Source organism: Pelophylax lessonae (genome assembly GCF_965119305.1).
Source record: "Pelophylax lessonae genome assembly, chromosome: 3".
Lineage (NCBI taxonomy): Eukaryota > Metazoa > Chordata > Amphibia > Anura > Ranidae > Pelophylax > Pelophylax lessonae.
In genome coordinates, this window is record NC_138770.1 from 79,612,687 (window position 1) to 79,756,865 (window position 144,179).

Here is a 144,179-nt window from a genome sequence, read left to right on the forward strand (position 1 = left end):
ATTCCTTGGACTTCATGGCTTGGTTTGTGCTCTGACATGTACTGTTAACTGTGGTACCTTATATAGACAGGTGTGTGCCTTTCCAAATCATGTCCAATCAACTGAATATACCACAAGTGGACTCCAGTCAAGATGTAGAAACATTTCAAGGATGATCAGTGGAAACAGGATGCACCTGAACTCAATTTTGAGTGTCATGGCAAAGGCTGTGAATACTTATGTACATGTGATTTTTTCATTTTTTACTTTTAGTAAATTTGCAAATATTTCACGTTGTCATTATGGGGTAGAATTTTGAGGAAAATAATGAATTTGATCCATTTTGTAATAAGGCTGTAACATAAGAAAATATGGAAAAAGTGAAGTGCTGTGAATACTTTCCGGATGCACTGTAGAGGCCTGGATTTTCATTTTGTGCTCCCATAGGTTACATTTCGGAGCCTCTCTTTATTCCAAAGGATTGTTAAAAGTAAAGTCTATTGTAACGGAACAGGGCACCCCTGAGCGGGTACCTCCGTTGACAGATGCTCCTAGTGCTTCCCGAGGGCTCCAAGCACTCCACCAGACACTGTAAGCACTTCAGACTCCACGAACCGCCGCAGCTTGGTTAGGGTCTTGGCATCTCCTACCCACCCTGGACCTACGACAAGGCTCCAGGTTCCTGTGGGGGAACCTCTCTTTCCCCAGAGAGTGCAGCACGAACAAGCTCTTACACAAGCTCTTACAAGAGCTCAGTGATTCTGAGGGAGTATGGAGGACATAGCAATCCCTTGCAGCAGATTCCCCCAATAAGAGACAGAACTCTAGATTGAGGTGAAGGAACTCTAGAACAACTTTATTGAACAAGACTTATATACAGAATTTGGAACATCCCGCCCCCAACAACCGCTTTCCTATTGGTCAATTGTAAAGTACCTGTGGTCTCCTTCAGGTCCTCCTTAACCATGCAAATGAGGACTTGAAAATGAGTCAGCAGGGATTGGTCAGATAGCTTGACCAGAAGGACTGCCATGTGCAATGAGACAGAAGCCCCCAGGGGGCAATCAATGTACACAATAGCCAGACACAGAACAATGGGAGGTCATTAGCACTTACAATGAGACAGGGCAATCCACATTCCCAATACACAAACCAAAGGAAAACCTTGCTGACATTGAAAGATATGTAATATACACAGCATTTAGGAATTACAGATTTCATGGCAAATGGGAATAAATCTTAATATTTCTATATGGAGATATTGCTGGCAAATATGAAGCAATCCAAACCATTACTTATCTGTCTCTAAATTCCAGTGATGGTGAATACCGTCACATCTCCCAAAACTGATATTTCAAAATTCATCATGAATTTTCAACTGCTGCAGCAGTCACAAACCTGGATGTCCTCCTTTCCCAGCAGGCTGTCCATAATGTATAATATGAAGTTACAGAAAGATCTCCTATGTCTCACTGCTACCAAGCTTCTAATTTTCACTCCTACTTTTTGCTGGTGCCAATTCAAGGAGCCCATACTTGCTCCATGTTAGCGATAGATACCAAACAACAGGCCACACACTGATGATGTCACTTGATCCAACAAGGTTTATTTAATCGACATTACACACTGCACCCTTCCACTTTTGCAGCACCCATCCAGGCTTTAGTTGCAGAAAATAATACTGACTAAGCCTGGAGGTATGAAACGCATTAGATGGGCGGCCCTAAGGTGGAAGGGTGCAGTATGTGCTGTCTGTGAAATAAACCTTGTTGCATCAAGGGATTGAGAGGCACCCACAAGTGTGGGGATAACTCTCTACTTTGGGAGGAATGGAGCAACAATCTACTTTGTGATAACGCCATTGTTGCAGGGGCAAAAAAATAAACTTCTCCCGTGAAATCATATCATTGAGACAAAAACTGCTGTAAGAAAATGTTACCATTGGTTGGGGGAGGGGGAGGGGGCACAGACATAAATCATCACAGGGCCCCTTACTACACAGTGGGGTTGATTTAAGACAAAGAGACTGGTTACTTTGCAAAATAATTTTCCCTTAGTGGATGAGGTGAAGATCTTCTGACTTCCATCATCCAATCATGTGCAAGCAATAATACTGTTTTTTTTATTTTCCTTGCATATTATTGGGTATTCTTTGCAAAGTGCATTTTCACCACAATCACTAAGCTAAGGGAAATTCTCTTTGTAAAATAAAAATTCTCATTGCAAAGTAAACAGCCTATTTATCTTTAGTAAATCAACCCCAATGTCCCTTTTTGTACTGCACTAAATAACATTAGTTGACTTTTTCAATCACTACAAGCTCTGGGAATTCAACAGTTTTGATAACTATATTTATATGCATGTTGGCTAATATTAATTCCAACTAAAATTCAGTTTCCATTTTGGATAAACGATGCCAGAGTTAGTCCTTCTTGTAGGGTTAAAGTGCTCCTGGAATGTCATGCTGTTGCCTTAAATCAGGGGCCTCTAAAAAAAGCCCAGGGGGTCCGGACTGTGGCAAGTGGGAGTAGAAAATGCCCCAGCAACAGTAGGAGTAAAAAAAATATATATGACTCCTGTGGTCAGAAGGAGGAGGAATAGGGCCCCATTGTTGGTGTCAGTGGAAGGAATAATGCTCCATTGCAGTGTGCCTTGTATCACAGGAACAGTGCTGAATGGCTGGAAAAAGGCAAGCAAAGGGCCACTTCTGGCCCCCGGGCCACAGTTTGGAGACCCCTGCTCTAAATGGTCAGCCTGAGATTTGTTATTAATTTTATTTGCAGACGGAAAACTTTCCTCTGCCTTAGAAGTGGCTCTGCCCTACATCTAATCCACCACTGAGGGGGACTTTCGCTACAAGTGGTTTAAATTCTTGATGGCTTGGTGACCCTAACTTGACAGATTTGTGTCCCAGAATCCAACAGGAAAAAAGCCTTTATCGCCCTAATATACACCTGGGACAATTTCTCTACCACCTAGAATGTTGCCCCCAGACTCTGGCCATGGTGATTTGGGTCTCACCGTTCCCCTCTAATAGTATATGTGCATTTTGTTTTATATGCCCTGTACAAATTATCTACAGCTAAAGACATATTGGGCATTATTAAAGATCTTTTCGATATGTACATTGAAGGAATGCAGTATACTGTATTTGACAACAACATACTATAACTATTGCTCCCATCCAGATGCCATCTGTGTAGATTCAGATGATGACATGTCCGATGATGTTCAGGACGTCTATGAAGAACACTCCAATCGAGGTATGCCCTTCTAATTGAAAAAAAAAGAATGTTTGTTAGGTTCTAGCATGATCGGTATGAAGTGGGCAATACCATGCTAAGGACATGGCAATATGAGAAGGGAAGGGATACCATTATTCCCCTTCACCCCTTGCAACTCTGTGAAGTTTTCAACCCTTATTGCAATCTAATTGTACAGTTTACTATGCTTCAGTTATGAATGGACACAGTTATTGATCGGTACCCATCATTTACTGTGTTCTTTCCGAAAAGGAAGGGCTGGTAAATGACATATTTACCAGCCCCTTTACCCGCTCTCCAACCTGAAACATCCCCCACAGCAGCTGAACAAAGTGGGGGGGGGGGGGGGGGAGCTGGCAGAGCTCTGAGGGGGAGGAGAGGGGAGGAAGCAAGGGAGCACACAGGGGGGGCAGACAGCAGAGTTGAGTAACCTGGACAGGAGGGATGGCAAATACATGAACAGATCTCCTCTGTTTTCCTCCTGCAGCCCTTTAATTGAGGTGGGAGGGAGGGGAGGAGAACCAGGCTTTCAGCGGCTGCAGGAGGAAAATGGAGGGAATCGGTTTGTGTATATGCTGCCTCTCCTGCCCAGGTATAAATCAGGGAGACTGCGAGGGCCCCTGGAGAATGGGAACGGGTCGCAATTAAGACCCCTGACGCTACACCAGTAAGAGAGAGGCATACATTGGTGGAATAGGGATGGAGCAACAAACTATATTGTGATAATTACACCATTGTGGGAGAAGCAAAGACTAAAACTGCTCCAACAAATTCTCATCATTGTGGAAGGGGCAGAGATAAAATCTGCTGCAAGGAAATGTAACCATTATGGGAGGGGTAAAGACAGGAATCATCACAGGGTCTATTACGAAACAATCAGGGAGATTTACTAAAACTGGAACACTCGGAATCTGGTGCAGCTGTGCATGGTAGCAAATCAACTTCTGACTGATTGGTTTCTATGGAGAGCTTCACCAGATTTTGCATGCTCCCATTTTAGTAAATCCCCCTACTGCATCTTATTGTACTGTGCTAAAAAACATTAGCTGCCATTTTTATACTAACGTATCAATAATCACAAGCTCTAGGAATTCAACAGTTTTACTTTATTGACTTATTTGCTTTTCTTATTTGCATGTCCATATCTACTTTAAATAAATTTTATTTGAAATTCAATCTCCATTTTAGATAAACAATTCCTTACATTGAAGAGTTAAAACTTCTTGTAGGGTTAAAGTCCCCCTAGAATAAGAATAATCAGCCTGAGACTCATTAGTTATTTTATTCAATCTGTCACTAATATGGACTTCCCTACATGATAAAAGGTGTAGATCACATGTGTCAAACACAAGGCCCGCGGATCGAACCTGCCCCGCTGGGCCATTTCATGTGGTCCTCACATCTCTCCTGCAGCTTCCGCAGCACCCCCCTAGTCCCTGCCCTCACCTTGTCTCAGACGTTTGCAGCAGAAGGGAGGACCAAACTTCTCTGCCAGATCCTGCGCTTCTCTCTGCAGCTGTGGATAGGCTCATCTCTGCCCCCCCCCCCTTCTGTTTCAGCAGTCAGCAGCAGAGAGGAGGAAAGAACTCTGTTCTTTCTCTGTGCAGCCGCAGCACCCCCTCATCTTGACGTCCCCTGGTCTCAGCAATCAGCTGACTTTAACCTTCCTCAGGTCCTCCTCCAGACCCTGCAATTTCTGTCTCCCAGCTACACCCCAGGCTTCTTCCCAGCAGCAGCACAAGGTAAGGGGGTTGCACTGTTATGTAGGGAGCAGGGCCGGGAGGAGGAATGTGGAGGGCAGCAGGGGGTAGGATTTTTTCTAGGAGGGGAAATTTGTGATTCAGAGGGACTTGTGTTGGGGAGGAGGGGCTTTGTGCTAGAACAGGTGATATGGTAGTGGGGGAGGAGATTTGTGATAGTAGGAGATTTTTTAGGGGGGGGGGATTTGTTCTAGTAAGGATGATTTTGGGGGTTTGTGCTAAAAGGGGGGATAGGAGGAGGATATCTGTGCTGGGAGGGGGAATTTGAAGGGGGGGGGGGGGGGTTGGGGAGAGAATGTATACTCGGAGGGTAATTTTGAGGGGTGGAAAATGTATGCTAGGAGGGGTGATTTTTTTTGGGGGGGTGGGCTGGGCATTTGTGCTAGGGGGTTAGGGGGCAGAGATTTGTGCTGGGAGTGGGATATTCAGCAGGGAGACGGATTTGTACTGGGAGGAGGGGGAATTTAAGCTTAGGGGGGGTAATCATTTTTTTTTGGGGGGGGGGGGATTTTTGCTGACACATAATGCTTATACATGTGGGGGGGGGCACAGTTTGGCATGTTCGCCCTGGGCTCTAGGTGACCTTGTCCCTGCATTGTAGGGGAGGTTGAGGGACTCTTGACTTCTGATGGAGGGATCTTGCCATCTAATGTAAGGGGGTGGGGTGCTCTGAACATCTGCTTATAATTAATGTAAGAGTAATACAGCTCTATGCCAGTTGAAAAGGAGGGTTGGACACCACTGGTTTTATCTACAAGAAATTTCAGTGGATACCGCTCACACACAACACCATGGCAGACACAACCAGCCCATTGAGGGTAACAATAATGATGATGCGCCCCACAATGAAATTTTATTTGACACCCCTGATGTAGATCTTCAAGGGCTGAAACCTCAACTGACAGATTTGTACCCCAAAACCCCTACAGGAAAAATGCATTTGTTGCTCTGGTACAAACCTGTTGCAATTTGTCTATTATTCAAACTTTTACCACACCGAACCTTGGCCATGGTGATTTGGGCCTTACTGGTGGTTCTTTTTCGTTTTTGCTTGGTATATGTGCATTTTATCATATCTACAGCTAAAGACAGAGATGAGAATCAATAAAAATATTTTTAGTGTATACAGTGGCAGAATTAACCAGAAACATACTGTATATGAAAAGAACATACTATACTTGCTCTCTGCCTCTTCTAGAAGGTGTCATCTGTGTAGAGTCTGGTGAAGACGAAGACGAAGACGAAGACGACGGCATGTCCAACAATGTTCAGGAGGTCTGTGAAGAACGCTACAACCGAGGTATGTCCTTCTTATTGATTTTAAAATATCAGTAAACCTAAAACAGTAACAATTCTATAGCTTGAAAAAATGAACTTTGGTAGGATATAGCAGAAGATACAGGCATAAAGTAATGCTGAGGATATGGGAATGTGAGGGAGGGGAGAGATATCATAACTCCATTTCATGCCTGACAATTCTGTTAAAGTTGGGTATAAACTGAATGGATTGTTTGCATGGCCTCTCCCAGTGCACTATTGTTGGTATATGTACAGGAGATCGGACACTCTGATAGTAATATATGTTTCACCGTACTGTGTTTTCTTCATAAAACTCATACATTGTGTAGGAATCTGTGTTATTAGTATGTCCCTGTCCAATGTGCACTCTCCTTTCCTTTTACATATAATGGAGTACCTTTAAAAGGAGAACAAAAGGAGTCATGTTACCTTCGAAGCTTCTTTTTCTATCCAAAGGTGGCTGGTGGAAAGAATAAAATGCAGTCAACATGCCTCCTACTTGGTCTAACTACCACATCCTGCAACCTCCCACTTTGGTGACAACATCCTGCAACTTCCACACTTAGATTGATGGCCACAACCCTTAAATTCTTACTTTGAATGATATCCACCTCCTTCAAATGCCCACTTGCACTAATAACCACATCCTGGGCTCCGACATGGGGGGCACAGACTGAAAGAGTAATGGCTAAATCTTGGCAATCTTTCCCCAACCGACTTCCTGGGGCACTAGGTTAGCCCCTTTTATGTGATAGGACCTGCAGGGGGTGGTAACTTTCTGAGAAAGAGCAGGAAGCCTGGCCAGCAGAGTTTACTCTTCTTTGACAGAGGCACCATCCCTGCAGGTCAACCAAGGACAAGTGTTGAAGAAAGATATATATATAAATAGATATATTATATATATAAATATATACAGTATATATATATATATATATATAGAACATATATTTGGTCTTCTACACAAACTGAGTTGACGCGATGAACAAGACAAGAGTCATAGATATATTATATATATAAATATGTATATATATCTATATATACAGTATATATATATATATATATATATATATATATATTTGCTCTTCTACACAAACACAGTTGACGTGATGAACAAAGACATGAGTCAGTACAACAGAGAAAAAAAAATGAACCCCCTTGGAAGCAACTGCTTACACATATCCTAAAGTGACTCAACTTGGACCGATGACCATATGCCGAAACACACCTTTTTTGGATTGATGACTATATCCCAAAACCTTCCATTTCCCATGGATTGATGACCATGTCCTGCGCCCACCCAACCTCCTGCTCATTGATTGCCCTACAGAAATCACACAACTTTCACTGTTATATTTTGAATTATTTTTGTTTTTCAGTACATGAACCTGAGTTTTAATCATTGACATAAAGCTTGCATTTTATGATTGACAGAGAACCTGTTCAATGAAGTGAGACAGGGGATCAGAGATATAGAAGGTAAGTCGAAGCAGTAGAAGATGTATGAATTGTTATAAAACACTTATAGTAGTATTCTGTACACATTTGATTTCTGTCTGTTTTATACTGTATATTCACAATCCAAATTAACAGAAATGAACAGTATAATATTGAAGGAGAATCATGTATCGTGTTTCTTCTGTTTTTGAACTGTTCTAAACCCAAGAACAAAAAATGTAATATATTGCAGTTTGCCAGTTCTCAATCGTGGTGGTTGCAATCGTTTTCTTTTATCAGGTTCTTTATACCTAATTCTTTTACCTGGTGATCCCGCCAGTAACACACTTGCTTTCTTGAGTGACAACACTCACTTAGTGTACTTACAGTGTTCAACATAAATGGGTACACCCAGTGCTGCCCTAGGCCTGACTAAACTTGTGCACCCCCTAATTTAAATATGAAGCACCCCTTCCTGTAAAGGCCACACCTCTTCCTGTTTATGACCCGCCCTGTCATCTTTAAACCACAGACCACAACCACAGTCTATCAGTGCCCATCAGTGTAGCCTCATCAGTTCCCAGAAGGTCAGCCTCAGCAATGCCCATCATCATACCATCATATCATACCAGGAGCTAGCGGTGTGACCGCTTTATGGGGGTGCCAGACTGATTTGCCTCCTGGACCCTGCCCTCCAGCCCAATTCACCCTATAAGACTGGCACTATACTAAAAGTGTAGCGTAAACCGGCAGGGACCCTTTTTAGTGGGGGAGCCGGGAGGAGGCTGTTTTTTTCTCGTTAATGGTGCAACTTTTTTGCTGCCCCCTTGCAAAGTGCTGCCCTAGGCCTGGGCCTTGTTGGACTAGACCAAGATACAGTCTATACATGCCATTCCTCTGCAAGGTACACTGTATTGTGTCACGGGGAAACAATCACCCCAGTTTGACCTTCTACTTCTTTAGCTAACTGCAGTGAACGTGCATTGCGATTTTCTTCAACCCTTCTCATCAGAAGATGTTCCTGTCGAGATGTTAACTTCCGCGGACAGCCTGGATGTCTCTGTGAGATGGTTGCATTTCCATCTTTGTTAAATTTTTGTATCACGTTTGCTACAGTATTCTGACTGATAAGTAAAGCTTTGCTGATCTTCTTGTAGCCTTCACCTTTCTTGTATAAAGAAATGGTTTTCTTTCTCAGGCCTTGTGACATTTCTCTTCTATGTGGTGCCATTACTGATAGCATGAAATGGAAAGGGGTTTTGTTTGTTAATTAAAGCTCTTTTATAATCAGCTGTCTGCTGGACACCTGTTTAATGAATAATTAGACTCATCTGTAGCCAGTGCCATCTTAAGAGCATTACAGGGCCCCGGGCAAATGCAGTGCACTGGGGCCCTGCCTACACAATCACGCACGAAAATAAAAATGCAAATTATCGATAAGGCGATATTTATTGGTACAGCAGTGCCAGGCTAACGACAGTTTCCAAGTTCAGCGGCTGGGTCTGGTGAACACACACATGGACGGGAGTCAGACTCGACTGTCCTGTGTCAGCCTGTTCCTGTGGAGGCAGACGGGCATTCCTGCAGTTGTGGGCTCCCAATCCATGGCCCAAGTGGCCTGACTGCAGCGCAGGGCCGACAGGCGCTTGCCACCTGCTAAGTTCGGCGGCGGGATGCACACGGGAATCGGGACTAATGCTTGGCTGGGGCTGGGTCGCTGGGCAGGTAGGGCCCCCTTGGCAAGTGGTGCCCCCGGGCAACTGCCCAGACCTTTTGTTAAGATGGCCCTGCCTGTAGCTAAATTCTTGTTAATTAGGATTTTGTTGTCAAAGGTTAAGCTTTGCTCCTAAGACTTTCATTGGGGTGTATTCATATTTGGTCTTGAATTAATTTGTTAGGAAAAATACTTTTTTGCATGTGCAAATAACAAATCTTGGTTTCAATAAATGGCCCGCATTTGTAGGAGTATTTTGTAGTATAGTGTCCCATAGAAAATAGTAAAAGAATGTAAAATCCACGCTCGGTGTAAATTGGGAAAAATAGCAGCCACTTAGCAAACCGTGATTCCAGTTAGTAAATTATAACGGGAAAAAAATCAGAGCTCCAAATAGTGCAACATTATATAACATTCAGTTGTATATAAAAAGTTAAAAAGTGTCCATGTGAAAAATAGAACTCAATCCTAATTTAATAATGCAACACAAAAAAATAAAAAACAGTCCTTAAGTGCAAAACAATCCGGTAAAGGAATGATCCATGCAAGGTAAGTAAAGACAGGCCCAAAGCAAAAAAAATAAATAAGCGCAGGGCCTTATGATAGGGTGGACAGGGACACTGATAATTTAAGGGGTTAACTAGCTGGGATCATGGGGAGGTCAGTTCCTGGGATTGGGTGTAGGAGGGGCTATAGACAGGGTAACACTGGGGGCTGTATATTGCATTTCAGCAGACCTCGTGGAACGTGGAGCGAAGAAGAACCCCCCGCCCTGGTGTGTGTTCAACGGTTGTTTATAAAAAAAAAAAAAAGAAAATGATTGCTGGTTTGGCGGTTGGGGTCTTTGGAGGCATTAAACAGTTTTTGGTAAAGTTCATAGGGTGACCCATCTAAGGTATGGCGCATTCTAGTGTATCCCGGTTAATGGTGGATTAACGGGGAAGTGGTAACAAGGAGGTGAAGTGGTGAAGTGTGTTTGTCCCCGAGTCGGTGTTGCGCGGCTGAGTATTGATGCTGATACACAGTTTTAATTTGGTTTTTGGTGCCTCCCAAGACCAGCAACCTTTATGTGGTACTGGATTATGTATGGTTTATGTTTTAAGAAAATGTTATTTTGGTTATTTGTTAATAAAATGGCCTACCAGGCCAAAATTTTCTCCAGACTGGTGTCACTGGTGTTATTCAGAGTCAGATATAGATGGGCAGTTGGGGGTAATATTAATATTGAGTGTATGCCTCTGAAATACCCCAATCAAGGGATCTGTCCCCAGCAACACCCTCACACTCAGGCTTCTTACAAGATGTCCAGGACCATAAATTATAATGGTCAAACAGGCAGCGGCTAGTTTATCCAGGAGGGTAACTATCATATGGATCACAGATCATATAGGGGAGACTCACAATGATAAAAAAAAGGAAAACTCCCATAGTGAAGCCCATCATGATATAAAATAATTTATTTTTTAAAATATGGCTACATGTACCTTCATACAAACCATAAAAGGCATTTGTTTTGTATAACAGAAGAGCAGCAGGCTGGCGGCTTCAAACACTACCGCTGGTAAGCGATTGGGCGTGCGTGATGCCCGCTCGCTTACCAGTGCTAGTGTTTGAAGCCGACAGCCTGCTGCTCTCCTGGTATTCTAAACAAATGCCTTTTATGTTTTGCATGAAGGTAATTGTAGCCATATTTTAAAATAAATCCTTTTATATCATGATGGACTTCACTATGGGAATTTTTCTTTTTTTTTATCATTGGGAGTCTCCCCTAGACGATCTGTGATCCATGTGATGGTTACCCATTATAATTTATGGTCCTGGACATCTTGTAAGAAGCCTGAGTGTGAGGGTGTTGCTGGTGATGGAGCCCTTTACTTTCACCTTGCACAGATCATTCCTTGCTTTCCACTTAAGGACTGTTTTTGATTTTTTTTGTGTTGCATTATTAGGATTGAGTTCTATTTTGCACATGGACCCTTTTTTACTTTTTTCTTTCAATCTTTTTTATTATTAAAGAAAGTCAGAATACAAAAGTTATTTAGTACAGGGAAGTCACATAGGCCAGAGCCCCGAACAAAATAAAGCATAAATACAAAGTCAGCCTCAACTTAAATACAATAAACGGATAACGAACACAGAGGCATTCAAAAGACAAATGAGCACATAAGTGTCCAACCTTTTCAGGTGACTAAAAGGGCACCAGGACCTGATGCGCATCTAAAGCAGAAAACAGGGACTACTCCCAATCTTAGGAGTTTACGGTTCAAAAGTAGAGAAGAAATTGAAAGAGAAAGGAGAGACAGAGGGGGGACCCAGTTAGAACACCGGAACCTAGGTCCCAGCGGAGGGAGAAGACAGAAAGTCCAAATAAAGAGAAACCCAGACGAGGAGCCTGCATCATCATTTCAAACTGGAGAAACCAGACCAGGGTCTAGAGAGAGATCCTACAGTTCAACATTGAAGTAATGAGCCTATGGCTCCCATACCTTCTTAAAGAGTTTATAAACCTCCCAAAAAAAATAAATAAAAAAAAAATAAAACCTGAAAGACAAAGGCATAATGAGTTAGTATGCGTCGCATACTAGCTCATTATGAAATACTTACCTTAGAACAAAGTCCCCTGCAGCGCCAGCCACTCACTGCTGACTCACTGCTCCATCTATACCCGGTCTTCCTTCCAGGTTTGCATCCTCTGGCTATCTGATTGGCTGGAGCCACGATAACATCACTCTTGCACATGCGATTGGGAGCCATCGTTGATGGCACAGGGCTCTGAAGGCATGGGCGGCGGTTCCTTCGAAGCGCATACACAAGTAATGTCACTGGCTGCATGCAAAGTAAATATCTCCTAAACGGTACATGTTTAGGAGATATTTATAGTACCTATAGGTAAGCCTTATCATAGGCTTACCTATAGGTACAAGTTACAGAGGAAGCTTTACTTCCTCTTGAAATCGAGGTATGGAATCATTAAGCTTACTTGCCAGATACTCATTGAGCATGATCCAGGAAACCTTACGCCTGAACAAAGCAATATGGATTGAAGAGCTCTTATAGAAATGATCTATAGTAAGTTTGGCAGCTAACAGCAGGAAGTAAATCAATTGCTGTATGGAGCGAGAGACATCAGCAACTTTTTCATTTAGTAAAGCAATACAGGGTAATTGCGGAACAGGCGTTTCCGTGACCTTCCGCATTATCACGAAGACTCTGTTTTAGAAGTCGCGAATTCTAGGGCATTCCCAACAAAGTTTTTCAACTGAATGTATATATATTGTTGGACTATTTGGAGCATTGCTTTTTTCCCATAGAAAATGTTGATTCTGAAAAGAAAGTAAAGGCTTTCTGACAAATCTGTTGGGGTGTACTCATTTATGCTGAGCACTGTATCTGTGGAGGAGCAGCTTTGTTACCCTAGAACTGGAAGTGTGTTAAAGCTGAACTCTGGGATAAGCTGGGATAATAAATATTGTCTAAATAAAATAGCCATATGTATTCTTCCTATGCGCCTTCTTCATGCACTTTGTGTATTTCTTTTCCGATCTGTACAGTAATTCATTGTGAAACTTGGCAAGAGTGATTCCCCCAGGGTTTTTTTTTTAGCAGCAGTGTATTAAATCAAACTAATATTTTTGTAAAAATTATATTTTATTAACAATTCATAAAAAATGAGTGCCACATACAAATTATATTCTGGTTATAAAAAGAAGTCATCCAATAGTAAGAAACATTTGTGTATGGTAGCAAATTGAACTACCGACCACTAGAATACTCCTACACGTTTCGACCCATTTAAAGTCGTGGTCTTCTCCAGGGTTTTTTTTTCTATGAAATATATACATATCATTAGTAATACAATACACTCTATTTTGGTTTATGCATCTAAAAACAAGGTAAGTGTGTATTTACACACTTACCTTGTTTTTGTTGGATTACTTCTTGTTGTTGTACCCAGAATATAACTTTTATGTGGCACTCATTTTTTATGAATTGTTAATAAAATATAATTTTTACAAAAATATTAGTTAGATTTAATACACTGGTGCTTAAAAAAAACCTGGGGGAATCCCTCTTGCCATTTTCTTCTGGTTACAACAACAAGAAGTCATCCAATAGTAAGAAACATTTGTGTATGGTAGCAAATTGAACTACCGACCACTAGAATACTCCTACACGTTTCGACCCATTTAAAGCCGTGGTCTTTTCCAGGGGTTTTTTTTCTATGAAATATATACATATCATTAGTAATACAATACACTCTATTTTTGTTTATGAATATAAAAACAAGGTAAGTGTGTATTTACACACTTACCTTGTTTTTGTTGGATGACTTCTTGTTGTTGTAACCAGAATATAACTTTTATGTGGCACTAATTTTTTATGAATTGTTAATAAAATATAATTTTTACAAAAATATTTGTTAGATTTAATACACTGCTGCTAAAAAAAAAAAACAGGGGGGGTTCCCTCTTGCCATTTTCTACTATGTGGGTTGTGCACCATCCTTAGCTCCCTATGTGGTTTGTACCATTATGAAACTTTGCCTTTGTGTAGGAGCTTCCTTATAAAGACCCATCAATGCTGATCTCTGTCCTTGTGCAGGATGACTGGTCCTGCCTCCGCCCCCGGCTGTAGTTTTCTGCAGGCAGCCTGTAGTGGGTGGGGCCTGCTGGGTCCCTCCCACAGCTCTGCTCTCTGCACAGGCTATGTACAGCACAGTGATGATGTCATTGCTAATTTTACAAGGTAACAAATGTGTTTTCAAAGGCATTTGGTTGGTTTCTATCCTTTGTGACTATTGAGGACTAAACTCAAATGAAAGTTTTTGTGTCTGGATTTCAGTTAGAAGACACACAAAAAAAAAAAACAACAGTTATCAGTCCTGCTTGGATCTCTCTGTGGACAACAGAAATCCACTACCCCCCAATAATGCCACTATGCCATGGTGATGGGGAAATGGGAGATGTTCTGTTCTCCACATAGAGAACTGTGAGGCAGTGCTGATAATAATATCTGAGATTTTAGTGCAACATTGTCAGTTCACTTCCCGGAAATAGGAAGCTTACTGGATTTCTGGCAGATCAACAGGTGTTTTTTTGCACTTATCAGAGAAACAAAAAAAAAAAACAAATAAAAAAAAATCAGAACACATACTTTAACCGGTTGCCGAATGCGCACAGTATATTTACTGCGGCAGTCAGCCCCGGCCAGGCAGAGTGACGTAGGTCTACGTCGCTCACCTGCCACTGCTATTAGAGCCAATAGCGGGCGAGCGCGCGCCCGCTGAGGCGCGCGCCCGCCTCGGCTCATTCAGGGAGGAGTGCGGCCGTGTGACCAGCGGACCCGATGTCCGCCGGTCACTCGCCGATCGTCGGTACAGCGGGAGAAAGGCAGAGCGGCTTATGTAAACAAGCCGCCTGTCATTCTCCCCTGTGTAAAAATGGAGATCAGACGGTTCTACTATGTAGAACCGTTGATCTTTGTTTTTACACCAATAGCATTGTCCCACTACAGTTAGAATCACGCCCCTAGGACACACTTAACCCCTCCCTGTCCAATACAGTTAACCCCTTCCCTGCCAGTGTCATTTTTGCAGTAACAGTGCATATATATATCACTGATTACTGCAGTAATGTCACTGGTACCCCCAAAAGTGTCAAAAATGTCAGTCAAGGGTCCGATCTGTCCACCGCAATGTCACAGTACCGCAAAAAAAATCGCAGATCGTCGCCATTACTCGTTAAAAAAAAAAACACCAAAAATGACAAAAATCTTTCCCTTTGTTAGTAAACGCGATAACTTTTGCGCAAACCAATCAAAATACGCTTTTTGTGATTTTTCTTACCAAACATATGTAGCATAAAACAAATTGGCTGAAAATGTTAAAAAATTTTGATTTTTAAATTTTTTTGGGGGGAATTTCATATAAAAAAAAAGTGAAAAATATTGTTATTTTTGCAAAAATTACGCTCTTTTTTTGTTTATAGCACATGATCAAAAAATCGCACAGGTGATCAAATACCACCAAAAGAAACTCTGTTTGTGGGAAAAAAGGACATGAAATTCGTTTAGGTACAGCGTCGCACGACCGCGCAATTGTCCGTTAAAGTCGCGCAGTAAAAAATCGCAAAAAAAAACCCTGGTCAGGAAGGGGGTAAAATCTTCCGGGGCTTAAGTGGTTAACAAATATGACATAAAAAAATATTCACAAAAGTAATAAACTTGTTGGCTGGTTGTTGGGTGGGTGACTCTGTATAGACGGATACATAGTACACTCTCGTACATCCCTCTACATCCTCACTACAACCCCACTCCATACAATGCTGACACCTCTCACAGCTTCAGGGGATGCAGACTGATAATCGACCTCCAAGGTGACCCCTGGCTTGTATTTCTCATGGTGCCTTTGGTGGTTCATGTACCCCTGGATGCGAACTGCTGATGTTCTATTAAAAAGTATTTTGTTATAACAAACCAGTGCATTTTATTGCGGAATGGAAAGTACCAAATTAGTCTATGGTTCTCATAAACCACTTCAGCTCTCATACCTTTATACCTCTTATGGACCAGAGCAATTTTTAATTTTCCGCAATTGGCCTCTGTTTATTTGGCAATAAGTTTGTCATAACTTAGGATAACAAAGCAATACATACATTTTTTTGTGGGACAAACTTAGCTCTCTTTTGGCAACATTGTCTTGCAAAATGTTTTTTTCTATGCAATCTATAGACAAAAACATCTAAAAAAATGAAAATTCTATTAAAAAAGGAAGTTTTACTGTAAATAAAAAAAATATGCAATTTATTCCATAATTTGTTCCATTTAAAATTACTTAAAAATTATGTTTTTGGTACTGTGTATGTTACTTCAAAGAAATGAAAATATGAAACTTTTTAAATCAAATTTATACATTTCGTTTTGAAACATATAAACAAGCAAAATGAAGGACAAACTAAAAATATTAATGGTAAAAAAAGAAACATATTAGCAGAAAAAAAGGGGAGGAAGGGGTGGAGTTATTTAGAGATGATTATGGTTAACTAAGGGTTAATAAGTGTTGAATAGGAATACATTGTATCAATTTTTTCACTTGTAACGTTTCTTTAACTGATAAATGAAATAGTAGCTTCAATGTAACGAAAAAAAAAAATGTTACATTGTATTACTCAATGACACTTGCAGACCATCTGCAAGTGTCATCCTACACAGAAGTGGCTGTATTTTGACAGCTGCTCCTGCCATGCAATACATAGCAAATACATGCTGGCAATAGCAGGCAAAGTGGTGGAGGAAGGGATAGGAGCAGGATCAGGGGAGGACTGGGCCAGGGGGCAGGGGGGCAATTGCCCCCTGGGCCGCTCTGATGCCCTGTAAAAAGGCTGCACTGCTTCTGCCACAAACATGCCTAAAGGATTCCTGCTGAAGACTAGAGAAGTAAAAAGTCCCCACTGCTGATCTACTGAGTGTGGGTTGAAAACAAGGACAGAGTGCAGCCCCCCCCCAGCATGGATGGTGTAAACTGTGTCTGAGCAGAGGTGGGTTCTATGCCCCACTTGAGACTCTTCTGCCCCATCTAGCCCTCAGATAAGTTGTCCCAGCTCCCCCCACTTGCCCCCTGCTGCCCAGGTCAGGAACCCAGATTCAGCCGGTAAGTAGAGAGTATTTGGAGCAGGGCTTCAGCTTGAAATGGGGGTTAGGAGGAGGATTGGGAGAGTGAGAGGGGGGCCAAGTCACTGCACCATGGGCCTTTGGTTTGTACTTGCCCCCTGGGCTGAACGTTGCCAGTCTGCCCTTGAGCAGGATGTAGGGAATATGTTCTGGAAACAATGCTGATTTTTTTTTTTTTAATGTATATCCTACATTAAAAATCCTGAAGTGTGTAAAAAAAAAAAAATATTGCATCTTCAATAACTAACATTAAAGAATAATTGAGCTTTGGATGCATTAGCAGTTATCTTATACTCTTAGATGGCCAGTTCTAGATGTTTTGACTCAGAAGGAGAAAACTGTCTTTCAGCCTTCCCACTCTCCCAGTCTTAACATGCACATTTCCAAATTGTTGTACTGACAATTCTCCCAAAACTTGTGTAAAATCATTCCTATGTGATGGTAATGAGTGCTCAATTCAGGGAGAAGAATGTCATCCATGTGTACAATGACACAAGTATACAGGAGGTCACAGAACACCTTGTTGACAAAATTCTGGAAGATGTTGTTGTCAAAGCCAAAGGGCATCACTTGTTGCTCGTAATGCCCGTCCCTGGTGTTGAAGACCATCTCCCACTCTAGCTTTACTGGATCCTAATAGGATTGTAGGCTTCTCAGAGTTTCAACCTATAGAAGATTTGAGCACCCTGGAGTCTGTCAAAGAGTTCAGAAATCAGAGGTAGCGGATACCAATTTCTAGGCAATCTGCGCAGTGAGACCCACAAGACAACACCTGACCTGAGTTTCAGTCAAGGCGAATGGGGGGAATGTTTTTGCAGCTAAGGGAGACTTGAATGATGGAACTGGTTGACTTAGGAAGAACCAGGCAGAAGATTTTAGCAAAGTTATAGAGGAAGTTTTGAAACTGATAGGGCCTACAGCCAAGGTAGAGTCACCATCTGCTTGGTGAATTTCCTGATCACCCTAGAATTTACATATGCAGACTTCAGCGCTCAGTGGGTATCAAGGGGCATGATAAAACAAGGGAAAGCAATGGAATAGGGAGCCAGGTGTAGATCTCCTCCCTCTGGGTGAACTAGAAGCAGGAGTTTTCTGGATGGATGGAGCGATAGGTGACCAAAGGCATAACTCAGGTGTCAGGAAAGGAATCAGCATTCAGCAACAATAGAATGCTGGATGCAGAGCAGGTGTGTCACCACGCCCATCTCCCCAGCCCTGGCCCTATATAAGACACTCTCTGGCTGTGCTTCAGTGCTGGTTTATCATCAGCTCCTGTACCCGTGACCTGTTCGATTGCCTGTTGTTCCTGTTTATCCCGGCTAGCTCCTTTGACTTACCTGCATCTCTCCTTCGTTTGACCTCGGCTTGCCTGACCACCCCTTACTCTAAAAGACACCTCTGCTGGATCTCCTGTGTACCGACCTTGGCTTGGATCCCACGGACTCTCTCTCTTGTGCGGCCCTCTGTACCTTCATCTCCTCGGACTGATTATCTGTGTATGACCCTCGGCCTGGCATTAACCTTTGTCTCTTTTCTCTGAGCATCTATAGATCTCCTGGAAGCGGTCCTGAATCACCATCCATCCATCCATCCGGGATCCATCCGCATCCAGTGCTCCTTGGGACGTGTCATCTCCTGTTTCACCACCAGGGGTGATCCGCACCGAGCTGCAAGGGAAGCCCTCTCAGCACTTCGGCCTCCACCAAGGTAACTGACAGCATAAACCAGCCATGTCAGAGGCCGACAGAGGTGCTTCCCCGCTCGAGGCTCTGTGCCAACAGGTTTCAGCCCTGACCCAGGCCGTACAAAGACTACAAGATGGTTACTTCCAGCTGGAAGGTCGGGTACTTAACCTAGCCGGCTCCTCCTCCCCGACGGACCCTACTCAGCCTGCCACTAGCTCGCTACCGGCTCCGTCCCAACCGGATCAAACTAGCTCCGCCCATTCAGTTTCAGCTCCACCACCAGAGCCACGGGTGCCCACGCCAGAACGCTTCCGTGGGGAGCGAAGGAAGTTCAGGGCCTTCAAGAATGCCTGTTTGTTATATCTGGCTCTCCAGCCCAGGACCTTCTCCTCTGAATCCGTTAAAGTAGGGTTTATAATTTCCCTATTGGCTGACGAACCTCAGACTTGGGCACACAACCTCCTGGAACAGAAGAGCCCGATCCTAAATTCCGTAAGCTCCTTCTTTGAGGCTATGGCCCAATTATATGAAGATCCCCAGCGCACGGTCACCGCAGAGTCTGCCTTACATGCCCTACAACAGAACAAACGCCCGGCCGAGGACTACACTGTAGATTTCCGTAGGTGGGCAGCCGACACGGACTGGAATGAGGCAGCATTGAAGTATCAGTACCGACATGGCCTCTCTGAAGCTCTAAAGGACGAGCTTGCTCGAGTAGAGACACCAGCATCCTTGGAAGATTTAATCTCCCTTGCCATCCAGATGGACAGGCGTCTCCGGGAAAGACGCTCAGAACGCCTCCAGGGGGCTCGAGCTACTTGGGTCATGCCTAAGGTTCCATTTGCTGCCTCTCCTCTTCCTGGACCAGCTGTCAATGCCTCTGCAGATTGTGAACCCATGCAGATTGGGCTAATTCGTTCCTCCCTAACCCCCGAAGAGCGACAACGTCGCCGCCAGGCGAACCTCTGCCTATACTGTGGAGCTCCTGGCCATTTTCTCTGCAACTGTCCTGTGAGGCCTAGTAAGTGCTATTCACGGTCTGTTCTGAACTGTCAGGTCTCTGAGCCGTCCCCTGCTCACCTTACCCTTCCTGTCTCCCTACAGGTAGCCGAAGAGAGGATCCAGCTGACGGCAATTATTGACTCCGGAGCTTGTAGTTGTTTCCTGGACTGCACTCTAGCTAAGAAACTAGGAGTCCCCCTGCAAGTTAAGGAGCAACGGCTTCAAGTCTTTCTGGCCGACGGGTCCTTGCCTAGCTCCGGACCCGTGACCAAAGAGACCTATCCGGTTCTTACTATCACAACCCCGGGCCATCAAGAGTTCATCCGCTTCGATGTCTTGTCCTCTCCCTTATTCCCGGTAATCCTAGGCCTACCTTGGCTCCCGACTCACAATCCCCAAATTGATTGGGTAAAGAAGAAGATCTCCTTCTCATCCAAATACTGCCAGGATCACTGCTTCCCTCCTGGACCCAATGCCCCTGCCGCTTGTCTAGCCGTCCAGCCGGGCCCAGACCCCCTTGAAGACCTTCCTGAAGCTTATCGGGACTTTAGGGATGTATTTGACAAGAAAAAGGCTGATGTTTTACCCCCTCACAGGCCCTACGACTGCCCTATTGAACTTCTCCCAGGGGCAGAGATCCCTTTCGGAAGAATATTTCCCCTGTCTGAGAAGGAATTGGAAACTCTTCGAACCTATGTCAATGAAAACTTGGAAAAGGGGTTCATCAGGCCCTCATCCTCTCCAGCGGGTGCTGGAATCTTCTTTGTTGAGAAGAAAGATGGCACATTAAGACCCTGCGTTGATTACCGGGAGCTCAACAAGGTGACCATCAAGAACCGCTATCCTCTCCCTTTGATTCCAGAGTTGTTTCAGCGCTTCCGGACTGCCCGGGTCTTTACTAAATTAGACCTCCGAGGGGCATACAACATTATCCGCATCCGAGAGGGGGACGAGTGGAAAACAGCATTCAGGACCCGGTTTGGCCACTTTGAATATATGGTCATGCCCTTCGGGCTGTGTAACGCCCCGGCCACTTTTCAACATTTGGTGAATGACATTTTTCGAGAGTTTCTGGACAACTTCCTAATTGTGTACCTAGATGACATCCTGGTCTTTTCTTCCACTCTGGAACTCCACCGGATCCACGTTAAGAAAGTACTAGCCACCCTGAGGAAACATGGGCTCTATGTGAAACTGGAGAAGTGTGAATTTGAGAGAGAGTCCATCCAGTTCCTAGGGCTCATTATCTCAACAGGGGGTGTATCTATGGATCCGCAGAAGGTGAAAGCAATTCTGGAGTGGCCAGCCCCCACAGACAAAAAAGGAGTTCAGCGATTTGTGGGTTTTGCTAACTTTTACAGAAGGTTTGTGAAGGGGTTTTCAACAATTATTACACCCATCACCCAACTTACGCGCCAGCAGATCCGCTTCCGCTGGTCACCGGAGGCTCAGTCAGCCTTCGATGAGTTAAAGAACCTGTTCGTGACCGCACCTATTCTCCAACATCCGGACCCAGCTTTACCCTACATCCTCGAAGTGGATGCCTCGGAAGTAGCCACAGGGGCTATCCTGTCCCAGCGACAAGGCCCAAAGGCCTTACTACATCCGGTAGCGTTCTTCTCTCGAAAAATGTCACCCCCAGAGAGGAATTACGATGTGGGGGACCGGGAACTCCTGGCCATTAAATGTGCCTTAGAAGAATGGAGGTACCTGCTGGAAGGTGCAATGCACCCTATTATGATATTCACGGATCACAAAAATCTAGAATATCTTAGGGCCGCTAGACGCCTAAGACCTCGGCAAGCCCGGTGGGCTTTATTTTTCTCACGCTTCAATTTCCATATCACCTACAGGCCAGGGTCGAAGAATGGAAAAGCGGATGCCCTGTCCCGGATGTTTCCAGACTCTCCCAGCACAACGGAGCCCAATACCATCTTGTCAGCTCAAAACTTTTTCCTGATCCACGCTGACCTACAAACCTCAATTCAACAAGCCTCTACCCAATGTACAGGACTTGAAGCCGAGTCTCTAAAGAAACGGAATGGACTCCTCTGGTACCAGGAAAAAATTTTTGTTCCCGCACAAGTGAGATTGATGGTCCTCAAAACCTTTCATGACCACAAACTTGCCGGACATTTTGGGGTGAGAAAAACCTACGAACTTATTCAACGCCGCTTTTGGTGGCCTCAACTGCACCAGGACTGCAGAATGTATGTGAATTCCTGCATTACGTGCCAACGGAGCAAAGGGGCAAAAGTCAAGTCATGGGGCCTGTTGAGGCCATTACCGATTCCTGAGCAGTCCTGGAAAGGTTTATCTATGGACTTTATAGTTGAGCTACCACCCTCAGAAGGGTTTACCACCATCCTAGTAGTGGTAGATCGACTTTCAAAAATGGCTCATTTCCTGCCCATGGTGGGCACTCCTTCTGCCTTGGAAACAGCCAACGCATTCATCAAAGAGGTGGTCAGGTTACATGGACTTCCGAATAATATAGTATCAGACCGAGGCGTTCAATTTACCTCTAGATTTTGGAAGGAGCTCTGCAAGGCCTTGGCGGTTGGAGTGTCCCTGTCCTCTGCCTACCATCCACAAAGCAACGGGCAGACGGAAAGAACAAATCAAACTCTAGAACAGTACCTCCGATGCTTTTGCACCAGCTCTCAGGACAACTGGGTCTCCCTGCTCCCATGCGCAGAATTCGCTTACAATAATTCTGTACACTCCGCAACCAACCAAACCCCGTTTTGGGCTAATTATGGCTTCCATCCTTCTTTCTTGCCCAACTTGGACCAGGAAATCACGGTTCCCGCAGTCCTGGATCGTCTGGCTGCCATTAAAGCTAATTTTCAGTTACTACAGGACAATATTCAGAAAGCCCAACAGGATTATAAGAAATTCTTTGAACTCAAACGGAAGGTGAACCCTGCACACAAGGTGGGAGATAAGGTCTGGCTCTCGTCAACTAATTTAAAACTTTCTTGCCCATCCAAGAAGTTGGGGCCAAGATTCATTGGTGCTTTCGAGGTCAAGAGAGTGGTGAACCCTGTGGCCTTTGAATTAGTCTTGCCCGGTTCTTTCAAAATTCACCCGGTGTTTCATGCCTCGCTACTGAAGCCCGCAATACCGAGCCCATACCCGGGGAGAGAAGAGGTACCACCTCCTCCAGTTGCAGTGGAAGGGGAGCCTGAATTTGAGATTGAGACTATCTTAGATTGCCGACGGAGAGGCAATCGCACTCAATACTTAATTAAATGGAAAGGATACCCCCCGGAGGACAATTCCTGGGAACCATTGGATAATATCCATGCTCCTAAGCTTCTGAGAGAATTTCATAGTAAATTTCCGGAAAAACATGGTCAGAGGGCATCCAGAGGCTGCCCCTCGGGGGGGGGGGGGGGGGGGCACTGTCAGGAAAGGAATCAGCATTCAGCAACAATAGAATGCTGGATGCAGAGCAGGTGTGTCACCACGCCCATCTCCCCAGCCCTGGCCCTATATAAGACACTCTCTGGCTGTGCTTCAGTGCTGGTTTATCATCAGCTCCTATACCCGTGACCTGTTCGATTGCCTGTTGTTCCTGTTTATCCCGGCTAGCTCCTTTGACTTACCTGCATCTCTCCTTCGTTTGACCTCGGCTTGCCTGACCACCCCTTACTCTAAAAGACACCTCTGCTGGATCTCCTGTGTACCGACCTTGGCTTGGATCCCACGGACTCTCTCTCTTGTGCGGCCCTCTGTACCTTCATCTCCTCGGACTGATTATCTGTGTATGACCCTCGGCCTGGCATTAACCTTTGTCTCTTTTCTCTGAGCATCTATAGATCTCCTGGAAGCGGTCCTGAATCACCATCCATCCATCCATCCGGGATCCATCCGCATCCAGTGCTCCTTGGGACGTGTCATCTCCTGTTTCACCACCAGGGGTGATCCGCACCGAGCTGCAAGGGAAGCCCTCTCAGCACTTCGGCCTCCACCAAGGTAACTGACATCAGGATTCAAGCAACAATGCTCTCATACAGCGTCAGGCAAGCTCTCTATAGTTGCAAGGATTCTTTCAACATTTGAATGCATGACAAAGAGGGTGGTTCGACAGCCTTCTGGAAAATGGAAGCTTAACATTCTGCTGAAGGGCTAAGTGGCATAGATCCTAATAGAGCTTGCTCCTGGAAGTGGATGTTAATTTGGATACAGGGAGCAATCAAGTCATTTAGGGCAGCAGGAATGGACCTCCTGGCTAATTCAGGGCTTCATTATTTTCAGCAAGTTCCAGGCAAGCGTGTGAAACCTGACTGCGTATTGGCCTACAGTCATGCCTTCCTGATGAAGTCAGAGAACAAAGTTCTACCCAGATTGTCACAAGTTTTCCAGAAGGCATCTAGGAAGGTAGGACTGCCATTCTTGGCTACCCACAGCTTAGAGATACAGACGAAGGTGTCCCATAAAAAAAGTGAATCATATACATACTCTTGGTGTGGTCAGTAGGAAAATGATGGTCTGAAAGTTTAAAATGAATAGAACATTGATGAAGCCTGAATATGCTTACAGATCATAGAAAAGTGAAGTGGAGGAGGACATAGGAAGGCTGTGTCAGGACCTGGATCTGAACCCAACATCTCTGCTGCACCTGGCAGTAGCTCTTCTTGCTGAGCCACCATCTCAGGTGGCTAGGAAGTTTTTGGGAGGAGCAAAAAGTTTGTTCAAGGGATCAAACGGGGAGCTGTCCAGCATCTCAGCTGGACAGCTCCCTGTGTGATCCATTGAACAAACGTTTTGCTCCTCCCAAAAACTTCCTATTTAGGCCACTTTGTGTTTGTAAGATTATTGTGCTCTTCTTAAGCCAGTATCTTTCTCCTTACACTCCTGCTGCTCTCCGCATCTTCATTACCATTTGTTACTGACCTTTGGCTTGTTCCTTGACTATGCTTCCACATAATTCTAACCTGCAACCATTTGTAACCAACCTTTGGCTTATTCCTCGACTATGCTTCTGCTTGATCCCAACCTGCAACCACTTGTTACCAACCTTTAGCTTGTTACTGACTATGCTTCTGCTTGATCCCTACCTGCTACATTCACAGTTTTGGTCTGGCACATGGGCAGACATGCCTACGCCCGTGAAAAACAAAGAAAATCAAAATTATATGCCCATGGGACTTTAATGAGGAACATCTGCAAAAACACCTTTTGTTTTTTTATTCAATATCCACAGGTATAAACCTGTTCTATACAAAAGCACACAAACTGTTAAAAATACAGAAACTGATTTGCTGTTGTAATTCTATTTATATAACCAATTAGCATTTAAGAGATTTCTCTTTTTTTACATAATATCACAAAATCATATCCGCTTAGAAGTTCTTTACACTCTTCCGCTATGAAAATGTACTGTGCTCAGTGTGGAATATATAATATGTGTCTTGATATTCTATGTTTCTGCGTCTTAGCTTGCTCTGTCTGTCTTCCTCCTCCAGGGTTCTGCATCGCCTGTGGCAATGAACATATCACCGGTGGGCATCCCCTCTTTATTGGGGGCTTCTGCCATAGATGTACGGTAAGGTAACAACACAAGGTAAATGTCTGTTTCCTAGTCATACAGTACTGGACTCAGGGTCTTTAACTATTAAGACTGGTTTATACGCAGTTACCTTTGGGTGATTGAATACTAGAAAAAAAAAAAAACTGCAGGGATATTCACCTATATAATCCTTCCCATTTCCAGTAACCCTCAGTTATTTTTTTCTTGTTAGTGTCCTTAGGTAATGGACCTCATCTCTCTATTGAGAAAAATACCTTATTATAGGAAGGTTTTCTCCCTATTTCCCCTTTGGATCGCTGGTTGATGATATTTCAAGATGATTCTTCAAACAACAGGCTACATCATAGCCACTGCATATTTCTATGCAGCTTCTGGCTTGGTGGACTTATTTGCAGAGCCTTGGGGGACTCCGCCTAGTGGCAGATGCAGAGTTGGCCTGGCTTAAGCACAGTGAATGAAGAGGAGGTGAATCAGATTTCCTGTTTGTACTTCCTGCAAGGGTCTTCTTGTTTCTTGCTCCACCCTTACAATGTGGACCAGACAAGGTATCATTAAAACCTACAATCTGAAGGGTGGGGATTTTTCCAATCCCTATTAATGCGCACACTGTACCAGATCTTTTGGTCCTTTTTGGCCTTTTTAGCATCAGGCATATACAGTGCCTTGCGAAAGTATTCGGCCCCCTTGAACTTTGCAACCCTTTGCCACATTTCAGGCTTCAAACATAAAGATATAAAACTGTAATTTTTTTGTGAAGAATCATCAACAAGTGGGACACAATCATGAAGTGGAACGAAATTTATTGGATATTTCAAACTTTGTTAACAAATAAAAAATTGAAAAATTGGGTGTGCAAAATTATTCAGCCCCCTTAAGTTAATACTTAAGTTCACACCTTTTGCTGCGATTACAGCTGTAAGTCGCTTGGGGTATGTCTCTATCAGTTTTGCACATCGAGAGACTGAAATTTTTGCCCATTCCTCCTTGCAAAACAGCTCAAGCTCAGTGAGGTTGGATGGAGAACGTTTGTGAACAGCAGTTTTCAGTTCTTTCCACAGATTTTCGATTGGATTCAGGTCTGGACTTTGACTTGGCCATTCTAACACCTGGATATGTTTATTTGTGAACCATTCCATTGTAGATTTTGCTTTATGTTTTGGATCATTGTCTTGTTGGAAGACAAATCTCTGTCCCAGTCTCAGGTCTTTTGCAGACTCCATCAGGTTTTCTTCCAGAATGGTCCTGTACTTGGCTCCATCCATCTTCCCATCAATTTTAACCATCTTCCCTGTCCCTGCTGAAGAAAAGCAGGCCCAAACCATGATGCTGCCACCACCATGTTTGACAGTGGGGATGGTGTGTTCAGGGTGATGAGCTGTGTTGCTTTTACGCCAAACATAACCTTTTGCATTGTTGCCAAAATGTTTGATTTTGTTTTCATCTGACCAGAGCACCTTCTTCCACATGTTTGGTGTGTCTCCCAGGTGGCTTGTGGCAAACTTTAAACAACACTTTTTATGGATATCTTTAGGAAATGGCTTTCTTCTTGCCACTCTTCCATAAAGGCCAGATTTGTGCAGTATACGACTGATTGTTGTCCTATGGACAGAGTCTCCCACCTCAGCTGTAGATCTCTGCAGTTCATCCAGATTGATCATGGGCCTCTTGGCTGCATCTCTGATCAGTCTTCTCCTTGTATGAGCTGAAAGTTTGGAGGGACGGCCAGGTCTTCGTAGATTTGCAGTGGTCTGATACTCCTTCCATTTCAATATTTTTGCTTGCACAGTGCTCCTTGGGATGTTTAAAGCTTGGGAAATCTTTTCGCATCCAAATCAGGCTTTAAACTTCTCCACAACAGTATCTCGGACCTGCCTGGTGTGTTTCTTGTTCTTCATGATGCTCTCTGCGCTTTAAACGGACCTCTGAGACTATCACAGTGCAGGTGCATTTATTCGGAGGCTTGATTACACACAGGTGGATTCTATTTATCATCATTAGTCATTTAGGTCAACATTGGATCATTCAGAGATCCTCACTGAACTTCTGGAGAGAGTTTGCTGCACTGAAAGTAAAAGGGCTGAATAATTTTTCACGCCCAATTTTTCAGTTTTTTATTTGTTAAAAAAGTTTTAAATATACAATAAATTTCGTTCCACTTCATGATTGTGTCCCACTTGTTGTTGATTCTTCACAAAAAATTACAGTTTTATATCTTTATGTTTGAAGCCTGAAATGTGGCAAAAGGTCGCAAAGTTCAAGGGGGACGAATACTTTCGTAAGGCACTGTATTTCTCAGATTTACAGGGCTGCCATGTGGTCTTCTGTTAACACATTTGTTAAGTCCTACTAGGTGGATGTTCAGGCCTCTTATGATGACTGTTTAAAAAGTATGTAAACCCAACATTTCATATTTCTGATATGTGGCTGCTGTACCATTGACTTGAATGAAAAAGTATCCTGTTCTCTTTATATTGCTTCCTTTGTGCGAAATCCCTGGTGTTCCTGCCAGTCCCTCTGCTTTCCTAATAAAAACTGACCATACTAGGCACGAGAGCACAGCATGGTCAGTTCTCTAGCTAAACCTGCTTTCCTCCAATAATCACACTTATCCTGACATCCCCCCCTTCCTGACAGCCTTTTACTGGGAAGCTCAGTGTGCTGCAGCTTTTCCTCCCACAGCTCTTATGCAGCTGATAACAGAGGGAATTTGATCACTTATAAAAAAGGGGAAAAATGTATTTAAAATGTTTTTTTATCTGTACACAAATGCTGTACATGGAATGGGTTGTTTGTTTACAACCACTTTAAGTCATCAAGTGGTAAAAGCTGCTTGCTGAGTCTATCCAGCCTTCTTGACCCATTTTGTGGGCCCGGCGGCGATGTTTGCTGTGTTGCTCACCCCTCCATTTCACTGCTCACAACTAAGAAAATATGATTTTTGTCTTACCAGTAATTTCTGTTTCGTGGACTACAGTGCAGGACACAGGACACTTCCCCCTGTTCTTATGATCTTCCTTTTGCTTTCTACAAAACGGTGGCTAGCTGGAAGTAGGAGGGGTTAAATAGGGGGATGCAGCTTCTATAACTTTTTTGCTAGTGTCCATTCACTTGAAGGTAGCTGCATATAACCCAATAGTGATGATTAAAGACCCGGTGTCCAATAGTGTACTCCAGGAAACAGATTTTAATGTAAAGTCAAGTGGATATTGAAAATAAGATAAAAGTTCCTCCTTTTCTCTCTCTCTGCCTTCTGTCTTCTCTTTTCTCCTCTCCCTGATTTCTCTCTGTCCCTCCTTTTACTTTCCTTCTCCTTTTCACTTTCCTACTCTCCCATCTCTCTGTATTCCTTCTGTCTTCTGTTTGCCATTTCCCCCCGCATCCCTACTTTTTTCCCCTAAACTTGCTCCAATCTCTCTATCTCTCCACCAAAGGATTGGTTCTTGAGTTGGGGTTATCAGATGGACGATGCAGGTTGGCAGTGTTACTGCAGCATCTGCTGCTCTGGGAAAGAGATCCTTGTGTGCAGTAATCACTACTGTTGGAGGTAAGGGTATTCAGAATCATGTAGGACATTTCATAATAATAATAATAATAGGAAAGGGACTTTTCACAAAGGTTTTCCCTTTTAGTTTCTTGTCACAAGTGGTATTGGAATGCCAGACCTGTCCATTGTATCTATCCACTATCTTGATGGATCCTTTGTGCCCATTGAGAAGGGCTTATACTGTAAAATGCTTGTTACCTGGAACTCTATCCTCAGAGAATTGCTGTATCTAGAGCTGCCTTCATGACGTTCAATGAGATATAGCACTTCATGGGGTAAATTTACTAAAGGCAAACAGACTATGCACTGGTCTGCACTGCAATCCACATTAAAATCCAACCAGATATATTACAGCGCCATTGGAGTGTCCTTACTTTTATTGCATCTAATGTTTTATTTCTTCCAATGCTTCTGAAACTGGTCCCATCTTTAGGGAAACCTCCTGATGCCAATCCCGAACCTACTTTCACTACTATGTTGCCACAGTAATCTTGCACATGCACGGAAAACTATCCTCTTTGCTTCCTGTGTGCTTGCCTGGTTACAGTGTGAACAACCCCGGTGCCATGGCTAGTCACATGGGGTTTCAGGAAGAGATAATGCTCCTCGCTCTCATGAGATAGCTGCAATGCCAGGCAGTAAGGATTACATCACGACGGCACATCGCTATACACTTTCATGGCATATTGAGTGACTGTCAGCGTGCCGAAAATATGAATTGAAATACGCATATGCGAATTACATAATCAGGCAAAGTACAGTGCAAAAATCTCATAAACAAAGCATCTCACAAAGAATTTAAAGCAACCTACATGTAAGTCTTATTTTAAGGTTTTAAATGCCAATGAGTAAAGAGATCGAATTTACTACCACTTTCACTTAGCAAAGAATACCCAATCAAATGCAAGGAAAAAAACCCCAAAAAACAGCATTTATGCTTGCACATGATTGGATGATGGAAGTCAGCAGAGCTTCCCTTCATGTACTAAGCTTTGGAGCAACTGAACTTGCAAAATGCACAGTCTGTTTGCTTTCATTAATTCAACAATGTGATGGAACGCTTGGCACCCCGCTTGGGTACTTCCGCCAAACGGTACCTCCTGCCCTCTAATCCCCTCCAGCAAACCGAGAGCTAATACCAGCCCTTTTACCCCAACCATTGTACACAGACAAGGTAAGGTAAAATCCAAAGGAATATTTACCCAAAACATTACACAATGGTTAGATAACGAGCTAAAGTTGACATAAGGCTAATCCCATCATAAGAACCTCCAAAAGTAAGCAAATTAGCCAACAGACCATAACAATAGGTGACTCAATTAACAATGGGAATGTATACCTAGATCGGAGAGACCTACTTAACAGAAAGACACTTAACACTTTAATAAACAGACTATAGCAGGCGACCCCAGCATCAGGTTTCTTTGAACTGATCATATTACCATCTGCTCTGAGTATCATAGTTTAAAGCAGTCATTGCTGGTTTGGGCATAGAGACCCCAAATATGTATATGGGTCCTCCAGTTCCCATAGTCTGTGTGTTGTGGGGAAACATGGACTTAAATCTGAAGCAAGACCACTGCAAGGGCTCTTCAGGCACACACCTCCCAAAGAGTAGTGTTCCCTTAAAAGCCAGGGCCCATAGTCAGTAGGTAAGAGGCCACCCTGCTGTCCCCTCCAAAAGCCCTTGTCCTGGTTGGGTCTGTCACAAACCCCCCATATGTCTACAGTTACCTCGTTACACTAAAAAAATGTGGACATTTTTCCAGACTGAAGATCACAATATTGACGAAGACTGATAACACACTGAGTAATGTATATATTATCTGATGTCCATTATAATTAACGTAGCGTTACGGCTATCATAATTAATGCTGGTCAGCATACAGGGTTGCGTTTTGCAGACAGTGTCTTCTCACCCTTTCCACAGGCGTTTCTGTTTAGAGTGTGTGGATTTGTTGGAAGGAGAGGGGTCTGCTCAGGCAGCCAGGGAAACAGACCCCTGGAAGTGCTACATGTGTCGGGAGTCGTTGGTAAGTGGGTTACTGCAAAGACGCCACGACTGGCCCTCTCGCCTTCAGACTCTGCTGACCAACAAGAATGATCCGAAATATGTAAGTGATGTACTTAAGTGTTTCCCAACATTGTCCAAAGCTAACTATGTCTCCACCAGCCTAATAAACAAGATTAATTTTCCATACTATGTCCAAACACTAAACCAGTCATGCTTACACTCTATGGTTCCACCATTGTCAAACACTAATATTATTATTATAATATATAGCTCTGACATATATAGCAGTGCTGTGCAAAGAAAACTCCATAAGACACGTCGGTCTCTCCACACCAGAGGAGCTTACACTCTAATATCCCCACCACAGCCACTCACTCCTATTATACATTTATATAGCTCTGACACATTCTGCATTGCTGAGACCGTCACAACTCTGTCCACCACAGTCACAGGGTATTATTATATATTTCTTATAGTGCTGGTATATTCCACAGTGCTATACAGAGAACACTGAGTCATTCATATTAGTATCTGCACCCCAGGAGCTTACACTCCAATTTCCCCACCACAGCCACACATTGTTATTAACCGCTTGCCACTCGGGCTATAGCCGAAAGACGGCTACAGTGCGGGCTTCCAATGGTGGGAGGGCATCCTTGGATGTCCTTCCGTGATTGCACTGCCCGTGCGCCCCTTGCGATTTGTGGGGGGTGTGCTCTGTGATCGCTGAGTCCTTCAGGCTCAGCTGATCACAGATCGGGGTAAAGGGCCAATCACAGTGGCCCTTTAACCACGTGATCAGCTGTCAGCCAATGACAGCTGTTCACATGATGTAAACAGAAGCCGGTTATCGGCTTTTCTTCCCTCATGCTGATAGCGTGAGGAGAGTAAGCCGGTAACCGTCTTGTGTTAGGGACATGTGCACTGATAATTGGGGCACTGATTATCAATGTCCTGATTATCAGTGAAGTCCCAACAGTGCCCACCAGTGCTGCCAATCAGTGCCCACCAGCGCTGCCAGTGCCTACTCATCAGTGTCACCTATCAGTGCCCCGTATCAGTGCCCATCAGTGCCACCGATCAGTGCCCATCAGTGCTGCCTATCAGTGCCACCTTTCAGTGCCCTTCAGTGCCGCCTATCAATGCAGCCTCATCAGTGCCATCTATCAGTGCCCATCAGTGCAGCCTATCAGCGCCCATCAGTGCAACGCATCAGCGCCCATCAGTGAAGGAGAAAAATTATCTGTTTGCAAAATTTTAGAACAAACTATGACATTTTTTTTTCAGTCTTTTTTAATTTGTTAATTTGCCTCTAGCTGCAGGCATCACTCTGGTGCAAGCACTGTTCCGAAATATCGGTAATATGTGGCCGATTATTATATATCGGGGAAAGTGCATATTGGCCCTCGATATATCAGCTTTGCCAATAATCGGTAGATCCCTAGTTATTATACATTTATATAGCTAGTGGGTGTTGAAACTAAGACCAGGGTCCCTCTGTACTTTTGTGCCCTAGTGTATAATACTAGCCATTGTACCATCATCCTACCTGGATAAAACAAAAAACATTTCTTAATCTTGTCTCTATGTTTCCAAGGATCCTATAGTTCTCTATCCACCAATTCCAGCGGAGGATAGGAAGGGAATTCGGGTCCTGTCTCTCTTTGACGGGATTGCAACAGGTGAGCTGATATTCAGATTTCCTACAGAATAAGTCCAAAACCTATTTGCCATTGATTTGAAGTTGTTGCCTGATATATACAGTGGGTACGGAAAGTATTCAGACCCCCTTAAATTTTTCACTCTTTGTTATATTGCAGCCATTTGCTAAAATCATTTAAAGCGGAGTTCCACCCATTTTTAATAGGTTGGAATACATAGATCTTTGTAATCCCCTTTAAAACGGCTTTTACCAATGGAAACTTTTTTTTTTTTTTTTGCTAGTAAATACCTTAATTTTGGCTTTATTCCTCCTCTCCTCACTTCCTGGTCCGATCGGCGATGACGTCATTCGGCGATCCGCAGTGTCTGCTGGGATGTATTCTACTTGCAGTAGCTGTATCTGTACTGAGCCGTGCCTGCCCCGCCTCCGCCCCGCCTCCTCTCATTGAATTGCATTGTATGAATGTATTAAGGCTGTTCTCTGCCCAGCCTCCGCCCCGCCTCCTCTCAATACAACTCAATGAGAGGAGGCGGGGCGGAGGCTGGGCAGAGAACAGCCTTAATACATTCATACAATGCAATTCAATGAGAGGAGGCGGGGCGGAGGCGGGGCAGGCACGGCTCAGTACAGATACAGCTACTGCAAGTAGAATACATCCCAGCAGACACTGCGGATCGCCGAATGACGTCATCGCCGATCGGACCAGGAAGTGAGGAGAGGAGGAATAAAGCCAAAATTAAGGTATTTACTAGCAAAAAAAAAAAAAAAAGTTTCCATTGGTAAAAGCCATTTTAAAGGGGATTACAAAGATCTAAAGTTCCAAAAATGGGTGGAACTCCACTTTAAGTTCATTCTTCTTCCTCATGAATGTACACATAGCACCCCATACTGACAGAAAAACACAGAATTGTTGACATTGTTGCAGATTTATTAAAAAAGAAAAACTGAAATATCACATGGTCCTAAGTATTCAGACCCTTTGCTCAGTATTTAGTAGAAGCCCCCTTTTGATCTAATACAGCCAGGAGTCTTTTTTGGGAAAGATGCAACAAGTCTTTCACACCTGGATTTGGGGATCCTCTGCCATTCCTCCTTGCAGATCCTCTCCAGTTCTGTCAGGTTGGATGGTAAACGTTGGTGGACAGCCATTTTTAGGTCTCTCCAGAGATGCTCAATTGGGTTTAAGTCAGGGCTCTGGCTGGGCCATTCAAGAACAGTCACGGAGTTGTTGTGAAGCCACTCCTTCGTTATTTTAGCTGTGTGCTTAGGGTCATTGTCTTGTTGGAAGGTAAACCTTCGGCCCAGTCTGAGGTCCAGAGCACTCTGGAGAAGGTTTTTGTCCAGGATATCCCTGTACTTGGACGCATTCATCTTTCCCTCGATTGCAACCAGTCGTCCTGTCCCTGCAGCTGAAAAACACCCCCACAGCATGATGCTGCCACCACCATGCTTCACTGTTGGGACTGTATTGGACAGGTGATGAGCAGTGCCTGGTTTTCTCCACACATACCGCTTAGAATTAAGGCCAAAAAGTTCTATTTTGGTCTCATCAGACCAGAGAATCTTATTTCTCACCATCTTGGAGTCCTTCAGGTGTTTTTTAGCAAACTCCATGCGGGCTTTCATGTGTCTTACACTGAGGAGAGGCTTCCGTGGGGCCACTCTGCCATAAAGCCCCGACTGGTGGAGGGCTGCAGTGATGGTTGACTTTCTACAACTTTCTCCCATCTCCTGACTGCATCTCTGGAGCTCAGCCACAGTGATCTTTGGGTTCTTCTTTACCTCTCTCACCAAGGCTCTTCTCCCCCGATAGCTCAGTTTGGCCGGAGGGCCAGCTCTAGGAAGGGTTCTGGTCGTCCCAAACGTCTTCCGTTTGAGGATTATGGAGGCCACTGTGCTCTTAGGAACCTTAAGTGCAGCAGAAATCTTTTTGTAACCTTGGCCAGATCTGTGCCTTGCCACAATTCTGTCTCTGAGCTCTTTTAGGCAGTTCCTTTGACCTCATGATTCTCATTTGCTCTGACATGCATTGTGATCTGGAAGGTCTTATATAGACAGGTGTGTGGCTTTCCTAATCAAGTCCAATCAGTATAATCAAACACAGGTGGACTCAAATGAAGGTGTAGAACCATCTCAAGGATGATCAGAAGAAATGGAAAGCACCTGAGTTAAATATATGAGTGTCACAGCAAAGGGTCTGAATACTTAGGACCATGTGATATTTCAGTTTTTCTTTTTTAATAAATCTGCAACAATGTCAACAATTCTGTGTTTTTCTGTCAGTATGGGGTGCTATGTGTACATTCATGAGGAAGAAGAATGAACTTAAATGATTTTAGCAAATGGCTGCAATATAAAAAAGAGTGAAAAATTTAAGGGGGTCTGAATACTTTCCGTACCCACTGTATATATATATACGGTATCTGTGATAGTGTCATATTTCATGATATTATTAAGCTAGTGAGGTTTGCATATTGGCTGCTCTTTCAGAGTGAAACATTACTCGGATTTTCTCTGTCACCGCAGGCTTGTTGGTATTGAAGAGCTTGGGCATTGAGGTAGAGCGCTACATTGCTTCGGAGGTGGATGAGGCTGCTATAACGGTGGGTACAGTGCGACACCCTGGGGAGATCACCTATGTGGGGGACATACAAGAGATCACCGGCAAACAGGTCAGTGTGAGCACACACCCGTCACAATTGGAAAAGGGCAATCAGTCTACATGGAAGGAAGTATTATCTGTCCTTTCATGCAATAGAATCATTCTCTTTAACCTCCCTGGTGGTATGATTATGTCAGGAATTACATACCATACATATATACACATATATACATATATATATATGTATATATATATATATATATATATATATATAATATAAAATGTGTTATGTGTTTGTGTTTTGTGCAACGTTTTTTGAATTTCCCTCCCTAGTTCCGCTCCCATGCAGCATTGCTGCTGCAGGGAACGGAACTAGGAAGTGATCAGACCGACGGAGGACGGACGAGCGGCGGGACTCTCGGCTAGCGGTCACAGCAATGAGAGATCATCGCTGGATCGCCAGGATAAGGTAAGAGAACACCGCTGCGCTCTCTGCACATTCACCCCGAGCGTGACTCGGGGATACCGATCCTGCACTAAAAAATCCACCCCGAGTCACGCTCGGGATTACCGCCAGGCGGGTTAAAGTGAATAGTGAATATTTTTGTATTTATATGTATTATATGTATGACTAGAAAATGCATTTTTTAAATGTTGATCAGGCTAACTTTAAAGCGTAACTCCACTTTTGTTGAGAAAAAAGCATTCCCCCCTGGGTGATCTCTGTACATTGCAAGGATTATAACAACCTTTGTTGCAGATTCCTACCTATTGTTATTCTGAAGAAATCACTGTTTGTTCCTCAGTGCCTCTGTGCTGAGTGGGTCTAATGGGAGTGGCCTCATAATTATCAATCAGCTGTGCAGCTGCAGAGCACTAACAAAGAAAGCTGCCTACATCTCTTTAGTCGTGTTCCTATTGGGAGTATCTCACTAAAAATGACATGATGTTTCTGGGGTGTGGTCAGTATACATTCTGTGTACAGAACAACTCCAGGCAGCCATATTGCATTGCATTTTCAGAAAATACAACAGCTGCAGATTGAAAAGTAAAGGTCATTTTTAAAAACATTCAATTACAATATGACTTGTGTCGCAATTTTTATACGCTATATTGTTTTTTTATTTTTCCCCTCGAAAGTGGAGTTACCCTTTAATTGTTTTGCTAAAAAAGAGCTACAGTATCTCACAAAAGTGAGTACACCCCTCACATTTATGTAAATATTTTATTATATCTTTTCACATCTTTTGACAACACCGAAGAAATGACACTTTGCTACAATGTAAAGTAGTGAGTGTACAGCTTGTATAACAGTGTAAATTTGCTGTCCCCTCAAAATAACTCAACAAACATCCATAAATGTCCAAACCGCTGGCAACAAAAGTAAGTACACCCCTAAGTTAAAATTTAAAAACTGGGGCCAAAGTGTCAATATTTTGTGTTGCCACCATTATTTTCCAACACTGCCTTAACCCTCTTGGGCATGGAGTTCACCAGAGCCTCACAGTTTGCCACTAGAGTCCTCTTCCACTCCTCCATGACGACATCACGGAGCTGGTGGATGTTAGAGACCTTGCGCTCCTCCACCTTCCGTTTGTGGATGCCCCACAGATGCTCAATAGGGTTTAGGTCTGGAGACATGCTTGGCTAGTCCATCACCTTTACCCTCAGCTTCTTTAGCAGGGCAGTGGTAATCTTGGAGGTGTATTTGGGCTCATTATCATGTTGGAATACTGCCCTGCAACCCAGTCTCCGAAGGGAGGGGATCATGCTCTGCTTCAGTATGTCACAGTACATGTTGGTATTCATGGTTCCCTCAATCAACTGTAGCTCCCCAGTGCCGGCAGCACTCATGCAGCCCTAGACCATGACACTCCCACCACCATGCTTGACTGTAGGCAAGACACACTTGTTTTTGTACTCCTCACCTGGTTGCCACCACACATGCTTGACACCATCTGAACCACATAAGTTTATCTTGGTCTTGTCAGACCTCAGGACACGGTTCCAGTAATATATGTCCTTAGTCTGCTTGTCTTCAGCAAACTGTTTGCGGGCTTTCTTGTGCATCATCTTTAGAAGCGGTGTCCTTCTGGGACAACAGCCATGCAAACCAATTTGATGCAGTGTGCGGCGTATGGTCTGAGCACTGACAGGCTGACCCCCCCACCCCTTCTCTGCAGCAATGCTGGCAGCACTCATACGTCTATTTCCCAAAGACAACCTCTGGATATGATGCTGAGCACATGCACTTACCTTCTTTGGTCACCCATGACGAGGCCTGTTCTGAGTGGAACCTGTCCTGTTAAACCGCTGTATGGTCTTGGCCACCATACTGCAGCTCAATTTCAGGATCTTGGTAATCTTTTTATAGCCTAGGCCATCTTTATGTAGAGCAACAATTCTTTTTTTCAGATTTTCAGAGAGTTCTTTGCCATGAGGTACCATGTTGAACTTCCATGGACCAGTATGAGAGAGTAAGTGCGATAACACCAAATTTAACACACCTGCTCCCCATTCACACCTGAGACCTTGTAACACTAACGAGTCACATGCCATGGGGGAGGTAAAATGGCTAATTGGGCCCAATTTGGACATTTTCACTTGGGGGTGTATTCACTTTGGTTGCCAGCGGTTTAGACATTACTGGCTGTGTGTTGAGATATTTTGAGGGGACAGCAAATTTACACTGTTATACAAGCTATACACTCACTACTTTACATTGTAGCAAAGTGTCATTTCTTCAGTGTTGTCACATGAAAAGATAGAATAAAATATTTACAAACATGTGAGGGGTGTACTCACTTTTGTCAGATACTGTATATAGCTATAGAAGGATATTATACTCGCGCCTAGGTAACTTTGTAGGATTTATGGGAAGCAGCAAGTAATCAAAAACACTATCTAAAGTGAATAGTGATCTCAAGCATGTAAAAAATGGTAAAAAATACTGCGCTACCCTAATATGAGTGAAACTGCATATATGTATCAACTTAGCAGTGAAAGTGCACGTGCAAACGTGTAAACAATACTGCTGTGCTATATAGCCTTAATTGCTGATATAAAGTAATAAAACCATCTATAATAAATCACTGTGATATAAACAATAAATAAATTGCCACTAAAGTGCACGTGCGAACGTGTAAACAATAATGATATACCTATAAAGTGCTTAAGGCTAGATCAATTGTAATAACAAAACATGATACAGCAAAAAATATCCAGTGAAGAAAGTAGTCCGTGAAGTGAACACAAAGAAGAAAGTGCAAGGACGTGCTCAACAAGTCTCTTAGTGTGAAGTTGGGATCGTGCGTGCCAGTGATCCTTGAGTTCTATCACTCTGTGCCAAAAGGTAAGGTAGCACACTTACCAGAAGGTGTGGATTCCTATGGCGTATGCCAATAAGAATCTAAAACGCTTTTTCTGCTGCTCCTTTATGTGGATGGGCGGGTGGACGATCTCCTTAGGGATGTGGATATGCATTCAGCATAGAAGAAAAAGAGAGAAGCTCCTCATAGTGTAAAAAGGTTTTCAAACCTTTATTAAACTCAAAAAAGCACATCAATCTTCATAAAAAACATCCGTAAAAATGTCCATAAAACCCCCAATCGATACTGCAGCTTAAAACTTTAAAACACTCCAAATGTAAAAAACACTCCAAAATAAAAAACGTAGGTGACACAACAAACAGAACTCCACCCCCCCAACCAGAATATGGAAGGGGGGTCAGAGAAGGAGAGGATGCAGAGGGGGCCGTCTCAAAAAGAAAAAGGGAACACTAGGCCAGGGGATCTTCAACCTGACCAGTGAAACCTTCACTGAGGCAGAACTCATGGTCCTAGATCAGGGACTAAAATTTGCCCCTGATAACAAATTCAACGAGTTTCAAACTTTCATAGACCTGCAAAAGTTTATAAGGAAAGTTAATATTAAAAAACACTTCCACTTGAAAGAAAATGATTTGGCTCCAGATTTAAACCCCCCCTCAACCCCTCCCAGTGTTTTTAAACATAGCCATTTTAAAAATAAATCAACTTTTAACCCTAAACCCCCTAATAACCATTTTACGGAGACTTTTAAAAATATGGTAGCCCAAGACTTAAAGGATGTGACTAAGAATAAAGGCAGAACCAAGAAAGATATATGGGAAGGCATTAAACAAATAGAAAAAAGGAAAAATATAGTCATCCGCCCCGCTGACGGGGCGCCCGTTTCGCTCCCAGTGTGGCCAATTTATTTATGGCCCACTGGGAGGAGGAGGTGGTGTTCCATGACCGTCCCCCCGAATTGGTGTGCTATAAAAGGTACATCGATGACGTGTTCCTTGTGTGGAATGGAGAAATGGGTCAACTGGAGTCATTCATGAGCAAATTAAATGACAATAATAAAAACATAGTCCTCACATGGAACATTAGTACCACTAGTGTAGTTTTCCTGGATCTGGTCATCTCCAAGGGAACTAGTGGGTTTACGACTAGTAACCATTTCAAGCCAACAGACAGAAATGCGTACATCCCTCTAGACAGCTGCCATCATGCCTCATGGCTTTGTAATATTCCGAAGGGTCAGTTTGTTAGGCTTAGACGCAATTGTTCCTCAGAAGTAGATTATACTGAACAGGCTAATGTCTTATCCGAAAGATTTCTACAGAAAGGTTACAACAAAGAGAGATTATCTAGGGACCTTACAAGTGTTAAAGAGATTGACCGTAACACTTTATTAAGTAGTGGCCCTAAACGAGAAGCACCAAAGGATGAGGTAAGGATTGTTCTAGACTATAACATTCAATACAAAAAGATTGAAAGTATTTTCAACAAGCATTGGCCCATTCTGATGCAAGATCGGGTGTTATGCGATTATCTCCCAGAAAGACCGCGTTTTGTTTATAAACGGGCTCCCACTTTGAGGAATATATTAGCTCAAGGAGTAGTGGACCCTCCAGTGGAGGCACACAATAAATTGTTTGCCTTTTTGAAAGGTTTTTATGCATGTGGTAAATGCATTGTGTGCCGTTCTGCTAAAAAGAATATAAAACGCAGGAAGGATTTTGTGGCCCAAGCGACAGGAAGGGAATATAAGATCAATGACCTTATCACCTGTGCGACCACTGGGGTCGTATATGCGATTGAATGTGGCTGTGGTTTACAATAGGTGGGTAGGACCTCTAGAGCCCTCCAAGTAAGACTGGCGGAACATGTTAGGTGCATCAGAAAAGGAAAATCACCCCATTTTTTGTACCAGCATTTTAAAAACTTTCACAATAAAGACCCCAAAGACATGAAATTCTGGGGCATTGAAAAAGTTAAAAAACATTGGAGGGGCGGCAACTATATCCGTCAACTTAGTAAGAGAGAATCCTTTTGGATTTATGAGACGAAGGTTGCCGTACCGAGGGGCTTAAACACGGATTTTGATCTAAACTGTTTTATTTCTGACCGATAAATTATTGCTCTTCTCTTTTATATGTATGTGCAGTGTTTTAGTGCTTTTATTAGTATTTTAGGGTTTTAATATGCATGTTTTTTTTATATATTTATGTAACTTCCGTGCCAACGGGTATATGGCGTCACACGCTATTATGTGTATATATATTTATATACTTTTTAATATAGTATATTTAATTTAATATAGTATATTTGATTTCATACTATCCATTCTTATCCTGTTTATGAATTGGCTCTGTGGAGGTTATTTAGTAGCCCGGAGGGTGAGAGGGGGTTTTGCTTCCTCCCATCCTATATGTAGCCATATCCGGGATCGTCTGCAATCTTGAGCCGGTATTTATTTCTAGTTCCGGAGTTAGGGTAACTATAGGAACGTTTCAGAAATGACCGGCCAATCATATTAGGGGGTGTGTCTATTTATATGGTGACGTTGGACCAATCCTCTTCATTGCTGACGAAGCCTCCACCCACGGAGGCGATACGCGTGCGGAGGGAGGAGGAACCTAGCGTCTGACGTCACCCGCTGGCACGGAGGAGACCGAGTGACACCGAGTCTGTCTCGCTGTCCCGGTCTGTTTGCTGTTTTATGCCCGATGTCCATCCATTCAAGTAAGAGGCCACTCTGTTATATGTTTTTAGCCTGATTAAAGACTTTATTACACTATCCTGGCATCTCTTTCCTTCCTTACCCTTTCATTGGGGAGACATACAGGAGTGTTTAGCTTTTAAGTGGAGCAGGCTTATGTTGAACGGGAGATTGCCTTTTCCATCGTTTGACCAGTGAGAGGATTAACAAGAGGTCGGAGCCAGTGATCTGTTCAAGTGTGCAATGCCCATATTATATTCATTAAGGTGAGAGGCCACTCTGGAAGGTGGAGGGAGTGTGTGGTGTTCTTCTGGCTGTCTGCACCTGGCTCCTTTGGAATACATTGGGAACTCTTGCACTTAAGGAATATCACACCTTTTATCTGATCCTGCATTCGTTTCTTTTCCTATGGACTGTGCATGTGTCATTGGTTTTACTGTTGTCTATTTTATTTAGTGTTTCAGAGAGCGCTGCACTGCCTATTGTTTTATATTTCTGTCACCCAGGTTTGTTTCTGTGCCTGTTTTAGTGTTCAGCTGCTAGCAGTTAGGGAGGAGCGCTGATATTTTCATCATTGTTGATAGGGGGGGTGGTATAGTTATTTTAACCAAAGATATGTATAAACAGGAACTAAACAGATTGGTGCAGGACATATCCACATATGAGAAATTAAAAAACAACCCCACCAATAAATATAGAAGTAAATGCAAATTATTATTGAAAAAGGCACATAAAAGAGGTATATTGAACAAAAAGGAATACAGATACCTTATCCCGGATCATTCCAGGCTCCCCGTTATATATCAAGTCCCCAAAGTACATAAAAGCACTACAGCACCACCAGGCAGACCTATTATTAATGGAATCAATTCCATTTTTTCCAGAATAGGGGAGTACTTGGATTTCCACTTACAACCCCTGGCACAGACCTATCCGGCCTACCTGAGGGACAGTAAACAATTAATCAATATCCTAGATGGAATACAAGGTACCCCCAATCTAATCATGGCTACAATAGACGTTGAGTCGTTGTATACCAATATAGATCAAACAGATGCCTTACGAGCTGTCATGTGGGCCTTAAAAGAAAAGACAGACCTAAAACGTGACCAACAAATTCTATTAGGTGAAATGCTGGACCTCGCCATGGGTAGCAATTACTTCTGGCATGAGGGCCAATATTATAGGCAACACAGAGGCGTAGCCATGGGGGCCAAGTACGCCCCGAGTGTCGCCAATATATTTCTCAGCAAATGGGAGGAAGAAGAAATCTTTCAAAAAAATATTAAAGATCTTTTAATCTACAAAAGATATATTGATGACATTTTTATTATATGGTCAGGAACGGAGGAGGCCTTAAAAGTCTTTATGCATGACATGACATGAAAGGAATCCACACCTTCTGGTAAGTGTGCTACCTTACCTTTTGGCACAGAGTGATAGAACTCAAGGATCACTGGCACGCACGATCCCAACTTCACACTAAGAGACTTGTTGAGCACGTCCTTGCACTTTTTTCTTTGTGTTCACTTCACGGACTACTTTCTTCACTGGATATTTTTTGCTGTATCATGTTTTGTTATTACAATTGATCTAGCCTTAAGCACTTTATAGGTATATCATTATTGTTTACACATTCGCACGTGCACTTTAGTGGCAATTTATTTATTGTTTATATCACAGTGTTTTATTATAGATGGTTTTATTACTTTATATCAGCAATTAAGGCTATATAGCACAGCAGTATTGTTTACACGTTTGCACGTGCACTTTCACTGCTAAGTTGATACATATATGCAGTTTCACTCATATTAGGGTAGCGCAGTATTTTTTACCATTTTTTACATACTGTATATAGCTGAAGGACAAATTACACACACACAGCTAAAACGAGTCAGAGAAGTGACTCCTTCCTTTCCCTACCCTGCTCATATAATTCTATATGGATTTCATATTAGAAAAGAGTCATAAATGTAGAAACTAGTGCTCTCTTTCAAAAACCTAGAATACCTTGCAAAACTGGTATCATGGTGCTAGTACAGAAATCCTCCTGAGGAAGACACAGGACCCTGTGTCGACGCGCGTAGAGGAGGGGCAAGGACGGTGAAGGCAGTCAGGCTCAAACGAGGCTTAGGAGGCTTGGCATCCCCGCTGTCCCCAGGAGCGCTCCCGCAGTACAGGTACAGCGGTTCGAGCAGCCGAGCCAGCCTGCCGCAGTATATCTCCCCCGGGCGGTCGCCAAGTGGTTATTAATAGAACATTATAATAACACTATTCCTTTTATAAACTTGTAAATGTAAAAATATACTGTACATTATAAAATTGACTCAGTATCCTTATAGTTTCCTGCTAAAGAACATCGTCAGACCAATATGTAAGGATATTGTGTATTTGTACCCCAAATCATTTTATGTGCCTAAAATATGTTTCTGTATTTTGCTGCCACATGCTGGTTGAAAGATAAAATCAGTGGGCAATAGTTGTGGCTACTCTGTACACTGATGAGCTGGAGAAGGAGGTGTGTAAGTAAGTTTACAAAAGGGGGATAGCTGAAACTGGGTGTCATCAATGTGGTACTCTTAAAATGTTACCAAACCCACATCAGTAAAATCAGTCTGTATATGCAGTAAAGCATGCTTGTTAAACTCACTGTGGAACCTAAGGGGTTAATCCTCTGCATTGTGTATAAACGCTGTTTGATCCTGTCTCTCTGATCCTCCTCTTCTTTAACTGACTCCAACCCATCTCATAATAGAACAGAGCATTAGGAGTCAGGCTGCACATGCTCAGTTTGGTGTTTATTACTAGAGTGTTTTTCTTTTTTTCTTGGGAGGGTGCATTTGATCAGCACAGGGCCAATCAGCACTGTCCAGACAGAGGGTCAGGGGAGAATTAAAACTCCTCCTACTAGCTTTACTAAGAACTGATAGAAGTCACAAGACTGCTATATACTGCTAATGAGAAAAGATATTTAGCAGTTTATATTTGGATTTCCATGTTGTGTGTACTGTGGGGGACCAGATATAGTGAATGCAGGGTCCTGGGTTTAGTAAAACCTTGAGTAATTCAGAGAGCAGACAGGAGTTAGAGTAGTCTGCAGACATGGGCGTCTGCAGAACTTTTTTCAGGGGGGGGGGGGGGCATCGTTTTAAGGTCACCCACGCTCCGCCCCTTTTCAACAATGTACTGAAGGGGAAGGGCTTAGTCATTATACTTATTTTAAGTATTTATTTTTAAAGAGCAAACAGCAGCATTTATTTTTAAAGCATTTGTTAACCTAAAAAATGTTTTAAAAAATTGATCCTGTTCCCTTAAAGCATGTTATACAGCACAGTGCTTTGCTGTGTAATTTGGCCCCTTCTATCACCTAAAATACCTTTCTGATCCTGCCTGGCAATATCCTCCCCTCTGTAACCTGACCACGGTATATCATGGCTGCTGAGCCCTGACACTGTGGTCAGTTTATGTGCCTCCTGTCCTCCTCTGTCCTCTCTCCCCCCTCCCTCCCTGCCTGTCTGCTCCTGTGTCAGTGCTACTGCTGCTGTAGTTTCATTTAAAGTTTCATATCCTGTCTACAGTCTGTTTAATAATCCTGTGTGCCCCTGTGTCTGTGTTTTATAAAAAATAAGACATACTTTACAAGTTTTCAGAGCGCCACTCGCCGCTTACGTGACCCGCCGCCTCTCTCCTCCTCTCCCCATCCCCTCCCCCTCCCCTCCCGACTGACATCAGTGAGGAATCCTGGGCCCTGCCCGCTGCAGGCAGAAGAGAGAAGCTGATGGGTCACATGAGTGGTGCTCGGCCCTCTGAAAACTGGTAAAGAACTACTTATTTTTTTAAAACACATACACAGACACACAGGATTATTAAACAGACCAGACAGGATGGTATAAAGTGGCTTAAAAATCACTTGAAAGGGGAAGTTGAGATTCCAGGGGGGGGGGGGGGGGCTTTTGCCCCCCCTTGCCCCTACCTGCGGACCCCCATGACTCAAGATCATAAAACATCTGCAAAAAGTATTTTTAAGACTTTTTATTAACATAAAGCATCCATAGTTTAGTGTTAAAGTGATTGTAAAGCCTCAAAAAACCCTCTGTGCTGCAACTCCCCCCAGACCTTCCCTTTTTCTTACCTGAGCCCAATCTGATCCAGCTGTGTGTAGGAGCTCAGCCGCTCCAGACCCTGTCTCTCTCCTCATTGGACAGAATGCTAGCAGCAGGAGCAATTGGCGAGCCCGCACTGGTGCCCCCAGGGAAATCGGCTTTTCTTTGTGCAGCCAATGAAGAGGAGGGGCCTGGAGCGCTTGCAGGGCAGCCCAGAGGAGGATCGGGGCTGATCTGTGCAAAATGATTGCACAGAGCAGGTAAGTATAGGCATGTTTGTTATTTTAATTGTTTTTAAAACGTGGGTTTACAACCCCTTTAATGTTCCTTTAGTATATCATTTTTTGATACTGTGACTTTTCTTTGCAGATTGAAGCCTGGGGACCCTTCGACTTAGTACTTGGAGGAAGTCCGTGTAATGATCTTGCTTTGGTTAACCCATATCGTAAAGGCCTTTATGGTATACCAGTAAATGCTGTTTTAAAATTCCTTTATTATTCGTTTTATAGCACCCGTTGATTATTAACTATGTATTTAAAATGCTTGCAAAACCCTTACCCAGTGAAATGACTAGCCTCAGGTGATCCACAGAGATGAAACAAAGCTTTCTATATAAGTTGTACCTGTTTATCTGCAGCCCCCTCTTCTGTGAAAGGCAGAATTTACACAGCTTGTTTGAGATTTCAGAAAGCAGGAGGCAGGGATCTGAAGTTATACTCTGCAGAACTCAGTGAGGAGAGCTATGGGAACTGATTGGAGGGAAGCGACACACCCCCTTCACACAAGCACACAGGAACAGAGCCGAGGCTGTCAATCACAGAACACAAAGCTTTCACCGCACCACGTGACCCCCCTTAGGTAGTGCTCACTCACCAAATGTATGATAATATGTGCCTTTGGAATGAATCCTTGCTCAGGATGGATCTCCGCCAGGAATGCGTGCTCAGACCTCCACTGGAACTGTTGTGTCCAGACTCCGGCTTATATGCATAAATAAACCTTAACCAGTGGCCGCATACACTTCCAACAAGGACATGAGGGAGCATATAAATTATGGCCATTGTAAGGAGGAAGATCGTCGGTCTCACTGGGGTCCCCTAATAATGATGCGCATGTATTCATAAACATTTACTGTTAAGTGATTGATGTAACATATCGGTGATCTCCGGTGAACCATGTCTGCTTCCCCTGGCCAGCTGTCATTGCATTGTAAGAAGTTGGTGGTAAGGGTTAAGCGGCTGGAGAGGAGGGAGATAAGTAGTGGTGTCCAGGTCGTGTGCCCACGCCCTCTGTTGAAGTCAGTTTGATGACGAAACACGTCAGAGCGTGAGCACGCGGTCACCCCGGCAACCAGACGCAGAGCGGCTGAAACGAACGGCTCCGAGATCCTACGGACGCTGACGAGTGAGGGACGGTGAGATTCTCGGCGGCCCAGCTGCCGTCTGATTTTGCCTGCAATACATCGTTTTGTGCTTTTTGATTTGAATTGTGTGAGTGTATAGGGAAGGGGTTTGGGGGTTTTGTGCCAATAAAGTTTTTTGGACTACTGCCCTATGAGCCCTCTCTATTTTATATGCTCCCTCATGTCCTTGTTGGAAGTCTATGCAGCCACTGGTTAAGGTTTATTTATGCATATAAGCCGGAGTCTGGAGACAACATTTCCAGTGGAGGTTTGAGCACGCATTCCTGGCAGAGATCCATCCTGAGCAAGGATTCATTCCAAAGGCACATATTATCATACATTTGGTGAGTGAGCACTACCTAAGGGGGGTCATGTGGTGTGGTGAAAGCTTTGTGTTCTCAACTTCACTTTGGGGTGCTTGGCCCTCCCACCCTTTGGACTTTTGTGGACTTACCTGTGTATATTCCTGTGTGGGTTTATACCATCGTTTCAGCGCTGCTTATGTGTTGGACTTTCCTGTTTTGATTTTATACTATTTCCTGAGCGCAGGGTGATTGAGATACATTTGGGCTATGCTTACTGATCTCAGTCTTGTTTGATATATATACAGTATATATATATATATATATATATATATATATATATATATATATATATATTATCATGCCTCCATCAGCCATACAATTATAAACAATGTCTGCATTAGCAGTGCTAATTGTGGGAGAAAGTAACTCTCCTTTGCCTTAAACAGTCCTTTTACTTTTAAAATTCCCAGGGGGTGTCAGTGGAGATAAACCCTCAAAAGGTGAAGTCCAACCGCATGATCACTGGCCCATCACCACACAGCATGAGACCTCTCCCTTACAGATTGAACACTCACCAGAGATCACATCAAAAGGGGCTTTGGTAATCATCCAGAAGGACAAGCAGCCTCATCTCCGCCAGCATGCTTCTCCACCTCAGATATTACCAAGATCTAATCAGCCAACCCTTAACCACTTTACCACCGGAGGATTTTGCTGTCTTACGTCCAGGCCACTTTTTGCGATTCGGCACTGTGCAACTTTAACTGACAATTGCGTGGTCGTGCGACGCTGTACCCAAACAAAATTTACGTCCTTTTTTTCCCACAAACAGAGGTTTATTTTGGTGGTATTTGATCACCTGTGCGATTTTTACTTTTTACGCTATAAACAAAAAAAGAGCGTAAATTTTGAAAAAATAACAAAATTTTTCACATTTTTTATATATGAAATTCCCCCCCCCCCCCCCAAAAATGTAAAAATCAAAATTTTTTAAAATTTTTGGCCAATTTGTTTTCTGCTACCTATATTTGGTAAAAAAAAATCACAATAAGCGTATTTTGATTGGTTTGCGCAAAAGTTATTGCGTTTACTATCTAAGGGAAAGATTTCTGTCATTTTTGTTGTTTTTTTTTTTAACGAGTAAAGGCGGCGATCTGCGATTTTTTTTGCGGGACTGCGACATTGCGGCAGACAGATCGGACCCTTGACTGACATTTTTGACACTTTTGGGGGTACCAGTGACATTACTACAGTAATCAGTGCTATACATATGCACTGTTACTGTAAAAATGACACTGGCAGGGAAGGTGTTAATTTTATTGGGAGGGAGGGGTTGGAGAGGGAGGGGTTAATGTATGCCTGGTGCTTACTAACGTGTGTGGGGGGAGGTGACTGAGTGACACAGGGACAGATCGCAGGTTCAGCTATGCTGAACCCTGCAATCTGACCCTGCCTGTCACTTAGGAGATCCGCCCGCTTTGTTTACACAAGCGGGCGGATCTCCAGACTCGATTCCCCGACGATCGGGGAAGAGCGGCGGTGATCACCGCCGCTCCTCCCCTGGCCCGACTCCTGCTGTGACTGAATACAGCGGGAGCGAGCTTCCGGCGGCGCGCACGCGCCGCCCACAAGGGGAGGAGTCCAGCGACGTAGGTCTACGTTGCTGGACGGGAACGAGCCACTTTGCCGCAGTACAGTCAACGTGACTGGTCGGCAAGTGGTTAATGGATCACCCACACAGGATCATGCAGGCTCCTTCACCAGCACTCCTCTCCTCTCCAGATAAGTTTCCATATAAGAAATCAATGACTCATAGTGTAATCCAGTCTATTTATTGTTAAATGTTCCCAAAACACACTAAACGAACCCCCTGGAAAATGCGCTTACACAAAAGTCAGATGATAAAGCATGAATTGCCACAGATAGTGCCACAGATAGTGCGTATCGATCTCACCGCTGCCACTGATTACAACGAGTACGACTGATTGTGCGTGTCTCCTGGTATATCCGCGAGCAGCAAGCAGAGAGTACTGGTTGTAAGCAGCAGCAGCGGTGAGATCGATACGCACTATCTGTGGCACTATCTGTGGCAATTCATGCTTTATCATCTGACTTTTGTGTAAGCGCATTTTACAGGGGGTTTGTTTAGTGTGTTTTGGGAATTTTTAACAATAAATAGACTGGATTACGCAATGAGTCATTCATTTCTTCTTCTTCTTCTTATTATTATATAGGATTTATATAGCGCCAACAGTTTGCGCAGCGCTTTACAATGTGAGGGAAGACAACACAGTTACAATACAATTCAAAACAGGAGGAATCAGAGGGCCCTGCTCGTTAGAGCTTACAATCTAGAAGGGAAGGTCAAGTGAAACAAAAGGCAATAACCGTGGGGGATGAGCTGATGGAGAAAATGGAGGTATATTTGTTAGGTGTGGGTAGGATAGGCTTCTCTGAAGAGGAGGGTTTTCAGAGATCACCTAAAAGCTAATAGAGTAGGAGATAATCGGACAGATAAGGGTTAGGAGTTCCACAGGATTGGAGAGGCTCTGGAAAAGTCCTGGAGTATGGGAGGAGGTGATGAGGGAGCTAGAGAGCGGGACGTTTTGAGAGGAACGAAGAGAGCGATTGGGTTGGTATTTTGAGACTAGGCTAGTGATGTAGCTGGGGGCTAAATTGTGGATAGCTTTGTAAGATGTTGTTAGTATTTTGAATTTGATTAGTTGGGTGAGCGGAAGCCAGTGGAGGGCTTGACAGAGAGGAGCGGCGGACACTGAGCGATTGGTAAGGTGGATGAGTCTGGCGGCAGCATTCATGATGGATTGAAGGGGGGATAGCCTGTGTAGAGGTAAGCCAAGGAAATTGCAGTAGTCAAGGCGTGAGATGACCATGGGGTGAACTAGGAGCTTTGTTTAGTCACTGGTTAGAAAGGGGCGTATTTTGGAGATGTTGCGGAGGTTAAGGCGGCAAGATTTGGACAGTGATTGGATGTGGGCCTTGAAGGAGAGTTCAGAATCTAGGACAACACCTAGGACCTTGGCATGCGGGGATGGGCTGATAGTAATTCCATCAATATTGACAGAGAGATCAGAGGAAGGGGCACGTGGAATGTATGCAAACTTATCTAGAGAGGAGAGGAGAGAGGAGAGGAGTGCTGATGAAGGAGCCTGCATGATCCTGTGGATGATCCATTAAGGGTTAGCTGATTAGATCTTGGTGATATCTGAGGTGGAGAAGCGTGCTGGCGGAGATGAGGCTGCTTGTCCTTCTGGATGATTACCTAAGCCCGTTTTTATGTCAACTCTGGTGAGTGGTCAATCCCTAATGCCCCGTACACACGCGTTGAAAATTGGCAGGGAATTTTTCGGCTTGTTAGTATGATGCTTCCGACAACCAACTCTGACTTTTTGGCCGAAAAAAATCTGGTGTGCAGGCTATAAAATTTTTGTTGGCCGTCAACACAACGACCGATTTTCGTGCAGTCAGTACAGATTTAGACAGGGAAAAATCTGATGAGCAAGACTGGGCATACTCAGAGAAGAAAGAACACAAAGAAAACAAACCAACACATCCACTTCTGAAGTAGAATTTTGTTGGCTGAGAAAATTCGTGTGCAGTCTAGGCACATTCCAACCAACACAACAACACTCTGGACAAAAGTCGGACGATCGGTCGGCCGATAATCGTTGCGTGTTTACGAGGCTTAAGAGAGAGGTCTCACGCGGTGTGGTGATGGGCCAGTGGTCGTGCAGTTGGACTTCACGCTTGAGATTTTATCCCCACTGACACCCCCTGGGAATTTTAAAAGGACTGTTTAAGGCACAGGAGAGTTACTTTCTCCTACAATAAGTGCTGCTAATGCGGACATTGTTTATAATTTTATGGATGATGGAGACATGATAATATAATTTTAGATTTGATATAGCAGCTGCTATCATTGCCTGGAACAATTTATATGCATGGGATGAATGTTTAATTACATGTGATTGATTCTTTGCACTGTTTTTTCATAAGCGCTGGGAGGAAAGGACAAGCAGTTTTAACCGGCTGGTGACTTTCATTTTTTGCGTAAAGAGTATATGTCTGCATAAAATCCAATTTCAAACCCTGCATTCAAATCCTTCTGGACTGTTCCACCTAATCCATTTCAAGGCATAAATATCTCTGTACACTGAACTGGTGGTGGTACCAGCACAGTTGTCCCCCATCTTTATTTTCCAGTTCTGTTCCCTCTCTCTTTACATTCCATACAGAATAATGTGACTTTGTTTCCCAAACATTTGTGAACATTGTTTTATTATTATTTTTTTTCCAAAAAACATTATTTTATAAATAATTTTTGGCTGGTATGGGGAGCGGTTTGGTTATATTTCACCCCCTTTGCTGATTTATTATATATTTTTACTACTATGCTATGTGTAGTGTGTCAGAGGTCTAGCAAGAGATGTTAGTGATCCTTATCAGTGTGTAGCATTGGCTACATACAGTATACAGCTCTGTGTTCTTGCAGTGAGGCAGGGATTTTCACCTGCCTTTCCAATTCAGCCAATCAGAGAAAGCTTTGTATTCATTCAGAAAATACAAAGCTTCCTGGCAATGGCTGAGCAGTTTTCAGCTCAACTTGATTTTGTTTCCTGGAGCAGGGTGGGAATAAAATATAACCTGGGAAATGTAGAAGGCCCAGCAAATGCTATATAAAAATGTAAGCTTAGACAAAAAAAAAATGTACAATTTATACACAGAGAAGCAGGTGGACTGCCATTGCCAACCTTTTCTTTTGAAACGACTGGCTACCTGGCTGTCTTAAGGAACCAAAGGCTTCGGTGCTTTGAGTTATACTTACTGCATGCTCATCCTAAATGGGTGACTCCACAATCCTAAAGCCAGAGATACCCAGAAAAACTTGCACTTTCATACGAAGGTTAGCAGTGGTCACCTCTTTAAGTCTATTGGTCATAGACTACCCTGATCCATCACATTTTGTACATTTTATCAATGAACAGGGGGAAGCGGACAGCTGTTTTTTGATTTTCCTCGTCTTCTGCACAAAGTAAGGCCAAAGCCAGGAGACGACCGAGCCTTCTTCTGGCTCTTTGAGAATGTTGTGTCCATGGACAGGCAGTTCAGCAGAGCCATCACCCATCACTTGGAGGTAAGGTGGGACCATTGGTCTTATGCTTTCTGGTGCCGTTACCTTCTTTCTTTGGTCCATTAAGGAGACCATTGAAAGAGTTTTGTTATATCTGTTTGATAAGTCTAAAGAAAATACCTGTTGATCCTGCCAGAAACCCGGTGCTGTCCTGTGCACTCTGCACCATTATCTCGAGTAACGATATCAGGGGAGATATTTATATTGCCAACCCCCCCTCCCCCCAATGTTATGGGGATGAGAAGACCGGGAGTTGTTCTGTAGTTTGAATATACTTCCTGTTCTAAGATGTCATCTCAGTTCCTCCATGGGTACAGTACAGTAGGTGAACGTAGCCATCCTAGGACAGAAAGCGTGGTGGGACAGAACAGATTTTCTTCGCCTTCTGTCTCTATTGGATATTGGGAAAATGTAAAGCTCAGATAAGAATTCAAAATGATATACAGTATGTTGGGGAGAGAAAGGTATATGTGGAAAAAAAAAATCTGATTACTAAACACAACAGTATAAGGAAATGTGGATTTTTATTATATGTTATCTTAAGATATATGAACTAATGAGTAAACGTTAAGAGCCTATTCGCACCTTGCCGTTCTGGTGCGTTGTGTTAGTGCATGGTTTTTCGTGCATTAAGATTCAAATAAATGGGCTTTTTTGTATGTGCTGGTAAGATACAGTATTTATGTAGGATTAGGATTGTATTTTTGTTATATTTTGCTTAAAGTGGAGTTCCACCCTAAAATGAAACTTCCGCCCATCTTCTTGCTCCGGGTCACCTGAAAAACAAATGGATAATCGCAATTTTTTTTTTCTTTACTTACCTTGTTTTAGAAGATAGTATACTTACCTTACTTCCTCTTCCTCCCAGGGTGGCCACGTTGAGTCATCACTTCCTGACTTGCAATGATTCCTGGGAGCTTAAAGTCATCGCTCCCAGGAATCAATGCGCCTGCACCGGCCCTGACGTCAGTTCCAGCGCAGGCGCTGTCATACCTTGCTAAACAGATTCTGGGCATGCCCAGAAGCTGTGCAGGGATGACGCTGCGGCCCCGGAAGAGACGGCGGGGCCGGTGCAGTGCATCGTGGGACCGAAGAGGACCGAAGAGGATGCAGAAGAGGATCGCGCTGGCTTCAAGCTGCCCACACCTGAGATGGCAGCACTGGACAATACATTTTCAAGGTAAGTATTTCTTCTTGCAGGTAAGTGCAACCCGGGACAGTTCAGAGGCTATCCATTGTCGAATGCACTAGCCCTGACTGTCCCGGGGGTATTTTTATATATTTATTTTGGTTTTAGGTGGAACTCCGCTTTAATTATATGTTTAGAAATAACTAAAGATACAAAAAAATCTGGCAATGTAGTGCACCACAACACATGGTAGTGCATAGATAGTTGCCAATGGAACTGGTGTCCCCAATGGAAGATTTCCTCTCTATTCCTGTTACAGTGATATCTCAAAATCTTGGATCTTCTCTCATATTCAGCTCTGCTAAAAATGTTCACCAGGACAGATGGATGGGGGTATGGACAGCAATAAAAAATGACCACGGTGTGAAAATTCACTCTTACAGGCAATGAAAATTAAGATTTTTCAATGATAGTACCAAAGACCTCTACTGTACTTAGCCCCTTGTCTCTCTATTAATCAAAATGCTAATAATCACTATTTCATATTAATCAATTAGCTCAAATGTTATTAAAACTGAAGTTTGATCTACTTATAGTTTTTCTTCCTTGCCCCCCATTATCCCTCTAATTCAATTTTTATCTTTTAATCTTTCTGTTTTCATTACATACCTTATTTTAGATCCAGTGATGTCATCATAAGGTCTCTGTGCCTCTCTATACAATGCAGGCAGGTCATAGCTGGTGGGAGGGGCCAGCAGAATGCCGTACATAGCTTCTTGAAAACATCACAGCACCCTGCCTTGGTATTCCTACCAAAAGCCCTCAGCCCTCTTGGATCCAATATCCACCTTAGGATCCCATGCACCTTTTGGCAGTCAGGAGAACAAATAATGCAATATCGTTTTCCTTGTTCTGCTTCTGCATAAGAGATATTGTTAGCAGGAAGAAGTGGAGGGCGCAGATGCATTGCTAGCAAAGGTGTCCAGTACACGGTTATATAACTCAATTTTGCCTTTGCATTAGCTTGAAGTTCCTTTCTGATCTCTTCTTTTCCTTGCAGACCAAGCCAGTTCTGATTGATGCCAGCAAAGTCTCAGCTGCCCGCAGACCACGCTACTATTGGGGAAACCTGCCGGGTATGGACAGGTGGGTGATATTCCAACAGCAGCTGAATGAATACAATTCAGCATAAACTTTCCAAAGAAGTTGCAGCAATTGAGGCAGTAGATAATCCACAAAGCTCTTTAAAGAAAGAACAGCCCGTAGCAAAATAACATAAAGCGCAGGGCTGCATGACTGGGCAGTCAGGGGGAGCTGGTTTAGGCAGGGCAATGTCCGGTTTTTTCATGCCAGACCCATCCCCCAGCAGATAGGGGGTCTCATTACAGGGGGTGGGACTACTGGGAGGTCAGGTAAGGACCACCTTTACCTGGCCGCCATTTCAAGCGTGGCCAAGGAAGCAAGAACATCCCCGCCCTCCCTCCCTTTATCGGGTAGTTATTGACATCAACATGGACCTGTGCATGGCGGGTGGGGTCTTTTGAGGTGGGTAAAATAACATGCTATTTTATCAGTTTAGGGACCCATCTAAGGTATGGAGTCACCTCTGGAATGCCAGTTAATGGCGGTTTTAACTGGAAGGTAAAAATGGTGGTATCTGCTGAATATCGAGGTCGTCCCCGAGCCGGAGGGTGCGGCTGGGGACCAAGAAAATAGTTAAGCAGATGATTGATAATTGGTGCCTCCAAAGATCGGCAACCTCAGTTTTTCTTGTCACTGTATTATTTGTTTCCGGATTTAAGGAATGTTTGGTATAATTTGTTTTGGTTTTTAATAAACGGCCATTACGGCCAATATTTTACTGCAAGAATTGTGTTTGCCAATTTTTATAGATAATGGGGGTAGCAATAAGGGGGGTTGGATCAGGGCTGGAGGTTTGGGTCCAAGAGCACATCTGAAGTGCCTTAGTCATGGCTGTGCATGAGTTTACATTTTTTATTACTGGTCCAACCATGTTGTATCATGGTCACGTGATAGTTTACTTTTTTGGGGTTGTATTGGATATGTGCAAAGGGACATACTTATAAGTATAACATTTATTAAAAGTAGTGACATATGGGTCTGAATCTAAGCAGCTCATTTCACACCTTTACAATGCGTTCCTTCTACACACCTCTACGGTACTAGCTGATGCCATCAAAACGAAGTGGGAGGGGGATGTGAGACCTGTGGAGGATGAGGAGTGGGAGGATGCCCTTGACAATTGCAAATTGGTATTCCCGAAGTTGTCGGATCGCTTACACCCAGCTGTTTGTGCTCCACAGGGCCTACTTGACGCCTATCATGATGGCTAAATATCATTGTGACGCCTCAGGTATATGCCCCGTGTGTGGGAGAGAGCCAGGTACATTCTACCACCTTCTTTGGAGCTGTCCTTTACTGCAAGGCTTCTGGAAGCAGGTGGTGGGGTTTCTACATGACACCATGGGCTCTCCTCTAACGCTGGCCCCTAAGCCCTGCTTACTCTGAATTTTTCCAGATGTAAGTACGGACAAATTTACCACCCAGTTTCTGCATGAGACTTTATTTCTCGCTAGGAAGTGCGTCGCACGACAATGGATGCGTGCCACCCCCCGCCGTCTTTCCATGACTGGCTCAGGGAAGTCAATAATACCTTACCCTATAAGAAGCTGATATATGCTCACCGTGGCTGTCCATCCAAGTATAACAAAATCTGGGATAGATGGGTCTAAGCCCCGGAGACGTGTATCTAGACCTGCAATTTAATTCACCACATTGTCTTTCTTCTATGGTATTTCTGACGATGCTACCCTGTAGCAGTGGTATCCACGGCTCAGTGCAAGCATGTTGGGCGTCTTGCCCCTACCCTATAGGGACTGGGACTGTCTCCCTTAGCCTTCCCCGCCTGTAATTGCACTGTACCCTGCCACTCTTGTTGCTGTATATGCAGGGCTTTTTTTCTCAGAGAATAGGTGCAGGAACTCCTCCTTTCTGAGTCACCCCTTGTCTCTGCCCCCTACCTCTGAAAACGATCCCTTGGTTCCATACCCTACCCGCTTCCCTCTACCGCTCCTTTTAGAGAATACAGAACCAAGTATCATTTTTTGCTACTAAATAACTTGATAGACCCCCATCCCAGCAACAATAGACCCCCCAACACAACAACAGAACCCCCCAACAACAATAGCCCCTCAGCACCAACAACAGTTCTCTCAACAGCCAGCATCAATAAGCCCTTCATCAACCAGAGGCAATAGACCTTTCCCTCAATAATGGATTCCTCCCAGCAAAAACTGTCCGCCCAGCAACATGCACCCACTCCAGCAACAATAGATCCCCACCAGTGAACAAAAGATCCCCCATCAGGTAGCATCTCCCGCTGAAAAAAAGCCCTGTGTATATGTATGGCTGCATACCGAAGCTATGCTGTCATTGTATTTTGTTTTATTCTACAAGCACTCACGTTCCTTGTAAAAAATGTTTATTTTTTCAATAAAGACTTTGAGTAGTGACATATCCAGATAAAGCAAAATATGACAAGAATACTTAACTAAAAATGCTGTTTTGCCACAGGGTCCCGCCCATGATGGCCTGGACGTTGACCAGGTTCAGACACGTGCCTGATGGCAGTTTTGAGTGCGACTAAATGTTCCAAGTGATAACTGTAGTATTTAAACTTGTGTGTAAGGAATAGACAACCCCAAGCCAACTCCCCTTTAATAAGCAACAAAATGACCCCTCAAGGACGTGTTCAGTTTACAATCCCACATTCCTTTGGTATGAGTAAGCAGACTTTGGCCTTGAAACAAAAAAGAAGGATGGCGCTCTTGTGTGCACATATGGTTAATCAAGTATGAATGATGACCCAAAAATAGTCTCAAAGTAAGCCTTAAAGGTTTAATGAACATAGAACAGATTAAAATAAATAAATACTCTTCCAAACCAGTCCCTGAAGCCTCCGAGTCTCCTTGGGGTGCTGTGGGGATCCCTGGTGGTAATTAGGGGAATCCAATGGCATCGGGTAACCCAAGATGAAGAAAAGGTACTCCCTGATGATATGTCTCAGCATCCAATGATAGAGGCTCACACGGTCCTGTGTGCGGCCGCTACACTGAACCGGAGCCGATGCGATCTCTGTAGCCGAGTCCTCCGTGAGGACCGGAAATGGCGCATGGATGACGTCACCGGAAGTGACGCCGAGGAGGTAAACGGGAAGCCGGGCTGGATAGTGGAGATATCACGAAAGCTTCTAAAAAGCTTCTGGTTGCCGCAACTTTGCAAGACTTTGGCCTAGTATGACCTGTATGGCCTTTATGGCCCCTTAACCAAGATGCAGAGGCTTAGAATTCAATAATGAGCCACAATATGAGCCAACAACAATAAGAAAATATAAAATATACAATTTCCCCATCAAACCAAACTGAGCATCATCGGTCGCTGCAACCTGAACTTAGATCTTGGATCAGGTCACTAGTGCTGGCACACAGTTACATACTGTAGTTAGTAATGTTGAAAAGGCACAAGCCCATCTAGTTATATAGATAGAAAAAGACAAATGGGAATCCTCCATATTGACAATCCTATACCCAGGATTGATCCAGAGGAAGGTAAAAAACCCAAATATAGCATGATCCCTTTTGCTTCAGTGGGAGAAAAAAATCAAAGAAGCAATTGGATATTCTCTGGATCAGCTACCCCTGGTGTTATTACCTCTAAATGTTAATATCCAGTTAAATTATGTGCATTTAGGAGTGCATCCAGCTCTTTTGTAAAACAATCTACTGAGCTGGCCAGTACTAGATCTTGTGGGAGGCTATTTTCACAGCTCTTACTGTGAAAAAGCCTTTCTGAAAATGGAAAAGCCTTATTTACAGACATGAAATGTGACTTTGCAGTGATCTTTTTCATATTTATATTCCTGGGGGAGGAGGCATCGTGAAAGAGGAGAGGATGTTATTTATCAGAGGATGATCAGACAAGAAAAATCTGACTCTCCTTTATTTTATATTATTATATTTCCCTCATCTACATTAATCCTAAATTGTGTCATGCTGTACATACACACATATTTCTTGCTGTTAATGTTTTTATATGTGATCCCAGAAATGAAAGGAGTGGCCTTGATTTGAGGCTAAAGCTGGTGGATCGAAAATTCGGCTGGTTCAAAAGGAACTTGCTGAATTTCGATCCATGTGTGGCCATTCCTGATCAACAGAAGTCGATCGTTAGATCAACGTCTGTCAAATGGGAATGCTGGAAAAGCTTTTATCGGTCAGACAGTCAGCTACCGCTGCTAAATTAGTATAGTCTGACAGCAGAGAGTCTCGCTGTCCAAATACAATTTTCTTGCATGGAGGGATTGCTCCATACACCTCGCTTGTGTGGATGGAGGAATCTCTTCATTTTTCTTTCCTTCAGGCCGTTGGCTGAACAAAAAACTATAACCCATCCCTGGCCAGCTTTACACACACATATACAATATAAGTGGACTCTTGTAGGGATTTGTTTCCTGTATAAGACTTGGGCGCCTTGTTGAGGAAACCCATATAGGTGAAGAAACATGCATGTAGAATCCAGATAGGGAAAGTGCAATATGTAAACAGGCAAATGAACATGCATCGCTCACAATTTGAAAATGGGACGGTAGATGTTTAATAGTCATGTATCACCCTCCTAGATAGGTGCTAGGAACAAGCATAGTTTTGCTCTGCCTGCTTATCAGGAGAGCCTGATCTGTTAGTTATACCTGTTGCATGTGTCCATGTGTGATTCATCTGGGCTGAGGGAGTGTCCCTACTGTATCCAATAGGGGAGCCTATTGGACAGTGGAGGAAACCCAGCAAGTGACACACATGCTTTTATGGCTGTTCCAGTGGGTTGGCACAACAATGGTGCATTCTGGGATTGGTCATAAAAGCCAGTGACACATGTGACAGGGCGTCTTTGGGTGGGAAGCCAGGTCCCAGGAGGAGGGTGATGATTTGTCTCTCCTCCTGTCAGCAATGAAGGTGGTCACAGGCAGTCGGCCTAGTGGAACAAGTGTGTGATGCTGAGCCAGGAGGTCCAGGATACTGACAAGTGGAGCTGCAGGCAGAGCAACCCAGGGAAAAACAGTGTTCGTGAGTACCGGGAAGCTTGCCAGGTGTCTGCCCAGGAAGGGGACCACTTCAGTGGAGAGTCAGTGGACAAGGGGCTAGCATGCATAGGAAGTGAGAAAGGGGGTGCCAAGTCAGGACCCTGAAGAAAAATTCAGTCAGGAACCTATTTTCTACTTCACTTCAGTGGCAAGGTGAAGCAGCGGCCTTGCCGCACACATTACTGTTAGTGTCCTCAGAAATTGTGCATAGTTCAAGTTGGAGTATCCCACTTATCCCTTCTCCCATCCAAGTTCTAAAATAAAACACAAAAATTCAAAACCTCTGGACTGTTCATTGTCTGAGCCAAGTCTTAAAGTGATACATTTTATGGACTGTTGCTATGCTTACTTGTGAGGGTGCAGACTGGGGCAAGGTTAGTTCAGACCCAAATAATGTTGTAGAAGTAGGAAGAGATAGCTCAGAACCCAGCGGTTAGCAGGTAAAAGCAGCCTCAGCTCGATTCATCCAAGCCATACCCCCAACATGTTTCACCCTAGGGCTTAATCATTACGGACATGTTCAGCAAATTCAGGTAGTTCTTATTACCGCTACTGCTGCTACAACAGCAACAAACTATTAAACTATTACCTCCAGTTTTGAGATTAGGAAACTGGTGGTAATTAAGATCAACTCTTATGTACAGAAGGTACACTACTACTGAGAGTGGGTTGTGCCTGTGCTGAGTAGATGTCATGTATGTGACATCTTCCTGCACATGGGGTGCATCCCTGGCCTCATTTAGGTGTCTGCTGGGAGAATCCCCGAAAGCAAAATGTAAGCAGAAGGGCCTTGATACAGCTGATGTCTTCACCCAAATATGGGCAATGCCCACATTACCCAAAATGGGCAATGCCCATATCTTGGAAATTGCTTGTCGCTGAGGGGGTGGACAGCAGTGGACTGAAAAGTGGCTATAAATTCGCCCACTCCTGTGTGCCGCCAATCAAAAGTAAAGTCGACCTGATGGGAAACTTCAGTTCCCCCAGCAGGCTCCGCCTACCCCTACTATAAAACTCCTCGGCCTTGTGCCTGTCAGTGTGATGGGCAGGAGAGGGCGGGAGTGAGCAGGGTGAACGCATGACAAATTCATGTACCTGTCTGACTGATTTATGGATTGGGCACAAGCATTGACACTTTTAGTGCTGTGCCCTGATATAATTCTAATGGGTGTCTACGAAACCATTTATGAATTCCCTACAATATCTCCCATGCACAGGGTAAAGTAAAAGTTGACTGTGAAAGATAAAAAAAATTCCTCCTTTGATCTGGAAGTGCCATAGAACTGCCATAGCTTGTTTTTCACTCTTATTCCCTGTCTCTGCAGGCAACTGGTCTCTATGGAAAGAGACAAACTGACTTTACAGGACTGTCTGGAACCTGGACGAGAGGCAAATGTAAGGAATAATTGGGGTGTGGGATATAGTGGAAAGGTCAACACAACAGAACATTGCTTCTAATGGGGCTTGAAGTCATGGAGTGACAGCAGATGTTAGATTGCAACCCATGTGATAAACCATTGCCATGCTGACCTTCTTGGTGCATTTTCAGTGGTGATCATTTTGTATTTTGTATTGTTTCATCTGTATACTGTATAAACTAGGGCTTTTTTTTTACCCCTCAGAGAATGGGTCCAAGAACACCCCTCTCCCATCCCACTCCCCTTGCCTCCGTCCCTACCCACCTCCAAGCACTGTTCCTTTTTTCCGACCCCTACCCACCTCCCAGTACCTCCTCTTTAAGAGAAAACAGAGCCAAGTATAATTTTGTGGTGCTAAGTTATCTCTATGAAATTTGGTAATTATAATAAGAAAAGCAGGACAATGGATCCCATGCAGCCAGCAACAGTAGCCCCCCCAAAGAAAGAATAGATCCCCCCGCAATAATAGACACTCCAAACATTAACAGATCCCGTAAACAGAAAAAGTAAACAACTGCGCTAAACCAAATAGATTGTAAGCAGCAACTTCAAGTGTGACTATCACCTTAGAAACAATGTATAAATATAAGTTGCGCTATATAGTGAAAACATATATGATATGTAAAAAAGTCCAGAGATAAAGTCCATATAAAGGCAAACAGCACGTCTGACGAAATTTCCTGTACAGGTACCGCTTACCAAAGGCTAATGATAAATAGGCCCAAAGATTCCAAGTGATCCACAGGAACCAGATCTCAGACGGACTTCGTATGTTGAATGGATCTCCTCAGTGTTGAGTGATCATGTGAAATGAAATAAAAAACGCCATAGCGTAAAACCACAAACAAATAGATGTAACACCCCAAGTGATGGGAATATCAGAAAGGTGCTGTAGTAGTGATAGTAAAGAACATAGACACCTCCAATCCTGTGAATATACTCCTTACCAGAGTAATAGAAAAATATTGCAGAAACAAATAGTGTAGAGGACCTCCCCCAATAGGACTGCAGCTTACCAAAAGGAAAGTAAATAGAGCACTTAGATCCCAATCGTGTCACCGAAGAGGGCTGACAAACATATGCCCTTACCAGCTCCAAAATGATAAAGGCAGAAAAAGGTCCTGATTTGCCTAAGCACTTCCGCTGCGAGCAAAACTCCAAATGCTGGTGTCTAGATATTCCAAACCAGGCGCCTCCAATGGGAACACTGATACAGGCTCAGCATACAGATGGTGATGGCCGTGAATTGAAAGAGAGGTAGACCATAGTGTAAAACCCACAAACAATTTATTAAAATAAAGGGCAAACACTTACAAACATGTAGATCAAAAAAGCCAAACGGAGAGATGTAGGGAGCCGCCGGCCGGACGGCTCTGCTCGCCCGTTCCTTCGTAGGACTGTAGCGTATGGGTGACGTCAGCACGCCGTGACCTGACGCGTTTCATCAAAGATGATGTTCTCATCCCAGCAACAATAGACTGCTTGCAACAATACACTGTTTCGCAACAAAAGATCCACCCTGGCAGTAATAGACCCCACCAGCAACAATAGACCCCTATCTCAACAATAGATCCCCTAGCAACAATAGATTCCCAGTAGTCAGCTTTAATAAACCCTCCAGCAGCCAGCAACAATAGACACCTCCCTCAACAGTAGATCCCGCTCAGCAACAGTTGACCCACTAGCAACATGATACTCCCAGCAACAATAGACCCCCCCAACAAAAATAGATACCCCTTGCCACTATATACATTCAGTTCCCCTGCATCCCCGATGAAAAAAAGCCCTGGTATATACTGTATATGACTTCCTCTGCTTTGGAAGGTACAATGTTCCCTAGAAGAGGGTGGACAATGTGCAGTATCAGGTGTTGCCTGTTCAAGCTGTATAAGGAAGGGGGGGGGGTCACTGTTTTTAATTCCTTCTAGCGTTGAATGGTATTTTACATCTGACTTATGAGTAAATATATATTTTTACACAAATTGAACCTCTTAACCGACAGAGCTGTACCTTTTGACTCCAGCAGTGCGGCAGAGGTTATGAGGTGGAGCAGGTCTGAAATAGCCAGACTTCCATCCTCTCCTGAATGTTGGGGTGGTCCTGGATGCCACCTTGTCCTGATCAGTCTCATGAGATACCATGGTGCTGGCTGCTAACACCATAGCAGCATACTGCCCTAGAGTATTATTGGTTTTTATGGTGGCGGTGGCCGTGCTGCCCACGGCATTGGTAACTCACAACGCTGATCCAGGGCAAATTGCTCATAGCACCCTGAGAGAACCAAAACGGCTACCCAGGATGCCACAGCACCCTGGCTGAGAAACATGGATCACATTGCCAAATTACTTTTGCTACAGTAAAAAATCAAGATATACACTTTGTTTTTGAAAAAAGTTCTAACTGGAAAATATCTCCTTGCTCATAGCAACCGACTAGCCATGGGCGTCCGCATGGGTGGGCAAGTGCCACCTCGGAATTTCAACCTTTAAAGTGGTTGTTAAGCCACTTTATACTACCCTGTCTGATCTGTTTAATAATCCTGTGTGCCCGTGCCCCTGTGTCTGTGTTTTTAAAAAAAGACTGTTCTTTACCAGTTTTCAGAGCGCCGATCGCCGCTCACGTGACCCGCCAGCTCCCTCCTCTCCATGTCTGACAGCTGCCTGCAGCGGGCAGGGCTGAGGATTCTCCACTGACGTCAGTTGGGAGGGTAGGAGGAGAGGCGAGAGAAGGAGAGAGGCGGCGGGTCTCGTCAGCGGCAATCAGCGGTCTGAAAACTGGTAAAGAGCGGCTTATTTTCCCCTTTAAAAATAAATACTCGCGAGTTACGGCTTGACATCAGCAGCCATGCTGACCACTGTCCTCAGGCCCCAGTGCTATCATTCCAGGAGAGGGGGAGCCCGGGGCAAGGAAATTGAGGAGATTTGTGGCCCCGTGCACAGAGGCATGGCACGTGATGTCACAGCACGTACTGACGTCATGTGCATGCATGCACCGCCTGCACAGACCCAAAACAGAGAGGGCCAGACCCAGTGGTGTGGGCAGTGAAGGGGGTGAAAACCTTGGGGGACATTACCGTAGCAGGGGCCCTCCTTCCGTTTGACCGTTTACGGGAAAAACATGACCTGCCCAGTAGTTATCTTTTTCATTATCTCCAACTGCGTCACATCTTCCAAAGCCAATTTACCACCTCCCAGGTGGAACCGTTTCCCTCAGATTTGGAATGTGTGTTGACCTGTGACACCACGCTTAAGACCCTTTCGACTGTGTATAAGGACATGTTTAGATTGACGCCTCCTAGCATTGTTAGATGTAGAGAGAAATGGACAGTTGAGGTGCCTGACCTTCAGGGCGATGACTGGGAGGAGGTATGGACTGAACCCTTCAAATATCTGGTGTCCGCTAGGGATAGACTTATACAGTTTAAATGTCTTCATAGGATATATTACACTCCAGCTTGCTTGGCCAGAATATACCGGACCTCGTCGGCTGAGTGCTGGCGCTGCTCCGCTTCCCCGGCGGACGCGACTCACATTTTTTGGGAATGTAACCAGATCCAGATGTTCTGGAGTGCCGTGACTGCCTGTCTTACGGAAGTGTTGCTGACTCCGATTCCGCTAGCCCCAAGGGTCTCTTGGGTCTGGTGGAGGAGGTAGTTCCCTCGGTGGCACATAGGACGTTACTTGTTATTCTCCTATTTTATGCAAAAAAGGCGATCCTACTGCATTGGAAAAAGGTGGCCCCTCCTTCGCTTTTATTTTGGAAGGGCTTAGTTAATGCTGTTTTGCCGTTTTATAAGGCGACCTACGTGTCTAGGGGTTGCCCCAAGAAGTTTGAGAAGGTTTGGAGGGCGTGGGTTGAATCCTCAGATACGGTGGGTTAGATGTATGCTCTTTATCGGTCAAGTTAGACACTGGCCCTGCGTCATGTGGAGGGCTTGGGTGGACTCTTTTGTTTTTCTTGTCTACTCTGTTTTTCTGTAACCGTTTGTTACTGTTTGATGTTCTTTTTTAAACTGAATAAAAATAATTTTTCAAAAAAAAAAAAAAAGTTGTTTTCATTTCAAATTCAGCATTCATTAAATAAATCCCTGGTGATCCTTCCATGAATATCCTTGTTTAGGCACTTCCTGTTATGTCGTGACAACTGTATTCCAGTTGGGCTCCTGTGTTGTCTCTCTGTCACATGCACCCCTTGTAGAGACTACAAGCAGCTGTGCTGGCAGACATTGCTCAAATACTTCAATAAATACCACAAAATAAAACCTCTAAAATCGGTGAATGTGATCCTCTGCGCTGATCGGATGTAAAAATACAATAAAACAGAGTTGCTGCTACTTCAAGTGTAAAATATAAATAAATAAAAGTTCAATATAGAAATAAGTCCAAAGGAGTTTCTAAAGAACTCTTAGTAGCGCAGTAAAAGGATAATAAACCTTATATGAAAAAAGTGCAAAGAAGTGCTTCAAACATCCATTGATGAATGATATGTAAACATATCCAAACAGTCTCTAATTGTCCATAAAATGTGAGGGATCCTTAAAGGGTGCTGATATAGGACCACCTTAAGGTAACACCACCACCAGTGCTGGGATATGGCTAGAAAACTCACTCACCAGAACACAATGCCTGACCACTCTCATGGACTAGGCAAAGACAGCATAGGTTTAAATGAGGGTAAAACCAACTCTCTCCTGGCAATCCTGGTTCTTGTACGGATAACTCCTCTCATTGGCAATATATGGATAAAGAGATAAAAAGCACTCCCATAGCGTGATATCGTTTATAACAATTTATTGAAATAACCATAAACCATCACACTCACATAAGCGTAGATCAAAATAGGCAGAAAACAAATGGTTCCAGAGTCTGGTATGCTGTATCGCTATCCGAAAACTCCTTCACCCTCAGTGTACAATTGTTCAGTCTGAACAATTGTACACTGAGGGTGAAGGAGTTTTCGGATAGCGATACAGCATACCAGACTCTGGAACCATTTGTTTTCTGCCTATTTTGATCTACGCTTATGTGAGTGTGATGGTTTATGGTTATTTCAATAAATTGTTATAAACGATATCACGCTATGGGAGTGCTTTTTATCTCTTTATCCATATATTGCCAATGAGAGGAGTTATCCGTACAAGAACCAGGATTGCCAGGAGAGAGTTGGTTTTACCCTCATTTAAACCTATGCTGTCTTTGCCTAGTCCATGAGAGTGGTCAGGCATTGTGTTCTGGTGAGTGAGTTTTCTAGCCATATCCCAGCACTGGTGGTGGTGTTACCTTAAGGTGGTCCTATATCAGCACCCTTTAAGGATCCCTCACATTTTATGGACAATTAGAGACTGTTTGGATATGTTTACATATCATTCATCAATGGATGTTTGAAGCACTTCTTTGCACTTTTTTCATATAAGGTTTATTATCCTTTTACTGCGCTACTAAGAGTTCTTTAGAAACTCCTTTGGACTTATTTCTATATTGAACTTTTATTTATTTATATTGCTCAAATACTGTTCACCACTGTTACCATCAGGAAACCAGTCTGGTGCAATGTTGTGTAGCTAACGTTGCAGCAAGTACATGTTGACAGGAAGTAAATAAAAATTGTTTGTGATGCACTAATATGTAATCTAGTTAAAGTAGGACAATTGGCAAAACTTTTTTTACAATTTTGGACAGAGCAAGGGAGGGTTATAACCCGTTTGTTTATTTTTTTGCCATCTGTGACCCATTGGGGAGATTTCCCTTCACTGTCCCCTAGCCAAACAGCAAGTGAGAGGAAATCCCGGAAAATCAAGGGAAATCTCTTGGGGTCTCCAAGGTCCCCATTGAAAGATTTCCACTCTAATACATTTCTGGGGATTTTCTTTTACTTTTACTTTCAATGATAATGGTAAACAGGACAAATAGAGAGAGTGGACCCAAAGTTCCATGGCTTTATTGAGGGCAGATCTTGTCAAACTAATATGATTGAACTTTTAGACCATATTACCAATGTTTTAGACCAGGGTGGTGCTGTGGACATAGCATTAGTGTTGAGCGAACACGGACTGTATTATTCGTGTTCGTACGGAATAATTGGATTTTTTGTACCCGAACACGGACACGGACACTTTACTGTATGTTCGGGTAAAAATCCGTGTTCGGTCGTTTTGTTTCCGGGTTTTGCATGCTTTGGCGCTCTTTTCATGGCGGGCTTTTAACAGCCAATCAACAATCGTTTAACTGGTGTGCCTTAAGCCATTCCAGCCATGCCTGCAAATGTCTCAGTAGCTGTGATTGGCCGTCTGAAGCATGTGACCAAGTCTTTATAAGTTCGAGGCAGCCGCAGCGTCTTCATTCTGCTGCTTAGATCAGGGACAGAGCACACATCAACGTGCTGGCTGCTGATTAGGGAAAGACAGGCAGGAAAAAAACATTTGTGTCCGGATAGAATTGAGGGACAGGTCGGAGTGTTTAGGCAGGGCGAGTTGTAGGCATTTTAGGGATAGAGTCTGCTGAATTATAGGGTCAGTGTCTTCTGCAAACTACAATCGATATTGCTGTGTGGGGGGTGGGGTGACTCTGCACTCAATCCTGATCTACGATCTCTTCTCAATCCTGTTAGGGAGAGGCTGCTGCTGCTGAATTTTAGGGAAACTGTGTTCTACAAACTACAATCGATATTGCTGTGTGGTGTGGGATAGGAGATAGGCAGGTGTCAGTGATCCACATCCATTTTTCTGTGTGTGAGCTGCAGTGAACACAATCTTTTTGGGGTGCAGTGAACACAATCTTTTTGGGGTGCAGTGAACAAAATCCTTTTTGGGGTGCAGTGAACACAATCTTTGTGGGGTGCAGTGAACAAAATCCTTTGTGGGGTGCAGTGAACACAATCTTTGTGGGGTGCAGTGAACACAATCTTTTTGGGGTGCAGTGAACAAAATCCTTTGTGGGGTGCAGTGAACACAATCTTTGTGGGGTGCAGTGAACACAATCTTTTTGGGGTGCAGTGAACAAAATCCTTTTTGGGGTGCAGTGAACACAATCTTTGTGGGGTGCAGTGAACAAAATCCTTTGTGGGGTGCAGTGAACACAATCTTTGTGGGGTGCAGTGAACACAATCTTGTTGGGGTGCAGTGAACAAAATCCTTTTTGGGGTGCAGTGAACACAATCTTTTTGGGGTGCAGTGAACAAAATCCTTTGTGGGGTGCAGTGAACACAATCTTTGTGGGGTGCAGTGAACACAATCTTTTTGGGGTGCAGTGAACAAAATCCTTTTTGGGGTGCAGTGAACAACATCCTCTTTGGGGTGCAGTGAACAAAATCTTTTTTGGGGTGCAGTGAACAACATCCTTTTTGGGGTGCAGTGAACAAAATCCTTTTAGGGTGCAGTGAACACAATCTTTGTGGGGTACAGTGAACAGAATCTTTGTGGGGTGCAGTGAACACAATCTTTGGGGGGTACAGTGAACACAATCTTTTTGGGGTGCAGTGAACAAAATCCTTTGTGGGGTGCAGTGAACACAATCTTTTTGGGGTGCAGTGAACAAAATCCTTTGTGGGGTGCAGTGAACACAATCTTTGTGGGGTGCAGTGAACACAATCTTTTTGGTGTGCAGTGAACAAAATCCTTTTTGGGGTGCAGTGAACACAATCTTTGTGGGGTGCAGTGAACACAATCTTTTTGGGGTGGAGTGAACAAAATCCTTTTTGGGGTGCAGTTAACAACATCCTTTTTGGGGTGCAGTGAACAAAATCCTTTTTGGGGTGCAGTGAACACAATCTTTTTGGGGTGCAGTGAACAAACTCCTTTGTGGGGTGCAGTGAACACAATCTTTGTGGGGTGCAGTGAACACAATCTTTTTGGGGTGCAGTGAACAAAATCCTTTTTGGGGTGCAGTGAACAACATCCTCTTTGGGGTGCAGTGAACAAAATCTTTTTTGGGGTGCAGTGAACAACATCCTTTTTGGGGTGCAGTGAACAAAATCCTTTTAGGGTGCAGTGAACACAATCTTTGTGGGGTACAGTGAACAGAATCTTTGTGGGGTGCAGTGAACACAATCTTTGGGGGGTACAGTGAACACAATCTTTTTGGGGTGCAGTGAACAAAATCCTTTGTGGGGTGCAGTGAACACAATCTTTTTGGGGTGCAGTGAACAAAATCCTTTGTGGGGTGCAGTGAACACAATCTTTGTGGGGTGCAGTGAACACAATCTTTTTGGTGTGCAGTGAACAAAATCCTTTTTGGGGTGCAGTGAACACAATCTTTGTGGGGTGCAGTGAACACAATCTTTTTGGGGTGGAGTGAACAAAATCCTTTTTGGGGTGCAGTTAACAACATCCTTTTTGGGGTGCAGTGAACAAAATCCTTTTTGGGGTGCAGTGAACACAATCTTTTTGGGGTGCAGTGAACAAACTCCTTTGTGGGGTGCAGTGAACACAATCTTTGTGGGGTGCAGTGAACACAATCTTTTTGGGGTGCAGTGAACAAAATCCTTTTTGGGGTGCAGTGAACAACATTTTTTTTGGGGTGCAGTGAACAAAATCCTTTTTGGGGTGCAGTGAACACAATCTTTTTGGGGTGCAGTGAACAAAATCCTTTGTGGGGTGCAGTGAACACAATCTTTGTGGGGTACAGTGAACAGAATCTTTGTGGGGTGCAGTGAACACAATCTTTGGGGGGTACAGTGAACACAATCTTTTTGGGGTGCAGTGAACAAAATCCTTTGTGGGGTGCAGTGAACACAATCTTTGTGGGGTGCAGTGAACACAATCTTTTTGGGGTGCAGTGAACAAAATCCTTTGTGGGGTGCAGTGAACACAATCTTTGTGGGGTGCAGTGAACACAATCTTTTTGGGGTGCAGTGAACAAAATCCTTTTTGGGGTGCAGTGAACACAATCTTTGTGGGGTGCAGTGAACAAAATCCTTTGTGGGGTGCAGTGAACACAATCTTTGTGGGGTGCAGTGAACACAATCTTGTTGGGGTGCAGTGAACAAAATCCTTTTTGGGGTGCAGTGAACACAATCTTTTTGGGGTGCAGTGAACAAAATCCTTTGTGGGGTGCAGTGAACACAATCTTTGTGGGGTGCAGTGAACACAATCTTTTTGGGGTGCAGTGAACAAAATCCTTTTTGGGGTGCAGTGAACAACATCCTCTTTGGGGTGCAGTGAACAAAATCTTTTTTGGGGTGCAGTGAACAACATCCTTTTTGGGGTGCAGTGAACAAAATCCTTTTAGGGTGCAGTGAACACAATCTTTGTGGGGTACAGTGAACAGAATCTTTGTGGGGTGCAGTGAACACAATCTTTGGGGGGTACAGTGAACACAATCTTTTTGGGGTGCAGTGAACAAAATCCTTTGTGGGGTGCAGTGAACACAATCTTTTTGGGGTGCAGTGAACAAAATCCTTTGTGGGGTGCAGTGAACACAATCTTTGTGGGGTGCAGTGAACACAATCTTTTTGGTGTGCAGTGAACAAAATCCTTTTTGGGGTGCAGTGAACACAATCTTTGTGGGGTGCAGTGAACACAATCTTTTTGGGGTGGAGTGAACAAAATCCTTTTTGGGGTGCAGTTAACAACATCCTTTTTGGGGTGCAGTGAACAAAATCCTTTTTGGGGTGCAGTGAACACAATCTTTTTGGGGTGCAGTGAACAAACTCCTTTGTGGGGTGCAGTGAACACAATCTTTGTGGGGTGCAGTGAACACAATCTTTTTGGGGTGCAGTGAACAAAATCCTTTTTGGGGTGCAGTGAACAACATCCTCTTTGGGGTGCAGTGAACAAAATCTTTTTTGGGGTGCAGTGAACAACATCCTTTTTGGGGTGCAGTGAACAAAATCCTTTTAGGGTGCAGTGAACACAATCTTTGTGGGGTACAGTGAACAGAATCTTTGTGGGGTGCAGTGAACACAATCTTTGGGGGGTACAGTGAACACAATCTTTTTGGGGTGCAGTGAACAAAATCCTTTGTGGGGTGCAGTGAACACAATCTTTTTGGGGTGCAGTGAACAAAATCCTTTGTGGGGTGCAGTGAACACAATCTTTGTGGGGTGCAGTGAACACAATCTTTTTGGTGTGCAGTGAACAAAATCCTTTTTGGGGTGCAGTGAACACAATCTTTGTGGGGTGCAGTGAACACAATCTTTTTGGGGTGGAGTGAACAAAATCCTTTTTGGGGTGCAGTTAACAACATCCTTTTTGGGGTGCAGTGAACAAAATCCTTTTTGGGGTGCAGTGAACACAATCTTTTTGGGGTGCAGTGAACAAACTCCTTTGTGGGGTGCAGTGAACACAATCTTTGTGGGGTGCAGTGAACACAATCTTTTTGGGGTGCAGTGAACAAAATCCTTTTTGGGGTGCAGTGAACAACATTTTTTTTGGGGTGCAGTGAACAAAATCCTTTTTGGGGTGCAGTGAACACAATCTTTTTGGGGTGCAGTGAACAAAATCCTTTGTGGGGTGCAGTGAACACAATCTTTGTGGGGTACAGTGAACAGAATCTTTGTGGGGTGCAGTGAACACAATCTTTGGGGGGTACAGTGAACACAATCTTTTTGGGGTGCAGTGAACAAAATCCTTTGTGGGGTGCAGTGAACACAATCTTTGGGGGGTACAGTGAACACAATCTTTTTGGGGTGCAGTGAACAAAATCCTTTGTGGGGTGCAGTGAACACAATCTTTGTGGGGTGCAGTGAACACAATCTTTTTGGGGTGCAGTGAACAAAATCCTTTTTGGGGTGCAGTGAACAACATCCTTTTTGGGGTGCAGTGAACACAATCTTTTTGGGGTGCAGTGAACAAAATCCTTTGTGGGGTGCAGTGAACACAATCTTTGTGGGGTACAGTGAACAGAATCTTTGTGGGGTGCAGTGAACACAATCTTTGGGGGGTACAGTGAACACAATCTTTTTGGGGTGCAGTGAACAAAATCCTTTGTGGGGTGCAGTGAACACAATCTTTGGGGGGTACAGTGAACACAATCTTTTTGGGGTGCAGTGAACAAAATCCTTTGTGGGGTGCAGTGAACACAATCTTTGTGGGGTGCAGTGAACACAATCTTTTTGGGGTGCAGTGAACAAAATCCTTTTTGGGGTGCAGTGAACAACATCCTTTTTGGGGTGCAGTGAACACAATCTTTTTGGGGTGCAGTGAACAAAATCCTTTGTGGGGTGCAGTGAACACAATCTTTGTGGGGTACAGGGAACAGAATCTTTGTGGGGTGCAGTGAACACAATCTTTGGGGGGTACAGTGAACACAATATTTTTGGGGTGCAGTGAACAAAATCCTTTTAGGGTGCAGTGAACACAATCTTTGTGGGGTGCATTGAACAAAATCCTTTTTGAGGTGCAGTGAACACAATCTTTGTGGGGTGCAGTGAACACAATCTTTGTGGGGTACAGTGAACACAATCTCATACTTCTGAACATTTGAGGGTGCTGCCTGTTCCATACTCCTCCTCCTACTGCTCAACCATCCTTTTAGGGGTACAAACAATAGTAATTGGGGCCTAGTGTGGTGGTGTACGTGTGAGATACATACACTTTCTTTTTGATCATATTTTCTATTCCGCTATTCAATTAAAACCTTTGGGGGATCAATTAAATTGCGTGATAGTCTGTGTCGGTACGTGTGAGATCCACCTTTCCAAGTTTTTGGGGTTCATCTCATACTTCTGAAGATTTGAGGGTGCTGCCTGTTCCATACTGCTCCTCCTACTGCTCAACCATCCTTTTAGGGGTACAAACAATAGTAATTGGGGCCTAGTGTGGTGGTGTACGTGTGAGATACATACACTTTCTTTTTGATCATATTTTCTATTCCGCTATTCAATTAAAACCTTTGGGGATCAATTAAATTGCGTGATAGTCTGTGTCGGTACGTGTGAGATCCACCTTTCCAAGTTTTTGGGGTTCATCTCATACTTCTGAAGATTTGAGGGTGCTGCCTGTTCCATACTCCTCCTCCTACTGCTCAACCATCCTTTTTGGGGTACAAACAATAGTAATTGGGGCCTAGTGTGGTGGTGTACGTGTGAGATACATACACTTTCTTTTTGATCATATTTTCTATTCCGCTATTCAATTAAAACCTTTGGGGATCAATTAAATTGCGTGATAGTCTGTGTCGGTACGTGTGAGATCCACCTTTCCAAGTTTTTGGGGTTCATCTCATACTTCTGAAGATTTGAGGGTGCTGCCTGTTCCATACTCCTCCTCCTACTCCTCAACCATCCTTTTAGGGGTACAAACAATAGTAATTGGGGCCTAGTGTGGTGGTGTACGTGTGAGATACATACACTTTCTTTTTGATCATATTTTCTATTCCGCTATTCAATTAAAACCTTTGGGGATCAATTAAATTGCGTGATAGTCTGTGTCGGTACGTGTGAGATCCACCTTTCCAAGTTTTTGGGGTTCATCTCATACTTCTGAAGATTTGAGGGTGCTGCCTGTTCCATACTCCTCCTCCTACTGCTCAACCATCCTTTTAGGGGTACAAACAATAGTAATTGGGGCCTAGTGTGGTGGTGTACGTGTGAGATACATACACTTTCTTTTTGATCATATTTTCTATTCCGCTATTCAATTAAAACCTTTGGGGATCAATTAAATTGCGTGATAGTCTGTGTCGGTACGTGTGAGATCCACCTTTCCAAGTTTTTGGGGTTCATCTCATACTTCTAAAGATTTGAGGGTGCTGCCTGTTCCATACTCCTCCTCCTACTCCTCAACCATCCTTTTAGGGGTACAAACAATAGTAATTGGGGCCTAGTGTGGTGGTGTACGTGCGAGATACATACACTTTCTTTTTGATCATATTTCCTATTCCGCTATTCAATAAAAAACCTTTGAGGATCAATTGAATTGCGGGATAGTCTGTGTCGGTACGTGTGAGATCCACCTTTCCAAGTTTTTGAGGTTCATCTCATACTTCTGAAGATTTGAGGGTGCTGTCTGTTCCATACTCCTCCTACTCCTCATCCATCCTTTTAGGGGTAGAAACAATAGTAATTGGGGCCTAGTGTGGTTTTGTACGTGCGAGATAGATACACTTTTTTGGATCATATTTCCTATTCCGCTATTCAATAAAAACCTTTCTAGGGCAAGATCTTAAATTACAGAAATATGAGGAGACCGTCAAATAAGGGCCGTGGCCTGGGTCGTGGTGCTGCTGGTAGAGCTCCTGTTGCAAGGAGAGGACGTGGTTGATCTGTGCCAGCTACACGCACAAGTGAAACACCTTCCTCAAGTGTGAGTAGGCGACAGAACCTGCATCAGTATTTGGTAGGGCATCATACGCCCCTAGAAGTGATGAGGCCAGAACAAGTGGAGGCGATAGTAGATTGGTTTGCTGCTGACAGTGCCTCCAGTTCCTTCACATTGTCTCCCACCCAGTCTACTGCAGAAAGGTCACAGTTGGCACCTGCAGCCGATGTCCAACCGTCTTTCACCTCACCCCCTTGCAAATCAGGCAAGCAGTCTGAGCCCCAAGCCATACAGCAGTCTCTTCTTCTTTTTGATGACTCTGTCAGCAGGGTTTCCCAGGGCCATCCACCTAGCCCTGCCCCAGAAGTGGAAGAGATTAAGTGCAGCGATGCCCAACCACTTATTTCTCAAGATGAGTACATGCAAGGATCATCGCAGCACGTCTCCGATGATGACGAAACGCAGGTGCCAACTGCTGCGGCGTTCAGCATTGTGGAGACCGAAAAGGAGGGCAAGGGTGAAGACTGGGTGGAAGATGATGTGGAGGACGACGAGGTCCTCGACCCCACATGGAATGAACGTCATGCAGGTGACCTGAGTAGTTTGGAGGAAGAGGCGGTGGTCGCACAGAGCCACCAGCACAGCAGAATAGGGAGCAGGGTGCAGAAGCGGAGCGGCCGTGCCCTAGACACTATGCCCGCTACTGCCCAACGCAGCAAGGGAACGAGCGCACCAAAGTCAGCTCAAAGGAGTTCTCTAGCGTGGAAGTTCTTTAGAAAATGTGCTGATGACAGGACACGAGTGGTTTGCACCCTGTGCAATCAGAGCTTGAAGCGAGGCATAAACCTTCTCAACCTGAGCACAACCTGCATGATCAGGCATCTAAGTGCAAAGCACGAGCTGCAGTGGAGTACACACCTTCAAAACCAAGAAACGTCTCTGGCTCATCCTGCTTCCTCTTCTGCTGCAGTCTCGGCCGCTCCAGCCACATCTGTAGTGATACCGGCACCTGCCACCCCGCAAACAGACGATCTGTCAGCAACACCACCACCTGGGTCACCAACAACCATCTCCACAATGTCCCGTGGAAGCGTTCAGCTTTCCATCTCCCAAACACTTGAGAGGAAGAGGAAGTACCCCCCTACCCACCCGCGATCCCTGGCCCTGAATGCCAGCATTTCAAAATTATTGGCCTTTGAAATGCTGTCATTCCGTCTGGTGGAGACGCACAGTTTTAAAAACCTTATGTCGGTGGCTGTCCCACAGTACGTCGTGCCCAGCCGCCACTACTTTTCCAGGCAAGCCATCCCTTCCCTGCACAACCAAGTGGGGGAAAAAATCAGGTGTGCACTGCGCAACGCCATCTGTGCCAAGGTCCACCTAACTACCGATACGTGGACCAGTAAGCACGGTCAGGGGCGTTATATCTCCCTAACGGCACACTGGGTAAATGCAGTGGCGGATGGGCCTGAGGCGGATAGCAATTTGGCGCATGTCCTTCCACCACCGAGGATTGCAGGGCGCTTCAGTTTGCCTCCTGTTCCTAACTCCGCTTCCTCATCCTCTACCGCCTCCTCATCCGGACAGCGTAACACCTTCACCACCAACTTCAGCACGGCCAGGGGTAAACAACAGCTGGCAGTTTTACAACTTGCCTGTTTGGGGGACAAACCACACACCGCGCAGGAGTTGTGGAGGAGCATGGAACAGCAGACAAATGAGTGGTTGCTGCCAGCGAGCCTCAAGCCCGGCCTGGGCGAAATCTCATAGCAGCTCTGGGCCTAGCCGGTTTGACGCACATCCCTTGCCTGGCGCATGTGCTGAATTTGGTGGTGCAGAGGTTCCTTAAAAACTACCCCGATATGTCAGAGCTGCTGCAGAAAGTGCGGGTCGTTTGTGCGCACTTTCGGCGTTCTCACCCTGCTGCTGCTCGCCTGGCAGCACTGCAGCGTAACTTCGGCCTTCCCGCTCACCGCCTCATATGTGACGTGCCCACAAGGTGGAACTCCACCTTGCACATGCTGGAAAGACTGTGCGAGCAGCAGCAGGCCATAGTGGAGTTTCAGCTGCAGCACGCACGCGTGAGTCGCTCTGCGGAACAGCACCACTTCACCACCAATAACTGGGCCTCCATGCGAGACCTGTGTGCCTTGTTGCGCTGTTTTGAGTACTCCACCAACATGGCCAGTGGCAATGACGCCGTTCTCAGCTTAACTATCCCTCTTCTATGCCTCCTTGAAAAAACAATTCGGGCGATGATGTAAGAGGATGTGGCACAGGATGAGGAGGAGGAGGAGGATGAAGAGGTAACATTTCCAAGGCTTTCAGGGCAGTCATTCGCAAGGGGCTCCGAGGGTGGGTTCCTGCACACACAAACGCCAGGGACGCAATTGTCCAGCAGGGGCATAGTTCTGGAGGATGAGGAGGATGAGGAGGAGGAGGAGCTGGAGGAGGAGATGAAACCATGTTCACAGCAGGGTGGCACCCAGGCCAGCTCATGGCCATCACTGGTGCGTGGCTGGGGGGATACAGAGGACACGGACGATACACCTCCCACAGAGGACAGCCTTTCGTTGCCTCTGGGCAGCCTGGCACACATGAGCGATTACATGCTGCAGTGTCTCCTCAACGACCGCCGAGTTGCCCACATTCTAACTTGTGCTGATTACTGGGTGGCCACGCTGCTGGATCCCCGTTACAAGGACAACGTACCGTCCTTAATTCACTCACTGGAGCGCGATCGCAAGATGCGCGAGTACAAGCGCACGCTGGTAGACGCCATGCTGCTGGCATTCCCATCTGACAGCGGGGCCGCAGTGGAAGCACAAGGCAGAGGAGGAGGAGGAGGAGGTCGCCAACGCAACCAGGGCACCGCCAGCACCTCAGAAGGCAGGGTTAGCATGGCCGAAATGTGGAAAAGCTTTGTCAGCACGCCACAACAAACAGCAGCACCAGCAGCTCAGATGGAACGTCTTAGCAGGAGGCAGCATTTTACCAACATGGTGGAGCAGTATGTGTGCACACGCCTACATGTAGTGAATGAGGGGTCTGCCCCCTTCAACTTCTGGGTCTCCAAATTGGGCACATGGCCTGAGCTTGCCCTTTATGCCTTGGAGGTGCTGGCGTGCCCTGCAGCCAGTGTATTATCTGAACGGGTATTTAGCACGGCTGGGGGCGTTATAACAGACAAGCGCAGCCGCCTGTCCAGAGACAATGTGGACAAGCTCACGTTCATTAAAATGAACCAGGCATGGATCCCACGGGACTTTTCCGTACCTTATGCAGAATAGCAATGGATACCGACCTTACCCACCCATTGTTCCATTTTTGCTCTTTCTCACTCTTTTGGGGTGTACCCTCATTTAAAATTTGTGAAAAGAAGCAGTGTTGGCTACCTCGTCCTCCTCCTCAGGGCCAGATTAACGTAGGGGCTATTGGAGCTGCAGCTCCAGGCCCCTACCTTTTATATAGGCCCCGGGTTGGCCATATTCACTGTTACCGCTCTTCTGTCACTTGTAAACACAGAAGTCTGGCTTCTATGCTCGCTTCCCCAGGCAGCACCCTTAGAACCTCCCCACACAGCGCGAAGGCCGGACAAGGAGGGACAGTTGCCGATGCATGGATGTGTTTATGGGCTTCAGAGACAGCATCCCATGTTGAATTAGGCATGCATGGCTGCACCCTTCCTCCTCTGGGTGCATGGCAAGGCACGGCCCTTAAGGCCCTTCAAAATCCTCAGCACCAAGCCCATGATGCTCTTAATCCGGCCCTGGTCCTCCTCCACCGCCGCTTCCACCTACACCGCCCATAGGTGTGCGCAGCCTATTGCATTAAGGTGTGCACCCCAAAGTTGAAATACACATGCATGTGTTTGCCAGCAGGGAGAGTAATGTATCGGGGCCATGTACCTGTAGGCAAAGAGAAATAGAGCAGAGCAGGTCCGAGGGAGATCTTTCCCATCTCCTCACTGGCAATGCTATGTGCCCTAGGTGATTAGGGTGTGCCCAGGCACACCCGGCACACCCTGTGCGCATGCCTATGTCACCGCCACATCCACCACCACCTCAACCTCCCTCCTACTCCATATGGGCCTCGTCCTTCAGAGATGAAGAAGAACATTGTTTTATTTTTCTGTTTTTTTTTGTTGTTTTAAGTTATTTCCCTATCCACATTTGTTTGCAGAGCACTTGCCATGCTCTTAATTACGTTTTGCTGCCATTTGCAGCACTCTAGCCCTTTCCTTTGGTGTTTTAGAGCCATTTTAGTGCCTTAAAGTTCGGGTCCCCATTGACTTCAATGGGGTTCGGTGTCCGGGAAAAGTTCGGTAAAAGTCCGGGACACGGACCCGGACTTTTTTTTTAAAGTTCGGCCGAACCCGTCGAACACGGACATCTAGGTGTCCACTCAACCCTACATAGCATATCTTTGTTTCAGCAAGGCATTTGATACCGTACCACATAATGATTTAATACAAACATTGTACAAGCTAGGACTCAACCCTTGGGTGGTTCAGTGGCTATGCAGTTGGCGAAAGGATAGATACCAGAGTGTGATTGTAAATGGGGTTCACTCAGAAGAGAGGCCAGTCACTAGGGGTGTACAGAAAGGCTTTGTACCAAGTCCTCCTTTATTTATTTTCTTATGTAATTGATAGAGCTAAAGGTTTGCTGGGCAAAGTATGTCTTTTTGCTGATGATGATACAAAAGTTTATATTAGGGTTGATATCCCTGGAGTTGTCTGTAACATGGAACATGATTTGGCATTGCTGGAAGATTGGTTCAAGTGGAAACTGCAGTTCAATATTTGTAAATGTAAAATAATGCACCTAGGCAAAAAATAATCTATTGAGAGAGTACAACATGGGGGAGATACAGTGTCGGCCAGCGCTACAGAGGGAAAATATTTGGGGGTACTTTCAGGTGATTGCAAAATGAGCAAACCGTGTGAAGAGGCATTGGGAAAAGTGAAAAGGAATGCTAGGATGCATCACTAGAGGGGTCACCAGCAGGAGGAAGGAGGTCCTGATTCCTCTATATAGATATTTATATCTCTAGAGCTATCATCAGCAGGAGGAAGATGGTTCTGATTCATCTATATACTGTAGATCTTCATATCACTAGAGGGATCACCAGCATGAGTAAGGGGGTTCTGATTCCCCTATATAGATCTTAAGTTATCACCAGAGGGATCACCAGCAGGAGGAAGAAGGTCCTGATTCCTCTACATAGATCTTTCTATCACCAGAGAGATCATGAGCAGGAGGAAGAAGGTCCTGATTCCTATATATATATTGTATATATATATATATATATATATATATACATTGTTACATTTATACATATATATGTAACAATGCTTGTTGTAACTGAAATGTGCAGGTTTACTAATGCATTATCATAGTTAATCTATACTGCAAGAAGTTCCTTTTTTCTGCCACAAGATGGAGCTTTATGAACTTGGATTAATCATCAGTTAAGAGGATTGCATTTTGGGAGTTGTGGTTTCAGCCAGAAAGAACTCCAATGTTAAACCAACCCAAAAGGACTTCTAAGACCAGCATGCTTTTGGATGAGAGGGGTTATATAAATTAGAAAACCCGGGAAGCCAGAGGGAAGTCTGGGAAAGGAGACTGGTGTGTGAGGAAGTGCAGGCCCTGTCAGGGAGAGAGACAGGGAGGAAGATCAAGGAGAAGACAGTGCTTTACAGTAGAGACAGTGCCTGTCAGTTCTGGAGAACTGGTGAAGCTGCTGCCATCTGGCAAGACAAGTCTGCATCCATCTCACCTTGTGCAGGAGCCAGCGATCATCCTGAGGCCTAGTGCTGGAGACCCAGACCTGCTGATTTCTGCTGTGACGCTGCTGAGTCTATCCAAAGGCTGTTGCTGTATTGCAGCTGTACTGCTGCCTGAATCGTTTCATCTTAAAGGGGGCACCCGTTCATCCTCGAAGGAGACCTGCTGCTATAAATACAGTGCTGTTGATGAGTGGAATATTAATCCTTTGTGTCACACTGACTGACTCGGTAGTGAAATTCATTGTAAGACAAACCGCACTATCGCACTTAAAGGCACCACCAACTGTCCTTTGGTGTTCTGCAACAATCCTCCTGTTTAACATTTTAACCCTGAACATCCGAGAAACATCTCATAATATACTCCTGATAATTAACTCCTTGCTGTACACTTTGCCACTCAGTGCCCTTGGGAACTCAGTGTTCTACAACCATTTCTTTATTACAGAAAACATTTTCTTTATTTCTTAAACTTATTCAAGAGCTCCAACATGACTGGCCTGAAGATTTACTTTTAAGACTGCATTAGAGCGCTTGTTATTCTGTTTAGTCAAGAGTTTATAGTTATTTTACTGTCATTGCAAGTAGCTCAGGCCCTAGCCTCCTCACTGTAAGTGACTCTAGGCGACTTAGTCATTGTTCTGTTGATACCAAATTCACCGTTGCCTTATGTTGTTCATTTCCAATGGGGAAAGCTACAGTTTTTGCAACTTTATCAAAACCTAAGGAGGCACTCCTACTGCATTGATTGATATTTGAAACTGTGTATTCTAAAACGTGTACTACATTGTGATTTCCTGTTATTTGTGATTACTCATATTCCTAATATAATTTGCTATCATACTCCAAGGTCTCGAGTCTCATTTCAGGTTGACCCTGAGGCATTTATCAAACCTTGTCAATTTGTGTCTGTTGACGGGTATTCCCAAGGTGTCAGAGGTACAGAGGTCTTTGTAGAGGTCAAGGTAAGAACAGAGGACCCAATTCAAGCCGCGCTTCTGCGGGGGTAGAGCTACATGTGGGGGCTCATCCACGATATCCTCTGTTCCGTCAGTTAGACCCAAAGACAAGGAGCCAAAGACGATAAACATGGATGCTGCTGCTACAGCTTGGTGGTGCGAGGAGGAAAATGGGCACCTGGAGCTAAGTGGTGGCAGAGATCCCCAGGACTGCATGGATGGAAGTGCAGATCCAACAAACGGTGGAGCCCCTGGGAGGAAGGTGTCGGTATTGGATCCGAAGATAAGTCAGGACACTTCCCACACTCTAGTGTTATTGAAATGGAGGAGGGGAATCCCTGCCTGCTTTCAAGAGACTAACATCCAACTAACTGATGGCATTGAAGCTTGTTTAATCCAGTTGGGAGGGTCAGAAGTAAGTCAAGAAGGCCTAAGTCAAGAAGGCCTAAGTCAAGAAGGCTCAAGTCACACCATCCCAATTGATACAATGCCAACGTCTAAGACCTCAGTTACTCTGGGTGCAGAGTTTTCACTGGTCTGGGAAATTTCATGACTAAGTTTCATGACTAAGTGTAATCAGACCAAGGTCATCCACTCCGGGGCTGGTTGCACAAAGCTGAGACTATTTTGGGGCACAGCCAGTGCCAAAATGGTAGGAAGAGTATGAGACCAGGATGGAGCAGCCCCTGCAGGCCCTTGAGGAATGGGATTTTCCTGAAGCCCAGAAGAAACAGCGGATCACTGAGAGAGAACTGCTGCTGAGGACATTAGAAATCTTTAATTCAGCCAAAAGATCTACACAGCCTATGGCTATCGTATTATTTTGCAAGAAGAGTTTGGTCGAACAGAATAGGCTTCTGATCTGATTTATCAATTCAAGCACACTTTTCAACACCAAGGTGAACTTTTGTCCAAGTACATCAGAAGGCTAAACAAGATATTGTATCAAATTGTGTTAAGGAAGGGGATGGAATCTACAGCTCTAGACCAAGATAGAATAAAACAGATCCTCAGAGGTGCCCTGCACTCCACTCCAGTATGGATTCAGTTAAAAACCTTTGAGCGAGGTCAGTCCTTGACCTACCCAGAGCTTATTAGGATTGTGCGGGAAGAGGAAGCACTGTTGTAAAAGAAAGACCCGAGCTCCTGCATTAGAACAAAACAAACACCCAGGAAGGAGAAAGATCTTACATGCTCTACCCAAGCAGGAGGGGGCCCTCCGGAGGATGGGGATGAGACAGATGCTGGGCAGTCCAAGAGAAATACAGTCCAAACCTCATCCACTACACCAATGCCTGATATTTTAGCTCAAGTAATGCAGGCACAGCTTGAGATGCACAAAACCGTTATGCAGGTAGTGGAGACCCAAGCCAACTTGCAGAAATCTCTCTCAGATGTCCAACAGGCAATGGTGGATTTGGCCGCAGGAGAGAAAGTATCTGAAGAACTTAGGCCTATTTCCATTTCAACCTCATCTAGGATGAGATGCTATGGATGTGGGGAAGTGGGCCACTTCAAAGCACAATGTCCCAATGGCGAGAATGTGGCCGACTTTACAGCAGAAGTTGTGAAAGTGTTAAAGAAGCTGTTCCTCAGGAAGCAGGAGGGAAACTTCAGGGGGGCCTCGGTGAAGGAGTGAACTGAGGACCCACAGCCTGAAAGCTCCATGACTAGAGAAACTCAAACGAAGCTGGAGTTTGAGAAGTCGGTCCCAGACTGCCAGCCGGGGATGCAGCCAAATTCTTACAAAATGCCCTCAGGTGAACAGACAAGGGAGGTCGATGCACACCATTCTGCCGGGTACAAGAAAAGGCCTCAGCAGAGACAAATAGGAAGCAAGTAAAATAGTAAAATGTGCGGGTTCAGACTACAGAGCCCATCTCCATCAAACTGCCCGAACAATTTGTGGGCCCCTCGCCAGGAATCTTATTCAAGTTGAAGGAATATATACAAAAGCTTTGTTATATAGAGGTGCCCAAGTGACACTGCTGTATTGAAACTTTTATGATAAATGCCAGAAGCACATACCACTCCAAAAGCTAGAACTAGAGATTTGGGGAATTGGGACCAATAAATTTCCTTTATTAAAGATACATCCCCATGAAGCTGACCTTCAGCTCTCCAGTGATGGAGAAATCGGAGACCTTTCACACTCTCGCAATTGTGTCCCCCCCCCGGTCTGTACAGAGTTCCCTACTAATAGGGAGGAATTCTGATCTGGTATGGAGGATTCTTATTCTTATAGCCATGAAGAAAGATGTGCAAGTTGAGAGCATTCATCCTCAGTTGCAACAAGTCTATCGGCGTGTTCTGCGAGAGCACAAGACCCCTGATGTGGAAGTTGGGAAGGTGTGGAAGCTCGGCTCTGAAAAGAGAGTATTGCAACCTGGTGAAATCACCTGTTTGAGAGCCACTGTCAAGCTGACCTGGGATCCGCCTGGGCCCTTCGTTGTCCTTGAAACCGATTCTCAGGGAGAAGATGCTGGGGTTGAGGTGATCCCCGAAATGATCTCGACCAAGGCTCTGAATCGAAGTTGTAGGAGGATACCTGTCAGCGTGAAAAATATCACTGAATCCCCAATCAGACTGAAATCCTGGATACTACTCGGGCAGGGGAATGCAGTTGGTATAGTGGGGGGGAGACAAGAGAAGTGGGTGAAGATTAATTTTACCCTTATGACTCCCCACAGGATGGAAGGAGAGGGTTAATGAGAGACTCTCTCAATGGAAGAAGCTTTCTTCAAAGAGTGACTATAATGTGGGCTGTGCTAAGAGCGCTCAACATAGAATTCGACTCAGCGAAGGTAAACCCTTCAGGGAGAGAGCCTGAAGAATTCCTTTGAGTGACTCGGAGGATCTTCGAGAACACCTGGCCAAGTTGAAGCGGACAGGTATTATTAGAGAGTATCGGAGTCCCTATGCCTCCCCTATAGTTTTAGTGAGGAAGGAAAATGGAACCCTCCGCATGTGTATTGATTATCGTACCCTCAATCGGAGGATGATCCCAGATCAATACACCACTCCACGAATTGAAGATGCCCTTCAATGTCTGTCAGGAGCTAAATGGTTCCTGTGTGCTAGACCTAAAGAGTGGGTATTACCAAATATCCACGCACGCCAAAGATCGGGAAAAGACCGCCTTCATTTGCCCTGTGGGGTTTTCAAATTTAATAGGTTTGCAAATTTAATTGCTACAGGGCCAGTCAGGAGCTCCAGCCATCTTCCAGCGTTTGATGGAGTATACAGTGGGAGACATGAACTTGATCGAGGTTTTAGTGTACTTAGACAATATCATCATATTTGGGAGAAGTCTAGAAGAACATGAAGAGAGACTTAAAGGAACGAGGAGGTGTTGTGGAGGCTGCTTGAGGAGTTGAAATTGTCCCTTGAAAAATGCCAGTTTTACCAATCCTCTGTCACGTACTTGGGACATGTCGTCTCCACTGAAGGAGTCACAACCGACCCCAAGAAGGTTGAGGCTGTTGCCACTTGGCCTAGACCCAGGAATGTTACTGAACTGAGATCCTTCCTGGGGTTTTGTTCCTACTATCGAAGATTCATAAAGGGATTCGCTAAAGTCACTTCTCCTCTCATCGAATTACTGAAGTCCAACGAGGGAGACACAGAGATGCCCAACTCAGTGAAACCCAACAAGGGTCCCCATAGGCCTCAGGGACCCATCTGTGACCAATGGACAAATCATTGTGAGTGTGCATTTAAACAGCTGAAAGAGTGTTTAACCAACACACCAGTGTTAGCATATGCCGACCCCTCAATGCCCTATGAACTACATGTAGACGCCAGCAGAGATGGGCTAGGAGGAGTATTATACCAAGAGTATGGTGGGCACCTATGACCTATCGCTTTTGTGAGTAGAAGTCTAACTCCAGCTGAAGGGAATTATCCTACCCACAAATTCGAGTTTCTGGCTTTGAAGTGGGCTGTGGTAGATAAGCTGAAAGACTATCTTTATGGAACAGAATTCGTGGTGAGGACTGACAACAACTCGCTGACCTATGTTCTCACCACTGCAAGGTTGGATGTTACTGGACATCGATGGCGGGCTGCCCTATCTGGATTTCGATTCAGCCTGAAGTACCGCCCAGGGGGTGACAATAAAGACATGGATGCTCTCTCCAAGAGACATTATTGTACTGAGGAAGCTGAGCAAGAGTGGACCCAGCTCTCCCCTGAAGAGGTGCAGGCTTTAGGTCAGGGCACTGAGCATCAAGCAAGGGGGGCAGTGGGTGCCGAAGTAGTTGGAGCTGCAGTCACTGGGGTACCCCAGTATTACTGTAATCTCTCACAGATTGTCAGTGAAGGCCTGCCAAGATTATCAAAGAGGGATCTGCAGGAGGAGCAGAGGAACGACCCATTCTGTGGTTTAACTAAGAAGGCATTAGAAGCTGATAATGCAGACATCCTCTTGACAAATGGCACGGTTGCATGGATAGTCTGGAAAGAATGGGATCGGTTGCAGTTGAAGGATGCGGTGGTCTACTGAAGGGGCTCATAAGACCCCCTTATGACTGGTGTTCCTACCAGAAAAGTACAGAGAGCTAGTATTAAGATCGCTGCATAATGAGCATGGCCATTTAGGCCTGGAATGTACTTTCAAATTTGGAATCATCAGATGTATTGAGAAAGAGAAACAAGAGAAACTTTCACCTCAAGACTTGCAACCAGGGGACCGAGTGTTATTGAAGAATTTAGGAGTCCCGGGAAAACGCAAGCTAGCTGATAAATGGAAATCTCAGCCTTTCATAGTTTGTAAACAACTGCAGGGATTGCCAGTCTATAAAATCAGGCCAGAAGGGAAGGCAGGGCCTAAAAAACGTGGCACTTAAACCACTTGCTACCCATCACAGAGGCGGTTTGAGTCCCTTCTCTCCACCAATTCACTCCTACACGAGACAGCAGTAGGTCTCAGCCTCAAAGCCCACCCCAGGGTTCCACTTTACAAAGTGATGAAGAAGAGAGCGAAGATGAAGACGAAATGGACTTTGAATGGCCACAGTTCTCTCTTCCCACCAGAGTGGATGCACCTGATTCAAATAATGACTCAATGACTGTTGATCCAGAACCAATGATGGATGTACCCAATTCAAATAGTGACTCAGAGACTGTAAACCTAGAATCTCCTAAATCTATGTCACCTTCTGAAATTAGAGAGGAACCTGATGAGCTACAGATTCCTGAGGCAATAGAAACTGAGCCCTCTCTTACTGATGAAGAAGATGAAAGTGAGCCCTCACAGTCCCCAGAGCCAAAAGAAAAATGGTCCATCAGGCCACCAAAGAGACTAACGTATGATGTGCTGGGCGAGAAAGCTATTCATTCAAGTCAACGGACTCTTGATGGGCCAGTCCCCTGCACTGCTAATTGTGTGAAGAGCAAACTTACCCCACCCTCTGACACCTCTGGGTGGGTCACCTCTGAATCAATAAGCTGTTCATACTTGCCTGTATGTTGTTTTTTTTTTAACAGTGTTGGTTTAAAAACAAATTATAGCACTTTGGGGACCAAAGAGATTTAGTGGGGGGAGTATGTAACAATGCTCATTGTAACTGAAATGTGCAGGTTTACTAATGCATTATTATAGTTAATCTCTACGGCATCAAGTTCCTTTTTTCTGGCACAAAATGGAGCTTTATGAACTTGGACTAATCATCAGTTAAGAGGATTGCATACAAAGGTGAAAAATATCCACACAAATGTATAGGTCAAGGCAGCTAGCAAAAGGAAAATACAGTCCTCAAAGCATAAAGAATAAAATTGCAGTGCCTAATAAAAACTCAACCAGTCCAAAGTAGAACTCAACTCTGCAATGTATGCGGTAGCAGCTTCTTCCAGTGAAAATAAAGGTGATGGATAATTCTTGGTCACTCACTCATAGGTAAATCATGTAAAAAAAGACAACAGAAAAACAACATAGTGTAACTCTGTTAAGTGAGAGTAAAGGAAGGGGGAGGGTTTTCACCAATGAGGGAAGAATCAAAGTTGAAATAGTGATCTTCCTGCACCCCCTATGTCAGTTGCACTCACCAACTCTGGATAGAAAACTTGAATTTAGGGGATCAGGTGCATAACATCTCCCTCCAGTAAACTCTCAGCAGGGAAGCAGCTCAGTGTCAGTGTGCAGGCAGCTTAGCAGGGAGTAAAGCCAGATCGCTGTGTATACACTCTCTACCACGGTCATTAGCCAGACATCCACCAGCTCCAGGCATTCCCAGGCATAGTAAAGAGGGACCAAGGGTTAAAATCCAATCATTACTTTATTTCTGTGATGTAAAAATTAAGTGAAACAAACACATCCGAGTCATGCTGCTGTTCAGGCACTCCAACAGCATGACTTACAGGCAGAACACGCCCAGAAACGCCCAACGTATTTCTGACCAATCGTCGATCATCAAGGGACATTACATCATCTGTGTAGTACAGCCCTTTTATGTTCACTCTGAAGCTGCATCTTTTTGGAGCCTGGTGACGGTTGCTACAGAGGGAGGGAGGGACAGTTTGCTACAGAGGGAGGCTCTGTAGCCCAAACCCGCACCATTTTCTTGTGGAGCATAGCAGTGGTATACAGGCTCATGGTATACAGAGGTTTTGATTCCCCTATATAGATCTTTAGTTATCACTAGAGGGATCACCAGCAGATCCTTCTATCACCAGAGACATCACTTGCAGGAGGAAGAAGGTCATGATATGTAGCAATGCTCATTGTAACTGAAATGTGCAGGTTTACTAATGCATTATCATAGTTAATCTTTACTGCAAGAAGTACTTTTTTTCTGCCACAAGATGGAGCTTTATGAACTTTGATTAATCATCAGTTAAGAGGATTGCATTTTGGGAATTGTGGTTCCAGCCAGAAAGAACTCCAATGTTAAACCAACCCAAAAGGACTTCTAATACCAGCCTGATTTTGGATGGGAGGGGTTATATAAATTAGAAAAGCCAGAGGGAAGTCTGGGAAAGGAGACTAGTGTGTGAGGAAGTGCAGGCCCTGTCAGGGAGAGAGACAGGGAGGAAGATCAAGGAGAAGACAGTGCTTTACAGTAGAGACAGTGCCTGTCAGTTCTGGAGAACTGGTGAAGCTGCTGCCATCTGGCAAGACAAGTCTGCATCCATCTCACCTTGTGCAGAAGCCAGCGATCATCCTGAGGCCTAGTGCTGGAGACCCAGACCTGCTGATTTCTGCTGTGATGCTGCTTAGTCTATCTAAAGGCTGTTGCTGTATCGCAGAGGGACTGCTGCCTGAATACTGCAGAGGTACACCTGGAATCGTTTCATCTTAAAGAAGGCCCCCGTTCATCCTCGAAGGAGACCTGCTGCTACAAATACAGTGCTGTTGATGAGTGGAATATTAATCGCTTGTGTCACACTGACTGACTCTGTAGTGAAATTCACTGTAAGACAAACCGCACTATCGCTCTTAAAGGCACCACCAACTATCCTTTGGTGTTCTGTAACAATCCTTCTGTTTAGAATTTCAACCCTGAACATCTGAGATACATCTCATAATATACTCCTGATAATTAACTCCTTGCTGTACACTTTGCCACTCAGTGCCCTTGGGAACCCAGTGTTCTACAACCATTTCTTTATTACAGAAAACATTTTCTTTATTTCTTAAACTTTTTCAAGAGCTCCAACGTGGCTGACCGAAGATTTACTTTGAAATGATTTGCATTCCCTTTTAGAGTCTCCACACAAAATAGGTACTCCCATTAAAAGACAGATCCCCAGGGTACCCTCCACAGGACTACTGAGGTCTAGTGTAGCGGTGATACTTCCTATTTCATAACGTGGTATGCAGGTGGAACGCACGCCGCTCCGGAAGTGCGGACTGGCGGTGTTCGTATACAACTAGGTGACTTTTAGTGGGTGCCGCTTGGAGGCACACACAAATGTGAGTTTTATAACCTATATTTTTGTAACAGAATATTTTAAATAAAATGTATTGCACAGTTATTCGCTATATATTTTTTATTCTGGGAATCTGTACTGATGATACTGAGCCTGGTCTGACACTAAGGAAATCCATTTAAACCTGCTAAGGCAAAGGAGGCCTAGTGATATCTAGCTATCTATATTGATGGTTGTGGATTTAAGCGGAGTCAATCTTGGATTAAAGGAGTTCCATAAAAGCGGTAAAGATCCTGGTGGTCCAAAGAAATCTGGTGAGTGACCCCCTTATCTAAGGTGGAGGAGCACTAACAAGGAGCACCGTTTAAGAAGAATATTGAGCACTTATATGCACGTGATGTTTTGTTTTTGAAGAAATGCTATTATGGACAGTTTTTGATTTTATTGTATTTGATTAAGGGAATGATTTTTTTTTTTATAAACATAGCACTCTAAAAGATAATGTAATTAAATACTAAAACCAAAGTGTCCAGCACAAATCACATTCAGCAGCGCTCAATATGTATTTAGCATATTCAGATCATGAAGTCCTCATATAAGAGTATTATACCGCCAAACAGTCTTTGTTCAAGGCAAAAACCAGATATTCCATAGATAATAGGTGTTCCCGGTGCTCAGTATAAATAATCCGGCATTAACCTTCACCACACCATCAGTGACCCCTTAAGAGTGGGCACTCACCAGAAATAACATGGTAATACTCCTGTAAGCATTGGTTGCTTGAACCCTTGACACTCCGGACCACCTCTGCTTCCACCAGAAGACCTCCGCTCTCAAGTATCAGACAGGGATCAGACCATACCCAAAAAAAATGGAAAATAGGAGGCACAATAGTGTGATACCATTTCAAAACTTTTATTTTGTTACCACACTTCAAAATAAACCCCCCCACATCCAATGTGCTTACATCAAGATAGAATTTTTCAAGCATATAAGTGATAATCACGATGTGATGGCCAGCTCACCGTTGCTGCATAGATTCAACCCGCCTAATCCATGGGTGAGATCCGGAATCCAGCCAAAACCTCGGTGACCATCAGGGAGACAGCGTGCCTGTGTTCTGACGCGTTTCGCCGTGTGCGACTTCTACTGAGGACTTCAAGGATGTGGGGGGTTTTATTTTGAAGTGTGGTAACAAAATAAAAGTTTTGAAATGGTATCACACTATTGTGCCTCCTATTTTCCAATTTTTTGGGGTATGGTCTGATCCCTGTCTGATACTTGAGAGCGGAGGTCTTCTGGTGGAAGCAGAGGTGGTCCGGAGTGTCAAGGGTTCAAGCAACCAATGCTTACAGGAGTATTACCATGTTATTTCTGGTGAGTGCCCACTCTTAAGGGGTCACTGATGGTGTGGTGAAGGTTAATGCCGGATTATTTATACTGAGCACCGGGAACACCTATTATCTATGGAATATCTGTTTTTTGCCTTGAAAAAAGACTGTTTGGCGGTATAATACTCTTATATGAGGACTTCATGATCTGAATATGCTAAATACATATTGAGCGCTGCTGAATGTGATTTGTGCTGGACATTTTGGTTTTAGTATTTAATTACATTATCTTTTAGACTGTTTTATTATCACAGCAGCTGCGATCAGCAAAATTTGTTTTTCAACCACTTTTTATTTCATAAACATAGCACTGTTTAAGTATACATATGCACATGTAGGGTTTAATATGGACATGTTTTGATATTTTAGGTAGCGCCTCAAATTTAATCTATTTACACTTTTTTGGCACTTTCCAAAAATGATGGCAGCTGCACTAGAAATTAGTATTTAGTTTTGTAGGAGGCGCCATTTTCCATTATTATTCATTGATTAATAATATAAATATATGCTTTTCACCAGATGCAGAAGATTCATACCATAACAACAAACCCCTACTCTATGAGACAGGGGAAGGAGCACAAGTATCCAGTCACCATGAGCCAGATGGAAGATGTCCTGTGGTGTACAGAGGTGGAGAGGTGAGACCAAAGGCTGAGAAAGTGAACATGTCATACCTGGGATTTGTGGGCGGCAAATGCTGTCTCCTTTTAAAAATAAAATTTCATTGTTTTTAAGGGGCACATTAATTAGTTAATCTGAGACAATTAAGTTATTCTGCCACTTACAGTAGTATTTGGACACTTGCAAACACAAAAAGCCATTGGTCAGCCAGGTATAGCCACTCCCACTTCTATTCCGCTTTAGTTTTTTTTGCTAGTGTCTGAAGAGCATTTTTATATTTTCTCTGTTGAGAAAAGTATAACCCTTTTTTACTAGCCATTTCATTTTCATTAATATATTTTTATCAAGATGTTTTTTCTTCAATCAAGATTTAATCTTCATGCTGCTGAGCTTGGCTTGGAAGCTGTACCCAGACCCTGCTGGACCGAAGAATGCAGGGCCTGCCTGAAATGTGTCCTTTGGCCACTGGGCTCTGCCAGTGGTGCTTCCCAGACCTTCTGGTACTGTGTTAGCTGCATAGCGCTTTCCACATTCATAACTGTGGTGCAGCCTCTGGTGTGACCCAGTCTTTGAGAACTTTAACTAAAGATATAATTTTAACTGAGCAGCAGGAGTTACTGTGATATTAGTAATGTTGGATTCCACATTTATGTAGTGCTACTGCCAGGGGAGCTACTGGATTTGTTTGGGTCATCCTGACCTGCTCCAGTGATGACTCACTCTGTACCTGGACCTGAGTGACATGGACACACCTGGAAACTACTTAAATTGCCTCTATTGAGGGTTTAAAAAGCTGCAAGAGAAAATTGGTTAAGCAGATAAGAAAACAAATTTACATAGGAATACCATACCACTAAACCCAGTCCGAAATAGACTTTGAGATATAAAGGCCCGCAGTGCCGACACCACTGATTATGTTTACATTAGATGAAGTCCTGCTGGCACTGGGGCCCTGAGTGTTCCGTTGGAGCACTCAAAGTTAGAGAAATATTTGTACGTAAAATTAAGGATGTGCCAAAGAGAGCAGTTAACGGAGAAGGTTTAGGTAGAGCCAAGAGGCTACTTATCAACTTGTCATTACAGGTTTTTGGAGGTCCCCCAGTAACCAATGAAAAAGTCTTCCCTCTCAATCTGGCATTCAGCAGCTGTAACAGGCGGTACTCTTTCTGAAAAGTTACTGGATCATCTACAGCACATATGTAAAACACAAGGCCCGCGGGCCGAATCCGGCCCTCTAGGCCATTTCATGTGGCCCTCGCACCTCTCCCAGAGCTGCAGTAGAACTCCACCGCTCTTTTGGGCCTCTCCAGACCCTGCACTTTCTGCTTCCCAGCTCTGCCCCCAGGGTCTTCCCAGCAGCGACACAAGGTAAGGGGGTGCACTTTGTTGTAAGGGAGAGTGGGGTGGTACTCTTGACATCTGATGTAAGGGGGTTGGGATACTCTAGACATCTAGTATTACAGATCCAACCGGCCCTTTGAGGGCAATCATAATGCTGATGCGGCCCTCAATGAAGTTGAGTTTGACACCCCTGATCTACAGTCTCACACAGAAACACAACTGCCATTCCTTTCACCCGGATCAGCTGCAGTCTCTCACCTGGACTGCAGTTTGGAGCAACAACAGATCACAGCAACAAAGTAACCACTCTATGCAGTACAGGAATCGTCTCTCTGGGCTTTCCAGCACTCAGCTCAGATTGCTGCACAGCGCATGGTTGGTATCTCTCCCCCAGCAGCACACGTGCTTCTCCTGGCAGTTCTCTCCAGTAAAACGGCAACTGTCTTTGCATCGGGGTCTACCAGCAGTCCTGACTAGCCCTGAGCCCTGTAGACAGGCTTCCAACAACAAGGGCCTTCAGCAGCAGCCTTCTGCACATGGCCCTGGGCTCACTAAAACACAGCCCAGGCCACAGTACTATCCTAGCTTCAGCAGCACCTCTGAACCCCTGAGCCCTTTGCAAACAGTCTCCCGACTGTGGTCTGTGGGCAAACTTCCACTGAGCCCTATCCCCAGGCTCTCTGCAGCACTCATTCAACATACAGTTGCCTTAGCCCTGCCCCAGGGCTCCAGACAATGTAACCTTCTGGGCACAGCAACCTTTTCTTTTTTCAGTGTAAGGTGATTTCTTTCTGAAATTGCTCCTATCTGCGAGAGAAGCAATTCAGATCCCAATCACAAGAGGAACAGACCTGCTGCATTGAGTCTCTTCAGTTTATGATCTACTAACAGTTGTAGAACAGCCTGCAGAGCCCTAATAAGGGGTCTGACCTCTGATAACATTGATTGTTGTGGTTGTTGAGTTTACTCATTTCTTTTGCTTAGCTCTTTCAATTGTGGTCCCCTTTTCCACTTTGTCTAGGGAACAGTTCTCTATAGTTATGCTAGATTTTATGAGCCACCTTGCTAATAAGATAGCTGACACTGTAGGGGCTGTAAGTGTAGTTCTGCACCAACTTCTACAGAAGTCTCTATTATTCTAACATACAGAATTCTTTAACGTGCAGGATTCTCTAACATTCCTGGAGCTGTGGGGGCCTCTGTAGTCTTTATTCCCGAGGAGCCCCAGACTTCTGAAATAGCCCCCAGTTTAAAGGACTCACATACAAAATAAGCAGCCTTGTAGTCTTCTACAAGTGCTGTTACCTGTCTGTAAACCCTGAAAGGGACCAAGACTGTCAAAACTTTCCTAGTAAACTCCTCCCAAACAATTTTTAGACCAATATCTTTCTGATAAAGATTTTCTTAAAAAGTGTGCTTTTCCCATTGTGGATCTGACATTACCCCATTTAACAAAACACTGACTGTACCTAATGAGGGTTCAAAATTGTTTGGAGATCCTGCTGATAAAATTTTAAAACCCTTTACAAATTTCTGTTTTCACTAGCCGGTCCTGCTATGCAACTTTCTATAGTTGCAATGTTGGTCTGTCAGGGGAGTAGACTGATGTTGAAGGATCCAGCTTCAGTCCCTACTGGCTCTTTAGTTGCCAAACGCTTAGAGCTTTTGCCTTCAGCCCAACATTATTGTGTTGACGATCTAGCTGAGGTTATCCATCTTATCTCCTAAATGAGTCTCCTGCCTATCGACATATGGAGATCTCTTTATCTATAATGTTCTCGTTAGCTAAAATGTTGACCTGTGGAAAAGCAATGTAAAAAAACACTTGTTGTGCTTTCCCTTTGATGTAAAGCAGGCATGTCCAACCTGCGGCCCGTAACCACAGGCAATGCGGCCCACTGCCCCCTGACAATTTCTTTTCTTTTTCGCTGGGGAGGAAGGAAGTCGAATCGGGGGCACGGTCACAGAGGTTTCCAACTAACTGTAGGCAGAGGCTGCCTCGGAGGGGATCATCCACTAGTTGTGTTAAATTAGTGCTGGGGGGGGGGGGGGCGTGGCAGCGCGCGAAGGGCATAGCAGCGTTTTATTACTTATATACCTTAACTATAGTATATATTTATTTTATATGCGGCCCAAGAAAATTTCTCTACACTCAATGTGGCCCAGAGAAGCCAAAAGGTTGGACACCCATGATGTAAAGCATCTTTTTGGTGCTTCGCTGAATAATTTCATGAAGGACATCACTAGTGGTAAGAGTACCCATTTACCCCAGCAGAAGAAGCCTAAGCTTTAGTCTGCCAAATCTTTTTCTGCCTTTGAATCCCATAAAAGAGTTCCTTCGTTTTCTCTCAGGCTTCTCACTCCAAAGCCATGCCTAAGGGAGGAGCAAACTACCACTGTAAGCCTTGGACTTCTAAATCCACCAAGCCTGCAGACAAGTTCCCTTCATCGTGAAGGAAGGCCCCCACTTTACAAAGTAGGAGGATGTCTGTTGGTCTTTGTGGATACCTGGTCAATAAGCATGTTGGGTGTCTGGGTAAGAGATGTGGTTTCAAGACTACAAGCTACAGTTCCATTCTCTGCTTCACTCCGCTTTATCTTTTCCAACCTTCCTGTGTCTTTGCAAAGCTTAGCAGATCTTCATTCTACACTTACAATTTGAACCAATAAATTGATGCAATTTTACAATTGGTGGGGAGGTTGCTCCAACCTTTTCACTGGTCTTTAAGGCCTTATCTGTCTTCACTCAAGTTCAAACTGTCTGTAAGAAATCCACCTAGTTATACCCTACCCCCATCAGGAAGACTTCCTAGCCCAGTGGAAATAAAGGATGCATATTTGCATGTGTTTATTCCTACCTTAATGTTATTTACCCTACTGATAGCATTCCTACACTCCTATCATGGGACACCTTGACCCTTCTGTTGAGAGAACAGTCAGCTCAAATTTTGTTCATTAATGTGATGTAGATAGCCAGGGCCCAAAAAAGGTTTGCTTCGGAACCTTCAGAAGTCAGAACTGGAACCAACACATTGCTTGGAATATCTGGGTCTAGTTTTAGACACAGCCAAGCCAGCTAAAGCAAAACTTCTGACTCTCTGCTCCCAGAATCCGACTCTACAATCCAGGAGCCATCCAACTTTGCACTAATGCATTAACATTCTGGGCATTTAGGTAATTTTTTAAGGCAGTTTAATTTGCTCAGTTCCACTCAAGGCCCCTCCAACATTCTGTTTGTGTGGGAAAAGAAGGTGCAATCTTCAAACAAATACAAACCCGATTCCAAAAAAGTTGGGACACTGTACAAGTTGTGAATAAAAACAGAATGCAATGATGTGGAAGTTTCAAATTTCAATATTTTATTCAGAATACAACATAGATGAAATATCAAATGTTTAAACTGAGAAAATTTATAATTTTAATGGAAAAATACGTTGATTTTAAATTTCATGGCATCAACACATCTCAAAAAAGTTGGGGCAAGGCCATGTTTACCACTGTGTGGCATCCCCTCTTCTTTTTATAACAGTCTGCAAACGTCTGGGGACTGAGGAGACAAGTATACCCCAGGGATGCTGGACAGTCAGCCCAGATCCCCAACAGCCTGATGCAGTGATCCCCACCCCCTGTCTTCTCTCCAATGGCTGAAAGGACTCCCAGGAGAAGGGCCAGTCCACGTTTATCCCCAGAGGCGGGTATGTTCTACATGAGAGGCAGAGGTTGGCTGGGTGAGTAATGCTGTTTTTCTGGACAATTTGTTTGGGGTACTGGGGGGGTGCAGAAATTGGGAGGGCCCGTGGAACACAATCTACCTTAGAGAGGATGGAAAATCGCTCTCTTAGCCCCCTAGGCCTCTCTTATGTCTAAGTCACCCTGTTTCCATTAGGGACACAGGGTGCCCAAGAAGCCCAGTCTGGCCTGCCCAAACCAGACTTTCACAGACTGATCGGCTATGAGAGCTCCATGCGCCTTGCCAGGACAAACTTACAAACTATGTGGAACTTTGTCAAGGAAGCTGCCATGATGGATTGACTCTTTGGGACTTGTCGTCCGACTAACTCAGGCACAGACCAGTTGGAGGTCCGGTACCTGGTTAGTCTACCTTTGGGGGGAAGATATGTGATGGTATTCACCGTCACTAGAGGAGAGGAGCAGTTACTTAATGGTTTGAATTGCTTCAGATGGGACAGTATCATTTGTCAGCAATATCTTAATATAGAAATATGAAGATTTAATCCTGTTTTACACTGGGAGACTTAGACTGTTATAGAACATTGCCATGAAGTCTGACTCCTAAATAATGTGTGTATTCCATGTCCCTGCATGCCAGACAGGCTTCCCTATTGTTTGTGTATTGGGAGGGAATGTGGATTGGCTGCTAAGGGGGAGGGGGTATTGCCCCACAATGTATATCTTTGTGTACACTGTATGAGAGTGTAAAACTCTGTTTTCATTGGATTGTGAATGTCAGGGCCTGTTTTCAACAAGGTCCACCTGGGCAGTAGCCTTGTGGGGGAAAACTGTATAAAAGTCTGTTTCTTGTTTAATAAAGTTGAGTTACTTCACCCTCAATCTAGAGTCCTGTCTCTTTTTGGGGGAATATGCTACAAGGGATTGCTATGGTCTTCCATACTCCCTTGGATAATCACTAAGCTCTTGTAAGAGCTTGTGTAGAGCTTGTTCCTGCTGCCCTCCCTGGGGAAAGAGCGGTTCACCCACTGGAACCTGATAGCAATCTATTGTATTGTTTACATTTTTCATACAGTATGCTCTATATCATAATGTAATGTCACTGTTAAAGAATTCATTCATTTTATTTTTACTAGGTGGATATTCAGATCTCTGATGCCAAATCAGATCTAAGGTACTTCAGGCAACTCTGTGAGCTGCATGCTACCCTTAGGTTTATTGTTTTTTTTTTAGTGCCTGTTAGCGTTTTGTTAGGGTTTTTGTAGTAATCATGAAATCTGTTTCTGGATGTTCATTAACATACAGGTTCTTTTGTGTTTGTGATCTATTCCGGTACTGCTGTTCTACAAAGCTGAAACATGCGTAGGAGCAGAAGGGGTTATACCTGGCAGGCCAATGTCTTTTTTTTTTTTTTGCCAGTGTCCAAAACCTCATGCAGCTGGCCGTATCACACAATTGTCTCAGATGAATTGACTCCCGTGTCCCTTCAAGAATTAAAGCACAAAAGCACAAAATCATGATTTTTTTGCTGTCTTGTACACATCTAGCGAGCATGAAGCAAGCCTGAGAAGCCTAAGAACAGTCAATCATCCTTATTTTTGTATGGGTCTGTGTCTAAGAAAAAAAATATTAAAGCATCAACATGACAGCCAGACCAATAGTGTTTTCAGACTAAGAAATCAATGGCATCCCCAAGATTTTTCCCTGAATTCTTGTTGTGTCGCAAGACACAACAGGAACTGAATGACATTTTTAACCTTTGGTGTTACAAAGATTGAAGATGTGGCAGCCCTTTTCTGGCCCCAGTGAGACAATTATTTTCACTTTGTTGTACCCTTAATTCCTCAAACTTCCTCACTGTGAGCTCACCAAGAAGAGGACACCCTGTGGCTATGCTAGATTAAAGATTTGCTCTGGGAAGCTCCAGGCTAGACACTTCCCACATGACCTCTGCATTTGGTCATTGATCTGGTTTGTTTTCACTTGACCAAGCTTGGAGAAGGAGCCTTCTGCCCAATTTGCAGCTTACTTGTCCTGCTCCAACATTTGTTGGGCACCTTCAGCTTGTTGGGACCACAGTCAATGCAGGAGGTAGAGAAACTGGCCTGTGCCTTTCCTGTATTGGGGCCCTTTTACAGCTGTGACTTTGGGGCCCTGTGCCACTGATACAATAAAGATAAACGGTTCGGTACCACTTATAGTGATAACGTCTCCACCCCTAAATCATTTACATACAGAGAAGGTTGCCCTGGGACTTTAAATGAGGCGAGCACAGGTGGCCACTTAGTGGAGTAAATGTAATCTCAATTTAATGATTAGTGCAAAACATTACATCATGTAACCTGGTACATAAAACATTGACCAAGCCAGACAAAGATATATACACAAATATAGTACATGCTTGAAGTTAGTAACTGCATTGTTGCATGGGTGTTTCTGGGTCCCTTTCTATCAGCTCCTGGATCAGGCGTTCATGCTGCCACTGGGTGTCAGTGTCTCTTCGCTGTCCAGGCCCAGCCAACTTGTAAGTATGGATCCCTGATTTGGGATCCTTCATGGGTTTTGTACCCTGCAAACATCATCAATAACTAATTTTTGGATTGTTGTTACAATACTATTTCTGCATATGTGTTTTCACAGATATGCATGTGTGCTTCCATTTCTTAAGAAGCGAGCAGTTTGCTCGGGAAACGCGTCAAAGTTATTAAGATGCCTGTTTACAACCATGCAACAATACAGTTACTAACTTCAAGCATGTACTATATTTGTGTATATACCTTTGTCTGGCTTGGTCAATGTTTTATGTACCATGTTACATGATGTAATGTTTTACACTAATCATTATATTGAGATTACATTTACTCCATTGAGTGGCCACCTGTGCTCGCCTCATTTAAAGTCCCAGGGCAACCTTCTCTTTCTGGCTGTGCCACTGATAGGACAACTTTCCCCACTATAAAATTCCCACAAACTTCTGTTTTATTGACAACTGTCAGGGGTTGAGTTTTCCCCTTCCTTTTTCCATATTCAATGAACAGTTCTTATTCTTAAATTCAGGAACCTTTAGCAACCTATCCGAGTTAGTTTAATGGATTTCTGTGGTGATTCCATCCTCTTATAGGGACAGATTGGCAGTCTGTGGTATAATATTAGTTATGCACAGGGCAGTAGCTCCAGAAACAGGTAAGCAGTGCTTGGCATAATAATAAGCTGCAGTGTCAGGACCCAGGAATCAGTTGATCGGTGGTAAGTATTCTATTGGACTGGGCATCTCAGGAGGGGGCCTTGTGGAAACAGGAGTGTGAAATGTACCTTACCTAAGGGCTAGTATAGCCACCTGCTAAGAAATTTTTTGTGTTAGAATTCTGGGAATTGCAATGCCTAAATGTTAAGTAGAATTATCTGTATCATCCCTGTCTTTTGTAGGGTGTTTGGCTTTCCTTCACATTATACCGACATTGGCATGATGAAGCGTTCTTCCCGGATGAAACTTCTTGGAAGGGCCTGGAGTGTCCCTGTCATACGTCATCTCTTTGCCCCCCTTAAGGAATATTTTGCCAGCAGATGAAGAAGACACGTGACTTCATGAAACAATCATGAAACAAGAGTTTCAAGAGTTGAAAACTATAACTGAGACTTTTTAATACTTTTTTTTAATCTTTTTTTGTTTTGATTGTTTAAGTTTTTTTTGTAATGTAAACTTTTCGGCAAAGAGTAAAATTTTACATATTTAAGTATTTTCTTGTATATTTGTAAACCACAAACTATATGGCGCAATCCCAGGTGTATAATATTAGGTTACTCCCTAATTAGTCCATATATTAAGGGCTAAATCAGCCTATAATAGTCCATAGTGATGCATACAGTCCATAATAAAAGAAATCATAGCACAAGGGAACAGCTCCACCGAGAGACAGAAATGAATCACATAAATAACAGTAGAAAAACTCAGGGGGTGCCCCTAAGTACACTAATAAAAAACAACTTTATTAAGGCAGCCAAATGTGCAAAAAGAGTGCAAAAAGGTTTTTATTGCAGAAAGATCACATCACAAGAGCAAGTGCAACATTTTGGAGCCTTCATCAGGCATGTGATAAAGTGTAACAACCGCCAATCAGCACATGGAAAAAATGGTGGCGCCCTCTCCCTGATGTCATACTCCCACCAAAATAAACCAAAATACAGCTGGAAATAATAAAGATGCATTTATAATATACTTCTATAAGGGGAGGGGAACCTGGTAAGGTCATTGGTGCCAGTTAATGTAGTGTAGATCGGGCACACCAACCAGATGGGTCTGGCTGATGTGCCCAAACTGCACTACGTTTATTGGCACCAATAACCTTGCAGTGTTCTCCTCCCCTCATAGAAGTATATTATAAATGCATCTTTATTTAACTGGATTGTCAGCGGTATTTTGGCAGGAGTATGGTGTAATTTTATGTCAGAAGGATGGGTTGGCACAATTTTTTTCATGCTCTGATTGGTGGTTACATTTATTTTCTGCTCTGTTACTATTACACTTCATCACATTCCTGACAAAGGAGTCCTGCGAGGCTCCGAAACGTTGCAGTTGCTCTTGCGATGTGATCTTTCTGCAATAAAAACCTCTTGAACGACATTTGAGAATCCTAGGTGTGCTGGCGAATATGTGCATTTATCTGTGATGAATCTAGTAACCAGCTGGTAGTCACTGCAGCACCCACGATTGAGCCTTATTTCCAGGAACATGTGTGAGAGGAATAATGACAAAGCTGGTGTAGGGTAGGAAGATATTGAAAACCACCATGGAAACTGAACTGTCGTCAAGCTGGGGATGATCCATTGCCTAGGAAACATGTTTCGAAGCGCTAATCAGCTCCTTGGTCAAATTTGATAGGCCATGAATGGCGATGCTCGTAATTATAGGAAAAGGACTTAAGCCAATGATAGGGGCCGAGGACCAGCGGAGTTGAGAGGGGTCCAGTTTCAGGAAAGCATTTCAAGTTTGTGAGTACTGTAACTGCCCCTCCTGTCTGCCTAGATGAGAGGGGACCGCGCTGGTGAAGATCAAAGGGATCCAGGAGCTGGCTAGCAGTAAAGGGGGTGCCTAGTGAGAGGACCCTGAAGTGTCAGATGGGGTGCCTAGTGAGAGGACCCTGAAGTGTCAGAGGGGGTGCCTAGTGAGAGGACCCTGAAGTGTCAGAGGGGGTGCCTAGTGAGAGGACCCTGACGTGTCAGAGGGGGTGCCTAGTGAGAGGACCCTGAAGTGTTAGAGGGGGTGCCTAGTGAGAGGACCCTGAAAGTGCAAAGGGGCGCCAGTGGTTGGGCCCTGAAGAGTTAAGTGTACAGTGTGCAGTGTACAGTGTTGAGAGTTGCAGCAGCACAAGCAGTTACAAGGAGCTACCTCAGTCAGTGAAGGGCTGGAGGGAGCTGTTCACAGGACTTTTGAGCTACACAGAGTGTCAAGAGTCAAGTCTTACTACAGTCCAGTATCTTTTGAGTTACCCAGTGGTGTTACAAGTCAAGTTCTAGCACAGTGCAGCAATAAAGCATTTTCAAGTGTCAGTAAGCGTTGGTTGGCATCCAACTGACGTCAAGACAGCGCTAACAGGCATTTTTCTACAAAGTGTCCCAGTTTTACCTAGTTGAGCCAGAGGAGTATCCCACTCATTTCCTTCTCCCATCCCAATATAAAATAAACAAAACAAACCAAAGATGCCGGAATGGTCATTGTCTCAACTCTCACACTTGGGTACTCAGCTTAAATGGGCTGAAGGTGTCACCGGTAACAATGGCAGACCCATCTCAGGCTCAATGCCTGGAAAACCTGCTATATATATATATATATATATATATATATATATATATATATATATATATATACACAGTATATCCAGATTTTGTACTCTCCAGTTTTAGTAAATCAACCCCAAAGGATCCATGCACATACCTACATCCTTAATAAGGCTCTGACATGGTGGATCCTTTTTTTTCAATACTAACTTCAGGTAAGCAGCCAAATACCCAGTTATAATGTTTATATGGAAGCTATTATACCTGCCAAGGGATTTTTTAGAATAGAAAAGCAGGGAGAATGGCAGGGACACCTGGTATTTCACACACATGAAGCAGTGCAAAGAGAACAGGATACTTTATTACACCGGTACATAGCACAACAGTCACATATCAGGAATATGAAATGTTAATGTAATAAAAACCTTAAAGTCGGCTCTCCTGGATGCTATATTATACACTTGGAAAAAGCCACTTGGAAGAGAAAGTCATTATGGTTCAACACAGAGATAAGTATGATAGGAAAAGAAAAAAAATGGGACCTAATCTCCCTACAATGGATTTACAATTTATAAACCAGGAAAATGTGACTTTCAACAAACATACTCTGGTGAAGAATCAGTCACTGTCATTTAAACCTAAAAGACCTAAAAGATTCACCTGCAGAGAATTTGCACAGAATGTCTGATTTGCTGCTTTAAAAAAATGCCCCAAAATGTTTAGATTATATGAAAATGTATAAAATGTGAAAATGTATAAAAACATACAGGACAAGAGATCAAAAATTTCATTGGTTTTGTTAAAGGAAATAACTAAGTTCTGTAAGAAAATGGGGTAAAAACAGGATAAAATATTTTTTAGTTATATCAGTGACAATTATAATATTGGAATTACAAAAATGAATAATTAATACAATGCATTATCATGTGGAAGGAGAGATACAGTGCTCAGCATAAATGAGTACACCCCTTTTGAAAATTAAGATTTTTAATTATAATCTCAATGAATACAAGAACAATTTCAAAAATTATGACAAAACTGAGTTTTGTTTATTTTATTTACATTTATTTAGCTCATTACATAAAAGTATAGTTAATAATATAACTTAGATTTAAAAAAATCTTCTGTTTAACTCAAATTAGTTGATGCAAAAATGAATACACCCCACAACAAAAACTACTACATCTAGTACTTTGTATGACCTCCATTATTTATAAGGACAGCACCAAGTCTTCTATGGATGGAATGAACAAGTTGGCAACATGTTGCAACATCTATCTTTTTCCATTCTTCAAAAACTACCTCTTTTAAGGTGATTTGACCCCAGCGGTGGATGCCGACAGCCATCGGCAAAACACCCTGCCCATAGGCATAATCCGGCATGCAAAATTTAACTTACCCAACAGTGACTGCAATTGGCGGAGCTGAATTTTGTGCTTCCAACTGGTCCCATGAACTTCAGCTTTAAGGGCCTTGAGTTTATCTGCGGGCAATCGACACTCCATCGCCTGGGAATCCACAACGATGCCAAGGAAACAAAGGGACGAAGTCGGCCCCTCGTTTTTTTTCCAGAGCCAAAGGCACCCCAAAATGGCCAGTGACATGCTGCAGCGTCCCCAGCAAGATAGAGCAAACGTTGGAAGATGGCGGACCAACACACAAGAAGTCATCCAAATAATGAATGACCGAGTTGATTCCAGAAACGTCCCGCACCACCCATTCAAAAGAGCTAAACGTTTCAAACAGCACGCAGGATATAGAGCAACCCATTGGCAAGCAGCGGCCCACATAGTACCCCCCCTGCCAAGAGCAACCAAGCAATAGAAAACTGTCCAAGGTGAATCGGCAGCAAATGAAAAGCCGATTCTATATCTGCTTTCGCCATAAGTGCGCCACGCCCATAGCAGCGCACCCAGGAAACTGCCGCATCGAAAGAGGTATAGGTCACTGCACATGCCTCAGGGGTGATAGCATCGTTGACCGAACCACCCTTTGGAAAGGACAGATGATGAATTAACCTGAACTTGTTTGCCTCCTTCTTTGGGACCACACCAAGCGGGGACACCACCAAATCTGGAATCAGCAACTCAGCGAAAGGGCCGGCCATGCGACCCAACGCCAATTTCTTCTCCAGCTTGGAGGAAACCACGCTTTGATGTTGCCAGGCTGAACGCAAATTCTGGGAAGACGCTGGAACGGAGGACAGAGAACACGGGATGCGGAAACCACCAGCAAAGCCCTCCTTCAACAATACCGCAGCCTGCCTAATGGGATACCTATGCAGAAAGGGAAGCATACTTTCCACCCTCACCAGCATCATCCCTCTTACCCGAAGACTCTCCAGTACGCCCCTTGCCACGTTTGAAGCAGCGTGACAGCGCATGGGATCCCCCGCAGCCGGAGCACTCATATTTAAAGCGGCAGGCAGATCCAAACTTACAGGCTCCCTCGTTGTATTGCCAGCAGTAGCCCCAATGTTTCACAGTCGGTTGTCGCAGAAGAACCACTGACCCCTCCTGGAAAAAACTGGTTGGGAGCCTGCGCCGAAGTCATCAACCTCATCCAGAGACTAATGTCCTTATGATCCCACCTCAAAGACGGTCTGATGGCCATCCTCTGACAAAACTGCTCGTCGTAACGCGACCAGGCCACTCCAGCATACGTCCTGTATGCCTCGCTAATGGCCTCAAGGTAGCAAAAAAGAGCAGAACAATGTTCAGGAGACCTCTCGCGACAACACTGGCCAAAAGGGCAAATGCCTGTAGCCAACTGGAAAACGTCCCTAGAATCAGCCGGTAATGACGTTTTTCCTCGTCCTCCTTCTTACTCTCTTCCAGGTTCAATCTATCCAAGGTAAACTTCTCCAAGGGCAGCAACGTGAATATCTCCACATACTCACCCTTCCAGATCTTCTCCTTCACTTCCGTCTTGAAGTGAGAACCCAAAGGGCCCTCAAAACAGACATAGACCTCACACCTAGCAGAATCAACCTTCTTGCCGCTGTCACCCATCACAGCAGACGATTCAGCTGTCGGTGCACTCCCAGGATTCTCCAATCCCGGACCACTTCCAGATGTTGTACTGGCATCTAAACGCACTGATTGCCCACCCGCACCGCTGGGTGGAGCTACAGGTGGGGGGGGGATCGACCGCGTGCGCTGGTGCACACCCAGGCGAGACCCATGCCGGCGACGCCCTAAAGCTCGCCCCCATCTCAACTGGCCGACTAAATCCCGCAAACCTACCAACAAGTCCCTGACACCCCGATCTGAACCCCCAGAAGTGGAAATGCCTTCCGCTGCCAGTGGCAAAGAAGCACCCTTCACCACCCTACTATCCTGCACAGGGGTCCCCAACCTAACCCAGCCTAGCAAATCCTTCAACACAGAGCGTACAGATAAAGAAGACAAATGAGAATGACAGTCAAGAAAGAGCGAATTTGATATTGGGACTTTTAAGGGGCTGATAATTATTAAATAATGGAGAAAAAATAATTTTTTGTAAAAACAATTAAACATATTTTATTAAGGACAATTGCACAAACATGAACATGAATTCTTTTAAAACATCTAAAAGAAGGGAGAAAGGGCTTGATTATGTCTGCTCAACATGTTTCACCATCTTGTAATGGCTTCTTCAGGAGACTGACGAACATCTTTCACAAGTAAACATTCTATATTTAATTGTGGTTGGGGGGAGTACCGCGCTTTAAAGTGCTTAATATAACATAAATCAAATAAAATATATATGTGAAAAAGTGCCTTAGTGCTTCTTAAATATAATATTCATAAATAATATATCTCAATGTGCATAATAAATACAATCTAATATAAATCTTACAATAAATATGATAGGTGGTAAATCTGTTAAGCTAGAATGGATCTCAGTAAAAACAACTATATAAATACAGTATATAGTGAGAAAAATAAATAAAGTTATAAGTCCGTGACCTCTTTAAATAAAATAAAATAATGTGCTCCAAATAGGTGGTTTACAAATATAAGGTGCTAAAGTGTCCTTTAAATAAATATATAAATATATAGTGATAAAACGAATCTTCTTATCAAAATATGGCATGCAGGTGCTTTTTCGTGCGGTGCCCACTAGGTGTCCTATGCGCTCACCTCAATGCTCTTTTTAAGAGAGCCTTAAGTATATGCCTCAGTATGCTTTGTCTTTCTCCTTATTGGCATATATGTACCATTCTGAATCCTCGATTATATTTCCTTTATATAGACAGCTCTACTCCAGGGGGTATATGCGGTCCTTTTTATCTCCAAGAAATCAAATTGGGCCAAACATGGTGAAGTACGTCCCATAAATTTTATTAAAAAAGGTTGAGTAACACTCACATTTCATTTCGTCTTGTTTCTCACATAACAAACAATCCTTTGCCGATACGTCACTTCCGGTTTGGCTATCCTACGCGTTACGCTGCGTTCCAACACAGCTTCTTCCAGGGATCTGGATCATCCCTGGAAGAAGCTGTGTTGGAACGCAGCGTAACGCGTAGGATAGCCAAACCGGAAGTGACTTATCGGCAAAGGATTGTTTGTTATGTGAGAAACAAGACGAAATGAAATGTGAGTGTTACTCTTAACCTTTTTTAATAAAATTTATGGGACGTACTTCACCATGTTTGGCCCAATTTGATTTCTTGGAGATAAAAAGGACCGCATATACCCCCTTGAGTAGAGCTGTCTATATAAAGGAAATATAATCGAGGATTCAGAATGGTACATATATGCCAATAAGGAGAAAGACAAAGCATACTGAGGCATATACTTAAGGCTCTCTTAAAAAGAGCATTGAGGTGAGCGCATAGGACACCTAGTGGGCACCGCACGAAAAAGCACCTGCATGCCATATTTTGATAAGAAGATTCGTTTTATCACTATATATTTATATATTTATTTAAAGGACACTTTAGCACCTTATATTTGTAAACCACCTATTTGGAGCACATTATTTTATTTTATTTAAAGAGGTCACGGACTTATAACTTTATTTATTTTTCTCACTATATACTGTATTTATATAGTTGTTTTTACTGAGATCCATTCTAGCTTAACAGATTTTACCACCTATTGTAAGATTTATATTAGATTGTATTTATTATGCACATTGAGATATATTATTTATGAATATTATATTTAAGAAGCACTAAGGCACTTTTTCACATATATATTTTATTTGATTTATGTTATATTAAGCACTTTAAAGCGCGGTACTCCCCCCAACCATATTTATCTGAATTGTGTAGGTTACCAATTTTAGTACCTGCGGCATTAAAGTTGTTATTATTTTGATAAGAATTAAAGAGACAGCGCGAGGATTTCACCAACCCTTTATATTCTATATTTAATGAGAAATATTGTGAGAAATATCGGAAACATACATGTGTATTAAGCGACAACTGCCAACAAATACAGTAGTCACAATATTCAAAATCCATAGAATTTTTATAATAAGAGCTATGAAAGAACATACCTCAAGTAACTGAACTTAGCCCATATATGGAAGAAGTTGTAAATGGAAGTTGCCTTTGGATAGGGAAGGATAGAGTCAACCACTAAGCATGCTTCACACCATAGAGGAGGAACGAGCCAAGCCACAGAGAAATCTGATGCTAATAAACAAGATGATTCTTTAATTTATATAATACAATGCCTAAAGAGGGCTCAAATAACACATGATATAAAGGTATATATCTGATTATATTTACCCTTCAAATCAAAGATTTGGATTAATAGGACAGCACTGTGTGCCCCAAGAGAGTGCAGCTGGTATAATGTCCCCTGGTGATATCCCAATTAGACTGGAGACCATCCCAATCTGATTCCACTCTTTAAAATAAGCAGAACAATAGGAAAGAGCATTCAGCAAGTAATTAATAATGCTGTGATGGAAGCAAATGAAGGGATAAAACCCTAGTTACCTTGTCACTGGCTATCTTGACAAACCAAGCACGAATAATTTGGTCAAGATAAGATCAAGCTCTCACATTGAGAATTGGGTCAGGTCCCAGGCAAAGATCCTGCAAAAGGATGTATATTTTCAGTATATAAGAGATATTGATTCTGCAATCAGAGAGCAGACTGTGAGGACCACACATGGGGAGACTCGCACCCCATAGTCGGCTCCACAATCTGCAGCAGGGTCAGAATAAAAGTAGAAACATGAGATACCTGTGTGCGGTCTTCTTCCTCCTAGCCGAATAGTCCAGACTGACTGTCGGCATATCGCTGGCATTTTATGGACCTCCTCCACTTCGTGGTGTCTGACGTCACCACTGGAGTGAGAGCTGAATAATACAGCTGCCTCAGCTGACCCTTCCGAGGATGACGCGGCGCCATTGGATAGTGGCGTCACGTGATCCGCCTGAACCTGGAAGTAGAGCCCGCAGTTGCGCGGTGATCACTGCCGATGCTGCGGATTGCATATCAACTGTGGGAAAATAGCTACTGTTCAAAGAGAAAGTAAACATAGTAAGTAATCTGAGGCATAAAGCCCTGTAAATTCAGCTGGAGTAAATCACATAGTCCCCATTTAATATAAATTAGAAATATCGATTATTAAAGAATGAATATTATATTACAAGGATTATATTGAAACCCAAGATTGTAACACTATTTATTAATGGGTGGAACACATGTTCAAACAGACCCAAAAATATATTGTACCAAAATTCTATTTAGTAGTGTGTTGTTACAAATGTATTTTTCTATGAATGTATTGTTCAAAATTCAAGGATTTTTTTCCTCTCAAAGAGAATTCTACCTTAGGGAGTATTTGTTCCCTACAGATATAAAGAAAGGGAGTTTTTATTTATTATCCAAAAAGGGGGCGCCTCAAATTTATTAGTAAAAAATTTGTAAAAAATCAGGTCAGGAATCAGGCAGCAAATTAATGGCGGTACCACCTGCCCGAATCATGGGGAAAGATCAGGCAATGAGGGACCGAGGGTGCTCATATGGTGCAACAATTGCAGCAGAAGGTCTCAAAATCACCACTATCAATTAGGGCTAACAACTAAATCCATAATGGGCAAGATATTAAAATATACAAATGGACAATTTATTGAACTGTTCAGTGTAATAATAAAAGACAAATACACTTCCACATCAATGTATAATTAACAAAGAAAATTCATTCCCTATCAAAGGAATGGTTTAAAGCTTATAGTATCATTGATACCCGGGTATCGTGTGGCGGACAGATTGAAGATCCACATTGTTTCTCTCTGTAGCATGTTTTTATCTACACTACCACCCCTCTTATTGAGAGGGATGTGCTCAAGGGCAAAGAATTTCATCTTGTCATCGTCAAATCCATGATACAGCCCCATATGACGACTAATAGGACTCTCATATTTTTTGTTTAGAATTAGTTTCTCATGATCTCGGATACGGTGGAAAAACTGCCTTTTTGTATTTCCAATGTAAAAGGCCTTGCAGGCACACTGCATGATGTAAACAACTCCCACCGTTTGGCAATTCACATGGAAAGTTGGTTTATAAATAGTCCCATTTGGGAGAATCAATTCATTTGCATTTGACATGTACTTACAGAAATTGCATCTTTTGCAAGGGTAAATGCCAGTCAATTGCTTATGTAATCTATTAAAAGGTATGACATTGTGGCTATGGACCAGTTGGTCCTTAAGAGACTTTGACCTCTTAAAAGTAATCTGCGGGCGATTTCCTATATGTTTGGCCACTTTGTCATCAGCCTCAAGGAGATACCAGAATTTACTGAGAATCGACCGTGCCTGGCTGTGTTGACTGGAATAGCGCATGATTAAACGTACATTTTCCATGTCTTTTTTCTTTTTGTTCCTATAGATTAAAGGATTTCTGTCTTGATTTTTAGCCTTGTGATAGGACCTTTTTAGACATGATTTGTTATATCCTCTGGACAATAGGCGGCTCTGTAGGCCCTTAGCTTCCGTCTCAAAATCTTCTAGCCTGGTGCAGTTACGCCTCAGGTGAAGATACTGACTGTACGGTATGCTGGATATAAGAGGCTTGGGGTGAGAGCTGCCTGCGTTTAGAATGGCTTTTCCAGCTGTAGTTTTACGAAAAAAGGTGCAACCAATAGTACCGTCTTTGTCAATGTAGATTTTTATGTCCAGAAAATCTAAGCTTGTTTGACTATAGGTGGTAGTAAATTTGAGATTGACATCATTCTCATTTAGAATGTTGATAAATTCCAATAAGGAGGTCAGAGAATTGATCCAAATCAAAAAAATATTGTCTATAAATCTTCACCACAGGAGGACCCCAGAGAGCAAGTCCCTGAGGTCCTCCCTGGAGAAGAGATCCTGCTCCCACCCCCCCAGGTACAGGTTGGCGTATGATGGGGCACATTTTGTCCCCATCGCCACCCCCTGCACCTGGAGGTAGTGGGAACCTTTGAACAAGAAGAAGTTATTGGTCAAAATAAAACGCAAAAGGGAGATAATGAAGGTATTATATCTTTCAGAGGAATTTCCCCTTTCCGAGGTGAAGCCCTCTACAACTCTGATCCCACAATGAGGTGGGATGGAGTTGTAGAGGGCTTCCATGTCTATACCCAGCAGCCAGGCTTCCCTAACATCTGGGCATTCACCCAGCAGGTAGTGAGAGAGATACAACAGACCAAGTGGAAGAATTTATTCTCGTCTAATTTAAATAGAGCACAGAGATTGGCAATAGAATCTTTACAAAACAACCCTACTATAACAATAAAGCAATAGGGGGCAATGTGGTTGTTATGGACATCACAAATTACGAATATATGGTTTTGGACATCCTGAGCAATCGGGATTGGTACCGAAAAATTTCAGAAGCCTATTTGGATAGGCTGATTATGAAATATAGACAGCTAATTTCTGACGCCTATTCTAAAGCAATAATAGACAAAAAACTTGGGAATTTCTGAATGTAAGAAATCCATAAACACCTACAATGCTCTGCCTAAGGTCCACAAAAATTTTCTAAGACCGCCAGGATGACCCATAGTCTCAGGCAATGGTAGTCTCACTGAACCGGCCAGCCAATTGTTGGATGGCTACTTGCGACCTCATGTTACTGCCCTACCTTCCCATCTTCAGGATACAAGTGACCTCATCAAGGCAATGGATGGGGTCCTTGTTCCAAGGGAAGCCTGGCTGCTGGGTATAGCCCTCTCATTGTGGGATCAGAGTTGTAGAGGGCTTCATCTCGGAAAGGGGAAATTCCTTTGAAAGATATAATACCTTCATTATCTCCCTTTTGCATTTTATTTTGACCAATAACGTCTTCTTGTTCAAAAGCTCCCACTACCTCCAGGTGCCGGGGGTGACGATGGGGACAAAATGTGCCCCATCGTACGCCATCCTGTACCTGGGGGGGTGGGAGTGTGATCTCTTCTCCAGGGAGGCAAACTAGGGTCTTTTGTTAAGGCCGCTTTGCATGGCCGAAAAAAGGAAGAGATTGCGTTGGCTGGGAATTGAACCTGTGTTAACTGCTTGGAAGGCAGCTATGCTCACCACTATACCACCAACATAAGGCTGTGCTGTGTCATGCTGCTATCTCCATCCAATTATTGGCACACATGGCGCTGACTGCAGAAAGCCCCCAGCGCAAGGTTCACTTGTCGCTATAGGAATTGACTACTAGCAAGATAAGCTATACATATTTCCCTATTTGTGGAGTGAATGGAAGAGAAACCAGTAGGTATCGTAAAGTTATGACTGCGCAGTATGCATGAATGAACTGTAGATACTGAGTTCTACCAAGTTTGTCAAATGTCATTTACTGGGCCAAAACTTCCCAACGCCATACGCCCAACATGGGGCTCGAACCCATGACCCTCAGAGTAAGGATCTCCTGCTCTACTGACTGAGCTAGCCGGGCAACGACTATTGCCCTTCCATGGCCTCTTCTCCACCTCCTCCATACACAGCTTAGCTACAATGGGAGATACAAGTGATTCCCATAGCCCAGTGGTGTTTCTGTCTGTAGATGTCAGTCAGGTACTTGAAATGGGTGGTGTTAAGACAAAGGCTGGGCAAGGAATGTACTTGGTCAGGCTTTAGTTCTTTTTGGCTGTCAAGAGTCTTACCCCATTTCAGTTGCTTCCCCGCAGTCTCAATAGCCTCTGCAAAGTGTATACAAGTAAAAAGGCATGTGATAATATGGGGCATCATTGTTTCTTCTGGCTCTAACTTCAGTCCACATACTTTGTTGACAAATTCTTTAGCATTCTTAAAAATGATGCAATATGATGCCAGCTAAGGGTGTTAGGATTTTATCCAGATACTTAGCAATGTTGTGTGTGAACGAGTCTATTCTTTGTGAATCAGTAGTTAAAATGGCTAAACCTTGTCCCTGGGTAATGCTGTACTTCCTGAGCGAGGTAAAGCATAAGGCCGGAGCCTTTTTGAATGCTGAAGAAAATCTCCACAGTTGTCGCGAAGCCAGGACATCTTGGGAGCTTTCTTCAAGGACCTGGCAAACTAGGGTCTTTTGTTAAGGCCGCTTTGCATGGCCGCAAAAAGGAAGAGATTGCGTTGGCCGGGAATCAAACCCAGGTCAACTGCTTGGAAGGCAGTTATGCTCACCACTATACCACCAACGCAAGGCTGTGCTGTGATCTCCATCCAATTATTGGCACACATGGCGCTGACTGGAGAAAGCCCCCAGCGCAAGGTCGACTTGCCGCTATAGGAATTGACCACTAGGAAGATAAGCTATACACATTTCCCCATTTGTGGAGTGAATGTAAGAGAAACCAGTAGGTATCGTAAAGTTGTGACTGCGCAGTATGCATGAATGAACTGTAGATACTGAGTTCTACCAAGTTTGTCAAATGTCAATCACTGGGCCAAAACTTCCCAATGCCAATCGCCTAACATGGGGCTCAAACCCACGAACCTGAGATTAAGAGTCTCATGCTCTACCGACTGAGCTAGCCGGGCAACAACTACTGCACTTTCATGGCCTCTTACAGCCAACTGACTCCAAACACTTTTTGCTAGCTTTTGACCCAATTTGCTTTGCCAAACGCAATGTGCTTCTAAATACTCCAGTGCTTACTTGCTGTAAGGGCGGTACAGGAGTATTTTGTGCTCATAACAAAGGTGTTTCTAAAGCGTTTTCTCTCTGTGCAAAACATTTTTTTTTTCAATCAATAATTTTTATTACGTTTCAAATACAAATGAAAAACAGAAAATCACATTAACAGAATGTGAAATAAGAAAAGAAAATAACCACAACAAGGTAGAAAATTATCCAAAAGTAGATAGTACAGTATTCAAGTATCAATATAAACTTCGTACAAGTACATATGCATCATATATGAAAATGTCAATACAGTTTGTTCTGATGTAGAGAGGAGACGAGAGGGTTTGAACCACCCCGACTCAGAACCCCTAGGGGAACAATGTCACTAAGTCACGGGTTGTCCCCACCTCCCATCATCCCCAAGATCAAAGTAAATAGAACTAAGCTCAAACACAAGTAGAACTAAGCTAAGTAAAGGGTTACATTAGAAACTTCTAATATCAGGTGTCAAATAGGGCCATTCCGACCAAGCTTTTGAAATTTGTGATGCGTTAAAGCATTGAAGGATAGGGCTTTTTCCAGTTTATAATTCTCATTAACCAGGGTGATTGCCTCAGAGAGATTTAGGGTTTCGGTGGTTTTCCACTTTCGTAGTATTAGTCCTTTCGGCAGCATCTGCCGAAAGGAGATGTACAATCATTTGTCTGTAAGTCAGTGGATATAATTCAATGTTTAGATTCAATAATGCTAATTCAGGTTTGGGAGGCGTTAAGATTCCAGTAATGGATGCCATACATTGGAAAATTGCTTTCCAAAAGCTTGTAAGGGAGGGGCACTCCCAGAGGATGTGTTGTAGGGTACCAACTTTACCACAATCTCTCCAGCATAGTGGTGAGAGGGAGGGGTTCATTTTGGATAACCTATAAGGAGTGAAATACCACCTATTCACAATTTATGTTATCATTTCCCAATGATTTGTGCAATGTGATAGTTTGTGGGTAGAGATGATCGCTATTTGCCATTGTTTAGGGTGAAAGTGTGATTAAGCGTTTTCTCCCATTTCAGCATGTGTTGCGATTTGGTTTTGAGGGAATCAGATGTAAGGCAGGAGTAAAAGAAAGATATTCCTCTAGTTAGGGGTGGAACTGTGGAGATGAAATTCCATGTTTGGGAATTAGATAATAGTTCTGATAGTGGATGTTTGGCTAAAGTGAAAATTATCTTGGAAATGGTGAGTGACAGGTCCTGAGGGAGGGAGAATTCCTGTATAATTTCTTCTTTGTTTTTAAGCCTACAGTTACTGTATAATTGTTTAATTAGTGATAGGCTGTAATTCTCTAATTTAGTGACAGTAAGCTTTTTAAATTTAGATTTTACTATCTAGATAGGAATATCACATGCGTGGAAAAGGTTTACTGTAGGAGTTAGTTTGGAAATAACTTGGAGAGAAGCTTTGACTGTTATAGGAATGTTGGGCCAATTCCAGGGTATCCATAAATCACACTGAAGCATAAGTGTTAGGTTTTCTGTCGGCACTAGATCTTTCTCAATTAAAGCCCACAGTTTGTATGGCTAAACTCGCACCGCACAGCTGATCGCATGTAATGTCGGAGCAGTGCGCTCCGACATTACATGCGAACCCCGCACACGCACAAGTGTGAACCGGGGCTTAAATTTGAATGGATAAGGTCAGAGATTCGAGGTGTGATAATAATTCCTAAGTAAGGTATTTTTTCATCTGTCCATGAGAAAGGGCAAATTTCTAGCAAACGTTTTTTTGTGTCAGGACTAACATTTGGATTCAGGACTAGTGATTTGGAATTATTTACTTTATAATAAGAGATCTTACTGAAACATGTAAGGATAGTGTGGGCTGCAGGTAGGGATGTTTCTGGAGATGTCAACATCAAGATAATGTCATCTGCGAACAAAGTAATCTTGCGTTCTGTGTCGCCAATGGTGAAACCTCGTATTTCGGGAGAATTTCTTATAGCTTTGGCTAGGGGTTCAATGGATAAATTGAAAAGTGTTGGGGAAAGGGGGCATCCTTGTCTTGTGCCATTTGAAATTTTAAAGGGTTTGGAAAGCGTTCCAGACGTAAAGACTTTGGCTGTAGGTTGGGAATAGAGAGCCATAATTGCTGAATAGATGTTACCCTCCAGGCCAAATTTATGTAGGGCGGACAACATATACATCCAATTGATTCTGTCAAACGCCTTCTCTGCGTCTAGTGTAAGCAGCAGAGAAGGCGTCCAACATTTTCCCGCTACATCAAGGACATTAATAATTCTTCTAATCGCGTCTGATGTTTAACGCCCTGGGATGAATCCTAATTGGTCTTTTTGGATCAGAAAGGGCAGTACTTCCTGTAGGCGTTTTGCCAATAGTTTAGCAAATATTTTGAGGTCATTATTTAATAGAGAAATCGGCCTATAGTTTTCGGGTTTCGAGGGGTCTTTCCCCTGTTTAGGGATTGTGGTCACATATGCTCGTAGCATTTCTTTTGGGAATGATGACGTGTCAACCGCTTTTTGGAATGCATCAAGTAGAAATGGTGTGAGGGTGTGTTGAAATAGTTTGTAGTACTCAATTGGGAAGCCGTCTGGGCCTGGCGATTTGCCCTGAGGTAGGGATAATATCGTTTTTCTTACTTCGTCAATAGTTATGGGTGCGTTAAGCATTTGGAGTTGGGCTGCAGAGAGACGGGGCAAATTAAGGTTCTCTAGAAATGCTGATATATCAGTACTTACAGGTTTGTGGATTTTAGGATCTGATTCTAAATTATAATGTGAGCAGTAATAGTCAGCAAATTCGTCTGCTATGTCTTGAGGATGGGTTAATTTGTGATTAGTCTTAGATTGAATGAGGTGAGAGATCCTAGATTTAGTTTGTCGGGATTTAAGCCTATTTGCTAATGTTTTACTAATTTTATTGGACTGTGCGTAACATGTTAATTTAAGTCTTCTTAATTGGATATCACTCTTTTCTAACAGGATAGAACGAAGTTCTATTCTTAGGTTAGCCAAGGTTTTTGTAGTTTTGGGGTCTGGGAGAATTTTGTTCTTGGATTCAAGATCATGAATTTGAGATAGGATTTGTGAAAGTTTTTGATTATATTTCTTCTTAAGTATAGAGCTCTGCTGTATGCAGACCCCCCTCATGTAGGCCTTATGTGCTTCCCAGAGGCTCCAAGGATCTGATACTGAATTAATTGGAAAAATTCAGTAAGATGTTGAGAGACATGTTTTTTACCCATATCGGACTGCAGATTTCTAATGTTGCAATGCCACACTGAATTAGCCCCCCTGGGGATTCCCTCATCCACGGTCACCTCCACCACAGCATGGTCAGACCACGTGATATCTTTGATGACCGAGGATGAGATCATCCCCAGAAGCCGCCAATCAGATACAAACATATCCAACCTTGAATATGTACGATGTCTGGAGGAGTAAAAAGTGTAATCTCTCTCAGATGCGTGGAGGCACCTCCAAACATCGTACAAGCTTTCCTTATGTAACAAACCCTGTAAAGAAGTTCTTCTGTTGTTAGAAGAGGATGAAGTGTCCATCTCTGGATTAGATGTCAGATTGAAGTCCCCACAGATTATTAGATTGCCATACTTGACTTTGGAGATGACTTTTAGTATTCTTTTGAGGAATCGCAGTTGATGCGTGTTTGGAGCATAGATTGATGCTAGGGTCATGGGTAATCCGTTGAACGATCCTGTGAGGATAATATAGCGGCTATCCGGGTCAGTCACCAAGTCCTTCTGTTGCCAGTTAATTGTGTGTTTAATTGCTAGGAGGATTCCTTTTTTCTTCGATGGAGATGTAGCTAAATAGATGTTGGGAAAATCCTTGTTAGAGCATTTGGGATGATTGGACGTCTGGAAATGCGTTTTAAATGGCATTTATATATGTAGAAAAGGCGTGTTGGTAGGACTTCGGAGTGGAGTTAACAGTCAATGGAACTAAACTGTAGCCATATTCTCGGTCTCGAGATGGTTGGTATGGAGATGACGGAGATTCCTTGTTGTGAAAAATTAAGACAAAACTGAAGAAGAAAAAGAAAAAATACAAAAATAGAACATTGTAAAAAAAGGACCATAAAAATGGTCCGAGATCAACAAAGATGGTCGATATCCTGTACGGATAAGGGGCCATGGGGAAATCTTCACTCCATTGGCCTAAAACTGGTGTGATGCTGGCTTGAGGTGCTGGGTAATCCACCCTGCAGCTTATTTTTCTTTTTATGAGATTTCTTTCTAGTAACTACGCTCCAATCCGCATTAGTAGGTAGAGGGGTGGGATCTCTGTGTTGGGAGTCATCTGTCAGAGGAACAATGCCCCATCTCTGCAGCAATGATATCCCCTCTTCCAAGGTTGAAATTGAGGTAGTAGTACCATTGTGAGTGATTGTGAGGGTTTCCGGATGTTTCCATTTATGTAGGATTTTGTGATTCCTCAGTGCCTTTGTGATCATCGCCAAGTTTCTCCTTCTCTGAAGGGTGTGCCTAGACAAGTCAGGCAATATTTGGATCATTGAGAATTCTGCTGGTAATTCAGAGGATTGGCGAAATGAGGACATGATTTTTTCCTTGGAATGGAAAAAATGTACTCGCAGGAGCACATCTCTCGGAACTTCTGGCGCTAGGAAGGCTGGTTTAGGCAGCCTGTGAATTCTGTCTATCATCCAGTCCGTTTCAGATAGTGTAGGAACAAGCGTAGAAAAAAGCCGGTTAGCATATTGTTCCAGCTGCTGCTACTGCACTGATTCCGGAACTCCTCTCAGTTTCAGGTTGTTCCTTCTAGATCTATCTTCTAGATCTGCAACTTTGTCCTTAAGCCACAATATTTCTTTGGAATGCTGATCGTGGGCTTCAACCATCGTGTTAAAGGACAAAGTTTGTTTGTTAACAGAGGATTCAACCGTATTCACCCTATCTCCCAATTCATGAACTTCTCATCTGTATTGCTGCATCCATCCCATTATGTCTGCTTGAAGCGTAGACCGAAAGGAATGCAGCATTTCTTTCAACATAATATCAGTGATAAGGCGACCTTCTGTGGGTAAAGAAGCAAACTGATCCTGTTGGCGTGGCATAGAGCCTGAGGCATAACTTTGGGGCAGATCCATCCCTTGAATATACCCCTGCCCTTGTTTGGCTAGGGATATGATACAGGGTTTGTTTTTAGCCGGGCTCCTTAAGGAGGGTGACTCAGGGGAGTATTCGCTGTCAGGATTACCCACTTGGCATAATGATTGTGATTTGCCTTTATTGTTATTTCCGCCTGTTGCTTGCATAGTGATCTGTATGTTTCCACTGTTGCTGCAGTGTTCTTTTTGTTGTAGCATAGTTGAATGTGAGTTGTGGATATGATCAATATTAATTAATTTTGGTGACTCTTTACGTTTGCAGGTCATTACCACTGGTATATATAGGATAGTTGTAGATGGTTGTAGATAGTTGTAGATCAGAGGCGTTTAATCAGTGCTGCAGGGATGGATGGATGTGTCCCAGTTCACAGTGGCCACATAGAGTAAGTAGGTTAGGCAGTCATTTCTTTCTTAGATCACCACCATTTTGTCAGATAGAGATTAGACAGTTTGGGTAATCTGAGGCCAAGATGGTGGTTGTTCTGAGGTGATTGCTGGTAAATTGAATGATGTGCCTTTAGTGGGAAGAAGATAAGAACAGCGCTGTTTGGATGTGTATATAATGTTTAATACTTGTGCCAGGGCCGAGCGGGAGGCTTGTGGGAGGGAGGAGGGAGATCGGGTATTGTAAAAAGGACTCCAATAGACAATATGTCTTACTGGATCCCGCCGTTGTGTCTGGTTCCAGCTTTAGGAAAGTCCGTGGCTTTAGTTAGCGGCTAGGCCTCAATATCTGTGTTACACCGATCGGCACTCTTCTCCTTAATATTGCTAAAGACGATGAGGTATAGTGTTTTGGAGAGAGCCCGAGGGTGTTTGCAGTGGCTGCCAACTCCGGATTCGGAGGATGGAATTAGATGTCGTCAATGAGAGTCTATGGCGTCGGATCGCTATTAGGCCTCGGCGTTCACTAATCCGACTTTTGTGTTCTTTTTTTGGTCTATAGGTCTGCTGGAGTAGTAGTAGAAGATCCGGTGGTGTTAATACTGGTAAGGATGAAGGAGGATTCAATTGGGTCCCCGATGCTTAGATCGCGGCCTTCCGCAGGAAAGACCGCGGCTTCAACCGGCAGGTAGGCCTCAAAATGTCCGTCGTAGGTGGCAGGTCACACTGGCTTCAATAGTTGGGTTAGTAAGTTCGGATGGGTGTGTGAAGCCACTACAGTGTGTGAATAGGTCAGATTGAAGCCTCGGTCCGCAGGATGGATATCGATCCTGAATCCTGTCACGGAGCTCACTTTTTCTGTGTCCTCCACACTCGGCTGCCGGACATGCCCCCCCTCTCTGTGCAAAACATGAAGCCGAGGTTTCCCGCATAACATCTGCCAAGGCATTTGCGCTTTCAGGCAGAGGAGGCATAGACCAATACCTCAAGGCAGAAGGACTAATGCAAAGTGCAAAGCACTGGCATTGCATGCAAGGAGTCACATGCTACAATTTCATCAGTGTTACCTTTGATAGCTCAGTTGGTAGAGCGGAGGACTGAAGGACCAAAATAGCAATCCTTAGTTCGCTGGTTCAGTTCCGGCTCGAAGGATGACCTTTTTTTCACCCTGCCTCTCACCCCTTTAACTAGAAGGCAATCTGTCAACTCAGGAAAAGTGCAAGTGGGAAGCCCTTTAGGCACCTTGCATTTATCTTTCATGTCTCCATCGGGCTGCTGCGGGTGCACTCAGCATGTGGTCTCTGTGGCGCAATCGGTTAGCGTGTTTGGCTGTTAACTGAAAGGTTGGTGGTTTGAACCCACCCAGGGACGCTCATGTTTTCTCATTACTCCAGCAGGGGCCGAAAGCCAAGTCTAAAACTAAACCAGGAAGGCAAAGCGTGTCCTTTAGTTCACCTCAGATGGCCGGCAACTGAGCATTCAGCAAGCATACACTAGTCATCCTGGCAAATATACAAGTCATTTGCCACATTCAGTTGGACTTGTTCTATAACGCTGAAGATTTCTCATAGTTTATCAAAACCATTCTTTGGCTCCGGTCAGTCTCAGGAAGAAACCCCAGCACTTCGATTCACACCTTAAGATAATCACCGTGGAATGTGTAGATGTTGATTGTCCAAGAACAGGGGGGGGGGGGGTGAAAATTGTAGAACCACCCTTTTCAAGTTATTTTATCCCATTGTTGGTGGCAGGAAGCCTGCATAGCTATTAGTGTGTAGATTGACATGCCTAAAGACGCCAATTCTTGTCAAATCGCCTGGCTAGAGATGTTCACAATGTGGAATACAGATAGTGCTGATGTACAAGCTTCTGTCCCAATGTATTGCTGGACGTGAAGTACAGTGGGATGCAATTGTTGTTAAAGATCCTTCTGAGTTTTTCTGTTTGGTGCCTCCTCCCGTGTACAATTGATGTATTTGTCCACTGACTTTACGTGTTCACTAAAAGTTCATATTTATGATGCTCTAAGCTAGACCCATATAAAATCCCCATGCCTTAACAAATGACTTGGTGTTATTCCCATGAAACAATTCAAGGCTCTCTTCTCCACCTCCTCCATACACAGCTTAGCTACAATGGGAGATACAAGTGATTCCCATAGCCCAGTGGTGTTTCTGTCTGTAGATGTCAGTCAGGTACTTGAAATGGGTGGGTGTTAAGACAAAGACTGGGCAAGGAATGTACTTGGTCAGGCTTTAATTCTTTTTGGCTGTCAAGAATCTTACCTCATTTCAGTTGCTTCCCCGCAGTCTCAATAGCCTCTGCAAAGTGTATACAAGTGTAGCGGACCCCCAGAACCCCCTAGGGCCTAGTGGTGACCCTCAGAGGCAGAGAGGGGCTACATACCTCCGGTGGGTGTGGATTGTCAGGCATGGTGGGTAGTGATGCAGGTAAAATAAATGATGGGCGCCAGTCACTTTTACGCTGAAGGAACAGGATAGTTTATCCTGGGGTAGGGTCCAGGACACCCTTTAAGAACAGTCTATTAGGCAGACTCCCATTGCAAAAGACAGGTACTCAGACAGCGGTACAGGATAACAGACCTTGAGAATCATTAGGTATCCATAAAACTTCAGATCGATCTGGGAGGCAACTTCTCTCCACCAGATTCAATCCCTTTTTTTTGTGGTCTGTACTGTCTGGACAGCTGTCCTCCATAAGAAACAGCCTTACAGCCAACTGACTCCAAACACTTTTTGCTAGCACTGGCATTGCATGCAAGGAGTCACATGCTACGATTTCACCAGTGTTGCCTTCGATAGCTCAGTTGGTAGAGCGGAGGACTGTAGGACCAAAATAGCAATCCTTAGGTCGCTGGTTCAATTCCGGCTCGAAATGACCTTTTTTTGGGGGAAGTCCTTTAGGCACCTTGCATTTATCTTTCATGTCTCCATCGGGCTGCTGCAGGTGCACTCAGCATGTGGTCTCTGTGGCGCAATCGGCTGTTAACCGAAAGGTTGGTGGTTCGAGCCCACCCAGTTCATCCTTTGAGCCGGAATTGAACCAGCGACCTAAGGATTGCTATTTTGGTCCTACAGTCCTCCGCTCTACCAACTGAGCTATCGAAGGCAACACTGGTGAAATCGTAGCATGTGACTCCTTGCATGCAATGCCAGTGCTAGCAAAAAGTGTTTGGAGTCAGTTGGCTGTAAGGCTGTTTCTTATGGAGGACAGCTGTCCAGACAGTACAGACCACAAAAAAAAGGGATTGAATCTGGTGGAGAGAAGTTGCCTCCCAGATCGATCTGAAGTTTTATGGATACCTAATGATTCTCAAGGTCTGTTATCCTGTACCTCATGTTTTCTCATTACTCCAGCAGGGCCCGAAGGCCAAGTCTAAAACGAACCCAGGAAGGCAAAGCGTGTCCTTTGGTTCACCTCAGATGGCCGGCAACTGAGCATTCGGCAAGCATACACTAGTCATCCTGGCAAATATACAAGTCATTTGCCACATTCAGTTGGACTTGTTCTGTAATGCTGAAGATGTCTCGTAGTTTATCAAAACCCTTCTTTGGCTCCGGTCAGTCTCAGGAAGAAACCCCAGCACTTCTATTCACACCTTAAGACTTGAAGTGGTACTTGAAGTGGGCGGTGTTAAGACAAAGGCTGGGCAAGGAATGTACTTGGTCAGGCTTTAGTTCTTTGGCTGTCAAGAGTCTTACCTCATTTCAGTTGCTTCCCCGCAGTCTCAATAGCCTCTGCAAAGTGTATACAAGTAAAAAGGCATGTGATAATCTGGGGCATGATTGTTTCTTCTGGCTCTAACTTCAGTCCACATACTTTGTTGACAAATTCTTTAGCATTCTTAAAAATGATGCAATATGATGCCAGCTAAGGGTGTTAGGATTTTATCCAGATACTTAGCAATGTTGTGTGTGAACGAGTCGATTCTTTGTGAATCAGTAGTTAAAATGGCTAAACCTTGTCCCTGGGTAATGCTGTACTTCCTGAGCGAGGTAAAGCATAAGGCCGGAGCCTTTTTGAATGCTAAAGAAAATCTCCACAGTTGTCGCGAAGCCAGGACATCTTGGGAGCTTTCTTCAAGGACCTGGCAAACTAGGGTCTTTTGTTAAGGCCCGCTTTGCATGGCCGAAAAAAGGAAGAGATTGCGTTGGCCGGGAATCAAACCCGGGTCAACTGCTTGGAAGGCAGCTATGCTCACCACTATACCACCAACGCAAGGCTGTGCTGTGCCGGTGCTGCTATCTCCATCCAATTATTGGCACACATGGCGCTGACTGGAGAAAGCCCCCAGCGCAAGGTCGACTTGCCGCTATAGGAATTGACCACTAGGAAGATAAGCTATACACATTTCCCCATTTGTGGAGTGAATGGAAGAGAAACCAGTAGGTATCGTAAAGTTGTGACTGCGCAGTATGCATGAATGAACTGTAGATACTGAGTCCTACCAAGTTTGTCAAATGTCAATCACTAGGCCAAAACATCCCAATGACAATCGCCCAACGTGGGGCTCGAACCCACGACCCTGTGATTTAGAGTCTCATGCTCTACCAACTGAGCTAGCCGGGCAACGACTATAGCACTTTCATGGCCTCTTACAGCCAACTGACTCCAAACACTTTTTGCTAGCACTGGCATTGCATGCAAGACGTCACATGCTATATTTTCACAAGTGTTGCCTTCGATAGCTCAGTTGGTAGAGCGGAGGACTGTAGGACCAAAATAGCAATCCTTAGGTCGCTGGTTCAATTCCTGCTCGAAGGATGACCTTTTTTTGGGGGAAGTCCTTTAGGCACCTTGCATTTATCTTTCATGTCTCCATCGGGCTGCTGCGGGTGCACCCAGCATGTGGTCTCTGTGGCGCAATCGGTTAGCGCTATCGGCTGTTAACCGAAAGGTTGGTGGTTTGAGCTCACACAGGGACGCTCATGTTTTCTCATTACTCCAGCAGGGCCCGAAGGCCAAGTCTAAAATGAACCCGGGAAGGCAAAGCGTGTCCTTTGGTTCACCTCAGATGGCCGGCAACTGAGCATTCGGCAAGCATACACTAGTCATCCTGGCAAATATACAAGTCATTTGCCACATTCAGTTGGACTTGTTCTGTAATGTTGAAGATGTCTCGTAGTTTATCAAAACCCTTCTTTGGCTCCGGTCAGTCTCAGGAAGAAACCCCAGCACTTCTATTCACACCTTAAGACTTGAAGTGGTACTTGAAGTGGGCGGTGTTAAGACAAAGGCTGGGCAAGGAAAGTACTTGGTCAGGCTTTAGTTCTTTTTGGCTGTCAAGAGTCTTACCTCATTTCAGTTGCTTCCCCGCAGTCTCAATAGCCTCTGCAAAGTGTATACAAGTAAAAAGGCATGTGATAATCTGGGGCATGATTGTTTCTTCTGGCTCTAACTTCAGTCCACATACTTTGTTGACAAATTCTTTAGCATTCTTAAAAATGATGCAATATGATGCCAGCTAAGGGTGTTAGGATTTTATCCAGATACTTAGCAATGTTGTGTGTGAACGAGTCGATTCTTTGTGAATCAGTAGTTAAAATGGCTAAACCTTGTCCCTAGGTAATGCTGTACTTCCTGAGCGAGGTAAAGCATAAGGCCGGAGCCTTTTTGAATGCTGAAGAAAATCTCCACAGTTGTAGCGAAGCCAGGACATCTTGGGAGCTTTCTTCAAGGACCTGGCAAACTAGGGTCATTTGTTAAGGCCGCTTTGCATGGCCGAAAAAAGGAAGAGATTGCATTGGCCGGGAATCGAACCCGGGTAAACTGCTTGGAAGGCAGCTATGCTCACCACTATACCACCAACGCCAGGCTGTGCTGTGCCGGTGCTGCTATCTCCATCCAATTATTGGCACACATGGCGCTGACTGGAGAAAGCCCCCAGCGCAAGGTCGACTTGCCGCTATAGGAATTGACCACTAGGAAGATAAGCTATACACATTTCCCCATTTGTGGAGTGAATGGAAGAGAAACCAGTAGGTATCGTAAAGTTGTGACTGCGCAGTATGCATGAATGAACTGTAGATACTGAGTTCTACCAAGTTTGTCAAATGTCAATCACTGGGCCAAAACATCCCAATGACAATCGCCCAACGTGGGGCTCGAACCCACGACCCTGAGATTAAGAGTCTCATGCTCTACCGACTGAGCTAGCCGGGCAACGACTATAGCACAAAAACAAAAACAAAAACAAAAACAAAAACAAAAACAAAAACAAAAACAAAAACAAAAACAAAAACAAAAACAAAAACAAAAGAAAGGACCTCGTGCTAAGGGCAGACGTCCATCCTTTAAATCTCCGTATAGAGGGCAAAATAAGGATAATCAACCCCAGCCTTATCAGGGTAGACCTAATGGAAATTACAATCCTCCAGGCCCTAACACTAATTGGCAATACCAGAACCGTGAGTATTATGGTGGCCCTAGCTACCATTCTGGTGGCTATACCCAGCCCCCCTATAATAACACACCCCAATGGAGACGTGGACCGGACCAATATTTTGATTCCCGTCATCCACAAAGAAACCAAGGTGCAGACTATGGCCCCCAGAGACAGGTTCAGGGTCGTTTTGATTATAGTCCACCTAGGTCTGGCCCCCAGTGGTATGACCCTCCCTTGGAACCTATGCGAGGTAGAGGTAATGATCGCCAATGGCCAGATAGAGACCGCTCAATGAACAGGGCAGATGGTCGCCAATATAATGTTCCAGTTCAGAACAGATTTTATCCGTTTAAGGATAATGAGGCTATTAACATCACACAACCCCCCCTCAAAACCAACATAGTGGGTTTACATAATAACCCTAGTTCCCACCCTTCAAGAGATGTAGGGGACGCCAACACAGATTCCCAGAGACCCAACAACTCAGGCTCTGGATATCCAGGTTGGGGTTTTCCCAGGGCCCTACAAGGGGTAAAACGCCCGGCAGAACTACAAGAGGAACAAGTGGAGGTAGGAGGTGCCAATTCAAAAAAAGCAAAAAGTTAGCAGGCGCTGGAATTTTTAATTTAAGTAAAGTAGAATTATCGGATGCTGAAAAATTGATTTTAGACAAAGGCTTAAAATTTGCTCCACCCAAATGTCTGGATAAATTCCAGACGTACATGGACATTCACAAATTTGTTCGTAAAGTTAATATAAAACGTTATGTTTTGAGTAACCCCATTAAAGAGAACCGAGTGGTTAGCACCGAGTTTCAACACTCAGGATTTGCTAACGCGTCCCTTTTCAATCCACCAGGTGGTTTAGCCCCTTCACTAAGGGTGTTTAGGGACGTCATGCTAAGGGATCTGGATAACATACAAATTCATAAATCTTCTCTGTCTAATGATCTACAGAAAGGTCTGGATTCTTTATGTGCCCGTAAAGATCTGGTAATAAGGCCAGCAGATAAGGGGGGTGGGATAGCCGTACTAGACAGGACAGATTATGAAGTTGAAATGCAACGGATCCTAGGTGATAAAAAAACATATGCATTATTACCCAGAGATCCAAAAATCTCATATAAAAAGAATTTACAAATAATTGTAGAAAGAGGCTATAACTCAAATATTCTCACCAATAAAGAGAAAGCCTTTTTGATCCCTAAATGCCCCCGCACGCCAGTGATCTACTATCTGCCAAAATTGCATAAGAGTCTGATTTCCCCCCCGGGTCGCCCCATAGTCAGCGGCATTGACTCTGTGACGTCCCGGGTGGGGAAATACATAGACTCGTATTTGCAACCATTGGTTCAAGCTACACCGTCCTTCATTAAAGACACTCGACATGTCATAAATCTTTTGTCTGACCTTAGACCTACTGAACATCTTTGGTTGGTCACAGCGGATGTCTCGTCTCTCTATACGGTAATACCGCATGAGATTGGACTGAATGCCGTTAACATGTTTTTGACCAGAGACTCCCATTTGCCAGAAACCCAGATTTCATTCATTATGGAGTTGCTTAATTTTGCAACCCAGCATAATTATTTCTGGTACAACGGCCAGTTTTTCCGTCAGATCACTGGCGTTGCTATGGGGGCAAAATATGCTCCGTCCCTGGCCAACCTGTTCATGGCCCAGTGGGAGGAGGACGTCATCTATGCTTACCGTCGCCCACAGATTCTTTTGTGGGCTAGGTATATTGATGACGTCCTCCTCCTATGGGACGGCACATACGACGATTTAACCCTGTTCTTGGAAGATCTCAATTCCAACAATAGGGGAATATATCTGAATTATGAATGTAGCCAATTGAGCATCAGCTTCTTGGATTTGAACATATCCATTAAGGATGGGCAATTTGTCACCTCTACCCACTTTAAACCAACAGACAGGAATTTCTATATTCCTGTCGACAGTTGTCACCATGCCCCTTGGTTGCGAGCCATCCCGAAAGGACAATATCTCCGCATTAGACGGAATTGTTCTGATATTCGGGAATTCGAAACACAGGCACGAACCTTAACTACCAGATTTCTGGATAAAGGGTATAATGAGGGATTCCTCCAACATACTTTGTCTGAAGTAAGAACAATGGACAGACAACTGCTTTTGAATAAGTCCAAAAAACAACAGCAAGCTGACTCCTTTGCTTTACCTTTTGTGACCACATTTTCCAGTCAACATATGAGTATAAAAAATCTAATCACACGCCATTGGCACATTCTAAATAATGATCCAGTACTTCGGAATAACCTACCCGAAAGACCAAGGGTGGTTTTTAAAGGGGTCCCTTCGTTGAGAGATAAAGTTTCCCCTAACGTTCTTGAACCCCCTACACCTAAACCAAGCTTCTTACAGCAACTCACTGGCTACTATAGGTACAACAGATGCCAAATTTGCACTCTAAGTTCTAACAAAAAGAGAAGAGTGCAGGAATTTGTTTCTAGGAGCACAGGATGTAAACATATTATTGCACCATTCATCTCTTGTACAACTACTGGGGTTGTCTACCTTCTTCAATGTCCTTGCGGGCATCAGTATATAGGCCGAACCAAGCGCCCCCTTAATGTGAGATTGAATGAACATGTGGCAAACATTAGGAAGGGTTTTGCTAACCATTCCGTTTCTAAACATTATGCCGCTGTTCATAATAAAGATCCGAGACATACACTCTTTTTAGGTATAGACAGATTTGTACCACATTGGAGAGGAGAACCTCTCGTAAGGGGCATCTCGAAACTTGAGATGTCCTGGATACATCGTGTGAAATGTTATGTACCTTATGGCCTTAATGTAGATGTTGAGCTTAATGCATTCCTTGATAATTCATAGGTTTACCTACCTTTAAAGATTTTAGAAAGATTACCGATGGACGCACTTTATGTGGATCATATACAGGGGGATCCCTTTGGGGTGCTTCCGCGGACAAAGCTTTTATTTTATTTTATTTGAATGATATCTGTCCATACTCTCTACAATTTACAGATGCCATAATTTTTATTTATTTTTATTTAGTTTTTATTAATTCATAAATAGATCACTAATATGGATCCAATTTGTTTTGGATCTATGTTTAACATTGTTTTAACATTAAACAAGACTATGATTTGGTCACCCACATAGGTGGCCAATTATAGTTCATTTGAGTTGTCATAGTTTGGGGAGTTTATCCTTTAATATACTCAGAATGAGAGCAGAGAGTATTTGGATTGTATGATGTCCACATTTACCTATTAATTATGGAATATGTGGGTTTAATTTCGAATTTTGATTTTTTGATTAATTAAAAGTTTTCTTTTTTAACTATAATATATATTGTATGCATTTCTGGCGAAGTGGCCTTTCTAGCACCCGGAGGATTCTTATAGTGGCTCGATTTGTTGTGTTTCCTTTATAGGAACACTAGATGGCGCTGGGTTCTGGATGGGCTAAAATCACTGAAATGCATTTAATTTAACTTTCTTTTTTGTGCGATGATATAGTGGAGACTGACGCACAGAATAATAATGTAATTGTATTACAAGATATGATTATGTCTTTTGGATTATGTTGAGTAATTTCAACCATTCCCGGACTTCCGGTCCTTTGGTCACCGACTCTATGGTGGAGTTGTTTACCTCTATCCGGATATCCGGTTGATCGGACTATAAGAGATGGCGTCAGCACGCCGTCCGTACCTTTGATAACGTCTCCTCGGACGAAACGCTGTTAGGTCACGGCGTGCTGACGTCATCTCCGGAAGCTTATCGAGGGAACGGATGCGCCTTGCCGTCCGGCCGGCGGCTCTACATCCTTCGCTAATTTTTCTTCTTTGTTTGTAAGTACACTACCTTATGTGAATAAATCTGTTGGAAGTTTTTACACTATTGGCGCCTTCTCTTTCCTTTATCGGCTGGTCTGGCGTTGCAACCCTGAGAAACACAGTGGCTCAGCTTGTGGTATAGGGGGTCTGAGAGGCCACCTAGGCACATTAAGTGGCACATCGTGGTACTTATCAGTGATTTGCCCGGATTGTCATTGGGACCTTGAAGTTACCTCTCCATTGGGAAAATATACCAAGTGTTATCGAGCATTTTTCTTATGGTCTGGTAAGAGGCTTTATACGCTCTTGGGTGGCTTGCTGATATTGGTGCATGTGGATTCAATGTTCTGCTGGCTTTTCATTTCCATCTGGTAAGAGGCCTTATGTCTGGTGGTGGTTCACCTTTTCTATACTTGGATAGAATACATCTATAAAGATCTATCTGGTAAGAGGCTCTATGTTTGGTGGCGGTCCTTTCTTCTGATTTGATTATATGCCTTTTTACTAGTCATTTTGGTAAGAGGCTGCACAATTGGTGAAGGATTCACAGTATTTGTAGTCCTACACAGTTATAATATTGACAATTTTGTACGGTATCACGCTATGGATTTTTATTTTTCCTTCACATGATACACGACCACAATATTGGGAGTTCCTTGCGCTAGAATTCCATTGGATCACCTGGGCACGTGAACTCATCTCATCACATGAATTCTGCAATTTAAAATTGCCGTTCTGGTAAGCACAATTCCTACGGGATCTTTTGGAAGCAGCACAAGATTTCATACATCACCAGTCACTTTATGTTATTTGGGACTTTAAACAGTTGGACATTCATTTGTTTATTTTTCAATTTAGCGCGACTTATACAATATATAATTTTTAAGGGTGTGGTCACACTTGAAGTCGCAGCTCACCATCTGTTGCCTTTAGCGCGGTTATAACCTTCTTTTTATATAGCACTTTCATGGCCTCTTACAGCCAACTGACTCCAAACACTTTTTGCTAGCACTGGCATTGCATGCAAGGAGTCACATGCTACGGTTTCACCAGTGTTGCCTTCGATAGCTCAGTTGGTAGAGTGGAGGACTGTAGGACCAAAATAGCAATCCTTAGGTCGCTGGTTCAATTCCGGCTCGAAGGATGACCTTTTTTTGGGGGAAGTCCTTTAGGCACCTTGCACTTATCTTTCATGTCTCCATCGGGCTGCTGCGGGTGCACTCAGCATGTGGTCTCTGTGGTGCAATCGGTTAGCGCGTTCGGCTGTTAACCGAAAGGTTGGTGGTTCGAGCCCACCCAGGGACGCTCATGTTTTCTCATTACTCCAGCAGGGCCCGAAGGCCAAGTCTAAAACGAACCCGGGAAGGCAAAGCGTGTCCTTTGGTTCACCTCAGATGGCCGGCAACTGAGCATTCGGCAAGCATACACTAGTCATCCTGGCAAATATACAAGTCATTTGCCACATTCAGTTGGACTTGTTCTGTAATGTTGAAGATGTCTCGTAGTTTATCAAAACCCTTCTTTGGCTCCGGTCAGTCTCAGGAAGAAACCCCAGCACTTCTATTCACACCTTAAGACTTGAAGTGGTACTTGAAGTGGGCGGTGTTAAGACAAAGGCTGGGCAAGGAAAGTACTTGGTCAGGCTTTAGTTCTTTTTGGCTGTCAAGAGTCTTACCTCATTTCAGTTGCTTCCCCGCAGTCTCAATAGCCTCTGCAAAGTGTATACAAGTAAAAAGGCATGTGATAATCTGGGGCATGATTGTTTCTTCTGGCTCTAACTTCAGTCCACATACTTTGTTGACAAATTCTTTAGCATTCTTAAAAATGATGCAATATGATGCCAGCTAAGGGTGTTAGGATTTTATCCAGATACTTAGCAATGTTGTGTGTGAACGAGTCGATTCTTTGTGAATCAGTAGTTAAAATAGCTAAACCTTGTCCCTGGGTAATGCTGTACTTCCTGAGCGAGGTAAAGCATAAGGCCGGAGCCTTTTTGAATGCTGAAGAAAATCTCCACAGTTGTCGCGAAGCCAGGACATCTTGGGAGCTTTCTTCAAGGACCTGGCAAACTAGGGTCTTTTGTTAAGGCCGCTTTGCATGGCCGAAAAAAGGAAGAGATTGCGTTGGCCGGGAATCGAGCCCGGGTCAACTGCTTGGAAGGCAGCTATGCTCACCACTATACCACCAACGCCAGGCTGTGCTGTGCCGGTGCTGCTATCTCCATCCAATTATTGGCACACATGGCGCTGACTGGAGAAAGCCCCTGTGACGGGACTCACCGTCACTGGAATTTAAAGACGGATAAGTCATGGGGCTAATGGAGTCTTGCCTCTAGCCTAGAAGCTAAACCTTTATTCCTGTAAACTGTAAGGTACAGGAAGTCCACTCCTTATATGGGCATCCAGGAACTGGTATAGACAGCATGGCTGCTAATCATTGAAGTGCTTTTGTCTAAAATAGGGTCTGAGACACCTTTTCCATTCACCTATTGTTAACTGTGCTAATGAGCCCACCTGTCTGTCTGCTTTAAGAGAAACTTATAGGAATGTTGATTAGATGCTAAGGGGGAGGGGGGATTGTCTCACATTGTATATTTTGTAGACTGTTTGAGAGTGTAAAACTCTGTTCCTATTGGATGGTGAATATTATGTTCAGTCTTCAACAAGGTCCATCTGGGTGGTAACTTTGTGGGTGAAAACTGTATATAAGTCGTGTTCAATAAAGTTGTGCTGAGTTCATTCAACCTCAATCTAGAGTTCTGTCTCTTATTGGGGGATATGCTGCAAGGGATTGCTATGGTCCTCCATACTCCCTTAGAGAATCACTGAGCTCTTTTAAGAGCTTGTGTAGAGCTTGTTCTGCTGCACTCTCTGGGGAAAGAGAGGTTCACCCACAGGAACCTGGAGCCTTGTCGTAGGTCCAGGGTGGGTAGGAGATTGCGAGACCCTAACCAAGCTGCGGCGGTTTGTGGAATCTGAAGTGGTTACAGTGTCTGGTGGAGTGCTTGGAGTCCTCGGAAAGCACTAGGAGCATCTTTCAACGGAGGCACCCGGTCCGGGGTGCCCTGTTCCGTTACATTGGTGGCAAGCGGTGGGGTGGCGTCCTAGTGTGAGGAGAAGCAGCTCAGAGACACCGGTAACGTTATGGAGCGAGATAATACCCGCGCAGCGTCCCCATATGAGGAGGAGTTTGTCTGGAGGTTGCAGCAACACTTGGTCCAACAGGATGGGCCTGTATCAGAGGAAGCCATACTGGACTGGAGAGATTTCACTCGAAAGGAAATGTGGTATGAGGCCTTAGACGATGCGCAGTGAAGGCGGAGAGAGAACCTTCCCAGCGAAGAACAGCGGTTCCAGGTATACGTTGCCCTGCGGATACCTTTCCTAGGAGAGCAATCCCTGGATGAGTGGGTGACGGAGCTGTGGAACCTGATTTGGAAGGAGTTGTGGCTGGATGAAGCTTACCGGGCACTAAAGTGGTACGCCACCCGGCACGACCACTGGATGGCTGACAACAATATGCCGGAAGGTGAGGACTATAGTGGCCCGGGCTTGCTGTGGGAGGCCTTTGAAGAGAGGGACTTTGGATGTCCAGCAGAGTTTGGGCGCTGGGAAATCCAGGACACCAGGGAAGCCCTACTGGATCTCCCCAGAGTAGATGACCTGGTGTTAGACCTGATTCATCTGGTCACAATGGAGTGGGAACTGGAGCAGGACTACCAACACCTGCTCTGCTCCATTCCACCCCAATCTACCCTGCAAGCAGAGCCGGAGTCCTGGGTGGCAGATCCAGACCCACAACCCTTGAGTTGGAGAGACAGAACAGACTGGTGGTACTGTGAAGACCCACCGATGGCAGGTGGAGATGGGACCGAGGTCTCTCTACCGTCCCTACTGGGAGGCTGGGCAGCCGGCCCAGATCCCCAGATCCCCAGCTACAGCAGGAGTTACAGGGAGCCGAAGGTGTCGTCCTTCCTTCCCAGCAGCAGTGTGACCACTAATCCTTCTCCCCAACCACAGGGAGACAACAGCCCTGACCCCAATGGTACAGATGGGACCGCGGTCTCTGCACCAGACCTACAGGGATGCTGGATGGCTGGTCCAGATCCCCAACCTGTCCCGCAGGAATACCAGGAGGAGGAGGTAGGCGATCCCTCCTCTCTACAGCAGACCCCCAACCAGTTTCTGGGGGTAGTATTCGCAAACCCCAACCCAGCAGAAGAGCTGGCAACAGGGCAGAGTGCTACCAACCTCTGCCCAGCACCTGCAAAAGCTACAGTCTTCATCTGTACACCCCGGGGATGCTGGACAGTCGGCCCAGATCCCCAACAGCCTGACGAAGTGAGCCCCACCACCCTGTCTTCTCTCCAGCGCCTGAAAGGACTTCCAGGAGAAGGGCCAGTCCACACTTATCCCCAGCAGCGGGTATGTTCTGCGAGAGAGGCAGAGGTTGGCTGGGTGATTAACACTGTTTTCCCGACAATTTGTTTGGGGTACTGGGTGGGTGCAGACATTGGGAGGGCCTGTGGAACACAGCCTACCTTAGAGAGGTTGGAAAGTTCTTCTCTCAGCCTACTAGGCTCCTCTTATGTCTAAATCACCCTGTGTCTTAGAGGGACACAGGGTGCCCAAGAAGCCCAGTCTGGCCTGCCCAAACCAGACTTTCACAGACTGATCGGCGATGAGAGCTCCATGCGCCTTGCCAGGACAAACTTACAAACTATGTGGAACTTTGTCATGGAAGCTGCCATGATGGATGGACTCTCAGGAAGAAACCCCAGCACACATGGCGCTGACTGGAGAAAGCCCCCAGTGCAAGGTCGACTTGCCGCTATAGGAATTGACCACTAGGAAGATAAGCTATACACATTTCCCCATTTGTGGAGTGAATGGAAGAGAAACCAGTAGGTATCGTAAAGTTGTGACTGCGCAGTATGCATGAATGAACTGTAGATACTGAGTTCTACCAAGTTTGTCAAATGTCAATCACTGGGCCAAAACATCCCAATGACAATCGCCCAACGTGGGGCTCGAACCCACGACCCTGAGATTAAGAGTCTCATGCTCTACCGACTGAGCTAGCCGGGCAACGACTATAGCACTTTCATGGCCTCTTACAGCCAACTGACTCCAAACACTTTTTGCTAGCACTGGCATTGCATGCAAGGAGTCACATGCTACGGTTTCGCCAGTGTTGCCTTCGATAGCTCAGTTGGTAGAGCGGAGGACTGTAGGACCAAAATAGCAATCCTTAGGTCGCTGGTTCAATTCCGGCTCGAAGGATGACCTTTTTTTGGGGGAAGTCCTTTAGGCACCTTGCATTTATCTTTCATGTCTCCATCGGGCTGCTGCGGGTGCACTCAGCATGTGGTCTCTGTGGCGCAATCGGTTAGCACGTTCGGCTGTTAACCGAAAGGTTGGTGGTTCGAGCCCACCCAGGGACGCTCATGTTTTCTCATTACTCCAGCAGGGCCCGAAGGCCAAGTCTAAAACGAACCCGGGAAGGCAAAGCGTGTCCTTTGGTTCACCTCAGATGGCCGGCAACTGAGCATTCGGCAAGCATACACTAGTCATCCTGGCAAATATACAAGTCATTTGCCACATTCAGTTGGACTTGTTCTGTAATGTTGAAGATGTCTCGTAGTTTATCAAAACCCTTCTTTGGCTCCGGTCAGTCTCAGGAAGAAACCCCAGCATTTCTATTCACACCTTAAGACTTGAAGTGGTACTTGAAGTGGGCGGTGTTAAGACAAAGGCTGGGCAAGGAAAGTACTTGGTCAGGCTTTATTTCTTTTTGGCTGTCAAGAGTCTTACCTCATTTCAGTTGCTTCCCCGCAGTCTCAATAACCTCTGCAAAGTGTATACAAGTAAAAAGGCATGTGATAATCTGGGGCATGATTGTTTCTTCTGGCTCTAACTTCAGTCCACATACTTTGTTGACAAATTCTTTAGCATTCTTAAAAATGATGCAATATGATGCCAGCTAAGGGTGTTAGGATTTTATCCAGATACTTAGCAATGTTGTGTGTGAACGAGTCGATTCTTTGTGAATCAGTAGTTAAAATGGCTAAACCTTGTCCCTGGGTAATGCTGTACTTCCTGAGCGAGGTAAAGCATAAGGCCAGAGCCTTTTTGAATGCTGAAGAAAATCTCCACAGTTGTCGCGAAGCCAGGACATCTTGGGAGCTTTCTTCAAGGACCTGGCAAACTAGGGTCTTTTGTTAAGGCCGCTTTGCATGGCCGAAAAAAGGAAGAGATTGCGTTGGCCGGGAATCGAACCCGGGTCAACTGCTTGGAAGGCAGCTATGCTCACCACTATACCACCAATGCCAGGCTGTGCTGTGCCGGTGCTGTGCCGGTGCTGTGCCGAAGCTGCTATCTCCATCCAATTATTGGCACACATGGCGCTGACTGGAGAAAGCCCCCAGCGCAAGGTCGACTTGCCGCTATAGGAATTGACCACTAGGAAGATAAGCTATACACATTTCCCCATTTGTGGAGTGAATGGAAGAGAAACCAGTAGGTATCGTAAAGTTGTGACTGCGCAGTATGCATGAATGAACTGTAGATACTGAGTTCTACCAAGTTTGTCAAATGTCAATCACTGGGCCAAAACATCCCAATGACAATCGCCCAACGTGGGGCTCGAACCCACGACCCTGAGATTAAGAGTCTCATGCTCTACCGACTGAGCTAGCCGTGCAAGGACTATAGCACTTTCATGGCCTCTTACAGCCAACTGACTCCAAACACTTTTTGCTAGCACTGGCATTGCATGCAAGGAGTCACATGCTACGGTTTCACCAGTGTTGCCTTCGATAGCTCAGTTGGTAGAGCGGAGGACTGTAGGACCAAAATAGCAATCCTTAGGTCGCTGGTTCAATTCCGGCTCGAAGGATGACCTTTTTTTGGGGGAAGTCCTTTTGGCACCTTGCATTTATCTTTCATGTCTCCATCGGGCTGCTGCGGGTGCACTCAGCATGTGGTCTCTGTGGCGCAATCGATTAGCGCGTTCGGCTGTTAACCGAAAGGTTGGTGGTTCGAGCCCACCCAGAGACGCTCATGTTTTCTCATTACTCCAGCAGGGCCCGAAGGCCAAGTCTAAAACGAACCCGGGAAGGCAAAGCGTGTCCTTTGGTTCACCTCAGATTGCCGGCAACTGAGCATTCGGCAAGCATACACTAGTCATCCTGGCAAATATGCAAGTCATTTGCCACATTCAGTTGGACTTGTTCTGTAATGTTGAAGATGTCTCGTAGTTTATCAAAACCCTTCTTTGGCTCCGGTCAGTCTCAGGAAGAAACCCCAGCACTTCTATTCGCACCTTAAGACTTGAAGTGGTACTTGAAGTGGGCGGTGTTAAGACAAAGGCTGGGCAAGGAAAGTACTTGGTCAGGCTTTAGTTCTTTTTGGCTTTCAAGAGTCTTACCTCATTTCAGTTGCTTCACCGCAGTCTCAATAGCCTCTGCAAAGTGTATACAAGTAAAAAGGCATGTGATAATCTGGGGCATGATTGTTTCTTCTGGCTCTAACTTCAGTCCACATACTTTGTTGACAAATTCTTTAGCATTCTTAAAAATGATGCAATATGATGCCAGCTAAGGGTGTTAGGATTTTATCCAGATACTTAGCAATGTTGTGTGTGAACGAGTCGATTCTTTGTGAATCAGTAGTTAAAATGGCTAAACCTTGTCCCTGGGTAATGCTGTACTTCCTGAGCGAGGTAAAGCATAAGGCCGGAGCCTTTTTGAATGCTGAAGAAAATCTCTACAGTTGTCGCGAAGCCAGGACATCTTGGGAGCTTTCTTCAAGGACCTGGCAAACTAGGGTCTTTTGTTAAGGCCGCTTTGCATGGCCGAAAAAAGGAAGAGATTGCGTTGGCCGGGAATCAAACCCGGGTCAACTGCTTGGAAGGCAGCTATGCTCACCACTATACCACCAACGCCAGGCTGTGCTGTGTCGGTGCTGCTATCTCCATCCAATTATTGGCACACATGGCGCTGACTGGAGAAAGCCCCTGTGACGGGACTCACCGTCACTGGAATTTAAAGACGGATAAGTCATGGGGCTAATGGAGTCTTGCCTCTAGCCTAGAAGCTAAACCTTTATTCCTGTAAACTGTAAGGTACAGGAAGTCCACTCCTTATATGGGCATCCAGGAACTGGTAGAGACAGCATGGCTGCTAATCATTGAAGTGCTTTTGTCTAAAATAGGGTCTGAGACACCTTTTCCATTCACCTATTGTTAACTGTGCTAATGAGCCCACCTGTCTGTCTGCTTTAAGAGAAACTTATAGGAATGTTGATTAGATGCTAAGGGGGAGGGGGGATTGTCTCACATTGTATATTTTGTAGACTGTATGAGAGTGTAAAACTCTGTTCCTATTGGATGGTGAATATTATGTTCAGTCTTCAACAAGGTCCATCTGGGTGGTAACTTTGTGGGTGAAAACTGTATATAAGTCGTGTTCAATAAAGTTGTGCTGAGTTCATTCAACCTCAATCTAGAGTTCTGTCTCTTATTGGGGGATATGCTGCAAGGGATTGCTATGGTCCTCCATACTCCCTTAGAGAATCACTGAGCTCTTTTAAGAGCTTGTGTAGAGCTTGTACTGCTGCACTCTCTGGGGAAAGAGAGGTTCACCCACAGGAACCTGGAGCCTTGTCGTAGGTCCAGGGTGGGTAGGAGATTGCGAGACCCTAACCAAGCTGCGGCGGTTTGTGGAATCTGAAGTGGTTACAGTGTCTGGTGGAGTGCTTGGAGTCCTCGGAAAGCACTAGGAGCATCTTTCAACGGAGGCACCCGGTCCGGGGTGCCCTGTTCCGTTACAGCCCCCAGCGCAAGGTCGACTTGCCGCTATAGGAATTGACCACTAGGAAGATAAGCTATACACATTTCCCCATTTGTGGAGTGAATGGAAGAGAAACCAGTAGGTATCGTAAAGTTGGACTTGTTCTGTAATGTTGAAGATGTCTCGTAGTTTATCAAAACCCTTCTTTGGCTCCGGTCAGTCTCAGGAAGAAACCCCAGCACTTCTATTCACACCTTAAGACTTGAAGTGGTACTTGAAGTGGGCGGTGTTAAGACAAAGGCTGGGCAAGGAAAGTACTTGGTCAGGCTTTATTTCTTTTTGGCTGTCAAGAGTCTTACCTCATTTCAGTTGCTTCCCCGCAGTCTCAATAGCCTCTGCAAAGTGTATACAAGTAAAAAGGCATGTGATAATCTGGGGCATGATTGTTTCTTCTGGCTCTAACTTCAGTCCACATACTTTGTTGACAAATTCTTTAGCATTCTTAAAAATGATGCAATATGATGCCAGCTAAGGGTGTTAGGATTTTATCCAGATACTTAGCAATGTTGTGTGTGAACGAATCGATTCTTTGTGAATCAGTAGTTAAAATGGCTAAACCTTGTCCCTGGGTAATGCTGTACTTCCTGAGCGAGGTAAAGCATAAGGCCGGAGCCTTTTTGAATGCTGAAGAAAATCTCCACAGTTGTCGCAAAGCCAGGACATCTTGGGAGCTTTCTTCAAGGACCTGGCAGCTGACTGGAGAAAGCCCCCAGCGCAAGGTCGACTTGCCGCTATAGGAATTGACCACTAGGAAGATAAGCTATACACATTTCCCCATTTGTGGAGTGAATGGAAGAGAAACCAGTAGGTATCGTAAAGTTGTGACTGCGCAGTATGCATGAATGAACTGTAGATACTGAGTTCTACCAAGTTTGTCAAATGTCAATCACTGGGCCAAAACATCCCAACGACAATCGCCCAACGTGGGGCTCGAACCCACGAACCTGAGATTAAGAGTCTCATGCTCTACCGACTGAGCTAGCCGGGCAACGACTATAGCCCTTTCATGGCCTCTTACAGCCAACTGACTCCAATCACTTTTTGCTAGCACTGGCATTGCATGCAAGGAGTCACATGCTACGGTTTCACCAGTGTTGCCTTCGATATCTCAGTTGGTAGAGTGGAGGACTGTAGGACCAAAATAGCAATCCTTAGGTCGCTGGTTCAATTCCGGCTCGAAGGATGACCTTTTTTTGGGGGAAGTCCTTTGGGCACCTTGCATTTATCTTTCATGTCTCCATCGGGCTGCTGTGGGTGCATTCAGCATGTGGTCTCTGTGGCGCAATCGGTTAGCGCGTTCGGCTGTTAACCAAAAGGTTTGTGGTTCGAGCCCACCCAGGGACGCTCATGTTTTCTCATTACTCCAGCAGGCCCCGAAGGCCAAGTCTAAAACGAACCCGGGAAGGCAAAGCGTGTCCTTTGGTTCACCTCAGATGGCCGGCAACTGAGCATTCGGCAAGCATACACTAGTCATCCTGGCAAATATACAAGTCATTTGCCACATTCAGTTGGACTTGTTCTGTAATATTGAAGATGTCTCGTAGTTTATCAAAACCCTTCTTTGGCTTCGGTCAGTCTCAGGAAGAAACCCCAGCACTTCTATTCGCACCTTAAGACTTGAAGTGGTACTTGAAGTGGGCGGTGTTAAGACAAAGGCTGGGCAAGGAAAGTACTTGGTCAGGCTTTAGTTCTTTTTGGCTGTCAAGAGTCTTACCTCATTTCAGTTGCTTCCCCGCAGTCTCAATAGCCTCTGCAAAGTGTATACAAGTAAAAAGGCATGTGATAATCTGGGGCATGATTGTTTCTTCTGGCTCTAACTTCAGTCCACATACTTTGTTGACAAATTCTTTAGCATTCTTAAAAATGATGCAATATGATGCCAGCTAAGGGTGTTAGGATTTTATCCAGATACTTAGCAATGTTGTGTGTGAACGAGTCGATTCTTTGTGAATCAGTAGTTAAAATGGCTAAACCTTGTCCCTGGGTAATGCTGTACTTCCTGAGCGAGGTAAAGCATAAGGCCGGAGCCTTTTTGAATGCTGAAGAAAATCTCCACAGTTGTCGCGAAGCCAGGACATCTTGGGAGCTTTCTTCAAGGACCTGGCAGCTGACTGGAGAAAGCCCCCAGCGCAAGGTCGACTTGCCGCTATAGGAATTGACCACTAGGAAGATAAGCTATACACATTTCCCCATTTGTGGAGTGAATGGAAGAGAAACCAGTAGGTATCGTAAAGTTGTGACTGCGCAGTATGCATGAATGAACTGTAGATACTGAGTTCTACCAAGTTTGTCAAATGTCAATCACTGGGCCAAAACATCCCAATGACAATCGCCCAACGTGGGGCTCGAACCCACGACCCTGAGATTAAGAGTCTCATGCTCTACCGACTGAGCTAGCCGGGCAACGACTATAGCACTTTCATGGCCTCTTACAGCCAACTGACTCCAAACACTTTTTGCTAGCACTGGCATTGCATGCAAGGAGTCACATGCTACGGTTTCACCAGTGTTGCCTTCGATACCTCAGTTGGTAGAGCGGAGGACTGTAGGACCAAAATAGCAATCCTTAGGTCGCTGGTTCAATTCCGGCTCGAACGATGACCTTTTTTTGGGGGAAGTCCTTTTGGCACCTTGCATTTATCTTTCATGTCTCCATCGGGCTGCTGCGGGTGCACTCAGCATGTGGTCTCTGTGGCGCAATCGGTTAGCGCGTTCGTCTGTTAACCGAAAGGTTGGTGGTTCGAGCCCACCCAGGGACGCTCATGTTTTCTCATTACTCCAGCAGGGCCCGAAGGCCAAGTCTAAAACGAACCCGGGAAGGCAAAGCGTGTCCTTTAATTCACCTCAGATGGCCGGCAACTGAGCATTCGGCAACCATACACTAGTCATCCTGGCAAATATACAAGTCATTTGCCACATTCAGTTGGACTTGTTCTGTAATGTTGAAGATGTCTCGTAGTTTATCAAAACCCTTCTTTGGCTCCGGTCAGTCTCAGGAAGAAACCCCAGCACTTCTATTCACACCTTAAGACTTGAAGTGGTACTTGAAGTGGGCGGTGTTAAGACAAAGGCTGGGCAAGGAAAGTACTTGGTCAGGCTTTAGTTCTTTTTGGCTGTCAAGAGTCTTACCTCATTTCAGTTGCTTCCCCGCAGTCTCAATAGCCTCTGCAAAGTGTATACAAGTAAAAAGGCATGTGATAATCTGGGGCATGATTGTTTCTTCTGGCTCTAACTTCAGTCCACATACTTTGTTGACAAATTCTTTAGCATTCTTAAAAATGATGCAATATGATGCCAGCTAAGGGTGTTAGGATTTTATCCAGATACTTAGCAATGTTGTGTGTGAACGAGTCGATTCTTTGTGAATCAGTAGTTAAAATGGCTAAACCTTGTCCCTGGGTAATGCTGTACTTCCTGAGCGAGGTAAAGCATAAGGCCGGAGCCTTTTTGAATGCTGAAGAAAATCTCCACAGTTGTCGCGAAGCCAGGACATCTTGGGAGCTTTCTTCAAGGACCTGGCAAACTAGGGTCTTTTGTTAAGGCCGCTTTGCATGGCCGAAAAAAGGAAGAGATTGCGTTGGCCGGGAATCAAACCCGGGTCAACTGCTTGGAAGGCAGCTATGCTCACCACTATACCACCAACGCCAGGCTGTGCTGTGCCGGTGCTGCTATCTCCATCCAATTATTGGCACACATGGCGCTGACTGGAGAAAGCCCCTGTGACGGGACTCACCGTCACTGGAATTTAAAGACGGATAAGTCATGGGGCTAATGGAGTCTTGCCTCTAGCCTAGAAGCTAAACCTTTATTCCTGTAAACTGTAAGGTACAGGAAGTCCACTCCTTATATGGGCATCCAGGAACTGGTAGAGACAGCATGGCTGCTAATCATTGAAGTGCTTTTGTCTAAAATAGGGTCTGAGACACCTTTTCCATTCACCTATTGTTAACTGTGCTAATGAGCCCACCTGTCTGTCTGCTTTAAGAGAAACTTATAGGAATGTTGATTAGATGCTAAGGGTGAGGGGGGATTGTCTCACATTGTATATTTTGTAGACTGTATGAGAGTGTAAAACTCTGTTCCTATTGGATGGTGAATATTATGTTCAGTCTTCAACAAGGTCCATCTGGGTGGTAACTTTGTGGGTGAAAACATTATATAAGTCGTGTTCAATAAAGTTGTGCTGAGTTCATTCAACCTCAATCTAGAGTTCTGTCTCTTATTGGGGGATATGCTGCAAGGGATTGCTATGGTCCTCCATACTCCCTTAGAGAATCACTGAGCTCTTTTAAGAGCTTGTGTAGAGCTTGTACTGCTGCACTCTCTGGGGAAAGAGAGGTTCACCCACAGGAACCTGGAGCCTTGTCGTAGGTCCAGGGTGGGTAGGAGATTGCGAGACCCTAACCAAGCTACGGCGGTTTGTGGAATCTGAAGTGGTTACAGTGTCTGGTGGAGTGCTTGGAGTCCTCGGAAAGCACTAGGAGCATCTTTCAACGGAGGCACCCGGTCCGGGGGGCCCTGTTCCGTTACAGCCCCCAGCGCAAGGTCGACTTGCCGCTATAGGAATTGACCACTAGGAAGATAAGCTATACACATTTCCCCATTTGTGGAGTGAATGGAAGAGAAACCAGTAGGTATCGTAAAGTTGTGACTGCGCAGTATGCATGAATGAACTGTAGATACTGAGTTCTACCAAGTTTGTCAAATGTCAATCACTGGGCCAAAACATCCCAATGACAATCGCCCAACGTGGGGCTCGAACCCACAACCCTGAGATTAAGAGTCTCATGCTCTACCAACTGAGCTAGCCGGGCAACGACTATAGCACTTTCATGGCCTCTTACAGCCAACTGACTCCAAACACTTTTTGCTAGCACTGGCATTGCATGCAAGGAGTCACATGCTACGGTTTCACCAGTGTTGCCTTCGATAGCTCAGTTGGTAGAGCGGAGCACTGTAGGACCAAAATAGCAATCCTTAGGTCGCTGGTTCAATTCCGGCGCAAAGGATGACCTTTTTTTGGGGGAAGTCCTTTAGGCACCTTGCATTTATCTTTCATGTCTCCATCGGGCTGCTGCGCGTGCACTCAGCATGTGGTCTCTGTGGTGCAATCGGTTAGCGCGTTCGGCTGTTAACCGAAAGGTTTGTGGTTCGAGCCCACCCAGGGACGCTCATGTTTTCTCATTACTCCAGCAGGCCCCGAAGGCCAAGTCTAAAACGAACCCGGGAAGGCAAAGCGTGTCCTTTGGTTCACATCAGATGGCCGGCAACTGAGCATTCGGCAAGCATACACTAGTCATCCTGGCAAATATACAAGTCATTTGCCACATTCAGTTGGACTTGTTCTGTAATGTTGAAGATGTCTCGTAGTTTATCAAAACCCTTCTTTGGCTCCGGTCAGTCTCAGGAAGAAACCCCAGCACTTCTATTCACACCTTAAGACTTGAAGTGGTACTTGAAGTGGGCGGTGTTAAGACAAAGGCTGGGCAAGGAAAGTACTTGGTCAGGCTTTAGTTCTTTTTGGCTGTCAAGAGTCTTACCTCATTTCAGTTGCTTCCCCACAGTCTCAATAGCCTCTGCAAAGTGTATACAAGTAAAAAGGCATGTGATAATCTGGGGCATGATTGTTTCTTCTGGCTCTAACTTCAGTCCACATACTTTGTTGACAAATTCTTTAGCATTCTTAAAAATGATGCAATATGATGCCAGCTAAGGGTGTTAGGATTTTATCCAGATACTTAGCAATGTTGTGTGTGAACGAGTCGATTCTTTGTGAATCAGTAGTTAAAATGGCTAAACCTTGTCCCTGGGTAATGCTGTACTTCCTGAGCGAGGTAAAGCATAAGGCCGGAGCCTTTTTGAATGCTGAAGAAAATCTCCACAGTTGTCGCGAAGCCAGGACATCTTGGGAGCTTTCTTCAAGGACCTGGCAGCTGACTGGAGAAAGCCCCCAGCGCAAGGTCGACTTGCCGCTATAGGAATTGACCACTAGGAAGATAAGCTATACACATTTCCCCATTTGTGGAGTGAATGGAAGAGAAACCAGTAGGTATCGTAAAGTTGTGACTGCGCAGTATGCATGAATGAACTGTAGATACTGAGTTCTACCAAGTTTGTCAAATGTCAATCACTGGGCCAAAACATCCCAATGACAATCGCCCAACGTGGGGCTCGAACCCACGACCCTGAGATTAAGAGTCTCATGCTCTACCGACTGAGCTAGCCGGGCAACGACTATAGCACTTTCATGGCCTCTTACAGCCAACTGACTCCAAACACTTTTTGCTAGCACTGGCATTGCATGCAAGGAGTCACATGCTACGGTTTCACCAGTGTTGCCTTCGATAGCTCAGTTGGTAGAGCGGAAGACTGTAGGACCAAAATAGCAATCCTTAGGTCGCTGGTTCAATTCCGGCTCGAAGGATGACCTTTTTTTGGGGGAAGTCCTTTAGGCACCTTGCATTTATCTTTCATGTCTCCATCGGGCTGCTGCGGGTGCACTCAGCATGTGGTCTCTGTGGCGCAATCGGTTAGCGCGTTCGGCTGTTAACCGAAAGGTTGGTGGTTCGAGCCCACCCAGGGACGCTCATGTTTTCTCATTACTCCAGCAGGGCCCGAAGGCCAAGTCTAAAACGAACCCGGGAAGGCAAAGCGTGTCCTTTAATTCACCTCAGATGGCCGGCAACTGAGCATTCGGCAAGCATACACTAGTCATCCTGGCAAATATACAAGTCATTTGCCACATTCAGTTGGACTTGTTCTGTAATGTTGAAGATGTCTCGTAGTTTATCAAAACCCTTCTTTGGCTCCGGTCAGTCTCAGGAAGAAACCCCAGCACTTCTATTCACACCTTAAGACTTGAAGTGGTACTTGAAGTGGGCGGTGTTAAGACAAAGGCTGGGCAAGGAAAGTACTTGGTCAGGCTTTAGTTCTTTTTGGCTGTCAAGAGTCTTACCTCATTTCAGTTGCTTCCCCGCAGTCTCAATAGCCTCTGCAAAGTGTATACAAGTAAAA

The 144,179-nt window shown here is 44.3% G+C and overlaps 1 protein-coding gene across 1 annotated transcript; it reads left to right on the forward strand.

The window, feature by feature from the left end:
* Window positions 1-3,196: 3,196 nt before the first annotated feature.
* Window positions 3,197-99,399, forward strand: LOC309550365 (DNA (cytosine-5)-methyltransferase 3A-like; the record flags this gene model as incomplete). Its single annotated transcript, XM_082250761.1, has 14 exons — window positions 3,197-3,242; window positions 6,201-6,302; window positions 7,733-7,777; window positions 25,279-25,358; window positions 28,775-28,887; window positions 30,818-31,001; window positions 32,499-32,583; window positions 35,091-35,236; window positions 45,669-45,759; window positions 52,010-52,158; window positions 54,345-54,430; window positions 60,767-60,836; window positions 90,584-90,702; window positions 99,143-99,399. The coding sequence occupies 14 exons, from the start codon at window positions 3,197-3,199 to the stop codon at window positions 99,282-99,284; spliced, it is 1,458 nt and encodes a 485-aa protein (XP_082106887.1). The 3' UTR covers window positions 99,285-99,399.
* Between the last annotated feature and the right edge of the window lie 44,780 nt (window positions 99,400-144,179).